The sequence below is a fragment of the Cibotium barometz genome, chromosome 1, assembly GCF_041138505.1.
Source record: "Cibotium barometz isolate CiBa-2024 chromosome 1, ASM4113850v1, whole genome shotgun sequence".
Lineage (NCBI taxonomy): Eukaryota > Viridiplantae > Streptophyta > Polypodiopsida > Cyatheales > Cibotiaceae > Cibotium > Cibotium barometz.
In genome coordinates, this window is record NC_141046.1 from 36137306 (window position 1) to 36281484 (window position 144179).

The following is a 144179-nucleotide window of genomic DNA, read 5'->3' on the forward strand; positions in this document are numbered from 1 at the left end:
CAATATACTGATTGTTGAAATTTTTGTAAACCCTAATTTTAAAAATCAAGAAAAATTTTAAAAAATCAAGATCAAGAAATTAAATAGTAAGGTAGATTAGGGTTCTGGAAATAGTGATTAATATAAATTAAAAAATAATTAATATAAATTTTATTGTTAATCTTCTCAAATCAAGAAATTAGCAAATTTATCAATTCCAAAAATGATTAACACTAATCATGATCAAGAAAATATATTCTGAAAATTGAGTTAACAATAATCTGAAAATGATTAATCTCTTAATCAAAACATCAAGATCTAAGCCAAGATCTCTGATACCAATGAGAGAAAGTAACATCTAGGTTAGCCTTGGATTAGCCTAATTAGCTTGGATTAAGGAAAGCTTGGGAGATTAACAGTAAAGAACAATGAAAAGTAAAGTGTAATGATAGTCCAAAGATATAAAAAGTTCCAAAGGTATACCAAGGTTTATTAAGGGTACAATAGTCCTAGAGCACATGCCTTTTATAGTCCCAAGGCTCATGTGCCCTAATCCCACATGTAAATGACCCTAAGCCCATGTGCCTAGGCCTATCCCATGTGCATGTGCATCTTAAAAATACTTTGTTACATTCTAAGTAGTAAATTGTAGTTGTTTTTAAGATAGAACTAACAAATTCAGGTTCTCCAACTAACTATTTCATTTTTCTACATACCCTTTTGACTTCTATGTAGTAACATAAAATGTTTAAGTTTTAAAAACGTATTGATTTTGGCTATATATTATGTTCTTTTATATATAAAAAAATCACATTGTAAGTAAGATATTTTCTACATAGAATTAGAAATTTTGGATTCTCATACCACTAATGACATACATTGTATGTGTTACACCCTTAGTGTAGATCTACAATCTTGATTTGTGTAACCTAGCTAAGGAGGAAGACCAAAAAAAAATTTAAGTAGAGCAATGAGGTCTCCATACCCTAAGGAGAATTAGTGAGATCGTTTATTACTTGTGTTCTCTAGATATGTGTGTATGGGTTGCAAGGGATGCTTTTAAGGGAAGTTATTACATGGTGCCTAATGATGATATGTTACTTTGGTATTTTCCTTTTGCATGAAGATTCACCTTAAATTCTCAATTGTGCCTAGGATTAAGTGACAAATCACAAAAAATATGTATTGGAGTTAAGTTGTAATGTAGGGATAATAGAAGCGTATACAAAGAATCAAGATGAATGATATAACTATGACTCTTGGTTAAGTTACATGACATTAAATAAAATAAAGCATATAAGGAAAGTGGATAGGATGCAAGTTTCCCATTTTTACTATTTGGGAGGATTTCAAATTAACAAACTTACAACCATCTTTATTGTTACAAAGAATAATTTATGGTTCTCAATGCTATGAAACTAAAATACTTAAATAAAATGTTCTAGCCTCTTTTAATCAACATGCTTAACAAAAAAGACAAAATTTTAAATTGAAAATGAATATCTATTTATCAAAAAAGGTAGAATGGCTCCAAATTGAAGTGGCATAACAAACCACTTCTGCCATTGCATCTTTGGCTACTCATGGCATCTTTAATTGCATACCTATCCATTTCCCTTGTAAATGTAAACAATGTATCCACTTAATAGACTTAAGAAAAACTTCCATTTCCCTTGTAAATGTAAACAACATACCCACTTAAATAGACTTAAGAAAAGTGCATATACCTAGTGTTTCAAGATCATCAAGTGAACCTCTTCTAATAAGCACCAATATACTTTATGACTATCTATTGGCTGATTGACTATTAAGCTAGCCATTATACATCATTGATGGCTAGCTAGGTCAACTTTTCTTACTGCATGCACAATGCATAAACCTCTTCCCTTCTCTCTCTTGCCTAAGATAAGCTACCTCATAGTTTAGGCACTTCAAGCAAAGCCTCACAATTTTACTTGAAGAAGATAGATTTGGAATGTGGTTGAATGATGCAAGCTCATATTTTATTGTGCTAGGAAAGGCTACATGCAAAATCTACAACAAAGTGGTGGAATGTGGATTACTTAAAGGATATAGGCATGCATTTTTTAGAAATGAGAGAAGATGTGAATGCATTCTTTAAGATCTATTGTGACAATATGTGTCATTCATTCGTGTGTATGTGTGTGTGTGTGTGTGTGTACGAGTTAATTAGCCATAGTGGGTTGATCAATCAATACACCACACTAAGGTTTCAACCTTAGCATTGAAACTTGAGACATAGCAAGGGCTTCTAGGGCTTCTAGGGTTCTAGGGTTCTCTGACCTAGGTTAGTGAAGCAGAGAGTAATACTATTTGAAAAACCTCATTATAATAAAAATAAGGAAAATGATAAGTGATTTGTTAGCAAGGGCTTCTAGGCCTTCTTTTGCTCTCTGACTTGGGTTAGTGAAGTAGAGAGTAATACTATTTCAAAAACCTCATTACAATAAGGAAAATGATAAGTGTTTTGTTATAGTGTTAGCCTTAATTGGATTCACTTAACTTGTACATGACACACCTACAAACATATTGTAACATGACACAGTTAGTTGTTTTTAACACTCCCACTTTATATATTATACATGAACAAGCTTAGATGTGATGATCCAAGCCTAGCTTTGTTTTATTTGGAAGCTGGTTGCAAAATGGGCTCATGACTGCCATTGTAACATATCAAGTTCTGTTCATACTTCTCAATTTGTTTAGAGTTACCAAAAGTTCCCACCTTCTTGCTTCTGCAAGCTCAAGACTTATGCGGATGTACCGTTCACTCATGTCATGCGTCTCATCTTCTAGCTGTGTAGCCTTCTTCTTGTAATGAGAAAGGTCCTTTCGGACTTGATCCAACTTGCCAATGTCTTGAAGGGTGGCCATGTTTACATTCTGATGCTTATCCAAAATATTAAACATAGGAAGAGTGTAATATAAGCTTTTATGAACTTGTGATTGCGAGATGGCATTATATGAAAAAAAACAAGCCAACCCTTTTCAAGACCAAGATTAATTCAATCTTTTGAGTAAAAACCTCTTTTAATTGATTAGGTGTGCATACCCTTGGAGTTACACTTATTAATGAACCCATCATATCCAAAACGTTGAAGGCCCAAAAGTAAGTATGCACACATGCATGCACCCCCAACAAAAACACACACCCTTGCATACACCCCAACGGCAGCAAGTCCATCTTGACTACTATGGATTGTTCCAAAATAGAAGGGTTCCAAAGAAACAGACACCCGTGCATGCACGAATCCCATTCACATCCACACACACACCCACTATGGTACTCACATGCACCTACTTATACTCACACACACCACTTGCACTCATGTGCACCCATGCAACTAAGAAGGATTTTGGCATTTTTCACATGTTGTAAAGGCTAAAGAAATGCATGTTGTGTATGTTTTAACACTCTATAGATAACAACTACATTTGTCAAGTATATAAGAGCCACAACCCATGTATTTTAAAAAAGGTTTTTGAAGTAGTAACTATGGTCTGCAAACAAATACACGACTATGGTCTGCATTCAAATACACGCTTCACTCTCTTTATCAGATGAGCAGTGCATAAAAATAAATCAATCTATAAGCATAAGCATATCAAGTCTTTTGAAGACTTGGAGATGGAAGCATCACATACTTCTTGCAATCTTTGTACTTCTTCCTGTAGAACTTATGCTCTTGCTCTTTTCTTGAAAGGGAAGAGTTTTGGTTTTGCAATTGTATCAACTATTTCACATGCAAAAACATCCATACAATCATAGTTAGTCATACCTCTAGCACTATGTCAAACATCCATACAATCAAGGTTAGTCATACCTCTAGCACTATGTTAAAGAACTAGGTGTGGATGCAATCTACTATCCATGTGTCTTCTTGAGTAGATCCTTTTATGGTGGTCAAAATTTAGTATCCACCTACAGATGGCTTGGTCTTAGCCCCAAAAGATAAATTTAAGGCATATACACCTCATTTTTTAGTTGATTCATTCTGAGATCATTCTGTTCAACTGCTAGTTGTTGCTCATTGGACAGCTCCAATTGCTCAATCTTGTCACAAAGATTAGTTTCTCTCTCCATGACCTCAATTTTATAGCTATCTCTAACTCTTCTTCTTTTGATTTTGCATACTCTTGCACCACAAGAACACCTATGCTAATAGGCTTCCTTAATAGATTCAAAGCAAAAATGATCAGATTAATATCCATGAGAATGATATCATGTAGCAAGCACCATGGTCATTAAAACAACAGAGCTTCAATGTTTGCCTAACCATTCATTAATTAACCACCCAGATTTTCCCTTGAGTAGATCCTCAATGATTGTAAATGAGATACCTATCTGAGGCATCTTGGTCTTTCTACCCAAAGACATGACAGGTTGTGCCCTCAGAACGGCCAGAATACCAATGAGGACATGTGAATCTCCTCTCCCAAAGTCACAGGCTTACATTGTTGGACTACACAGCCATTGGCTCAAATTTTAAATATAAATTCAAGAAATACACACCACCTAGGTTAATAAATTGTCTTGCCTATTAGTTGTTCATTGGATAGCTCCAAGTGCTTATTCTTGTTCACAAAGATATGTTTATGATATGTCCATGTGCTCGTTGTTACCAGCTATCTAACTCTTCTTCTTTTGATTTAGCATGCTCCTACACCATAAAGAAAATTTATGTTTAAACGCTAACTTAACATATCAATTAAAGAAAATAATATCCCATGATAATAGCTATTCAAAGCCATTCAAATCACATAGTAAGCGGCACGGTTATCAAACAATAGAGCTTCAACATGTGTCCAAGTTCCTCGGGGGTTCATTATATATGTAGACCCTGTGTATCATGTGTGTTCAAGGCCTACTTTAAAAACCTCTTATATCTGTGAATTTTTCATGAATAAAACACACCCTTTTTCTATTCAACCTGTGAACACCCGCTTTAAATGGTACTCTTGTGTATGTATAAAAGAAGGATTTTTTAAATCCTTTGTGTTGAACCCACGTGCTACGTTTACATATTTGTAAGCCAATTTCTAACCATTGACAAGTGCATGGATTAATTGATCATAATTTTTTACTTATTATAGCATTTTCAACTTGATGGATAAGTCCCCCCACCCTAGTAGATTCTTGTATAGTAGCAATCTTTCGAGAGTGCAGGTGAAGGACATGGGCAGAATGCCATAGCTGCAGGAAGACTTTAGAGAGAGAGAGAGAGAGAGAGAGAGAGAGAGAGAGAGAGATTAATGTCGGTAGAATGCAACACGAGGGCATATACAACCAAGGGTGGGACTCGGGTGGACCACGGCCTTGATAATGTTCAAACACTTGCACAAACACATACCTTAATAATGTTCTCCTATATTGTCATGTCACTATGTGCAAAGCAGGTAAATTTGCTGCAATGGAGAATTTGTGAGTGTGAGCGATAGATCGGAGAGAGACAGAGAAAGAAAGCATGCATGCTAGTCGGGATCCTTTGGTTGCGCAGCTGCTATGTCGAACCTGTCCGTCCAAGCCAACTCTAAATACATGAGAGACAAAGAATACTAATTGATTTGTAAAAGTAACATTAACCAAAAAGCATGATTTTTCATGATGTAATAATATAAAAAATAGGAATTTATTTATTATTTAACATAGACTTTTCCATTTCGTGAGGCTTTTCTCTATTATTTGTTTTCTTTTGTGTTGCATATGTAATTATTGCTCATCAAAACTAGGTTTTCAAAATAGACTTTAAAAGTATTGATACTTGTTGCTTTACTTTTCTTTCCTTCTTTTAAGTTAAAATAAACTCTATCGCTGTGTGTGTATGTTATTTTTTTTAAAGGTAAATCTAAACTTTTTGCCTCTATAAAAGGTAGATCCAAATAATATGTAATTGATTCTTAGTACTAATTGCACCATTTACTACATTAGTTGTTTAATATAGTTCATGTATGTAAATTTGGATTAGGGGGTATAACATTAAAAATCCAAACATGTAAACATATAAGAAGAGGGCTGAGATAATGAAGTACAAGAGCTAGCTGTCTTGGAGGAAGCATTAGTAGATCCGAATTGGAGGGGAGCCATGGAGTTAAAGTTTGCCTTAATTTTGAGAAACCACACCTGGGATATTGTGGATCGTCCTGCTAAAATAAAAGGTTACTGGCGCCAAGTGGGTCTGAAAGGCCAAGTACGTCTAATAGTACACTGGATTAGTACAAGGTAAGGCTCATTGTGATGAAGTGTTTTGCACAAGTTGAAAGGGTTTGACTTTCAGGAGAAATTTATCCCCATTGCTACATTGACCACTATTTGTACATTACTAGCCATGGCTACTCATGGGAGGTGTGGCTGATATTGCAAATGGATGTGCCACTATTTGCACCAATGGTACTAGCCATGGCTGCTCCTGGCAAGTGATCGATATTGCAAATGAATGTGAAGTTAGCATTTATGAATGGCTATCTCAAGGAGGAGGTGTAGCCACTCGGGTTGTTTAAGATACACCCGATCCAGAAAACATGTACACACTCCAAAAGGAATTATATGAGCTAAAAAACATTCCCCTCGAGCATGGTACCAAGTGGATATATGATGTCTTTCTAGTATTAGGCTTTCTAAAATACCATCAAATGCAAATTTGTATATTTTCTCTGAGCAAGGCAATTGCATAATCATTGTCCTCTATTTTCTCTCAACAAGGCAGGTACATGATCATTATCCTATATTTTATATGAGCAAGGTAGGTACATGATCATTGTTCTATATGTGGACAACCTCATCATGACGGGGAACCCTGAAGAGAAGTTCTAGCAACGTCGAGTTCAGATTTTGGTATAAAAGACCTTGGCGCGTAGACCTTGGGCTTATGCATTTCTATTTAGGGAATTAAGGTGTAGCACGAGTCAGATGGAATCTTCATTTCTCAACAAAAGTATGCAAAAGAAATTCTAAATGCATTTGGCATGGCTAAGTGTAAGTCAACGGCGGGCGGTTACACCCATGAAGGCTAGTGTAAAGTTGTCTATCTCCACTTGTGGATATGAAGGTATATAGGAAGTTAGTGGGGAGTTTGATCTTCCTATGCAATATACGACCTTGTATCATCTTTGCAATTGGTGTCCTTAGTAAGTTCTCAAATCAGTCTTGAGAGCACCACATTGGAAGGTAGGGATGTGGGTGTTGGAAGGTAGGGATGTGGGTGTTGAAATACATCAAAGGTACCATTGGGTATGGCATCACTTACAAAATAGACAATTCCTTGACTGGATCTTGTGACTCAAATTAGGTAGAATATCATGATATCAGGAAACTTATTTTTTATTATTGTTCTCCCATCATTGGGTCTGGAATCACATCTTGGATTAGCAACAATGGCACTTTCTTCTACACAAGTTGAGTACAAGAAAGGCAATATACTTTGCTTCATGTAAAGAAGTTTGGTGTGGAAGCATGTTAACGTGCTACGCTTTTTGCAGTTGTTAGTAGTAGTAGTTTTAAAAAATGGGCATGTGGTAATTTTTTTGTAAATCAAATCATATTTTGTCAGATATTATATTAAAATTCTTTGTTTCAATAGCTTTCCAATGATATATAGCATGATAGGAAATTTTGCATTATGGGTCATCTTTGGATCTAGTTAGCACACCCAAAAATTGTGCTAATTAGCACTGTGTCGGGACATGCATTTTTGAGCACGTTAAAATGCTTTAACCCTTTGGTTAGGAGGATCTTAGGAGACATGGGTGTTACTTAAAAGGGAGTGATAGTGTTGCTGTGCGACAATCATAGTTGTATGCCAAGTTATGATTGAATTCAAAAACCTGGTGTTTCACGCTTACACAAAGCACATTGAGATATAGTATCATTATGTGCAGGAGCTTATTATGGATGGAGAGGTGGAGCTTGTCTACTTCCTATTATGTGAGACGACAGAGAATTATGTAAACATTTTTACAAAGGCTCTAAGGAGAGATTTGCTAGAGGGGGGGTGTAGGAAAAGCATTTTCTCAATGCACTCCCATGTTTTTTTTGTGAGGACGGATGTGATATATTTTATAAGGCCCCCTTTATGAGGGGTAGCAGTTATAGTGAAGCATCGGGACACCTAATAGTTCCCAATTTAGACACTGGATAGTGGCCAGGTATAGCTAAATGGTTAGGAGCTGGCTTGGCACTCTACCAAGTCTACATAAGTGTGGTTGGATGGTTAGGAGATGGTTTATGTAGACTTGGCATTCTACTAAGAAGGGTACATACATGTCTATGTTGTGTTGATCCAGCTTCCGCTATTATGTATTTTTATACTCAACTATGAAATGCTCTAGAGAGAAAATCAAGAAGCAAGACTATAGAAGCACAATGGTGCTTCTAAAAACAGAAGTACCAAAAATGTTTTGCTATGCTCTTGATCTCTTCAAAACTCTCTCCTCTCTCTCATTCTCACAAAATTAATCAGAACAAGACACAACAGGTCATGGGAAACTTACTAATATGCCACAATGGATGTAAAACTCTCTTCTTTTAGATATCTCTACTTCCTCATCTCCTAATCCTTTTTCATGTATGTTGATGTGACTAGTTCACATAAATTGTTTTCATAATAGGTTTACAACATTGCTAGTAACTGTGTATGTATCTACCACACATATTATTAGAGATTGTAGGATTGTTGTGAGTGAAAAAGTTAATGTAAGTTCTATTTAGTCTATATAATACTATATTTGGTATAGGTAAAAGTTAATGTTGGTTAACAATGTTTGATAATCTATCACGGATTATGAGCGAGAAACTAGACTAGAACAACTTCCAAGCATGGAAGTTCATGATAATAAACTTCCTCTTCATGAGAAGAGAATATTGTGAGCTTATTATAGGTGATGAGGAGAAGCCCGAGCTTTCAGAAAAAAATCACACTCCACAATATGTACATGCCTTTAAGACATGGCATGAGAGGGCCAACAGGGTTATCTATTAACACTCTATTAGTGTGTTAACATGCCTTTAAGGCATGGCATGAGAGGGCCAACAAGGTTATGTATTAACACTCTATTAGTAGTGTGTTCGATTCTATGATTGGTCATAGATGAAGCGACCCCTAAATATGTATTGGATACCTCTTAAGTTGTATAGCATCAATACCAAGGCTAAGAAGATGCACTTAAAGCAAGAGCTACAAAACATACAAAGGAAGGAGCTATGTACCAATGATTAGTCATTGAAGATTAAAGGGATAATAGATGTCCTCATCTCTATTATTGATAATGAGGACTTGGTTTCGGTCAATTTGAATGGGCTTAAAAAAGATAATGATTAGTTTCGGACATCGATCCAGACTCGGGAAAAAAATTCCAAACTTTCAAAACCTTATAGCCCTTATGATTAGTGAAGACATGAATATTGGGATTAAATCATCCTCCAGTAATATGTAGGAGAAGGCCTTCTACATAGACATAGGTAGAGGTAGAGGTATATCTTCATCTAAAGAGACTGAGGTGCATGCCGATATGGAAACAAGAATCATGGACAACAACAAGATTCTAAACAAGTAGAAGAGGCAGGGGAAACCAAAAGGACCGAGGTGGATGACAAAGAAACAAGAGTAAAAATAGCATGGACTATTGTTGTTGTTGAAAACCACAATGAAACTAGCATGGACTACTATTATTATGGAAAACCAGAGTAAAAATAGCATGAACTATTGTTATTGTGGAACAAAACCAAGGCATATAGCAAAATACTCTTGTAAAAAGAAGCACCTTTTTATGATGCAGCATATGCTTAGCTCCCCACAAATGGATTCATAGAATTTGGGAGATGTATGATATGTTGATTCGAGATGCCTCTAGCCACATGGCTAGCCATGGTGAATGGTTTTTAGAGAATTTATTTAAAAAAAAGGTTATATAGAACAATATGATGATACAACGCATCCTATTATGCATGCTGGAAAAGCCTCTTTGTCTTTGTAGGATGGAAAAATCAAGTATCTTGTTGGTGCGCTTCATGTGCCAATAAGAATATAACAAAGAACCTACTTTCTATTATGAAAATGATTGAGCAGTGTTTGCAAGTGATGCTTAAGCCTCATGGATGTTATGTGGAAGATTTTAATAACCAATGTTGCTTGGTTGCATAATGTTTACATTGGGATGTAAACATTATGCATAATGTTTACATTGGGATGTAAGCTTACCTAAAGATGAAGGCTGTAATGTTTGCACATGGTATACACATAAATACATTCGACATGTTAATATTCAGTAGGTTCAAAAATATACAAGGCCAAAGTATTGTTATAAGTTTGCCAAAGTTTAAAGTGGATGGAATGCACATGGTACATGTGTGATTGTATACGCATAAATACATTCGACATGTCAATATTCAGCAAGTTCAAAAATATGCAGGGCCAAAGTATTGTTATAAGTTTTCCAGAGTTTAAAATGGATGGAATGCACAGAGTATGTGAAGCATGCTAATTGGGCAAGCAATCTAAGCATACATTTTCACATGATAAGCATGTAGGTCAAAGACCTTTGGACTGTTAGCATCCATGCTATCACACATATGCACTACAAGAGAGGCATCATTAGTAGTGTTTATTTGTGATATTTTACGTTACATCTCTATAAGCATCGTTATTAACGGTGGTGGGATAAGCGCCGCTTTTAACATCGTTTATGAGTGATACTTGTTCAACGCCGCTACAAGTGTCGCTCAGCGGACACTAGTAAAACACCACTATAAGCGACATCATAAACACCGATCGCGACACTGGGCAAAAAAATAGAGTGTTGAAATTGAGTGAAAATAAAACTTAAAATAAATTAAAACCCAAAAGATTGACAAACATCTAAATATTTTTGAAATAAAACAACAAAAACATCAAATCGATCAATGTGTACATATGTTATGATGATATATATGATGAAATTCATGGATCAAGCTCCCTAATGATAATCAACTATCTAATAGATCTTAATCCTAATCTAATCCTACACTAATGACAACACTAATATAAGGTGGATAAAAATGAACAATACTCATGGTGATAAGTATGTGCTAATTAAGTTTAGACTCAAGTTCAATTAGGTCACAAGATAGAAACTTGTACTCACAAAAAGACTTGAGATGTTGTGCTTGTATTCCAATGCTTCAAATGTCCTCCTTTTATATGAGGAAAGTACGACAAAGTTATGATAGCTCATGTGGGATAACTTGGCTAGGTGACTTGGCACTCTAACATCACTCATTTCAACAATATATTGAATTTGTATCATCATCAAATCCATCTTTTGCAATAAATCCATGCATGCCAATTAGTCTATCTCTAAATCCATCATTTTGATGGCTCCTATATCAATACAAAGTCCTATTCTACTACTTGAAGAAGATGTAGAGATATGGTCCTCATGGTTGTCATATTGATTGCTAGTTGCATCCACCATGCATTTTTTCTTCAACATCTTGATCTTGAAATATACTTTTAGATGATCGAGGAGTTACTTGTATTACATACCACTAATTAGGATCTCTTTGGTCCGGATGAAACACAACCTAAAAGAAAGAACTACAAAATATTTACAAGAAAATATATACAATGCCTTCCTTCTATCTATAGATTCATCAAAATTAAAAATCAAGTGTAAACATGTTCACAATGTTGTGGTAGAATGTATGTGCCTCTTGAATCTTGCCATAATTTAGTTATCAATTGTAAAAAATCCACTTGGATGCTTCTTTAACGGTTCTCTATCTACCACTTAACATCAAAGATGAATACTTTGAAAGCTCTAAATCCAATCTCCAAGATGTCTTGAATCGTTCCACAATATTCAAGTTTCTCTGCTATAATATTATTCTCTTCTACTAGCTTGACTTTCTTGGTTAAAACTTGCCATTACACTACAATCATATGTGATTCTCTTGGAGTCCACACGTTGTGAAAATACCGACCTTCTGACCACATTGCATTATCCACTTTATACTGTAACCCAATAAAAAATCTTTAATATAGCTTATATGTAAGAAATTTAGTATTCAACATTATATATCTTAGAAAAACATCTTTACTTACATGGTAGTCACATCCCCTTACATTCTCCCATTCTTCTCTTGTAATCTCCTCTCCCGTCCTTTTGGCTTGCTCTAAGGCATCTCTAAGCCATTCAATATTGCAATCCTTTAGGTTGGGTGGATATGCCATGTGTCTTTGTGTTGAATGCTCTTCTCTTCTCTATGCTTATCTTTCTTGCATCTTCAGATTTCTCAATCCACTTTTCCATCACAGAAGTGTTAAGAAGACAAGATGTAATGACCTTTTTATGCATGGACTCATCCTTCTTTCGAATGCGTCCTTCTCCATGTGGCACATGTGACACCATTCGTTCATCCTTATCGTTATGCATGAATCTAGGCATAGATGGATCAATTTCTTTCAAATATTCAGAGATGTATACGAGGGATTCTTGCACCAACCATTTCTCTTCCATGCTTCCTTTTGGCCTTGCTCTTTGCCTCACAAATTCCCTCAAGGTTTTCATGAAGCATTCAAGAAAGAACATCCACCGGCTATGAACAACGCCACATATAGCCACCTCATCCACCACCAAATGTACTAGAAGGTGCAATTGAGTTGTGAGGATGTTTCTTGGAAAGCACACACCGCCTCAATTGACTCAACTCGAGCCTTCTCAATGGAATCTGGATAAATCTCCTTTGATGCTATCCACCTATCCCCAACAAAGGAAGAAATGATAAATTAAAAAAGAATAAATAATTTTAAAGCTATACGTTATACCAAATGCACAAATCTATAGTTTTGATTAGAACTCACCTTGCCAGTCTACAATTGTTGTCGCATCTCAAGCAGTGCAGCCTGTAGCCTTATCAATTCCAGTCCTTTCAACTCTTCCACATCAGCCTGCAACCAAGATGGAAGAACTCAAACACTTAATTATTTGAAGATGATCCTATTAATAATGTCTGCCTGACTCAAAAAGGGAAAAAATGAAGTGGTTGGAATAGCAAATTATCTGTCAACCTGAATGCATACAACTCATGCACACTCTGCTTCACAGATTTGTCCAAAACTTGCCAATTTATACTCAACCAGTGACGTGAAGCTCACTTAGAAGTAGCAATGGGACTACCATTCGCCTTTCCTTGAACAGTTCATTCATTTTCATGTCCGTGGATGCTGTGATGGGAGTCACCCTCCATCTCTCATCCCACTCTCCATCTCTCCACCTTCCCTCCAATGGCATTGTAGGAGGCGAATGTCACATGGCTTCTCACTCTACACCTCTCGTCACAATCAGAGAAACCTATGACGGAGCATAACTAGGGTGGTTTGGAGGAAGAAATCGATGATGTTCATCATACACGACTTTCTTTAGTGCATGTGCTTGTTTGAATACAAGTGATGGACCACAAATTGGACATACATTATATCTTGCAGTTGTTGTGAGACCTACGAAATTGGCATGTAAGAATTGAAAGTTAATAGACATTACAATACATTAGAGTTATAAATGAATCGTTTGTGCATGCTTAGATAAGAATCAATTTATGAGTACGATGTATCTGAACACTCCGTATATCCCGAAAAATCATGCATAGTCTACATCAAGATATCATTGACCATTGCATTGCGGCATGAAATTGGACAAGAAACATCATGCACCTTTATGCCTCTTCATTATTACTCGAGCTTATCAATCAAGGGCACAAGATATACATCCATATTCTTTACCTTGTGCTTCCTAGCTTGTGCTTCCTAGGCACAAGAAGCGCAAGCATCACATAACCCTTCTTAATGGACATCCATGGAGGAATATTGTAATTCACAACAACAATGGGCCATGTGGACCATGATGTAGATCTCAATCCAAATGGGTTCACCCTATCCATCCTCAATGGGAGCCCAAGCCGGTGAGTCAGCGAGAATCCTCATCATGCCATCTGGTTCACATGCCATGTCATTAACTCAGTAATGGATTGACATCGAACATATGTTGAATACGAGGTATAATAGGAAAGTGCCAACCTTTTGTGGAATTTTTGCACCCTGTACGACATGCATGAATTCGAGTGTAATCCATACTAAGCTTGGAAAGTATTTTTCGAGTATCACTTCTTCTTGCGGTCATCAAATTGGTTGTTGGGAGCATCTTCTTTAATAATCGGAGTAGGCTACTCACACTATTATCGCTCCATCCATTTGTTGTTTGCAAGTTGAGGATTCCCAAGCATGCCAGCAAAGTTGAGTACTTTACACCCTCATACAATGATGTGTTACTCTCCTTGTGTGACACATCCTCTCTTTCATGTATTTCAAAGTTAGGTGTCTCTTCGTCACCCTCACTTTGAAAAAAATGAGTGATCATCTCCTCCATGACATCCACTTGCTCTATCTCATGTGGAGAAAATACTGGGTCTTCCAAATGTACTGAACAAGCTTGTACTCCTTCCTCAAGTTTTCCCCAATGGCAGAATAATGAGACATATTGTGTAATACTTATGCACGCACGAATGTCCATGCCCTCCTCATCCTAATGAACCATATTTAAAAATGACACTCAACATCTCATGTGGAGGAAATACTGGGTCTTCCAAATGTACTGAACAAGCTTGTACTCCTTCCTCAAGTTTTCCCCAATGGCAGAATAATGAGACATATTGTGAAATACTTATGCACGCACGAATGTCCATGCCCTTACTAGATTTTCACAAAATGCCTGGTGTAAAGCATCATAATGCAGATGTCCCATAACGTGCATGCCACAAAACTCCTGTCTCGGCTATTGATTTGGCCATAAGAGCGGTGAGTTTGTATAGGCCATGTTCCTGCACTCCTTGCCATAGAGGCTGCCTTGTATCACGATCCTCAGCGAGATGACGGAATGCTCATCAAAGATGATTCGGGTATCTAGCTTGGTAAGAGAACTCACAGACAAAAGGTTAAATCCCAAATCTGGAACATAAAGGACCTCAGCATCTGACCTGTGTACTTTGCCATCTGGAACGAGAGGAATAGCATCGGATCCTTGTATTCGAAGAGTGGACCTATCTCTTTCTAGATGGAGAGACAAGAAGAGGAGATAGCCTTCTAGGGTGGGTGGAGAAGAAGCTAATAATCCTATAAACAAACCTATCTAACAAGCATCCATCAAGCAAGATTCAATAAAACACAAGCATCCTATCAAGAAACCAAGATTTAATTGAACACAAGCAAAAGGGTTGGGAGGAGAAGGAGAGCTCACATATTGCAAGAGAATGAATATGTATTGCTCAAATTAAAATTTAACTTATATATACAAGTGACTAGCTTTCACATTAAGCCAGATAAAACTTAAAAATAGAAATGTAGCATTAGTTCTCGTCAAAAGCCACTATGTACACAAAGTTAATGACTTTCCTATTTCGCATTAAGCTTGTGGTAAAGCCACTTTATAAAGTCCAGCACCGCCTTACAAAATATAGGTGTCCGTTCGAGCAGGTAAGATGACAAAACATCTTACGCTAGGTCAGGCGTGTGAAACCATGTTAACCTGCAAAGTGGATAACAATATGGGAGTCCTTCGTGGGAAATATATGTGCACCAATGGCATTCATGTCGTATGGGCCCTTTTGGTTCTCTTGTGGTATCAAATATTAATATTGGGATTCAACTAGGAGCCGACGATGGCCAGGCGCGTTGGCACCTAAGCTTGACTAGGCTTGTTGACCACGTTGACGTCAACAGCATTAGTTAACATGGCCTACCTTTTCAAAAGTGCAGGTGACACGATGGTCGCTCTAAGTGTGATGGTTAGAGTTTCCACTTCTTGAGGGAGGTTGTGGGTCCAAATCTCTATCTGGCATGCATATGCAATTGCATGTACTTTTGGACATCATGCAAGTGCATGTATTTTTGGACACCATGCAAGTGCATACGTTTCGGAGAGGACAACAGACGATGATGACGGAGAGAATCTTAGGACCACTCGCCACATGCCACATGTACTAAAGACACCTCTAACAGTTCGATATTTATCTCCAGTCATGCTGCAACAAAGATCTATATGCTCCCTTGGTCTATCTTCAACTTCACCATGCTATTGGCCTCTGTCTCATCTTTGCAACGCAGTTGCCGTCAAAGGCCTAGTTTCTGTAGCCACAGTTTTACCTTCATCATGCTACTGGCCTTTGTCGTCGGAGACGAGGTGCTGCACCCTGTTGCCATCGAACGCCCAATTCTTTTAGCCACAAGAATCTACCTGCTATATTCACCTCCATCATGCTACTGGCCTCTGTCATAGAATGTGATTGTATTTTTATATCCTAACAAAACCAACTTTAGCGTATTCAGTAGTTTCGCCAATAAGCCTCCAGAGAACCATTGGAAGCAAAGATAAAGGTGTTGAAAACATCATAGGAGGACGGCATCACCTATACCTAGGGCAAGACCTTGTCAATCAAATTGGACAGGTGATTACAATAGCAAGAGATTAGTAATAGGGTCCTATTTCTCTTGAATCTGGAGTTATCATGGATTGAAGCGACCTATTAAACCTATTATGGCTCTTTAATATACTAAGGCTAAGTAGAAAGATGCATGCTTTGCTTCCTGTGAAGCCTTGTTGAGGTAAAATGGGAGCAATACAACCACCATCACAAACAAAGCCTATTCAGCTTCCTCACCCACTACATTAGTATTTTGCTATGCAATGTTTAACTGCTCAAGAGAGTGAGAGAACAGAAGGAGGAGAAGAAGAAAAGTCCACAATGGCAAAGCATGGAGACCTGCATCAACTTGCAACCGACAGCAATAGCGGAGAAGTATCGACAACAAACTGTCATTTCTTGTTGGGCAATAGCGCCAAAGGCAACAAGCATTCGAGTGCTAAAAGTATTTAGTAGGCAGCCAATGTAGTGCCAAGTTGGATCACTCGATTGGATAATGATGGGAAAATGTTAGTTCTGGGCGACCCGAACAGTCTAGAATTCTAGTCCACATTTCCTGGCGGTCAAGTAGAAACCTAAGAAAAAACAAGCTCCCCTCATTCCAATACTAGAAGCCAAAACAACTGCAATGGCAAGTAGCCAACTATTTGAAAGGAGGACTTCTCAATGTCCCCAGACATCCTTAGGCCTTCTTATGCTTTTCAATGTTCCCAGACACCCTTCACCAAGGAGAAGCCAAGGGACCTAATATTCATAAATATGGCTTTAAACATTCAAAATCTTTTAACAGAAGCATTTAACTCTACTGTGTGGGTAAAAGATAAACAAACAAGAGAGAACTGTGGGCCCCTCCGTCTTTTATCACCTAAATTGAATAGCCTACTTTACTATATTTGCTCTCCCCAAGCTCTAGTGTCAACCCCAAGATGCCAAAACCTAGCATCTGGTCCTCCAGAAGATTGGTGTCTATAAGAGGTGGTGTCAAGCTTTTGTGTAAGCCTACCGGTAACTCATGTGAATTCAAGTGTTTTAAAAAGTACTCAGATGTGGAAGCTTTTCCACAGTTTATGAAAGACGTCCTACAAATACCCGCTCAAGACTTTCAACTTCATCGTTTACACATAAGAACGCTAATCTGTGCAATGTTTCCAACATGACAGCAACATTGTATTTTGGTGATCATTGTATACCACTTGGTATTTAAAATAACAGAGCTGAACTTTTAAAGTTCTCAAATCACAATGGGGCATGAGAGAACTAGAGAACAGTTCTGCACTTAGTTTTGAATAACAAAACTTTTCAGTGCCTAGTAATAATGGGTATGAGAAGTGCAGACTGTTCCAGAAAGGGACCCATGATCGATCTCAGGATGCAATTGAGTTTTATTAAACCACATGATGAACTCCTAGAAAAGAGGGGCTAGAGTGGAAATCATGAATGAAAAGGCACTTATCAAAGTCAAATAAGTTCTTATGCTAGTGGAAAAACATTCCCTACCCAAGCAACGGGCGGGCGAGGAATTGAACTGTCAACCATCCCTAACTGGCGGTGTGGATGGGCCACAGTACTGGCCCAAGAAAGTAAGAAGCAGAAACCAAAGCACTCATGCAGATGATAGGGTATGGCACCACTACCTAAAATGTTACACTATATTTACAGAAAATTTATTTGCACAGCCAATCCAACCCAAACATTGGGGATAACAAGCTGGAACTCCCCTTTTACACACTTTCAACAACCTAAAACTTGAACAAATTCCAATACATCTGTATAGTAGATAAAGCTGAAGCAGACACCACAGTAGCAATGTCCAGAGACAAACAAAAAAGCTTCCAACCCCACAAAACTTTGGGCCAATATAGTGCAATGGATAAGCTACTGTTTTCCAAAAAAGTTCAGCAACGACCTTTGTCTTTCCCCCATACTTGTTGCTGGAGCCTTTGTCTTCACATCCGGAGAGGGTTCAAAAGATTGCTTTCTTTTGGAACCTTTTCCATCAGATGTTTTAAATGGGGTTTTGGTTTCTTCATAGCAAGGATGAATGGCACTCGGCACTTCGAAGTAACTAGAAGCATTCTGAGTGTTGCTCTTTGGTGGTGTAAGAGTACACTGCCCCTTGGTTTCGGTCTCTTTCTGGGCCTTGCTGTCTGTTTTCGTTGTAGTAATGTCTTCATCTGGCTCCATAGCTGCAAGAAAGGCCTTCAACTCCTTTTCATCCAGCAAAGACCCATCTGGAAGTTTCGCTTCGGCCGACTCTTCCGCCTTTAAATTTTCAGAGTGTGGCTGAACAGAACTCCTTTGTTTGCCAAAGAACTGTGATATAGAGTTTTTAGTCTCAGCCCCAACCTTGATCTGTATGGCCAAAGGGAAAATTTAACAAATCATCTAATCAAAGGCTCTGTACATATAAACACCAATTTAATGCAGCATTTTAGCATGTCCTTAAGACTCCACATTATGTGTGAGCAAAGCATACGCCTAAAGCAATCTGTCTTCTCTAGCAACTAAGATTTTTCAAGTAAAATCTATTTAGAAAATGAAATCATAAATTTGTTGTTAGTGGCATGAAAAAAGAACATGAAATGGGAGAACAAAGACCCAGGGGAGCCACAGTGGAAAGGAAATGGCAACAAAATGCCTGATCATTAGACATGCTAATAAAAGAAGATGAGAGCATATAATAATGAGAAATAAAGAGAAGAAAATGAGATCCTCCAAACCAGGGTTGTATGAAACGTCTGAAACATGAAATAGTACAGGTTTCAAACAAGTTTTGAAAGTTTTGATCCCCAAGGGGAGGTTCTGTTAGCCTGTATAGATGTACATAGTATTACTTAAGGGTGAAGAAGTGAGATCAACGCATAGAAGTGGAGGGAAAACTTGTAAGAGCCTTGTTGACATGTGAGAAAGAGTTTAGAAACTGTAGCATTATATGGTAGTGACGTGTGTGAACACACTTAGGACCACCGGGGCACTTTTTCCCTCAACAGGAGGTTTTTTCCCCTATGCGTATGTACACCCTCTTATCTACTCATTTTGGGGTGTGTACTTATCTTTTGTATCTGGCACACATTTGTTCATTCTAATCTAGTGAGTTTGTGTGCTCTCAAGCTTCTCTATCTTGTGTGTGTGCATTGTTGCAACCCTAAACCTAATTCCAATAATTGGTATCAGAGGTAGCTTCCTTGACACTTAATCTAGTAGTTTGCCTCCCTCCTCACGACCCCGTTTTTCTGTCTCCAACTGAGATACTCTCTTAAGAGAAGAAGGTATATATTGTAGTGTTTTGTATACAAAGTATACCTATTTTTCGGGGTCCACGACGTGTATCGGACACGTTTTGGGTAGAATGTACATTAGTTGGACATTAAGACTGCATTCTTGAATGGTGATTTACATGAGGAGGTGTATGTATCGCAACCTCCTGGTTTTGTTGTGAAAGGAGAAGAGTTTAGAGTATGTAGGTTAAAAAAGGCTCTTTATAGCCTTAAGTAGGCTCCTAGAGCATGGTATGAGAAGATTCATACATACTTGGTTGCAAAATGATTTTTGCAACAATCCAACAGAGAGTACCCTCTATGTGAAGAGGAGTAAGGACACATTTTTGGTCATCGTTCTATACGTTGATGACATGTTGCTCACAGGACCCGATATAAATCAGATTTCAGCCTTTAAGGCTGTTTTGCAGTCATCGTTTGAAGATGTTAGATTTGGGGCCGTTACATTACTATTTAGGGATTCAGTTTATGCAACGCAATGATGGCATTGTTATGTTGCAGTCTAAATATATACAGAAGCTATTGAAGAGATTTAATCTTGAAGACTGTAAACCTATGGCTACACCTATGGAGACAAGTACTCGACTTAGTCTTCAAGATGCAGGAGACTCTTTTGATGCTAGTTTGTATCAGCAGCAGCAGCAGGCTGTTGGATCCCTTCTTTATGTATGCAACACGAGGCCAGATATACAGTATGCGGTCTCACAGTTGAGCAGATTTATGCATAGCCCATGTACGAAGCATTGGCAGGCTATTAAGCGGGTTTTCCGCTATTTACAAGGCACTCAGTATTTTGGATTGTTTTATCAAAAAGGAGGTGAGTCACAGCTGCATGTTTTTAGTGATTCAGATTGGGCTGGATGTTATGACACACGAGTGTCCACTAGTGGATTTTGCTTTCGCCTTGGTGATTCATGTATATCATGACTCAGCAAGAAGCAGCCTACAGTGGCCACTTCCAGCTGTGAAGCTGACTACAAGGTAGCTTTTACAGCTACAGTTGAGTGTGTGCAGCTCAAACGTCTTATGGCTGATTTGAGTGTTGGACAATCGTCTAGCACTACGATTTACACTGACAACCAGAGTGCATTAGCAATTGCAGGGAATCCAGTGTTTCATGCTCGCACTAAGCACATTGAGGTGCATTACCACTATGTCAGGGAAAGACTCTCTGCAGCAAAGATCAGCTTGGTCTATGTACCTACACATGACATGATGGCAGATTTATTCACGAAGGCTCTTCCTCGTGAAAAGTTCGAAGCTTTTCGTAAAGCTTTGGGCGGCTTACTGCCTTTTCAGGATTGATTGGCCATAGCCTGTACATGTTCATATCATCACTCTAGGGAGGATTTGTAGCATATATGGTAGTGATGTGTGTGAACACACTTAGGACCGTCGGGGCAATTTTTCCCTCACTAGGAGGTTTTTTTTCCCGTGCGTATGTACATCCTCTTATCTACTCATTTTGGGGTGTGTAATTATCTTTTGTATCTGGCACACATTTGTTCATTCTAATCTAAGGAGTTTGTGTGCTCTCAAGCTTCTCTATCTTGTGTGTGTGCATTGTTGCAACCCTAACCCTAATTCCAACAGAAACATTCAAAGAAAAAACATTTCTAGTAGATGGAATTTACTGGATGTTTTGTGACCAATGGGTAGCTTAGAAATGAGTTTGGAAGAAAAGACTTGTCTTAGTGGGTTCACAAGAGACCCAACATCACTTTGGATTGCGATCTAGGGGTTTTATATATTCAAACAAAAAATCACCCCTCTTCTTGCAAGCATTTGCAAAAAGCTTACCGATGGAGCATGTCCTATCTCACCCTGGTGAAGTGTGCGGCGGTGGTTAATCATGTTGTTCTGGCCACAATGTAGTGCATCATCTCATTCTCCTCTTTCTTCTAGTCCTACATGGGAGCAGCACTACAGCTTTATTTTACCAGGACAAAGATCCTTATCTTGGTTTTAAAATGGCAGCCCAAGGGCTAGATGTACATGCTCAGAACCCTCAAAGGTGGCAAAATACAAATTGGGGAGGGGTGTTTCCCTCCATGGCTGGCCCCTTTGGGGGGGACACTATTGTAGCAGGCTGGCCTGCCCATACACTAGGTGTGATGTCTATGTCACGGGTTCACTCTAAGGCAGTATGCCACACTGCACAGGAATTGCCACTCAGCCAAGGAGACTAGGCTACTCTGCCTTCTCCACTACACACACACACTCCATTGGAACACCATGCTAGCCCTGCTGCCCGATAAACAGATTACACTGTGATGCCACTTAATCCTTAACACCTCATGACATAACAAACAAGCAGATAACCAGGAGAAAAGAGACTAAATAATGAAAAAACACGACACAACAATGAGAGAACACGAGACAAGCTTAGACTTTAAAGTAAAAGAAAAGAGTTCAGCCAAAGACAGGACAAACACGATACATTATACATAGTCAAATATCATGAGACTTGAGTACTCAAGAAAAATAGAAATAGATCCAGATTCCACAATCAACTTCTGAAACTTCAAACAATACAAAGAGAGGCGCAATGCGCAGGAGCTACAAAGATAGACGCAATGCACATGAGAAAATCCCAAATGTCAAATGATAGAAAACTGAAAGATGAAGTACAATGTATCAAATGTCAAGATCAGCAACTAAATCATCATCATCAACTGCTCTAGAAGAGCTCCCAAGCTCATCATCATGGCCCATGTCCATCTACATTGCATCATCATTTGAATCTGAAGAAGGGTGGGCATCAACAAAACCCTCTTCCTCCAGACTGTAGAGCTGACTAAGTAGTCGCAGACTTGTAGAGACATAAACCAAATCATAGGTTCTTTGTGTAGCAAGTTGGTTCCGCTTCTTTGAGGCAATGTGGCCAAATACAATCCACAATTGCTCAATAGGAGAGGAACTAGCTCCTTGGCTCAAAATACGAATGGCAACACATTGAAGCTCAAGAGTCCTTGCTCCATAATCCTCTCACCATAAGGCAACACCCACATTGCATTTGTCTCTCTACGCATCTGCTGAACCAAATCTTCCTTGCCTGCTTCTATAAATTGATATTTGACCTTTGATAGACCACCTTAAGAAGTATCTCACACCAATTTTCCCAATACTTTCTCCCAGCCATCTACGACCTCCTCATCAGTCTCTTTGCCGCACCCCTAATCTAGCACAAAACCAACTACATGCAAGGGTAAATGATAGTTATCCCACATTAGGCTCCACCTCTCTAATGCGCTCTATCAACTTGTCCATGCCCTCATTAACCTTGCCAAAGCAAGGTTGCTTACTGTCCGCAATTCTTAACATGTGAATGATGGGCTTCAACAACAACATTAAGATGAACCACATCAGCCCAAAATGCACCGCCACATATAGCTCGCGGAGCCCCCCTCTGCATATTCGGACCCACATGTACCTCGCATCTGCATCTCTATGTACCACATGTATTTTGTCATGAAGCTCCTCCCTGTAAAGTATTGCCACTCCTCCAGATCCTCTGGTACCTCCCACTGTGCGTGGCTGAGGGCGGAAAACTGATTCCTATCTATAACCCCGGACATCAGGAAGCCTCTTGTTTGTGCACTAATGGGTCTCCGTATACATAGCAATATCACTGTGTCTGAAAGTATCCTCAAAGTATCCTGCATCTGTTCTAAGGGCTCCGTTGCAATTCCACACCGTGAATCGCAAGGTCTCATAGGCCGCGCACCGTCAAGCGGGCCTCCTCTCCGTAATGATGACTCGACCATCTCTGTATACCGCCCATTTCCCCTCTTTCCTTGCCTCAAGCACACGCGGCATGTGTTCCTTCTGGTGTGCTATCTGTGCCGGTGTAAGGTCCTCATCCAAATAAATCTTTTCCCTCTTAAGGGCCATCCTTTTGGAGAGGAAGGCCTTCTTCTTCTCCAAGTCACCAAACCTGATGATCAATATCTTTGCCCTGGTTTCATCTCTGCCTACTCGCCATGCTCCCCCACCCAACTACACGTACATGTAAGGCATGTGCCCGTCTCTTGGCTTCCTCTTCCAATGTAGCATTCATCACCTCTACTTTATTGACTGGTGTATCCTTCTGTTTTTTTACTACTTCAATCCATGGGTTGACTTCCTCAATTTGTTTCTTTGTGGCACTGGCAATTTCAGCCCATGAATGCATTTCCTTCTCACCTGCAGCCACTTTTGCCTTACATGATTCCAAAGTGTTTTGCATTTCTGTGATGTCTTTTTTGCGGTCAGCCATACATGTCTTCAAAGTGCTCTCTCGGAGCATGTCATCCTTCCATTTCTGCATCTCTTTTTTCATTTCCGTGTGCATCAAGGCTTGGGCTAATTCCATTTCAACCCGTACTTGGGCTTGCATTTCTCCCTTCAATTGGACATATATCTCTTCCTTCAGCGTTTCGTATATCACTTTCCTTTGGGCATGCATCTGCTCGGTCCATTCCTTTTTAAGCTCCTGTCACATGGTGTTCATCTCTGTCCTTATGTGAAGCTGTAGCTCCTCATAAAGGGCCTCATCTCGTCGGGCCATCTTCGTAATCCTTCGTGAGCCAGGGGACATGATTCCTTCCCTCAATCTTCTGCGGTAGGCATTTGGTGCCTTCGTGGGGGTATGAAAGGTTGTCTCACCATCTTGTTCCCCCTCTAGGGGTTGAGACATGTTTTCCCCTACTAGTTGCTGCCTTGGGGGCATGAGCAAGGGTGGGTGGGAAAAAGGGACGCAGATGCACCTTACTGTACCTCCTGCACCTTACTGTTTGCACGCAGATACACCTTACTATACCTCCTACACCTCACTATTTGCTTTTGACGCAGATGTACCTTACTGTTTGCACGCAGATGCACCTTACTGTTTGCACGCAGATGCACCTTACTGTTTGCACGCAGATGCACCTTACTGTTTGCACCTGACGCAGATGCACCTTACTGTACCTTCTCCTGTTAATCTCTGTGCACTGCCTGTAGCCTGGCCACCCTGCAGTCCTGCGCAGCCTTCCACAAGAGAGAGAGAAAGTGCAGTCCTGCGCCTCCCCTCCTACATCCGTATGCAGCTCACCAGTCACCAAAAGAGAGAGAGATTAAACTAGGCGGCTGTCTCTGTTCAGCAACGCCCCCCTTGTTTCTCCTATAATCTCCCACCTGTGTCCGGCTGTCCGGTCACCAGTGTCGAGACTCAAAACAGGCTACGCCGCCATTGATTCGCTGAAGGCTGGCCGCTGAAGCGACAGGCTGAAGCGAAACCTCTGTCCGCAACTTTTTGAAGGCTGAGGCGCTGCAGATGAATCCACGCAGAGCGATATGGCGCCAACGAGCGCTACAAGGACAACCGGCCCGGCGCCTTACTATTTGCACCTGACGCAGATGCACCTTACTGTATCTTCGCCTGTTAATCTCTGTGCACTGCCTGTAGCCTGGCCACCCTGCAGTCCTGCGCAGCCTTCCACAAGAGAGAGAGAGAGAGAGAGAGATAGCACTTCAGTCTCTGTGCGCCTGCTGTCCTGCAGCCGCCTACAAGAGAATTTCCTTTGCTGATCAGTCCGCCTCCTGCAGGCGTACTTGCTCGCCTGTTTTTACACCAGAGAGAGAAGCGTGTGTCTGCTGCCCGCCAGCCTTCCAAAAACATGAGAGAAAAGCACACGTATCTGCAGCTGTAGTCGACTTGCACACGTATCTGCCACCAAAAACATGAGAAAAACAGAGAGAGAGAGAGAGAGAGAGAGAGAGAGAGAGAGAGAGACGCTTGAGAGAGAGAGAGAGAGAGAGAGAGAGAGAGAGAGAGAGAGAGAGGCTAGAGCTTCAAGAATCAAAGTTCAAGCTATGGACATTGGAACTTCAAGCTTGAATGTGAGGGAAGCTTGGGGGGGCGAGGGCACTTTAAAAGAGATGCTCAAGAGAGGCTATAGCCAAGGCCCAAGACAAGGCAAAAAAACGGTCAAAAAACGGGCAGAAAACAGACGAAACTGTGCCATGCCAACGGTCATTTCGTACCATACGAACTGTACACTACCAGACTGGTACGACAAACAACCATGGCTATGACATGTCCAGTTCACGGGCAAGGGATGCCCATCCGTGAACCATGCGAATGCCCTGTATTCTGACATGGTTTGTGGCATGTGAACAAGTGGTAAGTATTCATTTAAACCTTTGTTTAGACTTTATAACCTTAGCAGTTCACATTCTTTTAAGTTGGGCAGATCGGCCATTGGCCAGTGCCCGACCAAAGTATGGCCTGTCCGAGCCTTGGGCACCCTTTTATCCCATTAAAACCCATGTGTGGGACTCTTTAATGAGGGGGCACCTTATCGAGGTGCCCACCTTCATTAAAGGGAGGATGCCATGTGTCCTATCTCTTCACCCCCCTTCCACCAACCTCTCCGATGACTACTTGGTTCTCTCTTTCATTTATCTCATTATTATTTGCAACTGGCGCCTCTCTCTCCCTTGCTATCTTTCTGCAACTCAACTTTCTCTCTCACAGGATTTCCTCTTTCCTGCTGCTGTACCTGTTGTGTACTTTCTGTGGGCACTTGTTGTACCTGCTGTGTACTTGTTGTGGGCACCTGCTGCACGTGATGTAGTTGCTGTGGGCACCTGCTGTATCTATTGTGTACTTGCTGTGGGCACCTACTGTACCTGCTGTGTACTTGTGCGCACACTACTGTACCTGCTGTGTCCTTGCTATGGGCACCTGCTGTACCTGACTGTGTACCTGCTGTAGCAGGCTACTGTACCTGCAAGTACAAGCTGAAAACCCTACTGTACTTGCAAGTATAAGCTAAAGTACAAGCCGAAAATCCTTCTGTACCTGCAAGTACAAGCTGAAACCTGCAAGTACATGCTGACTATCATCCTACATCTACAGTACCAGATGTGCGTGCTGTGAACTGACACCGAGTACCTACTACTGGCACCACGTACCAGTACCTGTTTGTGTACTCATACTAGGGAGGTTTGAACAACAGTCTCTATGAGGGTGTGAGCCAGGCTATGGTACAAGGGTGCCTGTTTGTGCGTGGTCTCAGAATGATAATTTCACATTCACTTTCCTCCAGGTGTATGAGACTAGTGGTCAAGCTATTTAGACTCGTTCGACGAGTCCGGCAACGACAAACTACTACGACACCTTTTTGTTTGGGTAACTTGTCTTCATACTTGCACTGCATCTGGCTGGCAAGCCCTTGGAACTTTGTACAGATTTAAATACTCCAATAATATACTTCAGTATTGAGGGGAGGGTCGGCCCGTTCGCGGCTCCAATGATGGTGTACTGTGTAGTGCTTGTCTCTTTGGCAAATTATCTTGTGCAATGATGTATCATTCAGTTGTTATGTGCATTGTGGCTTTTACACATTAAGTGTGACGTGCGTATTGTTCACAAGACAGTGCCCAAGGACATTCACACCTAGCCGTTGTAGTTTCGGTGGTATCATAGTACGGTCATTTCCCTCTTCTCAGTGGGGTAACGATCGATTGGGCATTGGGCTCTGTGTGGACACCCGTCGAACGCTATGGACAGCCATGCACTAAGTGGTCAAGGGGCTAGTTCCCATGGCCAAGCAAGTGGTACTCATGCTTCTGAAGCTTTGGGCAATAAACATATGCATGCAGGTTATATAGGGGAGCAAATACACGTGGGGCAGCCTTCTCGAGGTAAAGAGAAGATGCAAGAGGATGACCCAAAGGTATTGAAAGCAGAGATTGAGCATGTCAAAAGGCAGTTGTATGCCATGGAAGAAGAGCTCAAGATGCTCTATGATAACCCGCAGGTTCACAAGCTTATGGAGGCCACAAAGACCGAGTCTATGGTGGCACACACTATGGATTCTATGGCAAAGGAATTGGGTATGAATCCCCGAGAGGTAGCCCTCAACTATGTTATACGCATTGGAGATTTGGTGAAAGGCATTGCAGGGGAGCTTTGTGTGAAAGAACCCCCACATGATGGGGAGACAGGTAATGCTATGTTTCGAAGGGTCAAGTCTTATGTGCACAAAGATGAGGCTTCCGTGACTTCTAAGCAAGCCTCCAGCCCGCTTGGGTTGAGAAAAAAGGATTGTATATGGCAAAGAGAGTGGCAAACAGGATGTCAATGTACATTGTGATGCGTGCTGCCCATGGGAAAAGTGATAGGCATGTTAGGTGCCAAGCTTTGCCTATGGAATTGGCTAGAGATGAGCCCTGTCATGGGCTGGAAGTTGTGCATAATGTTGGGACAGCCGAAGCTGATTATGTATCACGTGCCACTCATGCCACCAAGTATACCCATGGTGAACAAGTCTCATGCAGGGATCCTTATGTGAATGCAAGTATTGGAAGGCCGCCTTTGCACAAGTCACCATTGTATAGAGTACAAGCCTCTGTGCTGCATGTTTCTCGTTGGCGTTTGCTGCATGCACCAACTATTGTCCCAGTGGATAAGGGGAACAGAAAGCTGGAAGATGAGGATCACCATGCCAAGAGGCTTAAAGAATTTAAAGCAGGTGACAAATCTGTAAAGTTTGAAGCCTATCATGGAGATTATGATGCAAGCAAGGCAATGGCTTTTATAGCCCAATTTGACATTGCCTTAATGATGCTGAGAAATCCAAGATTTGCCATGTAAGCATGTTTCTAAAGGGCTCAGCTGCCCAATGGTGGATCATGGAAAAGCTCTCTAGCAGCCCCGTCCAGACATGGGAGAACTTTAAAGAGATGAGTATGTTCAGGCATATATAAACAAGTTTTGAAAGATCTACTTGGAGGTCTCTCCATTCTTGCTCGTGGGTGAGGCCGAGAAGAAAAGGAAGTTCAAGTCTAGACTTCAACCGGTCTACAAGTCCGGTCTTGATACTGACCACAATGCTACCTTGCACGACTATATAGCAGCTACTCTTGCCACTAAGCAATTGGAACATAAATTGTAGCATTCTGGTAAAGGAGACCATGCGTTCAAGGGAAAAGAAAGGGCTGGTCATAACCACCAAAAGAGCAGACAGCATGCTAAACCTTTTGTGAAAGATGTAAAGAGTGGTGGCAAGGCTGAAAATATGCAATCCAAGTATGCCTCTCAGAAAAAGCACAAGTTTAGCCTCACTCTTGAGCAAAGGTAGCACTATGCCAAGGAGGGTAAATGCTTCTCATGTGGTAGCAAAGATCACATGTTTAGGGAATGCCTGCTGAAACCGAGGTGGGCGGTGCAATCCAAATTCCCAGGGATATTAAACTTCACATTACTAAGTTCAGATAGCTTTAACAGTTACAACCACACTCACCCACACTTAGTTTAGTGAGTATAGTATAAAAGGTTTGGAAAACTTGACAACACAATGGGTCCGGAACGGGCCACACCCCCCCCCCCCTTTCCCCTCTAAAAACTTTATTACAGGGAGTATGTATAGATACATGTAGAGGGTGCAGTGTGCTCTTGCACCAGATTTCCAAGTACCAAGAGTGAAAACAAAATAAAACAAGTTCTCTGCCCACGCCCAAGGCAAGGGGTGTTTCCAACTTCACACCCGTCTAGTGTGGATCTCGTAGGAGAGGGGCCCAGTCTCACATAGTCAACTATGTGGATCTCACAAACCCTCCCGATCTCACAAACCCTCTGAGTCTCACACTAGGTTGGATGCACCTAGAGAGGGCTCATCTAGTCTTCAATCTGAAGTTGAAACATTTGTGCACATCACTTTCTAGACACATACCTTCCCTTTGATACTCCTTTAAGGCACTTGTATCAAGAAAAGAGTTTGAGAAAGAGCTTCAGCAGGTCCCACGCTTATGTTACTGAGGGGTTTACCAACCACTTGTGTGTGTGAGCAGATGTTGACAAATCGCTACCCTTACCTGTAAGACCTTGTGTGTGAGTGAGAAAGGAGTTGAAAATGATGGCCTGCTGTATCACCCTGTATGCAGCCCGGTACTGATGCAAAGATAAAGACCCTGTACACAGCTTGTATGCAGCTAACTGCCTTGTGGGGAAAAATAGAGTTTATGACCAGCTGTCCCCAACTCTCTATGTCGCAGTCCCTGGTTCAATCTGGTGTAAGAGAGAGAGAGACGCTACTTCTCATTCAGTCCTGTAAGGTGGATAGAAACCAAACTCTTCGTCAATCCAATAAGAGAGAGAGAGATCAGGCTCTTCGATAGTCCCATGAGAGAGAGAGAGAGAGAGAGAGAGAGAGAGAGAAAGAGAGAGAGAACGCTTTAGTCCTCTTGTGTGTGTATGTGTGTGTGTGTGTGAGAGAGAGAGATGAAATGATATATTAACGTCTCTAAGAGGCCATAATGGCCTATGAGACCAAAACTGAGAGTACATTTGAAGTTGGTGTCAAAGAGAACAACTAAATGAAACTAAAAAATACGATAAACTGATTGTCTTACAGCTATAAGAACTGTAAGTAAGACTCTTAGATGATACTCAGGAGAAAATACTGGAAAGTACTGGAAAATGTATATCAAGTAGATCCATGTATGTTGATCAGTTGAAGTGCTGCCCTCTCCTCATATCAAATATCTCCGCCATGGGGCTGTCTAGAATGGAGAGGTCGTAGAAGTGAGGTAGATGCCTCCGATGCCAAGCAATAATGGCTCTGACTAGCGATGGTGAGGATGCCGTGGTCAGGATCCTGGCGGGCGTGGCCGACGAGCACAACATAAGATGACTGCTCTATCAGTGGTGACTCCCTGGGAGCGTGGCCGGTGCCCTGATGGCCTGATGGAGGAGGTATCAGGAGGCGTGTGGGCTGGGTTGTTGGTGCTGGTGTTAGTGCCGAAGAAATCTGCCAGGATCCTCAATCTAGGTACATCATGGCTTGGTCTCTTGTCTGCCAAGAGGATCTCTCTGTGTCTCCTGAGCTCACGTAGGAACAATCCCAGGCATCTCTGATCCTCAAACTCCATGACCCTACGTAACGGCCCAAAACCCTCTCAAAAGAGGCAGTGATATCTCCCTCAGATCTCATAATAGACTGTACATCAGCAAATGTAGTGCTCATCTGTCTCTGCCTCTTGGTAGCATAGCTGACAAATGCGGTCATCCGAGATCTGATGCACATATCGCTCTGTCTCAATCCGCAGCTGGTGTGATGACGTCCGGATCTATCCAATGGCACACAACGTATCCCACGTGATAGGTGTACATCCATGTACGTCGAGCATGTGATAAAATCATCTGGTGAGAGGTGTACAAAATGGCTCTTGTAATGAGCCATTTTCGTGCCTAAGGGCTCAAGGGGACTAGTCCATGTCCTCTCTATGTCCACTCTGATGATATCCATCCTGATCACGCGGTTCTGCTCTGAGTGGGTGAGATCCAAAAATGGACAATCCAGGCTGTACTGAAAGGGTGGTAGTGCCTCTATCCGCAAACCATGTAGGTCAAACCACGATCTCATCTGAGCATACCAGCAATGAGTATCTCCATCCTCTGCCAACTGTATAGATGAGGTCAATGCCAATCGGGAGTACCTCTGCGGAGGGAGCTCCCATAGCCACTATAAAAGGGTTGCTGCCTGGAATAGGGCCTCGGTCACTATTGGTGCGGCACCCAGCTCAGCCCGAACAATCTCATGTGGTACTGGTACCGATGATTTGCTCCGAATCATGCGGGCAATCATCATAATCAATGGTCTCTCCATTTGCCTCCATCCCTCATCCGTCCCTCTTTGAGATCTGTGATGTATGATGGGCCCCCAAATTGGAGCTCCATACAAGAGGGTCGGTGTGGCAAGTGTATCAAAAAGCCACAATTTGGTGTGCAGCTCCTGAAACTGTATGTGTGCACACTGCCTCTCAAGTGCCCCTAAGGCTGCATGTACTCCAGCTAATCTAGCTGCTACTGCCTCCTTCAGGGAGAAACGCGGCCCTGTGAAAGTAACTCCCAAGTAGACATATGACCTGACGTACTCAACCAGCTCCCCTCGAAAAGTGAACTCAGGCTCTGATCTACTCACTCATGCCTGTGTGGTGTTAAACACCATAACCATGGTTTTCCTAAGGTTTACTGTCAGATCTCTATATGCACAGAGTGGCTGTAATGCATCCAGATGTCTCTGTAATCCCTCCAAAGAGTCTGAGATTAGAACAATATCATCAGCATATAACAAGATGGGGCCAGGCATGCCCCTGGGCCTCCCAATCTGTCTACATAATCGGAGACCACATCAATGTCGATAGCGGGCATCCCTGCTTCACCCCTATCGTGCTAGTCATCATATCGGATAGTCCGCCTAGAGCTCGGACTCTACCTGTCACAGACTCATTCAACACATATATCCCCCTCTGCATATCCTCAGGTACCTCAATGTCATGCAATCTGTGTATAAGCCTGGCACGTGGTACGGCATCGAAGGCTCTGCGGAAGTCCACAAAGCAACAGTATATCCTTCTCTTCTGTGCCTTGCCCTCTTCAATAAGTGCCCAAAGTGTCAGTATGTGATCCAAGGTAGTAAATCCTCTCCTGAAGCTAGCCTGTCCCTTTGCTCGATGACCATGACTCTCTGCCCAGCGGCTCAACTCCGACTCCAATATAAAGCCATATAGTTTGGCCAAGTAATGACCAATCATGATCGTCTTGTAGTTGCCTGGCACCATGGGGTCCCCATCTTAAAGAGTGGTACAATGATATGCTCTGTCCAGCTTGCCAGGAAACCCTCACAAATGGCACCATTAAACACATGTACGATCAACCGAGCCAAAGTGTCGCGCGAATATGAGAAGTGCTCTCCAACTAGCCCATCATGATCCTGTGCCTTTCTATTCTGTAACCTATCTATCGCATCTAGCACCATCCACATAGTAAAAAAGATGCTGCTAGCCGGTCTAGTTCCCAGTGGAGGGGGGGTGGGGGGCTGTCCTGGTGCATCATATAGCTCTCTAGCATAAGCATGCCATGCCTCAAGTGCCATAATCGAAGTACCAGGCTCTCATTCCTGAAACATCTTCCATGCCCTCTTGTTGTCCTTCCCCAGGAAGAGTTGGTAGATCTCCTCCTCTAACTTAGCCAGGTAGGCTCGTTTCTTCCTCCGCACAACGCGCCGAAAGATCATCATAGCCTGTCTATGCGTGTGAGTCCCAATGGCAATCTCACGCTGTAGCTGTGCTCGTGTCTCACAACACTTATTATCATACCAACTGTTCTGTGGGGCAATGCTACCAGGGGGGGAGGGGAGTGGAAGGGATCATAGCGCAAGGAAACGCATATGAGTCGGATGCATGTAGTACACCTGCCAATCCTCTCGTAATCTTGTCCAGAGGGCTATGCGGGTCTAAAGCAAACAAGCCATCAGATGCTGTGTCTTGGTAAGCCCCAACTCTCACGTGTAAATTGATATCTTGGGCACCTAGATAGATGAGTGGCTAGCCCATCTCTCGGGGATCTACCTACTAGTGTGAAACTCAGGTATACATGATCGGCTGCTATGCCAATGGGCCGGCTGGAAATCGTGAAACCCCTTGAAACCAGCCTTCGGCAACTTGACGGGCGGTGAACACACTTAATCACACTTTAATCACTTTACGAACTGGAATAATAAATTTGGAAGAAGAAGAAAATAATTAAGTGGAGCTAGAGTGCTCCTGCACAAAAGACCAATTGGCCCCAAAGCGTAGCGCCCCCGCAGGTATTTATTTATAACTCAAAGTCTGCATAGCCCTTGTACAATTCCCGAGAAGATTCCTCCTTGATCCACGGGGAGGAGATCTCCTTCAAGCTTTCACCCAAGATGTGTTGTATGATACAAGGGCCTTGGCCTCTATTTATACAAGTTTGGGGGAAAAAGCTATGCTTTTCCCCCTTAGAAAAATCCACTAGAAGAGCTTTTCTCAAAAAGACTATCGAAAAGCTCCTCTCTTCTCTCTCTTTTTTTTTTAAGAAAAATAAAGAAAATACATGGCGCTTGAGCGTTTTCGAAAAAAAAGAAATCCACGTTGATTTTATTTTATTTTTTTCACTGCCCGACGCTTTGTGTTTGCTTTCCTTCGCGTTTTTCTGCTTGGCGCCCACGCTTTGCATACTGTACGGCGCTTCGCTGCTGCTGCCCGCATTATATGCGCCTGCCTGCATGGCGCTCCGCTACTGCTGCCCACATTATATGCGCCTGCCTGCATGGCAGCTAGCCGCTAGCACCTAAGCCAACCGCCATCACTACTGCCCTCCTTGTGCCTGTTTGCACAGCTTTGCTTCTCTTTGCCTCTACTGCCCTGCTATAGATGTGGCAGCGCTAAGCTTGTGCGCCTGCCTACGTGGCAACTTTGCTGTAAGCTCGGGGGTGATGAAGTTTGCACAAGCCCGAGGATCGAAAAAGATCAAGACCTCCTGATCTCGAAGTCTTCCCCATGCTCTGCATAACTCTGAAGATGCATCCCCTTGCTTCCTCCCTATCAAGTCAGGTACTAGTCCAGCAGACGGTTTCTGTTTCTTTACTTTAGGCTCTTCCTGTGAATCATCTGCGTTTTTAGGTGCTCTCTTCGGACACGTATAGTACCAATGCCCTGCTTCTCCACAAGAGAAACATTTGTTGCTAGCTATAAGCTCTTTCCTTTCTTCATCTGTCCTTTGACGTAAGGGCTGAAATTTTCTCTTCTTGGATTGCCCCTTCTCTCGTGGTTCAGTGTTTTTGGTCTCTTTCGACTCCTTTGATGCTTTCTTGGAGAACAGATGTTGATCCTTGAATCCTGACATCTGACCAGTAAGCATGGCATATCCAGTCTGAGCATTTTCTATCATCTGAGTCATATTAATGACCTTTGTTTTGATGCAATAATCTCAAAGCTCCTTGGGTAACCCACAGCAATAAGTCTCTATCTGCTCAACTAGTGACACGGGCCTAAAGGATGTGATCGGTAGCAGAGCATCCCAAAATTTCTTGTTATATTCTTCCAGATTGTTACAATCTCTGGAATCTAATCGATGCCAAGTTGTCATAACATCCACCTCAAAAGTTGGTGTCAACCATAGGGAAGAGAAGATTTGCTTGAAGCATACCTGGTTGCATACCATAGCTCCCAGTCATGCTTATGTTGGATACACCCGTCATGGAATGAAAGACAGAGCCTCCACCAAAGTAACTAGGATGAGAAGTATTGAAAGGGTTTCCATGGATAGGTGGGGAAAAAGAAGAAGAAGAATCGGGGTATGGCTGAAAATTTGGGTGGATGGGAGCCGAATGTTGAGGCTTAGCTTTCTTCTCAGACCCCTAGACCCCTGTCTCCGTGGTTTAGAATCAGCTTTGAAGTTTCGTGGAAAATGCGAGTCCTTCGCCAGTTCCATTAATCCCTCCATTAAACTCTGCATCTTTGCTTCATAGGTGGCATCATCATCTTCAAGTTCTGGCATATCGGAAGGTATTTCTTGCTCACTTTCCTCGTCTTCATCGAAGCAGTAGTCGTCCTCTTCCGAAGATAAATCCTTCATCTCCGCACTAGTTCCAACCATAGAATTAAATGTGTCGACCACGGGTTCGCCCTCTTGAAAAAGTTGACGATGAATCCCGGCAATGGAACCTTGAAACCGGCCTTCAGCAACTTGACGGGCAGTGAACACACTTAATCACACTTTAATCACTTTACGAACTGGAATAATAAATTTGGAAGAAGAAGAAAATAATTAAGTGGAGCTAGAGTGCTCCTGCACAAAAGACCAATTGGCCCCAAAGCGTGGCGCCCCCGCAGGTATTTATTTATAACTCAAAGTCGGCGTAGCCCTTGTACAATTCCCGAGAAGATTCCCCCTTGATCCATGGGGAGGAGATCTCCTTCAAGCTTTCACCCAAGATGTGTTGTGTGATACAAGGGCCTTGGCCCCTATTTATACAAGTTTGGGGGAAAGGCATAGCTTTTTTCCCCTTAGAAAAATCTACTAGAAGAGCTTTTCTCAAAAAGACTATCGAAAAGCTCTTCTCTTCTCTTTTTTTTTTAATAAAAGAAGAATAAAGAAAATACATGGCCCTTGAGCGTTTTCGAAAAAAAAGAAATCCACGTTGATTTTATTTTATTTTTTTCGCTGCCCGGCGCTTTGCGTTTGCTTTCCTTTGCATTTTTCTGCCTGGCACCCACGCTTTGCGTGTTGTACGGCGCTTCGCTGCCGCTGCCCATGTTATATGCGCCTGCCTGCGTGGCAGCTAGCCGCCAACGCCTCAGCCAGCCGCCATTGCTACTGCCCGCCTTGTGCCTGTTTGCACAGCTTTGCTTCTCTTTGCCTCTACTACCCTGCTACAGACGTGGCAGCGCTAAGCTTGTGTGCCTGCCTGCAGCCGCCTCAGCTCCTGAGCAACAGCCAGCCACACATGCAGTACAGCCTATGCAGTCAGCCATACCTTCACACGTGTCAGCTGCCACGTGGCCCGCTGTTGACTGTGCTGTCCCAAAAGATGCTGCTCCTGCAACACAGGATAAGAAAAGAACACATGCATATGAACATGCACACACACACACCAAACATGCATCCACACACGTGTACAAACTTACACATGCATTTAGGTAAACATGATTAGTGAATGCTAAACAAGTTTGAAACATGATTACCATGCGTAAGATAAAAAGGTAAAATACTCAGTCTTGTAACATCCCGCACATCAGGTATCAATGAAGGAGATCCCATCAAGTAGTCCACTGTGCTCGCTCCCCCTTTAGAGTTCCAATGTGTGAGAGCATCTGATCCTTGCCATCTCGATAGGCCATTGTATATGACCAACCCACGTGCACTCCCGAGTGTGAGAAAATGGCTGCCATAATCTGTAATCTCCCCCTCATCCTGTGCTGATCTCTGCAACCCTACATCCTCTGCCGTGATCTCTCAATACATAGCCTCGAGTATCATACAACTCTGTCTGCTCTGTGCCTATACGTGCATTAAAGTCTCCCAATAGTAATATCCCCCATGCTGGCAAACCTCATGATATCATAGGGCGACTCTCCTGATGGTGCAAACCTGGAGTGGGCTGGGGGAAAGTAGCATACCGCCACATATAGCTCGCAGAGCCCCTCTCTACATATTCGGACCCACATGTACCTCACATCTGCATCTCTATGTACCACATGTATTTTGTCACGAAGCTCCTCCCTGAAAAGTATTGCCATTCACTCCTCCAGATCCTCTGGTGCCTCCCACTGTGCGTGGCTGAGAGCGGAACATTGATTCCCATCTATAGCCCCTCACGTCAACAAGCCTCACTGATGGGTCTCCGTATACATAGCAATATCACTGTGTCTAAAAGTATCCTCAGAGTATCTTGCATCTGTTCTAAGGGCTCCATTGCAATTCCACACCGTGAATCGCAAGGTCTCCTAGGCCGCGCACCGTCAGGCGGGCCTCCTCTCCGTAATGATGATTCGCCCATCTCTTCATACCGCCCATTTTCCCTCATTCCATGCCTCAAGCACACACGGCATGTGTTCCTTCCGGTGTGCTATTTGTGCCGGTGTTAAGTCCTCATCCAAATAAATCTTTTCCCCCTTAAGGGCGCATCCTTTTGGAGAGGAAGGCCTTCTTCTTCTCCAAGTCACCAAACATGATGATCAATATCTTCGCCCTGGTTTCATCTCTACCTACTCGCCATGCTCCAGTAATGGGTACATCAGTGGCTCCAATTTTTGTTGCAAGAGCTTTTGCATCCTCTTGGGGATTTCCCTTATCTTCCCAACCAACTACGCGTACATGTAAGGCACGTGCTCATCTCTTGGCATCCTCTTCCAATGTAGCATTCATCACCTCTACTTTATTGACTGGTGTATCCTTCTGCTTTTTTACTACTTCAATCCATGGTGAAACCGATCTCGTCAAGTGGGAAGACTCCGTTGGACACCCACACGCTTAATAGCACAACTTTAAAACCACAAATTTGAAATGGACAACTTAATTCAACTTGAAATTGAAATGAAAATGAAATGGAAAGATGGACACCAGCACTGGGGCCGGAACGGGCCGACCCCCCCTCAATATATGATATATTTATTGGGAGTATTTAACAAATACAATGCTCCATGGGTTCCAAGAACCAGATGATGTCCATGTACATATGAAAACAGTACCAAACAAAATAGGCTCGAAGTCGAAATTCGATGTAGATGCTCGAAGCAGAATGACCACTAGCGTGGTCCAATCTCTACGGTCCTGTGCTTTCACTGGACTCCGCGGAGAGCGCCTCACTGGTGTTCCAAGACCACGCACAAACAGGCGCTCTCGTACTAACACCTGGCTCTCCCGATCTCAGCACCTTTGGACCGAGGTTCTCCAATAGAGCTTGGACAACCCGGCACCGAACGGGTGTTGGCCGTATAGGGAGTCGGGAATCCCTTATCAGATTTAAACACAAAATACTTTACTTAAATCTGAAATTCACTTACTTGTGGATGGCTGATAGAGAACCAATACCCGTGGTATTTGTGTAGAAGATGTAGCCACCGAGGAGATGTGAAGTCTTCTTGTAGTCGCCAGTGGAGAAGAGGTGCAATCTTGTTGAGATGGCACAGCCGCCTTGTAGATAAACTTAGTGTTGCCACTAGGACAAGTACCACCGCAAAGATCACAGCCGCCTGCTGTGAGAGAAGGAGTACTCACTTGCAAGGGAGGAGAGGCCTGGCTGCAACGTGGGGAGAATGAGCAGCTTGCTGGAGTTAGAGCACACAGCCTCCTGCCTTATTGGAGATGGAGTGCACAGCCGCCTGCAGGTGGTGGGGATGCAGTTGCCTGGGAGAAGTGCAGCCGTCTGCTAAGAACCGCCTGCTGTCTGCCAGCCAGCCGCCTGTAGAAGTTCATGCGCAGCCAGCAGTTGCATAGACAGTAGAAAAGCATGAACAGTAGCCAGTCGCCTGCAGGGGAGCATGGGGAGGTGCTTTGGCTGCAGCCTGTAGTGCAGAGGATAGGGCAGCCAGCAGCCTTAAATGCAATCGCCTATTGTAGAGGTAAAGCGCCTGTGTGGGAGAGGTAACATGCTCGGTGGGAAAGGCAGCATGCGCAGCAGTCTTGCTGCAGATGGTGCGCACAGCCTACTAGAGGAGCATGCGCAGCAAGCTTCAGCCGCCTGAGAGCAGAGAGGGTACTCAGCCGCCTGAGAGCAGAGAGAGTACTCAGCCGCCGGTTGGAGAACGAGCGCAAGAGATGGTCGCCAAAAGATGGTAGAAGCGATTCGCCGGGTGATGTCCACGCTGAAGGAGAAGGCCTTTCTTTTAATAAAATTAAAGTGATGTTAACACTATAGTGATTTCCACGCTTGCATGTGGGTGACCAGTGTGGGTAGGTGACCATGCCCACCCCCACACTCACTTAAGTGGGGCTCCCCACCTTGGCCCCTAAGTGGGTGCCCAAAGGGGGTGCCCACTTTTAAATGAATGTGAACACTTAACCTTATTAAACAAAAGGTTAGAAATAAAATATTAAAAACAACATGTACCATATACTTACCACCTGTTCACATGCACTAAAACTCGTCAGAATATAGAACAGACTTCACGACTCACTGGCAGGCGTCCCGCCATAGTCACATGGGAACGCCTTTCCACTGGTGTGGAACGGGGGAACGTGGAGGAAGCCACCTTGGGAACGGTGGAACGTGGAGCAACGTGGTTTTCGTGGAGCAACGTGGTTTTTATTTTTTTTTCCCCTGATGCGCGAAACAGCAACGTTAATGTTTTTTTTTTCCACGTTATGGCAGCCGGCAGCGTAATAGCGTATCCTTTTTTTTTTTTTGAATAGAACGGGTTACGGGTGCCCAACGTTTTGGGCACCCTTTAAAAAAGGCCCAAAATTTGGGCCTTTTTTAAAGGCTGCCCAAAACGTTGGGCCCCGTTGTATTTTAAAAAAAAAAACGGATACCTGCTTTGAGCGCCACCGCCGACCCCTAAAAAAAAAACAAATCAAAAAACAAATAGATTATGCAACGTTAAAAAAAAACGTTGAAACTTGAAAGACGACCTGCAGGCTGCCCTGCAACGTTCAAAAAAAAAAACGTCAATATCAACGTTAAAAAAAAAACGTACCTCTCTGAGAACTTATAAAATCCAATGCAGCTGCAAGTACAGTGTGCAATGTGCATAGCCAAGTACAATCTCTCTCTCTCATAGCCAAGTACAATCTCTCTCTCTCTCTCTCTCTCTCTCTCTCTCATAAGGGAACCAAGACAGCTTTCTCTCTCTCATAGCCAAGTACAATCTCTCTCTCAAAGCCAAGTACAATCTCTCTCTCTCTCTCTCTCTCTCTCTCTCATATAATGCCTCCTAAGGGAACCAAGAGAGCCAAGAAGAACGAAGCATGGTCATGGTGGGATGAGGTGGATATTCTTGAGGCCAATCAAGGCGGAGGAGCTAGGAAGTGGAAATGTCGCTATTGTGGCAGCACCAAACATGGGGGAGTCAACCGAGTTCGAGGTCACCTAATCCATGAGCCGGGACAAGAAATCCAACCATGCTTGTCAATCTCAGCTGAGAAAAAGAGAGAGCTAGAAGCTAGGCATAATGAAGTGATTTTTCGTGCTCCTCCTCCAAGAGCTATGGCTGCGAACCCATCATTCTTTACAACTCCTTCAAGCAACTTCTCCACATCCGTAGGCTCTTCTTCCGTGCATCAACCGCCACCCCCCAAAGGCACGCAAAGAACTCTTGCGGGTTCTTGGAATCCACGCAAACGAGAAGCCGTGGATGCAGCTATTGCAAGGTTCTTCTACCATGACCACATCGCTTTCAATGTGGCAAGGTCCCCTTATTTTCGGGAAATGGTTCGTCTCATTGCTAAATTTGGACCAACCTACACTCCCCCTTCTTCGGAGAGCCTTCGAACCACGCTTTTGGCAAAGGAAAAGGAAGCTGTTGAGCAAGCCATGCAAAACGTCAAGGAAGGGTGGCAACGCAACGGTGTCTCCATCATTAGTGATGGATGGAGTGATAGCCAATCTCGCTCCATCCATGGCATCATCGCATACTCTCGAGGGAACACATTTTTTGTGTCTTCCCATGATGCCTCTCCAACGGGCAAGTATGCCGACGTCATCGTGGAGGAATGGGCAAAGGCAATTGAGCAAGTGGGTCCTCAAGATGTGATCCAGGTCATTGGTGATGGGGAGGCCTCAAATCGAGCTGCAGGCGACCTTCTTTTGGCAAGGTATCCACACATCACATTCACTCCATGCATTGCACATGGCTTGAATAATCTTCTGAAAGACATTGATGGTCTTTCATGGGTAGCACCATGCATAGCAAAGGGAAAAGACATAGTTTCATTCATCACTCGGCACACATTTAGCCTCTCCGAGTTTAGGAAAAGATCCCCAAACTTGGATCTTAAAAAATATTCGGAAACTCGTTTTGCATATAATTTTATTATGCTAGAGAGGCTAGTTGCACTCCATAACATTCTCAAGCAACTTGTAGTGAGTGATGAGTGGAGCACGTGGCCCACTGCCTGTAGCACACAAGGAACAACTTGTTACACCCACATCATGGATGCTCCTTTGTGGGTGAAGATTGAGCATGTTGTCAACATTACGAAGCCCATTATCTACATGCTGCGTATGGTGGATGGGAAAAAACCTTGCATTGGCAAAGTTTATGAGGGCATGGACAAGATGGTGGAGCGTATCCTTTCTTTGGAGCCCGACACAACAAAGAAGGCAGAACTTCAAAGTTTGTGTCAAGCAAGGTGGGACCGATATCACTCACCAATGCATGCAGCTGCATTTGTGATTGATCCAGAGTTTCAAGGCAAAGGCCAGGAATCGGATGAAGAAGTCACAAATGGCTGGGACAAAATCCTTGCTAGATTGGTGCCTGATGCTACGATGAGAAGCAAGATTAGAATTGATTTGGGAAAGTACAGAGCAAAGACAGGTAATTTTGGTTCAGCAGATGCCCAGCAAGATAGGACACTTATGGGAGGTGCTCTTTGGTGGGAGAACTACGGATCGGGTACTCCAGAGCTACAACGGCTTGCAATGCGCATTCTCAGTCAGAATGCAAGTTCTTCTCCAATTGAGCAACTATGGAGTGTTTTTAGCCATGTTGCCTCGAAGAAGAGAAATCGGCTACTCACTACCAGAACAAATGACCTTGTGTATGTGTCAGCCACCTTGCGACTATTAGCCCAGGTTGCTAGTGGTGACTTTGACCATGAGAGCTTCATAGATATGGAGCCACAGTCTGAGTCGGATGATGACGACCCTCCACCTCCACCTCCACCTCCACCTGCATCAATGCATGATGCATCTATGGATGATCTAGCTGACATCTTTACACCTATTTGATATGACCTAGGACTTTAGGTTTCTTTGTTCTTAGCTATCTAGCTTTCACTATGTGGCTGTACATTGTACAAGCTATTGTACTTCTGATTATGAACAAGGTCATTGAGTTTGCTATCAAATTCTTGTCTCTTTTTGTCTACTTTCATTTGTATATTTGTCTCTTTTTGCCTGCTTTTAATTGTATATTTGTCTACTCATGTGTATTGAAATACGATAACGTGTCGTTCCGGATCCCGTTCCGGATTGCAAGGGGTCCCGTTCCCGTTCCGGATTGGCCCCTCGTTCCCATATCCGTTCCCGTTCCCTGGTGACTATGGTCCCCGCTCAGTAAGTAACACGTCAAACAGGCAAACACAAAAATACATGTCATGCGAAAACAGTTTCAAACATGCAATACATGTGTGCATGTGCAAAAAGTAACATGGACATATCTCCCGTTCATGGAACAAGTACAAAATATCTGTCGGCACAAAACTGGCACGACGTAAAACATAAAAACCTGGTCTTCCTATGGAGTGACAGCCCCATAGGTAAGACACAGTTCCAGGCACGAGCCTCCCTATGGTGTGACAGTCCCATAGCAAAGACACGGCACGAATACTGGCTCTTCCATGGCGTGACAATCCCATGGGTCGAACACAGTCCAGGTCATACCAGTCTGGCTCCCGTCCATACGACACCATCCTGCTAACACACGGGTGGCACCAGTCTGGCTCCCGTCCATGTCAGCAAAATATTGGCCTCTTCACATTAGACACTGGCCTGGCCTCAAGTGAACGAGACGCGAAAACTGGAGATGGACCAAATGGTCGGCCAATTGGTGACACATGGGCTGACTTCCTCAATTTGTTTCTTTGTGGCACTAGCAATTTCAGCCCATGAATGCATTTCCTTCTCACATGTAGCCACTTTTGCCTTATATGATTCCAAAGTGTGTTGCATTTCTGTAATTTCTTTTTCGCGGTCAGCCATACATGTCTTCAAGGTTCGTATGATGCAACCGTTGTGCCAATCTCCCGGAGCATGTCATCCTTCCATTTCTGCATCTCTTTTTCATTTCCGTGTGCATCAAGGCTTGGGCTAATTCCATCTCAACCCGTACTTGGGCTTGCATTTCTCCCTTCAATTGGGCATATATATCTTCCTTCAGCGTTTCATATATCACTTTCTTTTGGGCATGCATCTGCTCAGTCCATTCCTTTTCAAGCTCCTGTCGCATGGTGCTTATCTCTGTCCTTATGTGCAGTTGTATCTCCTCATAAAGTGCCTCATCTCGTCAGGCCATCTTCGCAAGCCTTCAAGAGCCAAGGGACATGATCCCTTCCCTCAGTCTTCTGCGGTAGGCATTTGGTGCCTTCGCGGGGGTGTGAAAGATTGTTTCACCATCCTGTTCTCCCTCCTAGGATTGAGATATGTTTCCCCCTAGTTGCTGCCTTGGGGGCCTGAGCAAGGGTGGGTGGGAAAAAGGGGGCAGCTCCCTACGCATAGAGAGACAAAGGCGCCGCACAGCAGACAGGCAACTGCCTACGCACACAGCAGGCAGAGGCGCGCAGGTGGGCAGCGCGCACAGAGCAGGCAGAGGCACCGCACAGAGCAGGCATGCGAAGGCTCCAGGAGTCACACACATGGCCATCGATGCCTTTTATTTTAATGTGTTCAAATCCCACGTAAATGATATTGGATTCCACTAATGATTAGAGTGCTTCCTTAGAACTTATGGGTTTGGGTGCCCATTGGGGTGTTCACACCCATTTTTAATGTGGGTGTGGACACTCCACCTTATAAAATTTAACTAAGTCCTAAACATGGATTGAGACTTTCGATGGCCAGTTTTGGCGTCTACAAAAAAGCCAATCGCTAATCAATAAGCAAAGGCATCCATACAGCCTCGTAGCCAGTAGTTCTGGGCATCCCCAACACTACGAGACCAAACATAAGCAAGCATGCAAGAAACGAAAACAAGTCATGTATCTAATAAATCTTTTATCTCCACATACACAAAATGAAATGCATACGCAAATATACATTGGAAATCCCCCGTTCTCAAGCCATGTATCTCACCCATGGATCTAGTCATACTAGATGACCCCAAGCACCAGTGTTCCCAGTCATATTGGTCACACCTCCAAGACTACTAGTCACACTAGCACTACCAGAAGAGCTACTGATCATATCAGCAAAGCCCAAACATTGGACATCCCGAGGGTGATTCACCACTCAAACTGGTGTCCAAATGCATAGAAAGATCCAATGAGAGTCCATCTTTGCATTTATTTAAGGATACCCTGTTGTTCAGGGAGCCAAATGGTGACACTTGCAATGTAAGAAGAAGGAAAATGAGAAGCAACCAAAGGTAAACGTGCATGTCGTTCCTGACGTACAAGGGAATACAAAGCATGACAACAAAGAGAGAGTGGTATGTAAAGCGTGGGGACAGCTCAAAGATCAACCCGCTCTCTTTATGTTTGATGATTGTGCCACGGATAATTTCATTTCTGTGGAAATGGCGGCCGCTTTGGGTATTGAAATAGGGAACATGGGAGTCCAAATAGAAGCGGAGGCCGCATTTGTGGGTAAAGAAGTGCAGGTAAACCCGATCATTGGGAAGTTGTGCATACATATCCAAGGTTACCTCAATCATGAGAACTTTTTGGTTGCACCACTCAATGGATGTGATGTATTGCTTGGGAAACCATGGCATCACCGCACAGAGCCATGTAAGGAGTATAGAACCAACAGGATTACTCTTATGCATAAAGGCCGCATGTATGTTATAGATGCCTAGCCACGAGGAAGACTCCATCCTAGTTGTATCTCATATCCAAGTTCATAAAGCAATGAAGAAGAGTGTTTCTGCATACTTGGTCTTTGTTCGTGATAAGGTTGAATGTAATGATGTGTGTGTGGATACTCTCACAAGTGAAAGGCTGAAATTTTTTAATGCATACAAGGATTGCTTTGTAGATGCATTACCAGCACAACTACCTCCTTAGAGACCCGAGGATCATCGCATTGTTTTGGTGCCGGGTAGCTCCCCACCAAATGGACCTGCATATAGGGTAAGCGGAGCACAACAAGAGGAGATTATGAAAGGTGACGGAGCTTTTGGACCAAGGTTTGGTTCAGCCAAGCTCTTTGCCATATTGCTCACACCGGTCTTGCTAGTGCAGAAGAAGCATGGTTCCTTTCGTATGTGTGTGGATTACCGGGCTTTAAATAGGCTTACTATCAAGAACCGGTTCCCAATCCCGCGCATAGATGATATCCTCGATAAACTTGATGGGTCTGCATGTTTCACCCACATTGCGTGTGGCACCACAGGATGTACACAAAATGGCATTCAGGACGTTATTTGGGCTATATGAGTTTTCGGTTATGACTTTTGGTCTCACGGATGCCCCGGACACATTCAATAGAATGATGGATCGCATTTTCTGTGAGCATCGGAAATTCATACGTGTGTTTTTTGATGATATCTTGCTATTTTCCAAGAATGAGCAGGAACACTGCCAACATTTGGCCATTGTTTTTGAAGAGCTTCGTAACCACAAGAAAAAGAGTGAATTTTTCCTTTCCAAGATTCACTATTTGGGGCATATTGTATCAAAGAACGACGTCAAGATGGATCCTACAAAGATTGAAGCCATTTGGAATTGGCCAGAACTATCTTCCGTACATGAAGTACGAAGCTTTTTGGGTTTATGCTCATAATACAGGGCATGGATTGCTTCGCCATTGCATGAGCTCACTAAGAAGAAGGTAGTCTTCGAATGAACAGTTGATGAGAAGATGCTTTCATTCGCCTCAAGGATGTCATTATTAGTGGGCTTGTGTTAGTCATTCCAAACTCACAGAAACCTTTCTGTGTGGAGTGTGATGCATCTAGAAGTTGCATTGGCCCTGTCCTAAATCAAGGACATGCCATAGCTTATGAAAGCTGTTGTTTGCACGATGTAGACCTGCTTCTGAGAAAGAAAGGCAAGGGACAACGAGGATGACAAAGCGGCTGCCATGGAGTCCTCTTGGAGGTTTGAAGACTAGAGCCATTTTCTGAAGTACAGTTTGTCAGTCCCTCCCACAAGCGGATTTTTGGTGCATGGGTGGTGATTTTAGCACATTAAGAGTCAACAGACGATCAACTTGGAGGTGGCGTGGTTTCAGTTTCAAGCACAGAGTACTCGGCCTGGGAGGAGTAGATTCTAGCTGTGAGGGGACAGGACCCTTGGCATTTAACGGAGTTCAAACGCAGCCCCAGGAGTCTACGTTTTTTGCTATCCGTCGACAGGAGAAGTATAGGCCCCAATCTTTCTAGACTAGACCGGTTTTATGTGGATAAGTGGGTTTGTGGACGGGGTGGCATGATTGATATTGTGGCAGGCACTACTTTCTCCGATCATGCACCCATCACTCTATCACTGGATGACCCGGACAAGCATTTAAGCACTCAGATCCCAGATAGCCTCGTTCAGAATTCTGAGATTTGCAACAGTGTAGAGGAGATTTGGGGGAGTCTGAATTTTCACACTGGTTGGACACAGGCCTTGGAGAGATCAGCAGTTTATTACAAGAGGCCACATAGAGCACACTAGCTAACTTCCGAGAGCAAGAGAGCAGCATACGTCGAAGCCTAGCATCCTTGCAGCAGCTTCAAGGGAGTACCCAGGATAGCCCATGGATTGAGACCCAATTGGCTGCAGCCCATACAAAGCTTAGTTGTTCCACCGAGGAGCGGAGGGTGGAGTACATATACCATGCTAGAGCCTCCTTTTGGACCCAGGTAGGCGACAGGGTCACTAGAGATTTCTAGCCCACACAGGCGGAGAGATGGTATCCGCATTGCGAGGCCAGGATGGATCCATAGTTGTGGATCCCCCCAAATGAGAGCCATTGCCACAGATTTCTTCCATTCTCTTCTCACGGGTGCCCCCCTATCCTCAAGTGGTGGACGTGCATGAGCGAGTCTGGCGGCACACGAGATGTGGTTCCCCTCGCTCTCTGGACTTTCTTGTTAACGCTCTTTACTTCAGAGGAGCTTGTGAAGGCTCTAACAGCACTCCCCAGGGGCAAATGCCAAGGACAAGATGGGCCTCCGATTACTTTATTTCTTCAGCATTGGGATCTCATGGAAGGCGGCTTCAAAGCTGCCTTCAATGAGACTATGACCACGGGCTCCATGCCAGAGAGGCTGTCAGAGGGATTGATTCATTTGATTCCCAAGAAGGGTGGTGACAAATTGGAGACAATGGAGGCCCATCACCCTCCTAGGGTTTCAAAATCCTAGCCAAAGCCATCAGCCCGCACCTGCAGCCTTTCCTCCCCGATTTGATTCATGGCACACAGATGGGCTTCGTCCAGGATCAGAGCATACTAGACAACATACTCACTTTTTGGGAGGTGACCACTTCGGCTAGGTTGAAGCAACATGATCTTATAGTTCTCCTTCTGAATTTTGAGAAAGCTTATGATAGCATGGATTGGAGATTTCTGGAGAGGACGATGTGCCAGATGGGATTTCTCAAGGCATAGATGGGATTTCTCGAGGCATAGGCCCGAGGTGTTTTTGGGCTTTATTTGGCTTCTTACAGCCAAGTTCTCATTCAAGGAGCCAGAGGCAACAAATTTCCGCTTTCTTGCTCTGTCCGACAGGACTGTCCACTGGCACCTTATCTATTTTTGTTTGTAGCCAGGGCCATGAGCAGTTTTCTCGTCGCCCAAGAGACAAGGCTCTAGGGGTTGCATCTTCCCATACCACGCGCAGGAGGCGCTGCTCGATTCAAAGTTTGCCCAATGACGCAACAGCATACCTATCAGGAGATGAGGGGAATCTCTAGAGATTCACCGAGGTGATGGATATCTTCTGCCAAGCATCCCGAGTGCAGATCAACTAGGACAAGTCGTGTGGATTTTGGGTTGGCTTAGCACCTGCCTTGACCTGGAGGCCAGTGGAGCCTTTTCAGTGGATCCCGAGTGGACCCCAGCCCCAAGCAACCATCACTCAGTTCTTCCGACTACGAGAGGATGCCACACCAGCCATGGATGACATATCCACAGCCTCATTGAGCCACACATTCTCAAGTGCCCAACCTCTTGCCAGACCCCACTCGTTGCATACCTATCAAGAGATGAGGGGAATCTCCAGAGATTCACCAAGGTGATGGAGATCTTTTTCCGAGCATCCAGAGCACAGATCAACTAGGACAAGTCGTGTGGATTTTGGATTGGCTTAGCGCCTGCCCTGACTTGGAGGCCAGTGGAGGCTTTTCAGTGGACCCCGCCCCAGGCAACCATCATTCAGTTCTTCCGACTACGAGAGAATGCCACGCCAGCCATGGATGACATATCCACAACCTCATCAAGCCACACATTCTCAAGTGCCCAATCTCCTGTCAGACCCCACTCTGGCGTGACTCTAGATCAAGCCACGGCACTACAGCGAGCCCAACATCCCAGACTTCCTGGACCTCACCTGCAAAATAAAAATCAGCCCCATCTTGAGGCGATCTTGGAGAGGCTACAAGGCACAGAACCACCTTCCCACACCGAGCGGATCTACAAAGCCTTCTACAAGCTACCCCCATGCTTGATATCCTTGATGGCCCCCTCCTTCTACCGGGGGCCTAGCTCCATAGGCTGTATGATGAATGATCCCATTTTGTATCACATGGCTCAGATTTGACATTCCCAGTCCATAGCTCAAGTCTTTGTTTTGTTTTGTACCATGATGAGATTACATGGACACTATTGTATCACTTTTGGTCTCATAGACCCATTGGTTCTTTTGAAGACGTTTAGTATAACTAACTCTCTCTCTCTCTCTCTCTCTCTCTCTCTCTCTCTCTCTCTCACACGTGAGGTAGTAAGAACAAGATGCAATCAAATATCACATTTTTCTATTCCTCTTCTCCTCAACCTTTCTCTCCCTTCCCTCTTTCTTCCATTTCCTCTTAAATCCCTTCCTTAAGCCTCTTTCTCTACTCCTTTCTTTTCCCTAGCTTGTACCTCCCTTACTGGTGTGCCATTTATCTGTTTCCAAGTTTTATTCACCATTTCCCATACCTTTGAGTTCCTATCATGCAAACATTCAATTGAAATCATCAGTATGTACCATGGTCCAGCTTGATCCCTGTGCCACTTCACACCATGGTTACAGATGACAAGGGGACACATAGGGCACCATTCAACACAAACCTGCTGGAAAAAACATTTGAATAGCTTGCCTGTTTGATGCATTCGGGTCCATCAAATGATGTCTTGCCCATTGCAGGGTTCACAGGGTACCAAACCTGAAGAAATGACAGGAATTGATGATGTATCAGTCATGGAAAAGACTTTTGCTTCTATTTTATCTGATGTAAAATAATTACAGTAATTCACAGACATCTATGTGCCAAAACATAGAATCAAACAACACAACACATTAAGGAACTATTACCATATCTTGGGACTCATAAGGCTGCATAACACTCTGAAGAGATGGCATTGAAATATCATCATTCAACCAATCATCAACAGCTTCCTTGCTTCCTAGTATGACTGGCATCCTATCTGCATCCACCATGCCATGACTGCAACTGTCACGCTTGTTGAAATCCTAACTTGAGAAAAATTCTTACTTTATATTGAGACACATGGAGAGTGCTATGATCTATCAGGTCAAATCCTAGTGCTTCACTTGCTAACTTCTTTTCAGACAGCCCAAAATTTACAAGAGGGAATCCTATCAACCATTCAGGGCTTTTACACACATGTAAATGATGGGCGATGAAACTTGTAGATGGATGGGCAATATTGCCTGTCCAAGCCCGCCAACTCCCCACCCATCGTCATTTCTGACACACACAGGATGGGCAGGTACATGTGTAAAAGGCCTTAGATTGTAGCTCCTTATCCCAGCCCATCACTTTCCTTCCCTGGTTCAGGTGGTCGCACTCTTCAGCCCTCTCTACCTGTCACCCATTTGTTGGGCAGGCAATGACCTCTGGCCCGTGCTACCCCTTCTTCAGCCAACTGATCAGTCTACCACCAGCACTGCTGCTGTGTAGAGGGATAGGTTGCCCGTAGTATGCACATGTGAAATCACGGTGTGTGTGTGAGATATCCCACATGAAGTGATTGTAATGCCTATGGGATTTTTGTATAAAAGGGGATTTTCCCAAAGTTGAAGGCAATCTATAGAAAACAGTCTCATTTCTTCATCTTATTCATGGGCATTTAGTTTAGCTACAGGCCCGCTAAATTCTAGCAATCCTGCTGGGGAGGGTTCAAGTTTCCATCACTCCTGAATACCCCCGAAGGCCTCTGAGCATCTGATCTTCCAGATATGCCTCTGAGTTTCCATCACTCCTGAATACCCCGGAAGGCTCTGAGCATCTGATCTTCCAGATATGCCTCACCGTGATATATAGACACTATTCCATTGGTGGTTAGATCGCCAAGGAGAATGAGAACGGAAGATGAACTATCCAATACTCAGCGGAGGTGGTGTGTATCGTAACTGAGGGATATCCTGAAGCAAACATCTCTGGGCTATGCCCCTGCGGACGGACAAGAATAACAGGGTCTGCATCACTCCCTCAAAAAGAAGCCGTGGGCGGCCAGGCTGAGTCATCCATGCAATAGCACACCAAGTATTATAAATAGGATCACACCTCAATCTGCTATAAGCAATGATACACTGTCTTGAATGGAGCTGGGCATCTAGGACAAGAGGGACCCACGCCAAAAATGGATCTCCATTGGTTGGTGGGCAAGCCACCATGTAGAAGAAGCCAGAAGAAGTAGGAAATCTGGCTCCTCTTGTCTCTGCAAGAATCTCCTGAATCGGGGGTGTAATGTCATACGCCTCCCAGTGAGGCCTAAGAGTGGGAACTCCCTGGGTCTGTCCAAGCATGAGAAACTTGGCATTTTTTGACCACCACGGATGCGGAAGTAAGAATTTGTTGCATTGGAATTGAGATCTACATGGACAGGTTGGTGAGAGATTGATGGTTCTATTGGTTGAGTAGGGTTGTTTACGGAACTGAAACTTTACAGAGAAGGATTGCAAGTAGGATGGACGGGTTGGTGAGAGATTTATGGTTCTCTTGGTTGAGTAGGGGTGTTTACAGAACTGAAACTTTACAGAGTAGGATTGTAAGTAGATGGGAGAGAGAAAGAAAATGGGGATAAAGAGGAAAAAGTAGATGGAAGGGAAGACAATGAAGCATGAGAAGGTAGATGGAGAGAAAGAGGGAAGGGGAATGCAGCATCTAGCTAAGCTGAATGCCCATGAACAAGAGACTGAATTCTATCGATTGCCTTCAACATTGTGAAAATCTACTTCTATACAAAAAGCCTGTAGGCATTACAATCCCTTATGTGGGATAACTCACACACGTCGTGATTTCACATGTGCATACCACGGGCAACCTATCCTTCTATAGGTGCCCTGGGTATTAAGAGTTCACCGTCCCGGTGAACAAATATGAAAACTAGCACATAACTCCCATACATGTGTATAACCATGAACTACCACAATCCAAGAGGGGGGGGGGGGGGGGGGGGGGTGTAAAGCCATCATCAACTACGTGAGCAAGAGAAGGTGGATTCATGCTTGAGTAATCGTGTTACCAAGCCATCTTCTACCTATGCACCAAGGGCAAGTCTAACCCTTGCCAATGATGTCCACAACAGGAATGCTGCCGATGCAATCTTCGTGCCAAGTGAACATGTGAATAGCCACATACAGAGGCTGTCATCCTTTTAGATCATCCAGTGAGAGGCTGTTGATGAATAAGTTGGAGAGCCCGCCATCAGCCCATCGGCTAGCACCCGAGATCCCACAAAGGAGCATTCACACCATGTTGTCCATGGCCATTACTGAAGTAGCTACATACAAGGGAACACATATGGCGATAGAAGACTGCTGGTGGTGAACTCAAGTTCTGCCATAGAGGAGTTACAGAAAGGAAGCTGGGGCTCGGCTGTTGTAATGACAAAGTTGTCTTGTGCAGTGAGGGAATGGTGGAAGATAAGAAGGAAACAGGGAAACAGGTGTAAGTGATAGGAACAGGCAGTTGGAGGAGGTGATAAGGGATGTAGAGGGGTGATAGGCCAAGAAACATTTTGGCCTGCCCGCCAGGGGGAGGAGGGGGAGGGGGAGGGGGAGGGGGGGGGGGGGGGCACCTCTGGATAACGGCCGTAGGTGAACAGTCAGGGCGAAGAAAGTGGGGGTGCGCACGGAGGTGGAGGGGCGAGCAACAAGGGATGAGCTGGCTTGATAAGCGCAGAAGGGGATAGGCGATAAGATGCGAGGATAAGTGCGGCCATGTATGTGGGGGGCAATAAGCAGTGGCGTGGTTAGGTGAGAGGGGCCCGATCCGTCGGCGCGGGGAGGTGGTGTGAAGCTGTGATGCCCCACTTGCAGCCAACCCGAGGTGCCACATCAGCGGGCCATGTCAAACGACAGGCACGAAATGGGAAGTGGTGGGTGAAGGGCGACCAGACGGTAAAACGTTGGGAGGCTGCCAACCAGCACGCGGGTGGGATGCTGTTAACCTCAGGCATGATAGTCAACAACCAGAGTGGGCGAGGATCAGCCCGCGGGCGATACTCGCACTCACTGGGCTCGTACTAAGGTGGGCTAGGACTGCTGCTAATGTGCAAGGTATGTGCACTGACACCCAGTGTGTCTGCAGTATATTGAGTGACATCATTCATACTCTTTCGGCCACATGGGCCCGTATACAGGGATCTTCTAGAGCTGCATTTATGAGAGAGTGGAACCATGGTATTTTCTTCTCCTCCACTCCTACAGGGCTTTTATGGCAGCATAGTGCCCCCGATTGGTTGAGATCTCCCTACCTTTTGGTTTGAGATCTCCCTGTATATGATTTTATATTACTTAATAGAAGTCTCTTTTCTGAAAAGAAAAAAGAGCTCACGGTAACTTGAAATACTATATGCTTAAAAGATACTCAGGAGCAATCTCCTCACCATGAAGCCACTCCAATGCCTTGGAAGAGCGAGTCGTTAAGATTGTGAAAGTATAAAGAGCTTCACCTGGGATTACATTGACAAAATAAAATGTTTAAAAACCATCATGGCTCGATTTTTTGCTCAGAGGATGGTTAGCAGAAACATCCTCCAATAAGTCACAAAGTATCAACATTACATTGATACCTTCAGTATTTGTCCAGAAGTCGAATAAAGCAGCAAACACAAGAGGACGGCCATCCTTAAAGTGGATATAATATGGCTGCTTCCTTGTTCCATCCTTCTTCCACTCGTAAAACCTGTGCAGTTTATTCAAAATGAGCAGGAGAGCTGAGGAGAACACTTGCATCTACAGCTAGTTGAACCTAAGGTCCATTCCCAACTTTGCAAGGCTATTCTTTATAAAATGAGAGCAAAAAGGAAGCAGTATACCCTTCAACAGTTGCAAGACAGCGACATTTAGGCAGAAGCCTACGAAAAGAAGCCTTCTCATGAACAGACTCTGATCGAGCATTAAACTGCAAGCCTTTCACAAAAAGATTTAGTAAGGAAGCCTTTCAAAATATAGCATGTTCAAAGGCTTTCATACACACATTAAAGCTTCCACAAATGGCTTCTAAACAAGGTACTCAAGGTGGTACATGCCGTTCCTTGCTTGGAACCCATGTGAAACTACCCAACTCACTATTCCCATTGCTCCTCCTTTTACAAGGTTCATATTTGGGCCACCTAATATCTGCCATCCCACTATGCAATGATGCATGTGACATCTAGCAGTGCAGTAAGCACTGAAATCATTTACTCCCTCCGCATGTTGCATGCATCAGGCCCAAATACTCAGAATGCATGTCAATGTTGCGACACCAAAAAAAATGTTCACATGTTACTAAGGGAAAAACTCGTGTAAGATGAAGGCTATTACACATTTTGTGCAAGAAAGAACAGAGGTAGCACCAAAAGACTAGCACAAATTCACTCACTGCTCGTGTATATTATTACAAAACAATAAAAAGGAAGAAATAGCTGCAAGCTGAAAAAAGAAAAAACCAGCAATGGCGGAAGACAAATCCTACCTGAACTGTGACCAAGGTGCCGATTGGAGAGAGCTTCTCTTAGAATATGTCATCAGGTTTCAACTGCCCCTTTCAACCCATCAGTGTACTACCCTTGCATGATAAATGGCCCACTATGAGCTTTGCAACTTTGTCAACCTAACTTGGTCCTTTTTTTTTGGCGAGGGAGAGGGTACGGAATTTAGAATGCCATCGTCATCCACTAAGGGGGTGGATAGATTTGAACACAACAACTCCACTTTGGGAGAGGAGGGTGCTACCGCTGGCCTACAGCCCAGGAGGCTAGCTATGTCTTCGTGACACTACTTTTTTCATTCTCTGTAACACATGGCTGTTCCACTTTTTCTAAAACAGCTTTCCTGATCATCTTTGTGATTTGTCTCTGTTTAAGGCCTTCTGTTGCAAATCTCTCTCTCTTGCTAGAGGATTAGATTAGTGTTATTAACTTATTTTTCTTTCGGTTTGAGTCTTCTTTGTTGGATGAGATATTTGGCTTAAGACCTTCATGGACTTTGTACTACATCTTGGTCTCATGAATCATTTTGGCCTTCCGTAGACATTAATATAAGTTTCTTTCTAAGAGATCACTCACAAGCTTTTGTACTACAAATACTCTCTTTTGATAATAAAATTCCTCGATTTGGTATTGATGGTCTAGGCATTTTTGTGGCATTTTCATTTGTGAATTAATTGCCTGTAATTAAGTTAATAACTCTTCCACAATCCACACTCCCCCGGTTACATTCATACCAAAGCCTAGGCTTCCGTCTTTGGGTCAAGGGACAGTCCTATTTCAAAAGGTTGATTATTAGCTTGATTAAGCCATTACGACCAGCCATAAACCAAATGATATGGAGAGCATTCTTTTGCATAAAAAAGGGACCATTGTGCAGCCATAAAGTACGAACTTCAGAAATGGAAACCTTGAAGCACCAAGTCCATCTAAACCGTGGAGAACCCTACATGCACACACATAAGTTGCAGCAAGGCAACTACGCATCATCAAGTAAACAGGGTGACAGAAGTGAGCAGTTGTTTGTGATATAGCACATGTTCAGTTCCACGACACCACACCCAACAACAAAGACATCGATTTCAATTTAAAAAAAATTCAATAAGCTTGATTCAAAAAAAACATTTTCTTTCAAATATACAATTTAAAGTTTTTGGTGTGATGAAGACTTCTCAAAAAAGTTAGTTCAGCTATAGTCAAAAAAGAAACACCAACATTGTATGCAAGGTGGGTCCAAGAGGGCAAATCATCCCATGCTAAAAGGCTTCACACACATGGAAGAGGTGGTTCACACACAAAACACACGAAAGAGGGCAAATCATCCCATGCTAAAAGGCTTCACACACATGATACCCCTCTAAGAGGTGGTTCACACACAAAACACATGAATACTTTTTCACTCATAGGAGTGGCTTTACACACATGGAAGACCTTGATTCCCAACATAATTTACTCTTAAGGCTTGACCACCTTTTGGGCCTTTCACAAAATACTATTCAATTAATGCATTTCGGCATTCTCTAAGCCTCTCATCTTCACATTGACCACCTCAAATGTTGGTTAAGCCCTCAAGACTCCCAATTATGTACCCATACATCATCGTGAACGGATTGAAGCCTATTGCTAAATTTTTTGCAATATTTTTTTTAGAGTCTAAAATTGGCATATACTCTTCCCAATTAGTTTGCCTCTTTTTAACATATGCACGATGCAACCAGCCTCCTATTTTGTTCTTCAAATTGATCATTTGTCTTGCTCAAAACTATTCCATATGTGAGTTGATAATTACTAGATAGCTTATGGAGCATGAATTGTGATTTGTATATCTTTTGAGTAGCTAATTAAGCTAGAATGCTCATTTCTATTTACCGGTGGCCATTGGCCAGAACGCCCAAAGTTTTCAAGCGGGTGGTCATCAACCTGATGCCCAAATGACTGGATTTAGCACTCTGGGTGGTCAAATTGACCAAAACGCCCAGATGACTGGATTTAGCACTTGGGTGGTTAAATTGACCAGAACGCCCAAATGAGTGATGAGTGATTCCGAAGACGAAACCAGATGCTCAAATCATTTGAACAAACCATGAACAAGTGAATCTTTACAACAAAGCCTTTTTGGACCCAAAGCATGCAACTCCTAGAATCTAGAAGAATGGCTATTTTTGGCAAACTCTGATGAAAATTCATTCGCATCAAAATCTCCAGATTTTCGCAAGGATCAAGACTTACTAAAGCATCTTTGTCAAATTCTTTACGAGTTGGGATATTTTTAGCAAAGAAGGTTATGGAAGAATCGCCTCTTAAATTAAGACATGTGGCATCTAGAATGGAGCATGTGGTATCTAGAATGAGACTAGTGTCCCTACACTTGTCATTTCACCTTACACTTGTCAATTAAATTAGCCACTTGTCATTACACTAGAGCATCGAAGCCTCAAACCTATAAATTGGAGCACTTCCTCTTCATTTTAAAAAAGGGCACTTCTCACCTATTGTAAAGGTTCAGGCACTTTATGCTCGTGGTTTGATTCAATAAATTCCTGCAAAAGGGAAAGGGGCACGTTCCCCTCTCAATGAGGTCTCGTTTCACTTTTCTCTAAATCCTACTTTCTTTCATTATTTGTGATTGTTGATTAAGTGGGTTTGTTACAAGTAGTTCATCAATTTTGTCACTTTCACGTGTCCTAGCGTTACATGGTATTACAACTAAGTCTTCTCTTGTGAGAACTTTCTCAAGGGGACAGAATTTTTGGCCAGCCCACATTGCATTCACCATGTTAGGAGAAGGAGAGAAGAGTATTCATCAACAATCTGGAGGTTCTCGTCATTCTTTGATGGTGTCTTTTCAGATTATGAAAAGATTCAAAGGTACAAAGAGCTCGAAGCAGATCCAAAGATTCAAGCTTTGATGGAGAGAAGAGCTAAAGCTAGAGCTGAAGCTAAAGCCTTTGAAGACTTTCCTACTAAGAGGACTGTTGCGATTGATGGTGTTGCAACAACGAAAGCCTACCTCAGCATGAAAGGAGTCTCTACTTTAGAGAAGTCAAAGACTATGAAATTTACTTCACCCACCATCATCACAGGAGGTAGTCAAGCTGTAACCTCAAAGTCCGACCATACACAAGCTGCCTCATCTTGTCTTGAAAATCCTCATAAGGACAAGGAGAAAGCCAAAGAACCACAAATGTCCATGGTGGTTGATTCGCCTAAGGTTGTTATGCCGAGAGTAGTGGTTCATGAAGTAACTTCACAAGTAGTGTTGTTTGATAAGCATGCGTAGTATTAGGTAGCTGCCAAGCGGGAGTTCAAGCCCAAAGAAAAGAGAGTCAAGTTTAATGCTTTTATGGTAAGAGAGATTCTCAAAATGTTGTTTCTTTCATTAGGCAATTCAATGCTGCTTTTGGTGGTGAAGATTATTCAGAAAAGTCCAAGATCAGGATGGCAAGAATGCACTTGAAGGATGCTGTCATGAATCGGTGGCTCAAGATTGTTCATGAAGAGAAAGAACCAAAGACATGGAAGGACTTCAAGGAGATGTTCAATAAGAATTTTTTACCTTCATCCTTTGAAGCTGATGTGCAGCAAGAATGGGATGAATAGAAGCAGAACCAAGGGGAGAATGTTGAAACTTATATCAATAAATTTCCAACAACCTCTCTCAAATTCACATCTCTCAATGAAATTTCCTCAAATATGGAGATGAGGAAATTTATCCATAGCCTACATCCAATGCTTCAACGGGCGGTCAAGATGACAAAACCGGACACCTTGGAAGCAGCTCAAGACACAGCCATAGAAGCAGAAGGATTGCATATACCTTGGATAATGGGGCAGTCTTACAAAGAAGAGTCCCAAAAGAAGGCGGCCAAGGTGTTTAACCAAAAGAAGTATGAACAACAAGAGCAGAAGTTCAAGAATGGTGGTAAACCACCTCTGCCATCCAGAAGGAAGCTAACGTATCAACAATTAGCAAAGTATACCAAGAAAGGAAAATGCTTCAACTGTGAAGAATACATATGGCTGGACAGTGCCCCACTAAGCCAAAGAAGGAGAATCAGCCACAAAAATCACCTCAAGTGAACGCTCTCCCTAAAGAACTCTTGCAACTACATTGCAACTAGATGATAGTCCTTTAGAGAAGAGAAAGTTGTTTATGGCTTGGGGCAGGGTTGCCAATCAGCCTATCATGACCCTGCGTTTTTCTCTAGACAATATGCAGGTGTGCACGGGGTGAATGGCATCGGTTTGGAAGTCAAAAAGGACTCAAGGTTTTAACAAGGTTCTTTTTATTTACCCCATGTGGAAAAGGGGACAATGGTTTAAGGGGTTTAAAACCTTTAAAAATAAAATAATACCCTTTATGGAGGGATCGTGGCCCATAAGCTATTTTTGGGGGAGATCCTTTTTATGAAGAAGTCGGTGGGCTGCAGCTTATGGAAGTGCTTTTTTCTGGCGGGCAGGGCTGAAAGCTGGTGGTGTGCTTTTCTCTATTGGAAGGGCCGGCTAAAGCTGCACACACAGGAGCTTTTACTCTCTCTCTCTCTCTCTCTCTCTCTCTCTCTCTCTCTCTGGGGCGACTTGTGGGCTGCAGGGAAGTGAGGGCTGAACAGCACCAACACAGGCTGTTCCCTTTCTCTTTGGTGACTAGGGAAGTGAACCAGGCTGGCGGGCTGGGCTGCAACACTCAGACATGCTTTTTCCCTCTCTTGCTACAAGTCGGGTAGCAGCACACACAGGGCCCTTTCTTTCGTGCAACAGACCAGCAGGCTGAACTGCCATATCTCCCTCTCTCTTGCTAGGAGGCGGGGCTGGATTGAGCATGCTTTCTCTCCAACGAACACGATACTTGGAGGTCCGCTTATCACATGGAGCCAGAGTAGCCATTGGGCGACTAAGGGTCTCATCACACCAACTAGAGATGGAGACTGGGAGAGCAGCACGCATCCCTCGAGCAGAGCGCATTTGCAGATTATGCCAGACGGGGGTAGAGACAGAGGAGCATTTTGTTTGCCAGTGTGGTGCTTTGCAGGAGATCAAGGCATGCTATCCTGAGGTTTTTAGAGGGACCACATCACTTAGACAGATCTGGGAGAGATCGGACCAATGACAGCTAGGCAGACTACTACTAGCACTACAGAGACATAGGGAGATCTTACTTCAGACACCCGCACACAATAGCGGAGGAAGACAGTCCCAGTTGACTGACTTCTTCCAGAGATTGGCACCAGTAGCCCAGCCACACACATTGGGAGTGACATCTCAGCGAGCGGAGGAGATTCGAGCTAGGCGACGACCCAGACTAGCCGGCTACCAGACACCACGGCTACACCACAGAGAGATCGCGGCCATCCGGTCTCGACACCAGTAGGAGGTCCAGGAGCAGTTGGCACATTTTCGCTCTGATCCAGGACGCATGTTCCAGACATTTACGGCATCCTCAAATCGGATGTATGACATATTGTACCCAAACTATGGGACTGGATGGAGTTAGGAGTAGATAACATATCATACTTGTATCACCCCTTCAGCATATAGAGATGCATTAGTAGCCCTAGTACTCCATCCACACCCTCTCGTTTGTACACCACCATTGAGTCCCCTATGGTCGTGTTGTCATACTTGTACATTTTATTCTCACTCCACATTTTCCTCTTGATGACTGGAGGAACATCGTTGTACTACTTGTTTGTCTCATAGGCCAATTTTGGCCTTTTGCAGACGTTAATATATCTTTCTTTCTTTCTTTCTCTCTCTTTGAGGACGGGTAGGAGGGAGCGTCGGGTTGGACAGCAGCCTTGCCCATGCGTTTTTCTTTCTCTCTCTCTCTCTCTCTCTCTCTCTCTCTCTCTCTTTTGGGAGGAGGGGTTTGGCAGCTTGGAGAGTGGATTCCAGGGACTCTTTATGGGCTGTTTTTGGTTGGCTGCAAATTCAGCTATGTGCTTGGATTTTCGGCTGCAAGTACAGGTCACGTGGATATGTTTCTTGGCTTGGAAGTGATGCAAGCTCACATGGGTGCATGTTCATGGAGCAGATTGTTTTCTTCCTGCTTGAAAGGAACAGAGGGACCTGTAGTTGTGGGCATCTCTATGTTTCCAAATGTTTCATGAGGGAACAGGTCACTAGATGTATGCCGTTGTTGGCACTGTTTTTAAATGGTGTTGTGAATGGTTCTCTATGGAAACAGGACAAAGGTTTCAAGGGGAAAACAGACTTAAGGGTTTCATGTGGAAACATGTCATAGGTTTCTCGAGGAAACATGTGTTTTTGGTTTCTCCAGGCGATAGGTCACATGCAGGCAAAGGGTACAGGAATGGACACATGTTTGGTACAGCCTTGCTGCTGATTGGACAGGGGTTTGGGAATCCATGATTGAGATGGATAGTACCCTTGGAAGGCCGAGAGAGTTGGTACAGGTGTGTCGACTGTATGGTATGCTCTGCTGTGATGCGCGTTCTCTTTTGGGAAACAGTTTGGAGGAGTCGTTGTGATGCAGGAGCATTGGATGTGTTAGGGTGTGATGATGTTCATAGGGTGAGAGGCTATGGATGGTTGTTGCAGCCCTGATCATGGGAGAAAGCTTCTCTATGCAGGACTCATGTGTGGGAGTCTTTTGATGTGAACAATGGCTGGACTTGTTTGTGGATGCCGAGTGGATATGAAGCCATGATGCAAGGTCTTTGCAAGCTTCAGGAGTTCCACTGTGACGGCTGAGTTTCCAGCCTTATTGTAATCAAATCTCTCTTAAAATCAATTAAAGAAATACCGCAAGGGGTGCCACTGCGTTTTGGGGCCAATCGGTGTTCGTGTACTGTTTGCAAGAGCACTCTAGCTCCCCCTGTTTGTTTTCCTTTCCTTGGTCCTCAAAGGTGTTGAAGTGTTTTGTGTGCAAGTTTGTTTTTGCACCACTCTTTGGTTTTGTCTGAAGACCAAGGCCGGTTTACACAACCTGTTCTTATCCACTTTGATATTGGTGCTACTCACCATTAGATCCATCCTCGAATCATTAAAGCCCTCAAACTGCCTAAGGAGAGGTTTGGCACTCCGAAAACGTTAGGTGGTGCCTTTGAAGGGATGCAATCTCAAATCACCCCAATCCTCAAGACACTTAGGATTGAGATAGGGGAGTATGTGGATCATGAGAATTTTGATATAGAAAATCTAAGCCATTGTGATGTTGTACTTGGTATGCCTTGGCATAGGAGAGTTGATCTAGCCATTGATCGGGACTGAAGCAAGTTTAGGTTCCTTTTCAAAGGCAAGAATGTACCTTTTGATGTGGGAGTTGAAGGAAACTCTATTCCCATAATATCCGAGATCCCATGTACAAGTTTCCAAAGCAATGAAATCATTTGTTTCCTCGTACTTGCTTTTTGTAAAAGACTCTAAAAATAAAGAGTCTACGTCTAAAGAGTCCCTCTCCAATTTGAATACATAGAGGATTGATTTCTTAAAGAGGTACGAAGATTGTTTTGTAGATTCTTTACTATATGAACTACCACCACAGAGGCCAGAAGATCATCAGATCGACCACAATCTTGGGAGTTCGCCTCCAAACCGGCCGCCTTACTGTAAGCCTAGCCCACTAGAAGGAGATTATGAAGTAGGTAAATGAGTTACTAGAAAAGGGTTTGATTAGGCCTAGTTCTTCACTCTTTTGCTCTCCAGTATTGTTAGTCCAGAAGAACGATGGGTCTTGGCGCATGTGCGTGGATTATAGAGCCCTCAACAAGATTACTATAAAGAACGGGTTTCCCATGCCTAGGATTGATGAGAGGACATGCATGTGCTTCTAAAAGAAGAAGATTACAAAATTCGGAAAAGAATGCTCCCACCTGTGAAAAGGAGTTAATGACCGTCATCCATGCTTTGAAGATTTTGAAGCATTACCTCTTGGGTGGTGAGTTTATCATCAAAGCCTTAGGTATTCTCTATCTCAGCCTAAGATCTCTGAAAAGCATCTTAGATGGGCCAACTATTCGGCACAATTTGACTTTCAGATTATGCACACACCTGAAAAAGAAAATAAGGCAGTTGATGCCTTGTCAAGAGGACCCCAGATACATGTTGTCTCCATAATCTATCATACAGATTTCACTGCTATGAGGGTTATGTATGCTTTTGATGAAAATTTTCAGCTCGTATGGGACAAATTGCAAAATGGTGAAATAGTGACTTCTTATGCAATCAAGGATAAAATTCTATTAATGCAGGACAAGTTATGTGTGAAAAAGGATTTCACGCCAAGTATGAGAAGAGATCTTGAGCAGTATATTAGGGAATGCTTGATCTGCCAAAGGGTCAAGTTTGATCGACGGAAACCAGCTGAACTTGTGCAGCCACATTGCCAATTCCCAACCAGCCTTGGGAAAGTATTGCTATGGATTTCATTTTTGACTTGCCAAAGTTAGCCAGTGGAAATGATGGGATATGGACCATCATTGATAGGTTCAACAAGCAAGCCCATTTTATTACAATGAAGAAAACTATCAAGGCAGAGCATATGGCTAAGTTGTTCATCTAGCAAATCTTTAAGCATCATGGATTGCCACAATCCATTATGGGAGACAAAGATCCGAGAAGTACCAATCTTTTCTAGAGGGCTCTCTTTGATAACATGGGTATGAAGCTAACTTTTTCTTCTTCTTATCATCCCGAGACATATGGACGGAGTGAGATAGCAAATCTCACCATCTTGGATATGTTGAAGTGTTATTGCTATGAAGACAAAGTACAATGGGAGAAGTACCTACCATTGGTAGAATATGCTTGCACATGGTACATACTTCTACAGGTAAAGCTCCATTTGAGATCATTTATGGCAAGCCACTCTTGTTACCTGTACTTAGACCAAAGAAGAAATTTTCCACGCAGATAAATTTATGCGAGATATGGATACAGCTTTTGCTCAGCTCAACAGAGCAATACAGAGGTCCAAGCCAAACAGAAGAAAGCAACTGATAAGCATAGAAGCACTCGTACTTTTGAGGAAGGAGATCAGGTTTGGTTAAAGTTTGATAAAACCGGACTTAGGAAATCCAAAGAAAAAGAGCACCAAGTTCCTAAATTAGCCGCTAGAAACTATGGACCTTTTCAAATCAACAAAAAGATTAGTGATGTTTGTTACAAGTTGCAACTTCCAGATCATTGGAGAATTCATAATGCCTTCCATGTTAACCTTTTTAAACCCTATGCAAGACCACCTCTACAGAAGCCTATTATGGAGGAACCATCGAAAGTGGATGAATAAGATGAGATTTTGCAACCAGAACGGATTATCTTCCACATGGTTAGGAAGAAAGAAAGGAACATCACCAAAAAATTCCTCTTGAAGTTCCAACAATTTCTCACATGGACACTAAATGGATGCCACAGGAGCATTTCAAGGATTACCCTGAAATACTCACAGCTTATGAAGAAGCTGTCAGGCCAGAAGCAGGTCTGCTTCCCGGGCCTACCCAAGGAATATCTCAAGCTTCTCCCAATGATCGGCCCTCCATCAGCCAGGTTCTTGAGTCTCCACTGAAAGGCGGCGGTGGCCGTCACCAAAGCAGCGGGACTCCAGGGCCCAGGCTCTTCAAGTGCTCATAGCCTCTCCGGAGAACTTTCCCTGCTAGCTTGCAATTCCATAATTGGATGGTTCTCACTTCTTGCAACAGATCGAGTTTTCTGGCTTGCCCAAGCAGTGTTTCATATGCTGTTAGATGGGCCACATTGCATGCTCCTGTCCTTGCCATCACACTGGTGTTGTTGACAGATGCCACGCACCTCTACAGGATTACTCCTATCAAACTTGTCCATGATAACAAAAAGTTGTAAACGCATGGAGGTTACTTTAAGATGGTAATTTGCAATATTGTATAAATTTAGAGAGTAGATGTTTTTGGTCATGGACAAGAAGGCAAATAAAAAAAACAAGTTGAAACAATCAGAATGGTAAGGAGCTCCCACCATGCGGAAATGATCCGGTTGCTCACTTTTTTTGGTGAAACTTGGAATGAGCCCCCATTTCATGTAGTGCACTGTGGGACTTTTGCCGCTTTCTTCGTGATGGTACCGTACAACCGGCATGTAGGACCCAGGTGATACATTATACGATGGATGAAAGCTGTGAATACATAGAAAGGAGAAAATGAGAACACATAATTTGAGCATTCAACCTTCCCTACCAATAGAGACTCCATATCATGTCACACAAACTTGTCAAAATAATCAGCACCCAATGTTCACCACTTCATGTCAAAAACTATCTAATGGTTCAAACAATCCAGTAATTCAAACGAAACATTTTTACATAAAAAATGGTGTTAAGGTTAGTCACCAATCAACACTTTTAAGGCTGCAATGGTCTCAAAAGTATTGAAGACATCTTGAAGCTGTGATGTATTTCACTATCTAGAAAATCGTGGTTTGCTTAATTAACCTGAAAGCCACACAGGACCTCTGGTGCTTAGCAAGCCAATCAAACATTGCTTGAGTACTTGGAAGCTTGCAGCAACCCCAACCATGAATGAAGTGAATAGCAAATAGGGCTACAAGCTGTGTAATCTCTATTGAAGCAACACAACCATAATGACCTAGCTTCAGTAGCTTCTTTAAGGTCTGTGTGTAAAGTCCTTCCCTAAATCTCTAAAAACCAAGGTTAGTCCTTAACAAATCATGAAATAACAGGCTAGCTCACTTCCCAACCGTAGGATCAGTACTTCGATCCACCCCAGAGCCAAGGCTAGGGCTCTAGCACAACCCATAGACCTGTGTCTAACTCCGGCGTCCCATATCACCAAAGGCCGCCCGTAGCTGCTATCAAACGTAGAACTATCAGGTAAACAAATACATCTGAATATACTCATTCACGGTCGCAATCCCTAAGAATACTCACTCTTCACTCTATCTAGGGTAGCTATAACCGACCGGGTACCGGGAACAATAGATAATGACACTTCAAATACCAAACCGAGTATGAAACACAACAGGAAGCCACAAAAATATAGAGACACCGCACTAAGCCGCAACAGCCGGCCCCCCATAGGAACTTCTTTATTCTGTAAAAGCTTTTACAAGAACCCAAGGTGTGGGTGCAGTCATGCACTGGATTTTCCACATCAACACTGAGCAACCTTTCACAGAGCATATACAATACTCGACCTTGACCCTCTTCGCAACAGACAGGCCACAACTCAGTCCAAAACTGTTTTCAAAACAGTCCCAACATCTTCCCTCAAAACTGCCTTCAAATCAGTCCCTGTAGGCGACCAGTAGTAGGCACTTTAGGGCTGCAACTAACACCTTCAAGGCGACCAGTAGATGGGGGAAACTGGCACTGTGCTGTCCGGCCAGTTTTCTGCTACAACAAAGCGGTTGAGAGAGAGAAAACCAGCAAGTGGAAGAACCACACAACTGTACGGCCAACTCTGTGCGGCCTCCTGTGCGGATGACAGGCTGAGAACAGCAAGTGTTGAAGAGTGTAGCACTGCTGCTGTACTGTGCACACGAGGAGAGAAAAACAGATCAGTTTCAGCCCACCTGAAGGACCAGCGCAAGATAGCCAAGAGAAGAAGAAGACTGCTGTATGGCCAGCGCTGAGAGGAGCAGGAGAGAGAGAACAACTGCAGCCGGGCAGGAGGTGTATGCGCAGACAAGCGAGAGAGAGAGAGAGAGAGAGAGAGAGAGAGAGAGAGAGAGAGAGTTAATCAGCTGCTATCTGCCTCCTTCGCAAGCCCTGTGCTTTCATGCGCATGTCTTCAAGGACAGCCCCCTCCTTTTTATGGAGTCGACTAGCTTATTTTAAGCCCCCTTGCTTTTCCTTTTTGCCTAAAGTAGCTGTGTTTGCCCAAAATATCTGCTTTTATGCTTTTCCCAGCTTGCTCCCCAAGCTGTAGCTAGGCGCCTACCTTTGTCCACTTGTACATGCCCAACTTAATAATATGTCCAGCCAAGTTTTAATGATGTGCGAACACAATGACTTATAAACCATAAGTCACTTAAATGATTAAAATCCCATGATGCTCATGCTGTATAACCCTTTTTCACACCAATACTTGCCAGTGAATGCTTCAGCTTTCTTCTGTGGAAAATCCCCGTTCTCACCTTGGTTTTGTTCAGTGTGTGGGCTTGCCCCAAAACACTGATCAAGACTGGTGAAGGGACCAAATGGTGACCATAGCGATACCTAATAGAGCATCCAGCAGAAGCTTTCATACCTTCAAGCTCTTCAATGTCTGGGAATCTAGCAATAGCCATACCAAACGTAACCTATCATCACACTCAGCATCTCATAGGCAGAATCAACCAGTAATATGGTCTCTTGGGAATATGAAAAAAGCATTTCCACCAAGCCTTGATCCATCTTCCCATTGCTTGATAAATTGAGGATAATCAGGAAATTCACCTAATTGTGCAACCTGAAATGCTGCCCAACAACTTTTGTGCAATTTCGGTTGTCTCCACGGTCATATACCACCACCTAGATAGCATCATGTCCTCTATTGGTTCGTGGCAATCCAACAATTCATGGGTATGATCTCCCATTAATTCTCGGGATCTCTGGAGAAATAACACTCCTCCATCCCTAAAATCAGGTCTATTGTATCCCTAGATATCTTGTTGAAGGAGTAAAACACAGTAAAGGATCCTCTCCTAGTCTCAGCATTATCCAACACCTTCACCTATCAACTTGGAACATCCTGTTCCAATAGAGGTACTGACCAATAATCACCCTAATAAAGGGTATGATCCCTGAGTCGTGGTCTTGTCAAATAGAGCTCCCTGCCTGGACCTACTACTGCCAATATTGACCTACACAATGTCACCCTTACGTAGCCCTTTCAGGGAATCACAAAAGTCAGTCCTCTTCTCGGTAGAAACTCAATTCCTCCCCAATTCTACTTAAGACCTTTAACTTTTCCTAACACCTGCTTCCGTACCTCCCACCCTTAGCTCACCTAGATTATCACTTCACCTTGGACAATATGCTATGGATCCTAGCATTCCATACCACTAGGATATACCCCATATAAAACTTTGCAAGATCAAGTCAAATTAATCCTTTCCCAATCCTTGTCTTGATGCGACTATACCTCCCCTCAGCCTCCCTATAGGTAGGCTGCGAAAGGAACAGTCAAGTCAAATTAACCCCTCACACACTCCCTAGGAGAGAAATAAAATCCCATAACCATGTGAAGGTCTCTAACCTAGTGAGATGGTCCACCAGTCAATCTCCCTTTGGATATGCTCTAACTATGCTCTAAAGAAATCATCTCATATCTCCTAACCATAGCAGGAGCATCTAAGAGATCAAAGGGTATACTGAGCTGTTTCACAAGTACAAAGGTCAACCTTCAAAATAGACAGCACTCTACAACCTATCTCTAAAAATAATTCGTATGGGAAGGGCTATATAGTTGCCTTTGTCAATCTTGTGCTTCAAGAAGCACCCCCATCCATCAAGAGATTTATTGTTACCCACCCTAAGATATTCCGATACATCTAAGCTAACTGAATCCTTCCAATTAGCATCAAATAAAATGGAACAACACACTTAATAATTATCTTATTACTACGTACAAAAAAATCACCTGCTATGGTCACTATCTACACAAACGACAACCTATAGTAATAGTGACTGAGATACATACCAAATACACACAATCATTCAGCTGCATCCTAACTCGTAGATTCCTTTAGCTCGATCAAATGGGCTCCCTTCCACTTTGACTTGCCCTTAGCCTGTGGACACTTCGTCCTCATGTGCCCTTGCTGACCGCACGTGAAGCACCAGCCCTCCTTAATGTAATGGAGTGTCTGCTCCGCTTTCGTTGCCTTCTTTGAATTGGGGTCTCTTGAAGTCTAGGGTTGACTTTGGGTTTCCGTTGGAGTCTAAAAATCCTTCCTATGCTGAAAATTTCGTTTATGTTGGATTCCTGAATGGTCTATCGAAGAGGGTTGGTAGGGTTTCTTTGGTTTTTTCTGAGACACGGTCTCCTCATAAATCTTGGCATATCGGATAGCATCATCCAATGTCTTGCTTCGATTATTCCTGATCTAAAGCTAATATTCATCGGGCAATCCATCCACAAAGAGTCCAAGAATAGTGATGGGGTCCATGTGAGTTGTATGAGCCTTCAACTCTCGAAACTTTTGCAAATATATGTCAAAAGACATATTCTTCATTTCCAAGTTTTTAAACTCGGAGAAAATGTCGTACTCATCCTCGGCCCACAAGAACTCTTCTCGAATAAACCGCTCAAAATCTACACACGTTGTGGGTTTCACACGTAACTCTTTCCACCAGGTAAGCGTCTTTCCTCTCAAAAACCATTGTGCCAACTATATCCTTTTATCCTCAGGGAAAGGGTGGACCTCAAAATGTGTGCCCCACTTGTGGAGCCAGGAGTCAACTCTTTTCTGAGTCCTCTGCTTTTTCTCCCGCATGTAGCGCTCTGGAGTAAAAGAGGGTGCAACCAAAGCTATCCCAACCCCCCCTGCTGTCACCGGACCCGCCAAAGTTTATTGCATAACAACCATGGTGTTAGTCAAGCTTGTAATCTGCTGCTCTAACAAGGTCATCCTTGCCTCCAAGTCAACCTTAGTGACTAGGTCATCGACCGTCACATGGTCATCCTCATGGCCATCATCAGATTGAGCATCCTCGTCCATCGCACGATCGTTCTCTGTACTTGATCGACCATGACGAAACCAAGGTAAATTGCTACCGCTCAAGGAAAACTCAAGTGTCAAGATGAAGTGTCGCCGAATCCCATTCATTCACAAGTACAAATCCCATTATTGGAAGCTTGTTGCGTACTCTCAGCTTTCTTAGCCAAGGTACCTTGTTTCGGATGTGAAGAACTAACAAGCAAACACCCTTTTTATAGTTAAGAAAGTTCGCTTTTTTAAAAAAACTAAGGTACTTTTAGTTTTTTTTTTTTCCCACGTGCTTCTTCTCCTCGGCCCTGCAGATCTAGGGGCCCTCCTCACCCCCTCCTCGATGCTAGACATCCTTTATGGACTCCTACCACACATCGATGGATAGCTCCCTATCCACAGTCACCCCCCCATATTCTCTACACACACTTTATATCCACGATGATGAGGATGGTCATCCTCCATGATGAGGATGACGATGATGATGATGATCCATACATATCTACATTTACCTAAGGATTAGTGTTAGTTCTTTTTGTTATGTTGTCTTTTTTTCCATGATGAGATTCCATGGACACATTGTACACCTTTTGTCTCATAGACCCATTGGATCTTTTGCAAGACGTTAATATATCTTCTTCTTCTTCTTCTTCTCTCTCTTGCACTCTTATCTCCACTACATATATCTTCTTCTTCTCTCTCTTGCACTCTTACCTCCACTACATTGTACACCTTTTGTCTCATAGACCCACTGGATCTTTTGCAAGACGTTAATATATCTTCTTCTTCTCTCTCTTGCACTCTTACCTCCACTACATTGTGCAATTGTCAAGAACCAAGGTGCTGAATATTCCTTATCAAAGTATAATCCTATATGTAAGCTTCCACATGTTACAATGGTATCAGAGCTTTACCTTTAGGTGAAGAGATTCAGCCAAGAAAAAGAAGGGGGGGGAAAATCGATGTGCTTGGTGAGTTGTACTTGCTGTACCAGCTCTATTGCATGAAGACCCGCGGTTTTTGGGGAAGAATCAGTACCCACACGGAGGTATATGGATTATGTTGTTGGCTTGGCATTTCTACAACCTATTTTCCGGCTTGGTAGCCTCGTGTTGGGCTGTGTTATGGCATTTTATTACCCAAGGAGAATAATATCATGTACAAGCTTTGAGGGCCTTACTCTCCCCACGGGAGATGCCGGATTATCCATATACAAATGCCATAACACAGCCCAACACGAGGCTACCAAGCCGGAAAATAGGCTGTAGAAATGCCAAGCCAACAACATAATCCATATACCTCCATGTGGGTACTGATTCTTCCCCAAAAACCTCGGGTCTTCCTCCAAAACAGTCCCCAACAGCCGGTATTCTTCATGGGCAGCCTTCAAGAGAGAGAGAAAGAGAGTAGCCATCATTAGGGCAGCCTGTAACGGTGGTAGAGGCTAGTGTGCAGCAAGAGAGACTCTCTTAATGAAGAGAGGGCTCCAATTTATAGATTTAGGCCTCCCATGAGCTAAAATGGCAAGAGAAGGCTACAATGACAAGTGGAGAGCCACACAATAGCTGAAGTGACAAGTGTGAGGCCACTTGTCTCACTTTGATTCACTTTCTAACAAGTGTCAGGCCACTTGTCTCCCTTTGGTCCACTTTTTTGCCACATGTCCCAATCTAAGAGATGGGTCCTTCCATAAACTTTATCTCTAAAAATATCCCAACTGATAGACATTCTGTCATAGGCACTTTGACAACTCTTGGTATCTGCTCAATTCCAGATGTAATGACGCGAACAGAATTTCCATCGGAGTCGGGCCAAAATTAGCAACTCTCCTAAATTTTAGGAGTGTGGTCCTTTGTATTCTAGGATAATCCCTCATTCCCAAAGCTTGCACTTTCCAAATATTTAGACATCCTGGAGTCCACCAGACTCCTTTCATACTGGGAAATGTCCAGGCTGGTGACATCCTCCCCAACTTCTTAAAAGTTGTCCGCAACTTTAAGCTTCAAGCCATATATTCAAGATATAATCATGTCCCATCAAGGAGGCGAGACGAGACAGTCTCAAAAATCCAATATAAGGGAAGAATCCATGTCCCAAAGAAATGAGTGAGACTAAATAAGTCTCCATAATACCAATATCAAAATCATGTCCCAAAATAAATGGGCGAGAATTCCGTGGAAGATATGCTAGACACAAACACAAGAGCCAATTGTGTCTCAATCACCAATATCAATGAGATAATCATATGCCAATGAAAATCACCAACCAAGTGCTAAGACACTTAAATAAGTGCCATGCTGCACCGCCGCTGCAGAGCCTAAATTTGCACTGTTCTAGCATAGCTTCCCCAGTCCTCCAAGAGCAATTCTGATGCATTGTGTAAGATCCAAGAAACTAGTGCCTCGCACAGAAACATGTGCTATGCACACAAACTGGTGCCATTCAAGAGCACAAACCATGGTGACAGAAAAGCTGGTTCTTCATAGTTCTGGCAATCCTTTCTCCCAATCCCAACAGTTTCCATGTTCTCCCATACAATCCCAACTCTGATCAACAAGCATGGTGTGGAAACAATGAAACACTCACTCCACAATCGCAACACAAATCCACATGTATGGTGGAGTGTTCATTGAATTGCCCTCTCACAATCCCAACATGAATCCACATGCATGGTGAGATGAACAATGAACCTCTTGGCCTCTGTATGGGGAGATAGTGATTCTAATATGGCTTTAAAAAATAAAAAATAAAAAAATCCATGTCCCAAATAAACGGGCAAGACAAAACAGTCCCATAAGTCCAGATATCATAATCCATGTCCCAAGTAAATGGGCGAGACATATCAGTCCCATAAGTCCAGATATCATAATCCATGTCCCAAGTAAATGGGCGAGACAAAATAAGTCTCCTGCCAACAAGGCATCGGTCCACATGACCCTTGGCATAGACATAAGTCCCGTGCCAACCAGGCATCATGTCCACTTTACCACTTACACTCTATGTTAGTACTCTGACACACACCTTGGATGAGAGGTGGGCTCAAGTAACAAGATAAAACAATCACTCGCAGGCATAGATAACCTGGTGTTCCATAAGCATTTTACACATCGTTTATAGGCATTTCGGCCACCAATAGTTTGTAGGCATTTCGGCCACCAACTCACACTACCCTCTCAAGTGCCCATGTTCCCTTCCATCTGCTCTCTATTGTTCCACCCAGATATGGTAGAAACAATCTTCAAGAGAGCACGTAGGACAAGAGAACACTACACACGGCATGTTGTGCTCGACACTACCCTCTGAAGTGCCCATGTTCCCTTCCATCTGCTCTCTATTGTTCCACCCACACATGGTAGAAACAATCTTCAAGAGAGCACGTAGGACAAGAGAACACTACACAGGATATGTGAACAATGAGTTTCATAAGTCCAATACATCCCAAATAAAGGGAGCTATAAAGAATAATCCATCCTAGTAAAAGAGAGTCATAAACATAATCCATAAACCTGAGGATGGATCCAAATCCCTAGAAAAGAAGCCCAGGAATCCATAGACCTGTATACCATAATCCTTGTATACCATAACTCTTACCACATACTCCGTGCTAACCACACACCTTGGAGTAGAGATGGACTTTTATCCATAAAAGCATCATATCCATGAGATATCCAAAGATTTCTTCTTTATAAACTCGAACAGATTCGTCCATAGAAATTGCTTGTGAAGCCCAATATCTATATAAATCTCGTCCAAAAAAGAAATCTCCATAGATATAATCCATCCCAATAAAGGGAGCCATGAAAAGAATTCATCCCATTAAAGGGAGCCATAAACAATGTTTCCCTGAAACCATCTCAAGGCAAACAACAACACCTTTCTCCTTGCATGGCTACACAAGGATTAGTGAACATCAAAAACACTTCATAGCAAAAGCACTAACTTTGCAAACTCAAAGTATCCTTAGCTTTTCTTTGCCAGGTTGGTCATGAAGCCAAAAGAAATATCTCGTCACCATATCCTTAACATATCCTGAGATATATCTCCATATAGCTTGCTTATAAGCTTGATAATATAATCCACAATATCCATATGGAAAGAGTGCTAAACGTGTGCACATAAAGCCAACTCCATACTTCCAAGATAAATTTTGTGAATTCATAAATCCTTAGACCAAGCTGTCTATTGCTCATGCTCTTGCTTCATAGGCTCTGAAGTGGCTGGCCATGCTTAATAGCAATGATGGTAAGTGTGGTTCCCACTTGAGATCTTTTCTCTTCCTTATTGATAGAAGGAAGCCTCCGCTTCCAAGAAAGCCTATGCTCTGACACCAATGTAACTCGCAGCGGTGCCCGGGGGACTAGGGCCTTTGACACACTTGTTGATACCATCAATGCATATTAAAACATTTAAACATGGCCACAACCTTAACACATATCCATCATCACTTTGCATAAAACATAAAAGCTGGACAAAACATCCACAAATGCTGAAAATGGATCTTGCACATGTGACACCGCATAGAGGCCGGAATGGGCGTCCCCCTCCCCTCCCCCCCCCCCCCCCCCCCCCCCCCCTTGGGTATTTTATTACCCAAGAAGAATAATATCATGTACAAGCTTTGAGGGCCTTACTCTCCCCACGGGAGATGCCGGATTATCCATATACAAATGCCATAACACAACCCAACACGAGGCTACCAAGCCGGAAAATAGGCTGTAGAAATGCGAGCCAACAACATAATCCATATACCTCCATGTGGGTACTGATTCTTCCCCAAAAACCACGGGTCTTCATGCAATAGAGCTGGTACAGCAAGTACAACTCTCCATTCAGCCGGTACAGTAGGTACAATGGCTGGTACAGTCGGTACAGTAGCTGGTATAGCAGGTACAATGGCTGGTACAGTGGCTGGTACAGTAGGTACAGCAAGTACAAATGCTGGTACAGCATGTACAGTGACTAGTACAGCTGGTACAGTGGCTAGTACAGCAAGTACAGAAGTTGGTACAGGTAGTACAATGGGTGGTACAGCAAGTACAACAAGTACAAGGACTGGTACAGCCAGTACAATGGCTGGTACAGTAGGTACAAAGGTTGGTACAACAAGTACAATGGCTAGAAATCATAATAAATGATTAAATACCCTTGCCTTCAGTATTTCTTCGCGATGGAAGCCTCCGAAACAGTCCCCGACAACTGGTATTCTTCATGGGCAGCCTTCAAGAGAGAGAGAAAGAAAGAAAGAAAGAAAACTATATTAACGTCCTTTAGAGGCCACATCTGACCTATAGGACTAATCAGATACAGCCATGTGATTACATTCCACTTCGGGTGCAACAAAATGATAATAGAGATAAAACTAAAAATAGTTCAAATTCCCTACATGACCGTAGGAGAATCCTAGACAACATGAAGGATTTCTCTAGCAGCTACTCTTCATTACTACCATGTTTGGTTGTCCATATCTGCGTACCTCAAAACCACATGTTTTCCTTTGATTGCCACTGAGGGATCTCCAATGTCGATGAAAGGGATAGCTCTGCACAGCTTTCTTTGTAGAATCTCGCATTCCGGGACATAAGTATCATTCGCAATCTCCTCGTCCTCCAATACCTCCACCTGTTCCCAACCCTCTGACAAACCACCACCCTAATTTCTTTTGCAATCCATTGCTGCTCGTTCTCTTCATTAATCTGTGATATTACTTCTTTAATGAGAATTTCTTTAGGCTGTGGATCAAGTAAATTTACCTCCTCCCTGTTTTCTTTTTCGTGTTGTTGTTCCTTAATCTGTTTCTCCAGGGTTGAAAGATTTGTTTTGTCTGATGTAGTTCATTTTGCAAGGCTGAATTTGTTTGCTGAAGATGTTGAATCATGCTCAGGAGGTACCGCTCCCATGGTGATGGTTTTTCATTGGGTTTGGTAGGAGGAGAGATAAGGGTTTCGGAGAAGGTTTTCTTGCTGGCCATGTCAAACTGCTGGACTGTTTGAGAGGTTGCTCTTCACGAACCCCACCCCCATGAGGTGCAAGCCCTTACCTGCTTGGAGGTGGGTTACAACCCTACCCTACAACTAAGGTGCGTAGGGCAGCCTGTAACGGTGGTAGAGGCTAGTGTGCAGCAAGAGAGCCTCTCTTAATGAAGAGAGAGGGCTCCAATTTATAGATTTAGGCCTCCCATGAGCTAAAATGGCAAGAGAAGGCTACAATGACAAGTGGAGAGCCACACAATAGCTAAAGTGACAAGTGTGAGGCCACTTGTCTCACTTTGATCCACTTTCTAACAAGTGTCAGGCCCATCATTAGGGCAGCCTGTAACGGTGGTAGAGGCAGTGTGCAGCAAGAGAGCCTCTCTTAATGAAGAGAGAGGGCTCCAATTTATAGATTTAGGCCTCCCATGAGCTAAAATGGCAAGAGAAGGCTACAATGACAAGTGGAGAGCCACACAATAGCTAAAGTGACAAGTGTGAGGCCACTTGTCTCACTTTGATCCACCTTCTAACAAGTGTCAGGCCACTTGTCTCCCTTTGGTCCACTTTCTTGCCACATGTCCCAATCTAAGAGATGGGTCCATCCATAAACTTTATCTCTAAAAATATCCCAACTGGTAGACATTCTGTCATAGGCACTTTGACAACTCTTGGTATCTGCTCAATTCCAGATGTAATGACGCGAACAGAATTTCCATCGGAGTCGGGCCAAAAATAGCAACTCTCCTAAATTTTAGGAGTGTGGTCCTTTGTATTCTAGGATAATCCCCCATTCCCAAAGCTTATACTTTCCAAATATTTAGACATCCTGGAGTCCACCAGACTCCTTTCATACTGGGAAATGTCCAGGCTGGTGACAGAGACCGTGTCACAAAGCCATCTGGGGAGAGACGTAGAAAATGATCCCGATAGTGGGCCATCTTCGTGCCTAGTGGTAGGGGGGCCATCTTCGTGCCTAGTGGTAGGGGGGACTGGACCATGTTCTTTCTGCATCTAACCTCACGATGTCCATCCTACTCACCCTATTCTACTCAGAGCGACTAAGGTCCAAGAAGGGGCAGTCCAGGTTGTAATCAAATGGAGGGAGTGCATCAATCTTCATGCCATGTAATCTCAGCCAGGTACACATCTGGGTGTACCAACATCGTGTATCGCCATCTGCGGCTAACTGCCTAGAAGAGATAAGTGCTAGGTGTGGGTATCTCTGTCTGGGGAGCTCCCATATCCTCTGCAAAAATGTCACTGACTGGAACAGGGCTTCGGTAACCAATGGTGCGGCTCTTATCTCTGCTCTGACAATCTCATGAGGTACCGATGGTTTGCTCCAAATCATGCGTGCGATCATAGTCACCAGCGGTTTCTCAGTAGCTACCATCCATCATAGAAATCTCTCTCTGGTCCGACCTGGTTGACAAGCAACTCCCTCCTCGTGTGGTAGAGGCTAGGTCCCCATATGGGTGAGCCATATAAGAGTGTAGGTGTGACCAATGTGTCAAACAACTAGAGTTTGGTGCGCGGCTCCTAAAACTAAATGTAGGCACATTGTCTCTCTAGTGCCCCTAGGGCTGCATATCCACGTGCCAATCTAGCCTCTGCTGCTTGCCTCATAGAGAACTGTGGTCCGCTGAATGTGACTCCTAGGTACACATATGATCTAGTGTACTCCACTGATTCACCTCAAAAAGTGAACTGATTGTCGGATCTAGTCACCCACGCCTGTGCGGTATTGAAGACCATAATCTTAGTCTTCCCAAGGTTCACTGTGAGGTCCCTATCTACACAAAACGACTGCAAAGTATCCAAATGCTGTTGCAAACCCTTAGGGGAGTCTGCAATAAGTACAATGTCATCGGCATATAGCAGTATGGGTATCCAAACCCCTGCGCCAGACTGGCTCCCTGCCCCCCCATTCTCTCAATGTAGTCAGATATCTCATCAATGTAAAGTCCAAAAAGGGTGGGTGACACTCGGCTTCCTTGCTTCACCCCATATACAACACCCCATCCTTGCTTGAGAGAGAGAGAGAGAGAGAGAGAGAGAGAGAGAGAGACTACCACATATCAACACATACATTGCCATGCATCAGACAATGCATATTAGCTTACCCTAATAACATATGATAGTGTGGTTCTCCAAAGAGAGGTTCTTTTAAGAGCTTGCTTAGGGCATCAATATATGGCCTTCACTTTTTGGTTTAGTAAGGAGCTGCTCCCCCCTTCATGGTAATAAAAGAATCGTTTTGTTGGCGAACACAAAAGATGATCAAAATAGTGACAATTATGGACTGTCCTGTCAAAGATGGTGTCAAGCATAACTGTTCATAAAGATCGTATCTGCTTGACTTTCACCGTGTTTCTATAAACGACTCGCTTGACCAATCAAAGCATCACAATGCTCTGTGGATCTTTGTAGAATTCTGAGTCTAAAGCTACATACAATTCATCAGCATTGATGGCATATCCTAATGATTGCTGCCCAATGGATCCATCAGTTGTGAGCTTTGTCCTGCATCTTACATTCCACCATGCGATCAAAATCCCCACAACCACTCTACAAAGAAAAAGACACTTTCTTTTGTAATGTGCTGACACGTGTTAGACAAGAGTAGCTCCACCAATCAAGCAGCAGGAAACTTTCAGCTGGCAAGGCTCCACCAATTAGAAAGTATGAGATCATCAGAGCTTCAGTCCATTAATCGAAACAGCGCTTAGACAAAACTGAAAATGTGTGGTACCTTTGGCCTTCACTCAATTCCCTATAGAAAACATCTAAGCATGTATTTTTTTAGGTATGTGTGTGCATGTGTGTGTGTATCAGCATATGACGGTCAAGAACAGCGGCCAGCCATACTTGGCTCAATGTGGGACGTTTCCCTACGTCTTCATGATCAGATTTAGGCCGGTTTGCCTTACTGTTCCAGCAGGGATCCACTGGCTGCAGGCCATTCCCTACTTACTGATTATCAGATTCTTTAAGAAGATGCCAGAATACGTGTTAACTGCAGACCCTATAATTTCTTCAGGCTCCATGTGGAATATTAACCACAAGTTTGAGATATGAAACAGTATAAGCCCTAAAATTTTCAATCCACTGACTTTCTATATGAGCCGCTAGAGTTGTCGGCAGTTCTTTTAGTCATTCAACAGGCTATAGGCACTAGAGCGACAGCTATACAGCTGTGCAGAACTAGGAACGCAGAGTTTTGAGTGAAGTTTGTAAACCCTGATTTCTGCAGGAGAGAGAGAGAGAGAGAGAGAGAGAGAGAGAGAGAGAGGCACCGTTCCACTTGGGGGTTGGATTCTCTAAACCCTGATTTCTGAGGTTTTGCAAACAGAGAGACTGCATAAAAGACAGAGACAGAGACAGAGACAGACAGACAGAGAGGCGCACCGTTCAGCATGGAGGGTGTTGAGGGGACCCTGGAATCCGCAAGCAGCAGACACGCCTTCAGGCCCGAGGGTGCAACGAGCCCTCCCGCACATCTTCTCCTTCTTCGCTTACGATGACGTTCAAAATGTACATTCGATTACCCGCGTACTTTTGGTGAGACCGCAGTTGGGCTTCAAGAATCTGCCACGTGTGGCCCGATTGTAACCTGCGCCAGCCCGTATATTGAGCCACGTGGTGCACAGCAATTGGTGGCACGCTGTATTTTTTTACAAACGCTTTTCTTGAAAGCTCTATAATTTCTGTTGAAGATTCTCACTTTGGTCCTGTCAGTCTGGCGTGGGCCATCCTCGCCGACGAGTGGAACATGTAGCCCGTCAACCAATCATGAAGAAGGATGACATGCTGCTATTACAGAAGAAGTGTCGGGAAGAGATGGTGGGCTGTGGGCAAGCCAAATTCTGTCGCTGTAGGGAGAGGTGGAGAATGTTCTCCAACTTGATGTTCCTGCCGAAGTGAAGAGATGCGGTGACAACGGCCTGGGCAGCCTCGCCCCCAAGTTCCAACAATCAGGGGGGACTTTTTACGTCCGGCCTGGATGGTCCAGCAAAGTAACTGCGGTGCACGTTCGTCTTCGAAGGCTACCTGGTCCCACAGTCTCTCCCTCTACATGTGCTGCACGTGTTGCTCTTGCTCGCCGACTTGCACACTGCACACGAATTGCTGCCCAGTGTCGTAGTCTGTGCACAACTTCACAACGCAGTCTGCGGCAGGCCCCCAATTTCCATTTTTCTTCTTTCCTCTGTGATTTTGATCAGCGTCGGTGTTCAGGAGAATATTTTCTTTTCTGATCTTAAAACTTGCAATTTTAAAATTTACAAGTTTTTCTTCAATATTTACAGGTTTTTTTTGCTAAAATATAACTAAAATGCTTAAAATTTTGTCCATCTTTAAAATTGCAAAAATAAAATTTATAAGTGAAATTATGAATTTTGCAGGTACATTGTTAGGGTTTGCAGGTTTTCTATGAACACTGATCAGCGTGTTGTGTCTGGATGCCGCCTAGGTCAACCTATTAACTTCATCCGGTTTTTCTAGATGCCTAGCTAGGTAAATTTTAATTCTAGAAATCATGTAGGGTAACGGAGCCACAAACTACCCATATTAATACCAAATTAGATGTTCCGTATTTACACATAAATCTGTAAATAGAAAAGTGATTCGGCATCACGATATTGGTCTGCGCACCCTCCACGATTGGCCTGCGCATACATATCTTCCGGTCCCACCTGTAACAAAATACAGGTGCCAAGTTGTCAGTATTTAGCATCCTTAACTACCCTACTTACTCCACAAACACACAACAACAACCATTCTGATACTTCAAATATTCTATCATTTAATAAACGACAATCCAAAAATGCTTCAGGCAACCAATTGAATTACATAAGTTGGATTTACAGAAATCAATGGTGTAAGCACACTTACATACTTTCTACCATCAGATTTAGAGTATGCTATTTCCAATACAACTTACTATTTAGGATTCCCTCTACTGTTGCAGAGAATAGCTTGCCCTCTATCCCCACTTCAGATTAATGTCCTACACCAAGCCCCCATGTGAGTGCAAAAGCTGTCTATATGAGAGACACCCAAAGATTGCTGACATTCTCTGTGCAAATATACTACTTCATAAGAATGGAGATCGTGTGCTGTTGTGGGCGAGTGCATGTAAGACCTGCCTTCTTGTGCAAGGCCCTAAAGCAAAAGCCCTCTCCTACCCCACAAGTCCATTTGCCACAAACAAACCATGTCTTTCTCCACCCCAATCTCATACAAAAGCCTCCCTTGCTACAACCCCTAAGCTAGCTTCTTCAGAAAACTGCAGATGTGTACTAAACGTTCTACACCTTAATAGGATGAGAATGTTTCACCTCCAAAAAGGAAGTTCCCACTGAAGCAATACGAGAATCTCTTGCAACAATATCAGTAGAGCAAGCAAAAGCACTGGCCCCACCCTCTCTTATATTACCATCAAGAGCTGGTACCAACCAATCAACACCTCAACAAGCAACAATAGAGCCTCCATCCAAACAACCAAGACCCAAAAAGAGGAGCAAACAGTGGCACGGGAAGAATACATGGTCAAAGCCCTTGCAGCACATGAAGTTGGACTATCCTTAAGGAAGTGTTCCTTACAGTTTGGAATGAGTACAACAGCCATAAGCAACTGGGAAGTAGTTAGAACTTCTAAGGCCCACCCACGATGCTGACTACATAGGAGGAGGATGCTCTACTTGAATGTTGCTTCAAAAAAGCTTATGCAGGTCAAGGAGTGTCAGTGAAAATGTCAAGCTGAAAGTGGCAAAACTTTGCCAAACTAGGCACACATTATTCACCGAAGGCATACTAGGGAAGAGTTGGTGGGATGGGTTTCGTAAGAGGCACCCCGAGCTTGTCTTCCAGGTGAGTGATCCCTTGGAACATTCTAGGGCAATCAATTTTCGACCTGAAATTGTGGCAAGCTTGCATGAGAATATAAAGAAGCTATATGAAGAGCACCATTATCTCCCAACCAACATTTGGATCACGGATGAAACTGGATTATAAGGATCAAGGGATAAGGGCATGAGGGTCTTGGCAAGGAAAGGATCCAAGGATCCAAGGCAGTTTATGGATTGACAACCGACTCCCGGGAATGGATGACAGTTCTATGTTGTGTCAATGCAGAGGGTCAGTCCATTCCGGGATACTATATCTTCAACGGTCAAAGACTTGGGGGAAACTACGTGCAATATTGTGAAGAAGGTGCTCTGTAATGGCCATGCAAAAGAAGGCCTGGATGACTGGTCAATTATTTCATGTATGGCTTGATCATTTTCATGATGTTATTGGAGGCACTATAGGCTTTGCAAACAGGCACTTACTCATCTTGGATGGCCATGGAAGTTGTGTATCAATAGTCATTGTGGAGAAGGCATGTCAATGGGGGGTTGGCATATTAACTTTGCTAGCTCATCATCCCATAAGCTACAACCTCTAGATGTTACAGTCTTCAAGTCATTGAAGACACATTTCCACAAAGAAAGGGAAATATGGCAGCATAGGACCAAGAGTAGCCAAGTAAGCAAGAATGACTTGGCTTCAATAGCAGCGAAGGCTTTCAAGTTGACAAGCACCAAGGAGAACATTAGAGCTGGATTCAGGGCCACAGGATATGGCTTCTCAACCCACAAGCGGTGCGGTTTGATGGTGCAATTTGCAATCACCTTAACATTGTGCATCCATTGGCGGACAGCCTTGAAGATGACTTGTCTCAAGTGCCAACAAGCACTCCCATGGGAACTGAGATAGAAGGGCAAGCTATAGAAGCAATAACATCAATGGTGAATGAAGAGCCAATTGCCATAAATGGGGAGTCCATGCAGGCTGTAATGCCTACGGCCCACAGATGATGCCACAAGGACATTATATATTCTACGGGTGCACCAACAATAGACGTTTGTGTATGGAGAGCTCCACAAGAGGCATTCGTTGATTATACTAATAGGCTGATTCTCACATCAAGTTAGTACATAGAAACCATGAAATCAAAGAATGCTAAGAAGGATGAAATAGCAAGGGCAAAGGAAGAGGAGAATTGAGAAAGAGAGGAAGAGACAAGAGAATCTTGCTGCTATAGAGGAACACAAAAGGCAAAGGGAAGCTACATGGGCAAAAAGAATTGCCAAGATGGCGTGGGATGCTCAACAACAAGCATTTGAGAAGAGTCTAGGAGCAATTCTATGGGAGGGTCCAACGTGCACAACGTTTCAGCCTATGCCTCTACATGTTGATGGGCCACACCATCACATGGCACGAATGGCCACACCATCACACACCATCACATGGCACGAATGGCCCACATACAAAAGATGCGGGAAGCTCAAGGCACCATTGCTGCTTGCAACCGAAATGGGTTGCCTAGGTGATGTTATCTTATGTTATGCCCCTTTTTGGTACAATCATGCCCCTTTTTGTTTATGTAATGCCCATCTTAGTTAAGCTTTGGGAATTTTATGTTGTACATATATGCCTATCCCCCTCTCGTTATGTAATGCCCCATTTTGGTTAAGCTAAGGGAATGTTATGTTGCTCATATCATGGTGCAAAACATGATGTAGGTCGTCTCTCTCTCTCTCTCTCTCTCTCTCTCTCTCTCTCTCAATCAATCAATCAATCAATCATGGTGATGTTATCTTATGTTCTCTCTCTCATATCATGCAGATTGGGTGCACACCTATTTTCCTCCTTAACGATGTTTTCTCATATCAATACCTTTAATACATTGGTGATCATCACATAAGGGTAGCTGCAAATGCACGTTTGTGTTTTCAAATCATCCCATACAGCTTCAAATGTAGAAACTGAATAGATAGCCTTAATTAATCAACTTCTAAACTATTATTCAAGTCATGTACTTAGTAGAGATTAACCAATATAATCCCCAAGCTTAAGGACCCTATACTGGAAATTAATTAACTCACTTCCTAGCGTACATTTACATTAGCATAAGAAGATTTCCATTAATTAGTAGCCCAGAGTCATTGCTATTGGGTGGACTCTTCACCAAGGATGGAGGCTCCTTAACTCTGCTTTTTCTTCTTGTGGTGGCTGGCCTCAACTACTAGCATCAAAGCAAGGAGACAACATAGGGAAATTGGGGAGATTGTGGAGAAAATTAAAACTAACTTTATGTACAAGGAACAAACAACAAGGGCAAACAACAAATCAACCATGAGACATCATGCATAAGAGCAAGGAGACAATAGAGGGAAATTGGGGAGGATGAAGGCTGGTGAGCATGGTAACTCACCTCTTCTGAACAGAGGCCCTCTTATGCACCCACAGATGTGCCTCACCGTCCTCCATGCTCGTGTGCCCACATGCGTCTCACCCTCCTCCATGCGCTGCAATCAACTAAGTTGGCCTGCACGGAAAAAACTGAAGCAACAAGGCATTAAAAACTATGAAAACATGAGAGAAAATATAGAACGTAATTGAAAATACATTGCTGACAAAATGAAACCCCCTCCATCGTCACCCTGCAAGAAGACACGGCTCTTCTGCTCCATGTTTGGTGTTCATAGATGCAACTAAACAGGCATATGCATGTGTTATATGCACATTATGTGTGCATATACTAGGAGGCTAACCCACATTAGGCTTGTGAGCATGGGAGCATGGGAACAAGCTCTAGTGGAGCATGGGTTAGGACTAACCTTAAGGGTTAAGGTTACGGTCAGGCATCCAAGGGTCACACATGGGAAATGGAGAGTCAAGAGTCACTTGAGGGCCCTCCTATATAACAGGGGCATGGGGCACAATCTCAAGGGGGGGGCTTGAGGGCTTGAGGCTTGGTTATGTTATGCTCTCTTGTGTAGAGGATCATAACTACTCACCTACCATTTCACACTATAGCTACATGCTATTGGATTGGAGTCATACCTCTTAATGGTATGGGACATCAAGGTAGAGGTATGATGTATTTCATTTATAATTCATGTGTGCATCCCTTGGGCTCGGGGGTGGTTGGGTGGATGAGTTTATACCTGATTTATGCATGTTTATGCATAACAATTATCTAGAGAGATCTTAGGGTTTTAACAGTGGTATTCTGACATGAAAAATTGATATCTTTCATTTTCAATTTTGTGCATATTTTGATGGTTTCTCAATGGTAATAAGGTGGAACCTTGTCCAAGAAGATTGCGGCGCCCACAATGGAATAACGGCATGGTGATACGGCGACTTGGCGGCTACCCTGATAACAGCGTTCTATCTTCAAATATAATGGTTTTACTTGATTTAGGGTGCACACATTGTAAATCCCACAAGTATGCTTGATAAATACTTTGGTATGGTAGATAGGCTGATGTGAAAAATAAAAGTGGACCTTCATACTCACATGGATTTTAATTGTATTATTAATGTAGTATTCACCATAAGGCTACAAGTTGGGAGTGTGGAAGGCATGTGGAGGAGTGTGTGTAGGTGTATAATTGGAAAAGATTCTTCTAGAATAATGCCTACATGGAAGAGGAGAATTCCGCCATGTGTAAGTGGGATCTCCACCTACATGCCACTTAGACTTGGCTATTATCTCATCACACTTTCAAAGTCGAAAAGTCTTCAATTTAATAATCAATAGAAGACTTAGCCTAAGAGGACAATTGATGGTGACATCTACCCTTATGTCACTGAAGGGTTGAAGATTTTTATGTTGTAATTTGTAACAATGGAAGAGAGAGTGATTCTCCACCTATAAAAGGAGCCCTCCTCTCCCTTTCAAATCAAGGAATGAGCCTCCTCAATTGAGCATTTTGTCTCATTGCCATTCTCTTATCTTCAAATCCTTATTCAAACACTCTCTTTACATGTGAATGTCTCATTTAGCATTAGCTCCTCATGCTCAGCCCAATTTTGGACCTCTTTGATGATTCATGATGATAAGTGGGATAAGGGGTTATTATCTTGGCAGGCTTGTGACTTCTCAAGGTAGCCCTTGTCTTATTGCCGCCCTCCTTTGGAGGTACCAATGGTTTTAGCGGTAATGAGCATGTGGAAAGACTTTGGGGACCATAGGTAAATCTTTACGATTGTCCGCTGAGCAATGTTAACCCTTACCCTCTAGCTTGAATCATGCAGGAGATGAGAGGCAAGAGGCTATGTGAAAATGGAGGTTTCATGCAAAGAGAGGGAAGTACAGTTTTTGTGGTCTAATACCCAAATTTCAACCGTCACTCGGGTATTGGTTTCTAAAATTGATCATATGGCTTGGAAGCTCTTCATATTCTCTTTCCACTCATATAACTAATTTCTTAATCCTTTACTTCATTGATGATCAAAATTTCTCCCAAAGTTGCTAACTTTTAGGCGAATTTTGGCAGTTTTATAGTCTTGTAGTAAAATACTCATAACTTTTCGTTCGATTACCCGTTTTTGAAAGTTTTTATATAGGCACGAAGCTCTCTTCAAGCTCTACGCACTTATGTAATCCTCTTTTGCACAGTCTATATGGATTTAAAACTGCAATTCTCTATGTATCTCTGTTTTTATAGACTTTGGGCCATTATTTCTTCTTAATATAATGATTAATTCCTCCTAATCTCTTATCAAAAGGCAAATCCCATGTGTCTTATCAAAAGGCAAATCCCATGTGTCTTATCCTCTTGTAAGTGATTGCTATATTCTTTTATTTTAATATGTTTTGTCCAAATTATCCAATTCGAACAGATGAACCTTACCAACATTCCCCATATGTTTCCGTTCACATAATTCTGAGTCGGAAGATTTTCTTCCAACAAAGAATTGCCCTCTTGTTTGGAGCTGCAAGACTGGCAAAAATTCTTGCTTCTCCGGAGCCTTTCATCTTTCCTTCCATGAATTATGATCTCACCTTTAATGTGTATATCTTTATCTTAACCTAGGGAGAGAAAGGGAGGTGAGGAGACTGTGAGGTTTCATACAAGTGACCAAAGTCAAAACCCCAACTTTGTGTCACATCTTTTGGTGGAGGCGACGGGCAGGTTTTACTTAGAATTATTCTATTTTAACCTCAAGGTCCCGCATAGTTATTTTGAAATAAGTAAATTTCCCTTGTTGCTACTCATCTTTTGGTGCAAGATGTTCAACATTCCGGTGTTCCAAGGATTGGAAAGAGAAGACCCGGGGAGTTATCTCTGAGAGTTTAACCGAGCATGCCGCTTGGACAGGTCTATGAAGGAGAGGGCAAAAATACTTCTAGATTTCTTGGAGAGTGTGGCCTTAACTTGGCATGAGGCTTTGCCAGAGGAGTCCAAGAATGATTGGGAAAGGTTAACCAAAGCAATGAAGGAGAGATTTGGGACAGTGGAGTCACCAAATGCTTTACTATTGCAATTGGATCAGATTTTCCAAAAGGAAGGAGAGTCAATTTCTATCTTTTCAGTGAGGTATGAAGCCTTGTTCATCAAATATCAACAAGCTGCTTTACATGTTGTTGCTTCTTCTTCTTCACCTTCTATGGGAGATTCAAAGAGTTCTTTAGCAATGGAGCACCTTAAGATGAGCAAGTTTATCAGGACTTTGGATCGCCGCTTGCATGGAAAAGTTCTTAGAAAAGATCCCACTAATTTTAAAGAGGCTCTTCGTATTGCTTTGAAGAAGGAGGCCACTCTTCATATTGAGTCCACATTCCAATCTTCTCCGAGTGTGCCGACCCCACCACGAGTAGAGATAGCCTCAACATCTCAGGTACAAGCTCCATCCTTGGATCATAACATTGCACAACTTATGGCAGAATTTGCTAATTTGAAGTTACACTTAGTCAATGCAAGGCCACCTAGGGTTCCACGAGTTGAGGATAAACCTAGGGATAGAAGTAGTGTCACATGCTATGAATCTCAAGAGAAGGGGCACTATCGCATTGAGTGTCCAAAATTGAGGAAAAGAGAGGATAAAAGTTTAGCACTTTTAGAGGAAACATGCTCAGAAGAAGAAGAGGAAACATTGATGTCATTAATGGCAAAAGGGGTCGTAAAACTAGGAGCCAAGAAGAAGAACAACAAGAAGATAAATCTAAAGAAGAGGAGAAAAATAAGAAGAAGAAGAAGTCGTCTAGGAGAAAAATTGGACAATCTAACTTTCCTCTTGGACAAGGATCTCTTAGTTATGACCTCTTAACAGATCTTAGGGAGAAAACGGCACAGATCACATTTGGGCAGCTTTTGGCACTCTCTCCAAAGTGCTCAGAAAGGAATAGGGTAAACTGGCTAGCACAAGGGAATCTAAGAAAAAGAAGAAGAGGGATAATGGGACTCCTATGGCTCAAAAGGTGGATATTGATATAGGAGGTAGATAGGCTAGTGATGTAGAAAATAAAAGTGGGCCTTCATGCTCACATGGATTTTAATTGTATTTTTAATGTAGTATTCACCATAAGGCTACAAGTTGGGGAGTGTGGAAGGCATGTGGAGGAGTGTGTGTAGGTGCATAATTGGGAAAGATTCTTCTAGAATGCCTACATGGAAGAGGAGAATTCCGCCATGTGTAAGTGGGATCTCCACCTACATGCCACTTAGACTTGGCTATTATCTCATCACACTTTTAAAGTCAAAAAGTCTTCAATTTAATAATCACAATAGAAGACTTAGCCTAAGAGGACAATTGATGGTGACATCTACCCTTATGTCACTGAAGGGTTGAAGATTTTTATGTTGTAATTTGTAACAATGGAAGAGAGGGTGATTCTCTACCTATAAAAGGAGCCCTCCTCTCCCTTTCAAATCAAGGAATGAGCCTCCTCTCCCTTTCAAATCAAGGAATGAGCCTCCTCAATTGAGCATTTTGTGTCATTGCCATTCTCTTATCTTCAAATCCTTATTCAAACACTCTCTTTACATGTGAATGTCTCATTTAGCATTAGCTCCTCAATTGAGCATTTTGTGTCATTGCCATTCTCTTATCTTCAAACCCTTATTCAAACACTCTCTACATGTGAATGTCTCATTTAGCATTAGCTCCTTATGCTCAGCCCAATTTTGGACCTCTTTGATGATTCATGATGATAAGTGGGATAAGGAGTTATTATCTTGGGGGGCTTGTTACTTCTCAAGGTAGCCCTTGTCTTATTGCCACCCTCCTTTGGAGGTACCAATGGTTTTAGCGGTAATGAGCATGTGGAAAGACTTTGGGGACCATAGGTAAATCTTTACGATTGTCCGCTGAGAAATGTTAACCCTTACCCTCTAGCTTGAATCATGAAGGAGAAGAGAGGCAAGAGGCTATGTGAAAATGGAGGTTTCATGCAAAGAGAGGGAAGTACAGTTTTTGTGGTCTAATACCCAAATTTCAACCGTTACTCATCACTCGGGTATTGGTTTCTAAAATTGATTATATAGCTAGGAAGCTCTTCATATTCTCTTTCCACTCATATAACTAATTTCTTAATCCTTTACTTCATTGATGATCAAAATTTCTCCCAAAGTTGCTAACTTTTAGGTGAATTTTGACAGTTTTATAGTCTTGTAGTAAAATGCTCATAACTTTTTGCTCGGTTACCCGTTTTTGAAAGTTTTTATATAGGCACGAAGCTCTCTTCAAGATCTACGCACCTATGTAATCCTCTTTTGCAAAGTCTATATGGATTTAAAACTGAAATTCTCTGTGTGTCTTTGTTTTTATAGACTTTTGGCCATTATTTCTTCTTGATATAATGATTAATTCCTCCTAATCTCTTATCAAAAGGCAAATCCCATGTGTCTTATCCTCTTGTAAGTGATTGCTATATTCTTTTATTTTAATATGTTTTGTCCAAATCGCCCAATTCGAACGGATGAACCTTACTAATATTTCTCGTATGTTTCCGTTCACATAATTCTGAGTCGGAAGATTTTCTTCCAACAAAGAATTGCCCTCTTGTTTGGAGCTGCAAGACTGGCAGAAATTCTTGCTTCTCCGGAGCCTTTCATATTTCCTTCCATGAATTATGATCTCACCTTTGATGTGTATATCTTTATCTTAACCTAGGGAGAGAAAGGGAGGTGAGGAGGCTGCGAGGTTTCATACAAGTGTGTTTTGATTCTAAGAAGTGACCGAAGTCAAAACCCCAACTTTGTGTCACAGAATCAAAGCAATCTCTAGTTAAATATTGTTGATTTTTCTTTGTAAATTTTTACCTTTTTTGAAGTAAATTTTAATATTTACTAATAAAAATATTATTTTATTGATTTATGTTGATGATTTGCACGTGGATCATCAATATGGCGATTGGAATACGTGTTACTACTATTCAATGGACAAATCGACGTTGGGAGGGAATTTCGTGAGTTTAATGCTATTTTTTTCTATTTTTTATGGTTTAAAATAAGCATTAATAGAAATTTTTATAAAAATACCACATATTTTATTGTGGATTTTTTTTGGTAAAATGGATTCCCTAAGTTTTTAAAAATTTTAGGAATTTTTTTTCATAATTTTTAAGAATTTTTATAGTTAAAAATACATTTTTATACATTTTTACGAGTTTTTTCGCAAGTATGCGATCAAATTTATGTCGATTTCTTACTGAAATGCAGTAGGGGACAGCATGTTGATGCATGAAATGCTCTCTTGTGTGCGTGGGACCCTCTCCACCTCTCAATTATGGTTTTTTCTTCTTTTTTCCTCTCTCCCATGTGAATTTCTCTTAAAAGGGATTTTTTAAATTAAACATTAATCATTATTAATAATAATTATAATTAAGAGTTTAATTAAAAACTTTAATCCAAAGTTTAATGTTAAGTTCTCTGTTAACAGAGAGAGAAAGAGAGAGAAGGAGAGGAAATTGAGTGGAGAAGATGGAGAGGAGAGAAGGAGGGGGAATTGAGTGGAGAAGATGGAGAGGAGAGAAGGAGTGGCAATGGAGATTCTCTCTCTCCCTTTTTTTTGCACACAGGCGGCAGGGGGGCTGCGACGCAGCCCGACGGGCGAAAATCGCCCCCTTCCCAAAAAAAATTACATAAGCTTTTCTATAAAGCTTATTAATGTTGGTTTTTTTTAAATGAGTTTTTTATATTACAAAAAAAGCTTTTGAATTTTTTTTCAAAAAAGCTTGAAAGAAAAGCCTGAAAATTATGAGAAATTATGGGATTTGAGAAAAAAATCTCTCAAAATTTTTGATTTTTTTCTCTTAAAACCTTTTGGCTTTTCATCTTTCGGAAAACCTTTGGCTTTCCGCTTTCCCGAAACCTTTTGGCTTTTCGAATTCCGGAAAATCTTTTGACCTTCCATATTCCGGAAACTTTTGACCTCACATTCTGATTTTTTTTTTTGTCTTTTCATTTTCCCAAAACTTTTGGCTTTCGGTATTCCGAAAAAACCGTTGAGATTCCTAAATTTTTTGATCGTTCGTATTCTAAATGCGTTTGGGGTAAATTAAAAATTTTTAAATTTTTTTGAAAATTAGTGGAAAATTAGACAGGTTATTTTAAATTTTGCGAAAATGTGGGGTTGATGTTTGTGGTGTGTTCATTCGGGTGTCCGCCCCGTGACCATTTAAATTCCTTTAAAAATATATTTTTGACCCAAAAAATTAAAAAATCCATTAAAATTAAAAATTTTCATTGGATTTGAGAATTGTCAGGCGGAATCAAAAATTTCATGAACGATGGGATTCTCAGGAAAATTTAGAAATATTCTAGAAATTATTTTTAAAAATCCTAAAAATTGATATTTTTAAATATCAGTAGTATTTTGGCAAAATTAATTGTAATTTTTTTTGGGAAGAATATAGGTTTGGAATGCCATAAGATAGGTTTGGTGGAATTCAAAATTATCGGATTTTGAGGCCCTATAAAATTAGGAAAAATTTAAAAAAAAATCATGATAATTATTTTTTCTCGAGAATTTATTATTTTCGAGGGTTATTTAATGTTGAAGTATGTTTTCTCGTGCTAACATTAGATAGATGCGGGTTATTCGCATATTATTAATATGATTGTATCTCGTATTAATAGTTATTTATGTTTGGATTAATTCTAAACGATGTTTGCATGATTTTTTACCATTATTTAGCCATTCTTTTTGGACATGTTACTTAATTTCTTTTAATGGCTATAATCTGTGTTCAAAGTGTGTTTCACCTTTGACACTTTTCTATGATAATTTATTTTGCACTTATTTAAGTGTGGTCTATGCTTAATTTCTTAAGCCTAAGACAAATTCTATCGTGGGTATGTCGGAGCGCCGATGAATCCTTGTTGGTTCTTGCTGTTATAATGCCATGTTTTCATACTTTATTCCGAATGATTTACAATGAGGAAGTTACTTTGAGTATGAATTGCTCTGATCATCCGTAATCTGATGGGAAAACAGAGCATATGAATCAGATTATAGAGTATATGCTTCGAGCATATGTCTCTAGAAAATCATCATATTGGGAAAAATATCTTCCAATGATGGAATTTGCCTATAAGAGTTTCAAATATACGGCTATTGGTTTTAGTCCTTGTATACTTATGTATGGGTATCAACCTAGGGCACCTATTGATGTCGGTCTTAAGGACATTGAGCTTGATGCATCGAGGGATTTCTTGCGCGATATGCAGGAAATGCTAAACCGAAGCTTGGGATTCTATCAAGATTGCTCATGATAGAGTACGATTTTATACTGATAGGGGACGCTCATCTCGGTCTTTTGAACCAGGAGCGTTGGCTTATTTTAATGTTCCTAAAGATTCTCAGACTTGTCAATAAAAAAATGCTCGAATTTATCTCCTAGATATGGTGGTCCATTTTCGAGTTATACATCGGATTGGCACGGTTGCGTTTGAACTATAAACTACCTCCACATGTTAGAGTTTATCCAGTCTTTTATATCAATAGATTGAAAAGAAAACTGGGAGGTGAGGATAACACAGTTACTCCTCAAGAACTCGTTGAAAACGAAGATTTTTCCTATGTTCCACATGAACCTGATAAGGTACTTGAATTCAAGGAAAGGAAACTTTCTAGTTGACTAATCCGTGAGGTTAAATTTAGGTGGAAAGATAGGAAAATAGAGGATTCGACTTGGGAGTCGGTTGAGATTGTTCAACGCAATTCTTCTTCTTTTCATTGCAAGAGTGCAATGTTTTGAGAGAGAGGGGAAGTATGTTATATGCACATTATGTGTGCATATACTAGGAGGCTAACCCACATTAGGCTTGTGAGCATGGGAGCATGGGAACAAGCTCTAGTGGAGCATGGGTTAGGACTAACCTTAAGGGTTAAGGTTAGGGTCAGGTCTCCAAGGGTCACACATGGGAAATGGAGAGTCAAGAGTCACTTGAGGGCCCTCCTATATAATAGGGGCATGGGGCACACTTAAGAGGGGGCTTGAGGGCTTGAGGGTTGGTTATGTTATGCTCTCTTGTGTAGAGGATCATAACTACTCACCTACCATTTCACACTATAGCTACATGCTATTGGATTGGAGCTATACCTCTTGATGGCATGGGACATCAAGGTAGAGATTTGATGTATTTAATTTATAATTCATGTGTGCATCCCCCCTTGGGCTCGAGGGTGGTTGGGTGGATGAGTTTATGCCTGATTTATGCATGTTTATGCATAACAATTATCTAGAGAGATCTTAGGGTTTTAACAGTGGTATTAGAGCAATCTCTAGTTAATTATGGTTTAAAATAAGTATTAATAGAATTTTTTTACAAAAATACCACATATTTTATTGTGGATATTTTTGGTAGAATGGATTCCCTAAATTTTAGAAAATTTTAGAAATTTTTTTCTATTTTTTAAAAAAAATTTAAGACCATTTTTATAGTTAAAAATATATCTTTTATACATTTTTGCGGGTTTTTTCGCGGTTATGTGATCAAATTTCTGTCGATTTTTTGCTGAAATGCAGTAGGGGACAGCATGTTGATGCATGAATGAAATGCTCTCCTATGTGCGTGGGACCCTCTCTGCCTCTCAATTATGATTTTTTCTTCTTTTTTTCTCTCCCCTGTGTGAATTTCTCTTAAAAGGAATTTTTTAAATTAAACATTAATCATAATTAATGTTAATTATGATTAAGTAAGGATTTAATTAAAAACTTTAATCCAAAGTTTAATGTTAAGTTCTCTATTAACAGAGAGAGAAATAGAGAGAAGGAGGGAGAATTGAGTGGAGAAGATGGAGAGGAGAGAAGAAGTGGAGATGGAGATTCTCTCTCTCCCACTTTTTTGCGCAGTGTCGGGTGGCAGTGTCAGGCGGCATCGAAAATTTCATGGAACGATGGGATTCTCAGGAAAAATTAGAAATATTCTAGAAATTATTTTTAAAAATCCTAAAAATTAGTATTTTTAAATATCAATGGTATTTTGGTAAAATTAATTGCTATTTTTTGGGGAAAAATATAGGTTTGGAATGCCATAAGAAAGGTTTGGTGGAATTCAAAATTATCGTATTTTGAGGCCCTATAAAACTAGGAAAAACTGGAAAAAATCATGATAATTAGGAAAAACTGGGAATTCAAAATTATCGTATTTTGAGGCCCTATAAAACTAGAAAAAACGAGAAAAAAATCATGATAATTATTTTTTCTCAAGAATTTATTATTTTCGAGGGTTATTTAATGTTGAAGTATATTTTCTCGTACTGACATTAGATAGATGCGGGTTATTCACATATTATTAATATGATTGTATCTCGTATTAATAGTTATTTCTGTTTGGATTAATTTTAAACGATGTTTGCATGATTTTTTAACCATTATTTAGCCATTCTTTTTCGACATGTTCCTTAATTTCTTTTAATGGCTATAATCTGTGTTCAAAGTGTGTTTCACCTTTGACACTTTTTCATGATAATTTATTTTGCACTTATTTAAGAGTGGTCTATGCTTAATTTCTTAAGCCTAAGACAAATTCTATCATGGGTCAGTTGATCGGTTTGTTTTGGTGGATTTTATTGGATGTTTTCCAAGTTTTATTTGGACCCATCAGGTTCTGCCTAGATCACTTGTGTCTAGGGTTTTTTTAAATGAGTTCTACACACACGTGTTTTCACTTGCTTACTTTGGAGTTTTGCTTGAACAACAACACGTTCATATACTCCGGATTGATGACTTGGCCACCAATTTTAATGCTTCTTTTGGTATGATTAATAACCATTAGATGGCATGCATTGATTGTTATGATCAACTATGGTTTTCATGGATTCGAGGAGCTTTTATGCTTTTATCCATGGTTTTATAAGGATCTTTTGATCTTTTGGATAATATCATGTGCTTTGAAGATAGCATTTGCCTTCGTTTTTTGCACATAATTTTGGAGTATATTGCTTGTACTCTTGTACATATTCCAACTCGGATACCTAGTTGCTTATATATCTAGATGAGTTATTTTTCTACCTTAACTTTATTGTGTTTTGGGTAGTTATCATTAGAAAGGAGCCAATAATTCAATTTCTTTTCTAATGATGCACTCGGAAAGAGTTATTCCTTGATGTAGTCTCAGGTATATAGAGATAGGTTTTAGTATGTAAAAGTCTGGATAAGGCCATCTTATTCCTTTTATACACAATTTTATTCATATTTCATACTAGGGAGTTTTCAAATTGTTGAGGTATGTATGGGTGGTATTATGGTGGTATGGGTTGCTAGTGATCCCTCACATATATTATCCTATGGGATTATTTGGGCTCAAGATTGCTGCTTTGCTTACATCACTTAGCATGTTGACCTCAACATTCAAAGACAATCTTATTTTCTAAACTCACTAGAAGTTATAGTGTGGGCATTCTCTAGATAAATTTCTTTTATCTATAGCCTGCATGTTTTGATGAGGGTAATCTCGTCGGCATATTCACTTGTTGGAATCTCTTTCTTTAGAGTTCAACGAGTTTATCTTGTTATATGGTTTAAAATAAGCATTAATGAAAATTTTTACAAAAATACCATATATTTTACCGTGGATATTTTTGGTGGAATGGATTACCTAAATTTTTAGAAATTTTAGAAAATTTTTTCTAATTTTTTAGAGCATTTTTATAGTTAAAAATATATATTTTTATACATTTTTACGGGTTTTTTCGTAGGTATGCGATCAAATTTCTGTCGATTTTTTGCTGAAATGCAGTAGGGGATAGCATGTTGATGCATGAAATGCTCTCCCATGTGCGTGGGACCCTCTCCGCCTCTCAATTATGATTTTTTCTTCTTTTTTTCTCTCCCCCGTGTGAATTTCTCTTAAATGGGATTTTTTAAATTATGCATTAATCATAGTTAATATTAATTATGATTAAGTAAAGGTTTAATTAAAAAATTTAAGCCAAAGTTTAATGTCAAGTTCTCTATTAAGAGAGAGAGAAAGAGAGAAGGAGGGAAAATTGAGTGGAGAAGATGGAGAGGAGAGAAGGAGTGGAGATGGAGATTCTCTCTCCCCCACTTTTTTGCGCACAGGTGGGGGGGGTGCGATGCAGCTCGCCGCCGGGCGAAAATCGACCCCCCCCCCCCAAAAAAGAAATTGACATAAGCTTTTCTATAAAGCTTATTAATGTTTGTTTTTTTTATTTTTTTTAAAAATGAGTTTTTTATTATTACAAAAAAAGCTTTTGAATTGTTTCCAAAAAAGCTTGAAAACAAAAGCCTGAAAATTATGAGAAATTATGGGATTTGAGAAAAAAATCTCAAGAAATTTTTGATTTTTTTTTTCTCTTAAAACCTTTTGGCTTTTCATCTTCTGGAAAACCTTTGGCTTTTCGCTTCCCTGAAACCTTTTGGCTTTCCAAATTCCGAAAAATCTTTTGACCTTCTGTATTCTGGAAACTTTTTACCTTTCACATTCCGAAAAAATCTTTTGACCTTTCGTATTCTGGAAACTTTTGACCTTTCACATTCCAAATTTTTTTTTCTTTTCATTTTTCCAAAACTTTTGGCTTTCCGTATTCTGGGAAAACTGTTGGGATTCCTTAAATTTTTGACCGTTCATATTCTAAATGCGTTTGGGGTAAATTAAAATTTTAATTTTTTTAAAAAAATTAGTGAAAAATTAGACAAAGGTTATTTTAAATTTTGGAAAAATGTGGGGTTGATGTTTGGCATGTGGTGTGTCCATTCGGGTGCCCGAGACCATTAAAATTTCTTTAAAAATATATTTTTGACCCAAAAAATTAAAAATTTCATTAAAATTAAAAATTTTGATTGAATTTGAGAATTGTCGGGCAGAATCAAAAATTTCGTGAATGATGGGATTCTCAAGAAAAATTAGAAATATTCTAGAAATTATTTTTAAAAATCCTAAAAATTGGTATTTTTAGATATCAATGGTATTTTGGTAAAATTAATTGCTAAAAATTTTCTAAAAAAATATAGGTTTGGAATGCCATAAGATAGGTTTGGTGGAATTAAAAATTATCGTATTTTAAGGCCCTATAAAATTACGGAAAATTGGAAAAAATCATGATAATTATTTTTTCTCGAGAATTTATTATTTTTGGGGGTTATTTAATGTTGAAGTATGTTTTCTCGTACTGCGGACATTAGATAGATGCGAGTTATTCACATATTATTAATATGAATGTATCTCGTATTAAAAGTTATTTATGTTTTGATTAATTTTAAACGATGTTTGCATGATTTTTTACCATTATTTAGCCATTCTTTTTGGACATGTTCCTTAATTTCTTTTAATGGCTATAATCTGTGTTCAAAGTGTGTTTTACCTTTGACACTTTTCCATGATAATTTATGTTGCACTTATTTAAGTGTGGTCTATGCTTAATTTCTTAAGCCTAAGACAAATTCTATCATGGGTCAGTTGATCGGTTTGTTTTGGTGGATTTTATTGGATATTTTCCAAGTTTTATTTGGACTCATCAGGTTCTGCCTAGATCACTTGTGTTTAGGGTTTTTTTAAATGAGTTCTATATACATGTGTTTTCACTTGCTTACTTTGGAGTTTTGCTTGAATAACAACACGTTCATATACTCTGGATTGATGACTTGGCCACCAATTTTAATGCTTCTTTTGGTATGATTAATGACCATTAGATGGCATGCATTGATTGTTATATGATCAACTATGGTTTTCATGGATTAGAGGAGCTTCTATGCTTTTATCCATGGCTTTATAAGGATCTTTTGATCTTTTGGATAATATCATATGCTTTGAAGGTAGCATTTGCCTTCGTTTTTTGTACATAATTTTGGAGTATATTGCTTGTACTCTTGTAACAGGGAAAAAATTCTCAAAAAAAAATTTCGTCTTCAGACAGTGATGGAAAATAGGTTTTAGGACCTCCTCTTCCATCTGGAAAGTTCCTAGCATACGCTTTTTCTGAAAAATATCTCAGAGGTCGTTCACATGCGTATAACACCTAAGCTAATTAGGGTGAGCAGACACCCGTTTGATTCAACAAAGAGTACGCCAAGCCTTTTGAGGCTGTAAATAACGGACTGTGGGAAAGTATAAAAAGAAAAGAAAAAACTGTGATTGCTCATTAAGGACCATTTAGGCACTCTAACATGGCCACGATAGAGGGATTACCAGGGATCACACAAGGACTGAACCCAATGGCTGACATCTTCGAGCCATTGAGATCTATGCCACAAATTTACCTCCCAATGTCATTGGCCATGCCTATAACAAACGTGTCATCGGGTTTTATATCCCCTATCACTTCAATCCCACCGGGCTTTGGTCCCTTGCCTAACATTCCCACAAATCCTATAAGTACCAACCCTTTTCTGGATGCCCACACCTTGGACATACTGACTAGTCTAGGAAGGGGGGTGGCCCAAGGACTCACTGAGTCTCTTCCAACAAGAGCACTCATACGGCCTCAGTAACTCTCATACAGAAATACGGCCATACAAATTTTTAAATTTATGGGCAAATATGACGAAACAATAGACCCTGTTCAATTCATTCAAATGTTTGAACATAGATGTGAAGCCTTTGGAAATCCTAACTGCCCCACTAGGTACATGCGTTGAACTTATGCTTAGAGAGAAAAGCTAGTCGATGGTTCATCACATTGATGGCCGGCGCGATCAAGGCCAACTTCAAAACCTTGAAATCAGCCTTTATACATGGCTTTTCGAGACAAGGTGATCGTTGGAGTGCAGTAGCAAAACTCTATTCAATTGAGCAGCATCAACTAAATGAATCCATTAGAGATTTTATCCTTAGGATAAAACTTTTGGACTCACGTTGTGAGTCATGGGAAAACTTAAATGATGTTCAATTGAAGAGATGTTTTATGATGGGCTTAAAGAATAACAGCTTACACAACTTGATCATTGTAACCAATCTGGAAACATTCAATCAATGTTGTAAAGAAGCAATACGTTTAGATGACAACATGCTAGAAGATGATCATGCTGCGAGGTGTTCCTTATCTAAACCAAGTGAAGTAATGGTAAAAGAAAGATCGACCTTAGAATTGACATTCCTAGAATTTTATGCAGCCTTGCTTAAAACCTTACAGCAATAAACATCTCTAAGAAAGGATGAAAACCTTCAAAACCAGACATCCTTAATGCCTCTAAAAGTGACGAATGAAATGACTTGTGTTGAGTGCAATCACTATAACGACCATCCCAATCCTTATTGTGCATACAAGGCACCTGTTCTTCTATACTGCATATATTGCAAAACCTTTGACCATGATACTAAAAATTTTCCCGCTTCATCCACAATGTACTCAAAACCTCCGTCTCCCGTGCACCAAACAAAAACAGTCCAAAGGGTAGAAATTTCTCAAGAGATAGTTAATCGAACACTTCAGTGTTTCTATTATCGTGGACCTCATAAGGTGGCAGACTGCACAGTTTGGAATACTTCCATGCCCATAGTCACTGACACCTTGCGACCAATGTGTGAATGATGTGCATTGATCACATGTTCCAAGATTGCCCAAGACGAGTTGCTTCAATGCAACTTATCTCACAAAATACAACTCTTAACATATTAAGTGTACAAAATGGGCAACTAGCCACGGTACCCTTGAATGTGCTTACACGCTTACAAGCCAAGGCATGAGAAATAGTCAAAAAGAATGTAAAAGACAACACCTTAACATGGGTAGAAGAACATGCTTTAAAACAGAACCGAAAAGAAAAAACAAAACCTTCTAAAACCAAGAAAAACAAAGGACAACAAACTATCAAAACCAAGGTCAAATTAAAAGACAGGAAAAAGGATTTGTAAAGGACATAAACACAAAAGAGCCAAAAGCTGTACAGGATATAGAAGCATCCACATCAAAGACCACCACGCAAACCACTCCATGAGTACATATCCATACTCATGCAATGGAGAATATTTGCACACCAAAGCCTCACCATTGACAACTTCCAGGTACATCTCTGAATGGGGGGGCCATGGTGGGTGAAAGCCTGGTCAATGGTACAACCCATCGCCTCCTGGAATTTTCCTTCAAATTACAAACCTCTTCAAACGATGACACAATCTTCACAACTCAATGATTTTCAATCCCTAGTGAAGATCTCTATATTAGCCTCACAAGTCGATGTAATTCTTTCAATCCTCACCAACAAGTGGCTACTTCAACACATAGAGCAGTTTAATATGAGTCTATATGACTCAATTCTTGTACTTCATGTAAATCTGCTTCATAAGAGCACTTAAATATACATAAAAACATAAAAAGCACATGGGCAGAAGAAGACAGGATTAAGTCCTACTCAACAATATTTGACAAGAATCCTGCCACATCACAAGCCAATTAATTCAAATGATGAATGTAGCTTCAATGAATCAAATGAGGAATTGCGAATCACCATCTTGTTCTGATGATTAAAGTCTACGTTCCTCCAGAGCCTTCCCTCTCTTCTCTCCCATTATTAACATCTCTTAGTGTCCCCACTAACAAAAATCAAATGTAACCTTGCCGATGATTGCCAAAAACTAGGTGAGCAAAAAAAAAAGGGAGCTCACACAAATATAAAAATGTAATCATTCACAACCTCCCCCCCCCGTTTTAGGAATTCCCAATACATCACTAACCTCTTCATTAAATAACTAGCTTTTCTTATTTCTTTTGGAGGAACAAAGGCCATTGAATGTCACTCACCATCAATGTCATCTACAAAGCTTGTTCATTCTCCCTACACAAAGGTCTTCAAGCGATCACGACGACGAGGACGCGATCGCCATCAAGAAGGGGAGGGGATGTTAATCCAATTCTAGGATTAACAAGAGCTACCGCCATTATCTTACATCAAGGAGTCATGGTAGATACACCAAAGGGTCATACATTTAAGATATGAAGTAATAATGTCTAAAGCTATAACTTGGACAGGCACCCGTAATGGTGTGACGACAGAGTATTTATAGCGATTCCTGCTTCAAAAGCATGTGGGAGCAAGTTAGGAATAAGTCCTAAGTGATGTACTTCATGGATATATTATGAGAGTAATCATTGTAATAGCATTAGGCCTCTCATGATCCTAAAGTGCCCGGTCGACCATAGTTTAAGTGAGTGTGAACACTTATGGCCATGTATATAAGTAAATATATCTCATAATACAACATACTCTCCCATTGTGCAATTGAGTCTTGCTCTTACTAATCCTCTTGCTAATCTCTCTCCCTAATGCATGCTAGTGAGTGTGTGTGAGTGAAGTGAGGTGAGAGGAGGGACGAGGACCCATAGTGCAACGCAACGGTGTGACAACGCTCGCGGGAGAAGCGCGCAGTGGAATTGCTTCTCTCAAGGAGTTGTAGAGCTTGGAGACCTCAAGAGTTACGAGCTTGGCCATTGGAAAGATCCTCAAACGACAGTTGCGGTTCACCAGGTAATCTCTTTTTAGATATGTTTTAAGGAGGGTTAGGGTGATTCATAACACACCTTAAAATTTTAAACCTAAGGTTTCACACTTTGCCCATTCAGCCCTATTCCAATTAATGTGCACTTTGTCCATTTAGCCTTATTCCAATTAATGTGCACTTTGCCATTCACAGTTTTACAAGGCTAAAGTTATCATACCTAAGCACATGCTTTATTTTTATTTACATGGAGATTATTTTAAAGTATAACAAGGGTGTTTTCCAAAGTCTCTTTTTTTCCCACGTGAAACTGGTGTTTCATGCCGTGAAACGGTTTACGTCGGACTTCACAAAAAATTAAATTTTATTTATTTATTTATTTATACCACGTGAACTGGTATTTCACGCAGTGAAACGGTTTTATGCATAAACCGAACTTCATGTGGAAATTAAATTTTGATTTTTTTTTCACGTCGGATTTTCGTTCACGTCATTTTTTTGTTCACATCATTTTTTCGTTCACATCATTTTTTCGTTCACGTCGGATTTTCGTTCACGTCATTTTTCTGTTCACGTCAGATTTTCGTTCATGTCGGACTTCTGTTCACGTCATTTTTTCGTTCATGTCGGATTTTCGTTCATGTCATTTTTCCATTCACGTCGAATTTCCGTTCACGTCGTTTTTTTTAAAAGTCTAGTGGGAAATATGAATTTTCCTTTTTGAGGGGAATATTTTTTGAATTTAAATGGGCATTTTCCCAAAAGATAAGTGGAATCAAAGGTAAATGGGCATTTTCCCAAAAGGTAAGTGGAATAAAAAAAAGTTAACCTTTTAATGACACACCTTACATCCTTTATAAATGGCCCCCAAAATGGACAAATTGACAACTCATGAGCATCTTCTCATTGAATGCTCATTAGCCTTAATGAGTTATGTAAAAAATTAATTAAGAATTAATCCAAGATTAATTCTTTCACTAATCTTTCTTTTTTTCACTAATCAAGGACTCTAATTAATCACTAATTCTTAATTAATTCACACAATTAAGCACACCATTGGATAGAGCAAGGAAAAACTAATCTTTGTGCATCAACCATTGTGTAAATTAATATAAATTAGGAGATTAATTAGACTCTTAATTATAGTCTCCTCTCTAAGATAAAATTAAGCAAAGAGAGTCAAATTTCTCCAATTGATCAAGAAAATTGATGTGATTAGGTGTTTTGATGCATCTAGATGCTCTCAAAACACTCAAAGATCCTAATTTCGACTACTCATGATCAATTTAGACCCTAATTAATACATTTTCTAAATTTTCAGCCTCTTAAACAAGATTAATCACCCTCAATGACAAAAACCAGTCCATTAAGAGAAATGAGTCAAATTCAAGGGTTTTTTTGATGGTTTTAAGAATTTTTTTTGAAAGATTAAGCTACTCCTAATACTTGCGAACACTCTAATCCAAACAATTTCAACAAAAAACACACACTTAAACTAGAATTAATGATCTTAGATCTATGTTTAAACTAAAGAGAGCTAACATTCACAAAAAATTGCATGCATTGTTTGATGCAATGGATGCAAACTAAGCCTAGTTCAAACTACGTGCAAGGCCTAAGAACATGAAAAACCACCAAAACAACAACAAAAACAACAATTTAATCTAAAAATTAAGCAAAAAGCATTCTTTTCAAAAACAAAAAAGAGAGCTATTCTACACCAAATCTCACACAAATCACCATCACAAATCCACATCTTTTTCATGGGAAACCATTAATCAAGATAATGGGCAATGGGTTATGCGTAGATTAGAGGCAAAATAATGGAAACAGCCAAGGGATGGCTCCCTGGCAACGGCACCAAAAATGTTATGGCTCACCCTAACCCTCCTTGAAACACATCCAAAAAGAGATTACCTGGTGAACTGCAACTGTCGTGAGGATCTTTCCAATGGCCGAGCTCGTAACCCTTGAGGTCTCCAAGCTCTACAACTCCTTGAGAAGCAATTCCACTGCGTCTCCCACGCGAGCGTTGTCACACCGCCGCGTTGCACTACGGGTCCTCGTCCCTCCTCTCACCTCACTTCACTCACACACACTCACTAGCATGCATTAGGGAGAGAGATTAGCAAGAGCAAGACTCAATTGCACAATGGGAGAGTTTGTTGTATTATGAGAGAAATTCACTTATATACATGGCCATAAGTGTTCACACTCATTTAAACTGTGGCCGGCCAGGGACTTTAGGCTCATAAGAGGCCTAATGCTATTACAATGACTACTCTCATAATATATCCATGAAGTATATCACTTATTAGGACTTCATCCTAACTTGCTACCACATGCTTTTGAAGCGAGAATCGCCATAAATACTCCATCACACCATTTACGGGCGCCCGTCCAAGTTGTAGCTTTGGACACTATTGCTTTATATCTTGAATGTATGACCCTTTAGTGTATCTACCATGACTCCTTGATGTAAGATAATGGCGGTAGCTCTTGTTAATCCTAGAATTCGATTAACAAAGGTATTATGCACTCAATGAGATGCATGTATCATTTCTCATTGGGTAAAAGCAATGGTAGAAGAGCAAGATGCATGGTTTACAGAAGAAATATATTTGGAAAATGGAATTTTAAAGCACAATAGGTTTACCTAAGCTTGATGGTGATAAACCTATTATTGGAGAAAATGGATTTATGTAGAATTTTGATCGAAAGGCAAGGTTTGCTACCAAAGAAACCCATAATATCAATTATGATTAAACTTTCAGTCATGTGGAAAAATGAGAAATATTAGAGTGATCATTATCTTGAAATAACATTTGGACCGTCTCTTCAACAAATGGATGTAAGAGATTTATTCACAAATAGTGATTTAGATATATAATTTTATATGTATCAACAATAAGGGATCTTAAATTATAAAATTGATTGACACAGGTATGGCCTTGTACTAGCATTGATGACCGTACCAAGGTGACCTTTGATCATTTGGCCATAAAAAAACAAAGAGCTTGGGAGAGCTACTTCTTGAATTATTATCGACCACTACGGGTGACTAGGATGAAATTTTTTACAGTTCCCATCTACTCATGAATGCATATTCGTAAAGTAAATTCTAGAAATACTTAGGGTGTTAAAATATTTCATCTTTTTTTAGAGCTCTCGTGGTGGATAAAACCATGGAAGTAAATATGGAGAAATGCTTTCGCATCCCAACACATTTATGTCCAAATTACCCAATTTATCCCTAAGTATAGAATCTGTTTTACAGATACATTCTGAAAGATCCCTGTCCCCTCCGCGCAACGAATTCTGGGGTGCTAGCAGCGGAAGTAGCACTTCTTGCACGGGGCAGGGTCCCTCACTCGGGGCCTCACCCACACGGATATCTGGACAAGAGACTAATCCCTCGGTTCTTCCAAAACTGAACCCAGAAAAACTTCCCTTGCCTGGAAAGCACGGGTGATTCCTCCAGGATATTTTGACTCTAACGTAGTCAAGGTCATCGCTAACCAAACTGATCCGACCAAACCTAAAAAGACACTCGATCAGATCAAGGAAGAAACTTGCACTTGGATCATAGAGACCAACACTTTTTTTCTCATTGAGAGGCACAGCCGCCGCCGTTGATTCTTTTCCATAGAACAATTTTTATTCGGGATTTACTTCATCTATCGTACCATAACAGAAATTGAGTCTCATTTTAGGGATCCATCAGTCCAGCCTAACCCCAACCCCCACTGTAGTGATGGGATCCAATTAGGAATTTGGTTAGGTTTTGTCCCGGGTACCAGGAAAAAGAGTTCCCAGGTCCCCTAGCCGGATATTCATGCAAACTTAAAACTAGTCACACCACTTACACACCTAATATGAAATTACCTTTTTCACAGATTCAGCTGTCTTTAAAACAATCATTTAATGAAACCATAGTGTCATTGATCATAATCCTCCAAAATATATGGTTGAATCCTAATTTCCAATCATTCCTTCATCGGTGTACCTATGGCATCATTGGCAACCAGAACGCTTATCACCACCTGTCCACTCAGGGGCCTTTTCGATAGTTCCTAGCTAATAGTACCTGGCAATATATTCACTTATAAAAATCAAAATAGAATCTCCATTGAAGATCAGCAAGATCAACCAACACATCCATATAAAAGAGCCATGGACTCATCCGTTTTGAGGACCAGCAAGGTCAATCAACCAGATCTATGCCCGGTTTCAGAAAATAACTCTTACTCCTTGTTCCAATATCTTTCTCGATGCATGTATGGGTATCTTCGGCGACCCAGAGCCCGAACACCGTATGGTCAGCACCCTCTAGGATCCTTCGCAGGTCACCTAGCACTTCACTCATAGGCCGCTTCCTTGGTCCCTTATCCACCGTACCGGAAGCTCGCTATTTAAATCAAACCGAGGCTGGTCAAGACCTCGGCCAACCTTGCTACGTGAGACGTCCTCGTTGACTCTCCGTCAGCTATTGCAACTTTATCAGTTAGGTCTCCATGACCTCTTCACAAGACGGTCAAAATGCTTCCCCAGCATTCTTGACATAAAACAGTCATTTAAAAATAGATCATAAATACAGTTTCTATAACGAACTCTCGTCTTTCCACATTGTTCCACATCAATCCACATTATTTAATCCACATCCATTTCATATGTATTTCCATTCTCATTCAATCATATCATTTTTCATCTCATCACATCTTTCCTCATTTATCCTCATCAGATCTCATCCACTCGCATCTACCCATATCCTCATTAGATCTCATCCACTCACATCTACCCATATCCACATCTCATCACATCACATTCATTCACATCTCATCCATTCATATCTACCCCGATCCACATCACATCCATTTCACCTTATATCTCGTTCATTCACATCTATCCCGATTCACATCTCATCCATTCACATCACATCTCATTCATTCACATCTATCCCGTTTCACATCACATCATATCACATTCATTCACATCTCGATTCACATCTCATCCATTCACATCACATCTCATTCATTCACATCTATCCCGTTTCACATCACATCATATCACATTAATTCACATCACATATCATCCATTCACATCTATCCCAATTTACATCACATCCATTTCACATCACATCTCATTCATTCACATCCCGATTCACATCATATCACATCTCATCCATTCACATCCCATATCATTCATTCACATCCCGATTCACATGACATCACTTCTCATTCATTCACATCCCAATTCACATCACATCTCATTCACTCACATCTATCCATTTCACATCTTATTTACTCACATCTATCCATTTCACATTACATCACCTCCATCCATTTACATCCATCACATACATTCTATACACATTACATCACATCACATCTATCCACATCATATCTCATTCATCCCAGCCACATTACATCACATCCACATCGTGTCTCATTCATACACATCTCATCTCATTCTCATTCATCCACATCCATCCAATCGTTCAAATGTACGACTATCCACATCTATCCATACATTTATATCTATCACTTCACATTCACATATATCGATGTCTCATCACATCTCTTTACACCACATCACATTCTTTCACATACACATCCACATCCATTCTTTCACCACATACACATCCACATCCATTTTTCACATACACATTCACATCCATTTTCATCACATACACATCCACATCCATTCTTTCACATACACATCCACATCCATTCTTTCACATACATATGCATAAAATCAATTTTAATAGGAATAACACTTTTAAAATAAAAAGAATTTCTTTATGCATCTATTTATGCATAAAAATCAATTTTTATAAGAATAACGCTTTTATAATAGAAAAAATTCCTTTATGCATCTTTCTATGCATAGAAATCAAATTTAATAAGAATAACACTTTTGTAATGAAAATTTCCTTTACGTATCTTTCTATGCATAGAAATCAAATTTAATAAGAATAACACTTTTATAATAAAAAAAATTTCCTTTATGTATCTTTCTATGCATAGAAATCAAATTTAATAAGAATAACACCTTTATAATAAAAAATTTCCTTTATGCATCTTTCTATGCATAGAAATCAATTTTAATAATTAATATCAGTGATATCCATGCATATTCATAGGTGAATATGTATATGGAGTAATTAGAATATTTTTTTTAGATGCAAAAATGGTGGGAATTACTCTTTTGGAATAACATAAAAACAAACTTTCTTTTTCACAAAAATTCTGGAAAATTTTATCGTAACCTCCTTTGTATGGCTGACCATTTCTCATTTTTATCTTTCTTCACTTAACTTAATTAACCCGATTTAGAATTATAGAACTCTAATCTATACAATTTTCTAAATTCAAGAGTGTAAACAATAAGAAGAGTTTAATTAATCACTTAGTTAATCTTTCTAGGATTAAGAAAGGTTGGAATGTAAAGAAGAGAAGGGGGTGGCCTTTTTCATCAAAGGCATAGCATTTAAATTTAATTTAATCATTTGTCAAACATAAAAATCAAGAAAACCATAGATTTTTCATTAAAATTCATAAACAAATAAGAAAATTAGCTTACATAGAGCTTGTAAGCTCTCCTTTGGCTTGAGGGATTGAGGGTTCTACTATTGTTTGAAGCAATAGTGGCCACCAATTCACTTTGGAGAGGATTAGGCCAAAAACAATTGAATTATTAAAAAATTCAATGTAGATGGCTGAGGACAAGAGTAGAGTAACAGTGCATAAACACCATTAAGCTTTTACAAAGAGGGAGGCTTCTATTTATAGGAAAAAGTGAGCCTCTAACCAAGCAAACTGATTCTAAAATTTTCCAGGTTCAGTTTGGCCGAATTTGGACAAGATTTGGACCAGATTGGCTCCCTTTTTGATTTGGTTTGATCCAAGAGAGAGGAGAGATGAAAATATCTTATTATTTTTGAGTTTAAAACTCCTCCACACATGTGAAATAGGAGCCTCCTTGAAGAGCCCCCTTCTCCTTACCAAGATATCAAAAATGTATCATTATACCTAAAATGTCTCATTTTTTAAGTAATATTGTAGTTTTTTACTAATAAACCTTGTACTCAGTCAACTCTTCATTTTATGTGAGCATTTACTCATTTTTGGGTATTTTTCTTTTATAAATTGGATTTATCTCCTCCGCATACTTGGATTGATCCTATTGGCCCATAGGAACCTTAATTGGACCATAATCCAAAAAATCCTGAAAATCTAGACCCTTAAGCTAAGGTCCTTTATACCTATTTTCAATTAATTCCAATTGCACATTGGAAAGTTCTTTTTGAATTTTTGTTTCAAGGGAAACCATTTTAGACACTAGGAGGATTTTTATATCCAAAAATATCTCAATTTTGGATTACCTCCCTCTAGACATTTTTTCTCTCTAGGCCAAAACAGGGTAAAACAGGATCTTTCTTTTATTTCAGAGAGGGAAATAATTATAAGATCAGAAGAGAAGGTTCTTACACCTGTACACCTCAAAAGCTGGAGGGAGGAATCTTACATCCTACCTCACTTAAAAAACGCGAGATGTCCTCATCTTACAAACTAGAGGACAACTCTTTTCCCTTAAGATCCAACTGATTCTGGGGTTCCTTATAGTCTGGTCAACCCAACAGAATGCTGGGATAAAGATCCCTTATATAGAACGCATCATCAGATAACAATTCATTCAGATCATATCATTCATATCTGTAACACAATAATGGTCCATTAGACCAAAATTTCCACCTGAAGTCCTCCATGGGAATTTCCACTTGAAGTCCTCCATGGGAATTTCAATTATACAGATTTTTAATTTGTCATCCCTTAACTTGATCCACTGGGTCAAGTGTTAACAGTAGCAATCTGTCAGCACAATCCACTAATCTCATAGTGATTTGCTGAAGTCATTATCGTCATTCCAGTTACGAACATCATAGTGATTTGCTGAAGTCATTATCGTCATTCCAGTTATGAACATCATCACAGGGACTCATTCCATTCATCTTCATTGTGGTTTTGCTCAGCTTATCGCTTTTCAACCAAAATTTAGGAATTATCATTTTTCAATCAGAATCCAAATCAACTCATCAGTTCTCAACCAGAGTTTTAAAAACATATCAACCACATTCGAATTCATCATCTGTATAGTATTTTTGCTTACAATTTCAAGGTCTTAGATTTACTCGTATATACTGCTAATAAAGAGCTGCAGTTATACCCTTGATATATACGGGTAGTCACGGTCCTTGGAATTATAAGGTAAATACCATCATGTCTAGGCCTTAAGCAAGTCAGGGATTCCATGCAATTGCGGTACTTCCATCCTAATTTCATATTGGGTGTGTAAGTGGTGTGACTAGTTTTAAGTTTGCATGAATATCCGGCTAGGGGGCCTGGGAACTCTTTTCCCTGGTACCCGGGACAAAACCTAACCAAATGCCTATTTGGATCCCATCACTACACTGGTTGGGCGGTTGGTTAATCCATGGGACTGGATGGGGTTAGGCTGGACTGATGGATCCCTAAAATGAGATTCAATTTCTGTTATGGTACGATAGATGAAGTAAATCCCGGATAAAAATTATTCTATGGAAGAGAATCAACATCTGTGCCTCTCAAATGAGGAAAAAAGGGTTGGTCTCTATGATCGAAGTGCAAGTTTCTTCCTTGATCTGATCGAGTGTCTTTTTAGGTTCGGTCGGATCAGTTTGGTTAGTGATGACCTTGACTACGTGAGAGTCAAAATATCTTGGAGGAATCGCTCATGCTTTTCGGGCGAGGGAAGTTTTCCCGGGTTTGATTTTGGAAGAACCGAGGGATCTTTTGTCCGGATATCCGTGGGGCGAGGCCTCAAGTGAGGGACCCTGCCCCGTGCAAGAAGTGCTACTTCCGCTGCTAGCACCCCAGAATTCATTGCGCGGGGAGGGGACAGGGATCTTTTAGCTAGTATCAGAGCGAGTTGGCTAAAGTAGATCAACCGAGAAGCCAAAAATGTCAAAAATTTATGAAGTAACAGTAAAAAGTTGGAAATGTGTAATGAAATTCATACAAATTGATATGAATCAAACTGAGATTCATAAATTAGTAATTGGGTCTTCGCCTTTTTCACAGATTCAGCTGTCTTTAAAACAATCATTTAATGAAGCCATAGTGTCACTGATCATAATCCTCCAAAATATCCGGTTGAATCCTAATTTCCAATCATTCCTTTATCGGTGTACCTATGGCATCATTGGCAACCAGAATGCTCACCACTTGTCCACTCACAGGGGCCTTTTCGATAGTTCCTAGCTCATAGTACTCGGCAATATATTCACTTATAAAAATCAAAATGGAATCTCCATTGAAGATCAGCAAGATCAACCAACAGATCCATATAAAAGAGCCATGGACTCATCCGTTGAGGACCAGCAAGGTCAATCAACCAGATCCATGCCCAGTTTCAGAAAACAACTCTTACTCCTTGTTCCAATATCTTCCCTGATGCATGTGTGGAAATCTTTGGTGACCCAGAGCTCGAGCACCGTATGGTCAGCACCCTCTACGATCCTTCGCAGGTCATGTAGTGCTTCCCTCATAGGCCGCTTCCTTGGTCCCTTATCCACCGTACGGGAAGCTCACCATTTAAATCGCTGGTCAAGACCTCGGCCGACCTTGCTACGCGAGACGTCCTCCATTGACTCTCCGGCAGCTGTTGTAACTTTATCAGTTAGGTCTCCCCACCTCTTCAGAAGACGGTCAAAATGCTTCCCAAACATTCTTGACATAAAACAATTATTTAAAAACAGGTCATAAATACAGTTTCCATAACAAACTCTCATCTTTCCACATTGTTCCACATCAATCCACATTATTTAATCCACATCCATTTCATATGTATTCCCATGCTCATTCAATCACATCATTTCCATCTCATCACATCTTTCCTCATTTATCCTCATGAGATCTCATCCACTCGCATCTATCCATATCCACATCTCATCACATCTTATTCATTCACATCTCATCACATCACATTCATTCACATCTCATCCATTCATATCTACCCCGATCCACATCACATCCATTTCACCTCATATCTCATTTATTCACATCTATCCCGATTCATATCCCATCACATCTCATCCATTCACATCACATCTCATTCATTCACATCTATCCGTTTCACATCACATATCATCCATTCACATCTATTCCAATTTACATCACATCTCATCACATCCATTTCACATCACATCTCATTCATTCACATCCCGATTCACATCACATCACATCTCATCCATTCACATCTCATATCATTCATTCACATCCTGATTCACATCTCATTCATTCACATCCCGATTCACATCACATCTCATTCACTCACATCTATCCATTTCACATTACATCACCTCCATCCATTCACATCCATCACATCACATTCATTCATATCCATCACATTCATTCTCATCAACATCCCATCACATACATTCTATCCACATTACATCACATCACATCTATCCACATTATATCTCATTCATCCTATCCACATTACATCACATCCACATCATGTCTCATTCATACACATCTCATCTCATTCATCCACATCCATCCAATCGTTCACATGTACGACTACCCACATCTATCCATACATTTACATCTATCACTTCACATCCACATATATTCATGTCGCATCACATCTCTTTACACCACATCACATTCTTTCACATACACGTCCACATCCATTCTTTCACATACATCCACATCCATTTTTCACATACACATCCACATCCATTCTTCACAAACACATTCACATCCATTTTCTTCACATACACATCCACATCCATTCTTTCACATACATCCACATCCATTCTTCACATACACATCCACATCCATTCTTTCACATACACATCCACATCCATTCTTTCATATACACATCGACATCCATTCTTTCACATACATTCACATCCATTCTTTCACATACATCCACATCCATTCTTCACATACACATTCACATCCATTTTCATTACACCACATCTTATCGCATCCCGTTTACATCTTATCACATCCCGTTTACATCTTATCACATGCATTCCACATCCTTTTTCCAATTAATAGCTTTTTCTACTTTGATATCGATAATGGGACTTTTTCTCAATTTTTACCAATTGCTTGGCTTAGATAAAGATTCTTTTTCTCAACAACTATTTTCATATTCCTTCTCAATTCCTCAATTGAATTATATTCAATATTCCTCTTTTGAATAAAAGAATTCATGGGATTTACAAAAATCAATTCTACCCATATTTCCACTTTTGATGAATAATCATAAATTGAATTATACTAAAAATTCCTCTTCTTCCCATTTGATTTCATGGATCTCAAATACCATGGGAATTCGTCTTTTTGCATTTAATTATTTGCATTCCAACATCATGGGAATTCCTCTTTTATCATCAAATATTTCTCATGAAATAAATTCATCTAAATTAAAATACCTATTAATTCAATATGTTAGGAATTTCTCTTTTCACATCTAAATGATTGAACTTCAATTGTCATAGGAACTCCTCTTTTACCATTTAAATATTTCTCATAGATAAAATAAATTTATCTAAAATTCATCTTTGACTTTAAATAAAATATCTAATAATTCCAATGAGGAATAAATTAATCATTTATCTGAATATTTTGATCTCGATAGAATTTTTGAATATTTCGATCTCGATAGGATTCTTGAATTTTCTTTTTACAATCCGAGTGAATATAAAATGATAGAAATTTCTCTCTTAGTGTATTTAATTATTCATTTATCAAATACTCAGAATTTAAACATAGAATTTAAGAGAATTCTAATTTCGATATAAAAATTCTTTATGTATCTATTTATTCATAAAAATCAACTTCAATGGGAATAACACTTTTATTTTAAAAATCCTTTTATGAATCTATTTATGCATAAAATTAATTTTAATAAGAATAATGCTTTTAAAATAAAAAGAATTTCTTTATGCATCTATTTATGCATAAAATTAAATTTTAATACGAATAACGCTTTTATAATAGAAAAAATTTCTTTATGCATCTTTCTATGCATAGAAATCAAATTTAATAAGAATAACACTTTTATATTAAAAAAATTCCTTTATGCATCTTTCTATGCATAGAAATCAAATTTAATAAGAATAACACTTTTGTAATAAAAATTCCCTTTATGCATCTTTCTATGCATAGAAATCGAATTCATTAAGAATAACACTTTTACAATAAAAAATTTTCCTTTATGCATCTTTCTATGCATAGAAATCAAATTTAATAAGAATAACACTTTTATAATAAAAAAAATCCTTTATGCATCTTTCTATGCATAGAAATCAATTTTAATAATTAATATCAGTGATATCCATGCATATTCATAGGTGAATATGTACATGGAGTCATTATAATATTTCTTTTAGATGCAAAAATGGTGGAAATTACTCTTTTTGGAATAACATAAAAATAAACTTTCTTTTAAGAAAGGTTGAAATGTAAAGAAGAGAAGGGGGTGGCCTTTTTCATCAAAGGCATAGCATTTGAATTTAATTTAATCATTTACAAAACATAAAAATCAAGAAAACCATAGATTTTTAATTTAAATTCGTAAACAAGTAAGAGAATTAGCTTACATGGAGCTTGTAAGCTCTCCTTTGGCTTGAGGGATTGAGGGTTCTACTATTGTTTAAAGCAATAGTGGCCACCAATTCACTTTGGAGAGGATTAGGCCAAAAACAATTGAATTATTAAAAAATTCAATGTAGATGGCTGAGGATAAGAGTAGAGTAACAGTGCATAAACACCATTAAGCTTTTACAAAGAGGGAGGCTTCTATTTATAGGAAAAAGTGAGCCTCTAACCAAGCAAATTGATTCTAGAATTTTCCAGGTTCAGTTTGGCTAAATTTGGACAAGATTTGGACCAGTTTGGCTGAATTTGGACAAGATTTGGACCAGTTTGGCTGAATTTGGACAAGATTTAAACCAGTTTGGCTCCCTTTTTTATTTGGTTTGATCCAAGAGAGAGGAGAGATAAAAATATCTTATTATTTTTTAGTTTAAAACTCCTCCACACATGTGAAATAGGCGCCTCCTTGAAGAGCCCCCTTCTCCTTACCAAGGTGTCAAAAATATCATTATACCCAAAATATCTCATTTTTAAAGTAATATTCGTAGTTTTTTACTAATAAACCTTGTACTCAGTTAACTCTTCATCTTATGTGAGCATTTACTCATTTTTGTTTTTTTTCCTTTTATAAATTGGATTTATCTCCTTCCCACACTTGGATTGATCCTATTGGCCCATAGGAACCTTAATTGGACCATAATCCAAATTTTTTTAAAAATCTAGACCCTTAGGCTAAGGTCCTTTATACCTATTTTCAATTAATTCCAATTGCACAAAAGTTTTTTTTTGAATTTCTGTTTCAGGGGAAACCATTTTAGACACTAGGAGGATTTTTATATCCAAAAATATCTCAATTTTGGATTACCTCCCTCTAGACATTTTCTCTCTGTAGGCCAAAACAGGGTAAAACAGGATCTTTCTTTTATTTTAGAGAGGGAAATAATTATAAGATCAGAAGGGGAGGTTCTTACACCTGTACACCTCAAAAGATGGAGGGAGGAATCTTACACATTCCATCCAAGATTTATCAAAATAACGGACCATACTAGACTCTATGCTCTAGATCTTACCCCAACAACCTCAAAAATTTGGGCATTCAATGCTAGTGTGATCAGCGTGGCAAATTGAAAACTAGACCAACTCACGTCTCAAGTAAAGATGTGGTTGGCAATGTGTGTTGTTTTTGAATGCAAGCTTTCTGGTTTGCTCCCATCCTTAATTCCTAAACTATTGATTGTTTATTTGCTTTAAAAATTACTTCAAATATGCATCAACCATCAAAATTTTTTACATAAATTGATCTATCTTGTGATAACTAAAGATCTTAAAAAGACATAGATTCACTAAGTTTTTGGAAGGATTTTTGAGTAAAAATTACAGTGCCACATTATTGGCCCTTTATCCTGTATACACAACTATGTTATTATTACATACAATAGAGTACAAGAGTAATGGAAAAAAGAAATGTAAATCAAGGATGGGTTTTGCTTTTCAGGCAACAATGATTGACCAAAAACCAAAATTAGACATGAAATTTTGCATAATGGGCACCGATTGCAGAGGTTTTCATGAGACTTAGCGTGAACAAATAGGATTATTACTAAGGAAAAATTACAAGTGGGTGAAAAATTAGTTTAGAACTTTTGGAGCCAATAATCATTTCACAAGGACATTGGCAGTGCCATGCACGAAGTTAGAACTGTAGAGGGCGGACAGCAGGAGATGAGTGGAGAGGAACATGGGAACGAGAAGTCCATGTAAAAGCTCCAAGAGCCCACGTTGTGGAGGAGGGTAGAACCATTTCACTTTTAACTAGCAACATTCGTAGTGTTGTGGGGCATCACGACGAAAGAGTTTAAGATGGCGTGGACAACACAACAAGCCAAGGCGCTTGAAATCTATCCCGAGCCCCCCCCCCCACGATGGTGCAAAGATATCGCAAGACATTTGGATGTCCTTATGGAATTAGCTGCCAAGGCTTTTAAAAATGCATCAAGGGTGATGCAGAGCTGTGGCCAAGGAATTCTTGATACATTCTTGATTTATGTTAAAATTATCAATCTATACATGCTATAGTTTGATGCACTATTAGATCAGGGCCACTCAACTCCTATCACTTTGAGCCATTACTGAACAAAACCCTGTACTATATAATATTTTGTATGGAAATTTAACTCGATCTCCCATTAATTATCTACACATTACCCCTTCAGTCCATTGTTAGAACTTCCAAGCTTGGGTACTTCCAAGCATGGATTTTGTTTCTTTACTTTTTGTACATTGCAAAGTGACATAATATGAATTAAGACTTCATCTCCTAGAGAAGCCTATCAATCTTAAAAATATGAATTAAGACCTCATCTCCTAGAGAAGCCTATCAATCTTAAAAATTATGTAATTTTAGGGGAATCCATAGAGGCTAGTATAAAATGGATTGAAGAGAAGGGTTGGGGTTGCATATAAGAGACCTTTGAGGCTATAGTATTAAATGGTTTGATGAGAAGGATTGGGGTTTCACACAAGAGACCTTTGTATTAAATGGTTTGATGAGAAGGGTTGGGGTTGCATACAAGAGACCTTAGAGGTTATTATGCAAAAGCAGTGCAATATATCCTATCAGCACAAGGACATCATACTATTATATATTTGAGCCTAAAGTATTGTATAGGAAAATCTTAAAAGTTGTAAATGAATTTGAAGATAGTCATGTGGCATATCCTAAATGATGATATGCATATGCAGATGAAGTAGATAATGCCCTTTACCTCTTTGAGAACATGTGGCCTACATATGCCTACAGATGCCAAGCAAGATGAAGTAGATAATGCCCTTTACCTCTTTGAGAACATGTGGCCTACCTATGCCTACAAATGCCTACATGGAAAAGGGCCAAGGCAATGACAAAGGTAAGGATGTTGGGCAAGACAAAGAAGGTTATACCTTGAACACCAGACCCAAATATCCCACCTCAGACAGGATGTTGGGCAAGCAGGTAGAGAAAGGTAAGGATGTTGGGTAAGATAAAGCAGGTGGTACCATAAACAGTAGACCTTAGGAGCCTCCTCAGCCAAAATATCACAAAGGTGAACATGAAGATAAGGGAAAGGGCAAGGTGTACCTAACCCAAATGAAAGGTAATCATGCTAATTTGAAGTAAATGAGAGAAAATGATTACACTAATGAGTTTCATATCTAGTATACAAACAAGTTAAACATGGGTTTCATAATGTAATCATCAATATGGAAGTTCACTAACTACTATTCATTTTTTTGACTTCTTTTTTTGCAACATAATTGCATATTTGGGCATTGTTCTATTAGATACATTTCAAATACTAACTTTAAAGTTCTTTAGAATGCTCAAGGTAGATTTCTAGTAAAGGGTTGGGATATCTTTGCTTATCTTGGCAATAGTCATAGGTCATGTAGTTTTGTTGCACCCATTGTATACTTTGCTTTTGTTGTTGGGTTAATTGAGGTAGAAAGAGGGCCTTGTTCTTGAACTCATTTTAGCACACGTTGTAAGTAATGTGGAGTTAGGTTGTTGCAAGGCACACCCATTGATGATGAAGTTTCAATAAGAGGCAACAAAAAGTGCATGGGTGAAGTTTTCCTTATACTTTCCCCCATCAGTTGCCCAAGCCAATCCATCCCATATGGTGGCATACACGTACATTTGTTTGGCAGGGTATTGACCACCCAATGTAGGCATGTTTGGAAATTTGTGAATTGGTATGTTATCAACATATAGCTTGGTCATCTCAAAAAATGAAATTCCAAAATCAAACCCTTATTGTAGGAAATGTTATATTCCTTGTCTCTTCTCGTAAATCTAAGTTTTACAAATGATACAATGGATTTCAAAGATCTCTACGTGTGTATGTGCATGTGCGTGTGCGTGTGCGTGTGCGTGTACATGTGTGTGTGCGTGCATGTGTGTGTGTGTGTATGTGCACGCGTGTGTGCGTGTGTGTGTGTGTGTGCGCGTATGTGCACACGCATGTGTATGTGTGTACATGTGCATACGCACATGTGCATGCATACACATAAGTGCTTGTGTGCTTGAGCCTCATGCTAAGTAATGGTTATGCATGCATACACATAAGTGCTTGTGTGCTTGAGCCTCATGCTAAGTAATGGTTATGCATGCACAGATCTGTGCATACTTGTCTGCTTGTGTCTCATGCCAATTAATGGCTATTAACATGTGTGTGCATGGAGAAGATTCAAATGTAGGTTGAAAATAAAGCATTGATGAGGACTAATAATTGTATGTGTATGGGGAAGATTCAAATGCATGTTAAAAATAAAGCATTAATGACTAATAATTGTATGCGTGCATGTGCACAGGCTTGTGTGTGCATGGAGAAGATTAAAATGCAAGTTAAAAATAAGCATTAATGACTAATAATTGTATGTGCACATACAATAATTGTATGTGCATGTGTGTATATACAATAATCATATGTGCGCATGTGCACAAGCTTGCACAAAGTCTAATGTGTGCATATGTAAACTTACTTGGAAGGTTCAAATGCATGCTTTTAAAATAAAGCTTACACCATGTGATGTCTATTTAAATATAAGTTTCTATGTATTATAGCTAAAAGATTTAAATGCATGTTGAAAATAAAAGACTACATGTTGAGAGAGAGAGAGAGAGAGAGAGAGAGAGAGAGAGAGAGAGAGAGAGTCTATGTGTGTGTTTTTGCACATACGTGTGCTAATCCCAAGGAGTACTAATACACAAACCTTGAAAGTTACAAAAAGGAGTTTCAAGTGCATGTTCAAAAATAAAACGTACACAATGTGTTGGGATGTCCAAAGAATGCTATAGTCATGATAATCTACAGTGGTGTCAAACCAGAGATGAAGCCTTTGCTCTCTTCCAATGTTAGTACTTCCATCTGCATACACATTGGCTTGCAAGATGTACTCCTCCCTAGACCTATCCTACCCAAAAACTCAAAGTCTATCTCATCATGTTTGTCTAGATATATTTATGCATTAGAGGTCTATTTTAAAGAGAGAAAAATATGTTAACCATAATTTCAACCCTTTTGATATTTATTTTTAGAGATTTAATTAAGATAATGGTTCAACATTAAAAAACTTAATCACATAAGGTTGGATTAGTAATCACTAATCATAAAGTTGGATTAGTAATCACTCTTTTTGTTGTTAATTATTTACAGAGATTCAATGAAGATAATGGTTCACATAAAATTGGGTCAGTAAACATAAAGTTGGATTAGTAAACATTAATCACAATTTCTACCCTCTTGTTGTTGCTAATTATTTTCAAAGATTCAACAAAGATAATGGTTCAACCTTAAAAAAATTAATCACAATTTCTACCCTCTTGTTGTTGCTAATTATTTTCAAAGATTCAACAAAGATAATGGTTCAACCTTAAAAAAATTAATCACAAAAAATTTGGTTAGTAAACATACATAGAAAGTGGTAATCACTCTAGCTGTATATTCATTAGCCGGTAGCTTTATTGCAGCACTGAAAAACCTATACACTTAAGTTTTTTTGTTTTGAACCTAGTCCCTACATACAGTGATAGAATGAATTGCTAAAGTAAAAAATTCAAACTCAAATTTACGAAGAATTTGTGCAATCAATTGAAGATGTGAGTTTAATAGTTAAAAGTTTAAATGCACAGTGAATCTAGATCTGCTTGCAACAACCAAGGTCAAGATTTTAATCTCAAAATTGTATTTTCAATTTCCTAATGAAGTTGCTTGTTCTAGCTATATTCTTTATGCAATATATGAAAGATAAATAGTAATTGGACTCATGTACAATATGACAATATTCATTCATACAAGGTCAACGAATCAAACCTGTAAATTAGTAATACGAGTTTTTAAATTCATATTGTATAAGAAATAAATTGATAATTAACATGAAATAATAACTATTGTAATAATCAATATAAAATATTATTTTATGCTTAAAATTTGAATAAAAGTAAAACATAATAAGAACATGCTTGAGGAAGCATCCAACATGATTGTAACATGGTATTGGTAATCATCTACAATTTGATGGTTGGATGTCCATATGTTGGAAAAACCTCTATTCTAGAAAGTACATGGTAAGAAGACAGTCAGGGGAGAGGTGGGTGGAGGTGTAGCTTGCATTATCTCCAACAATTGATCTTGTTTTCATGAAAATGATAACAACAACCACAATACATGTAAAAGAAAATTGACTCCATGGGCTAGCCATATCTTTCTATAGTGTAACCCAAAGCTATCAAATTTTTGAAATGGAGTTCACAACCCACTTCACAAAGGTGTCACTTAAGGAGATTTATAAATATTGAAGTGATGCTTTAGGTTGACCTACTAATTAAATAGTTGCATTCTTAGGCTTCCCTTTACCTAATTGCATTGCCATTGCTTACACTACCAATTTTGTGCCCATTACAAGGCATGCTTCCTATGCTTTGATTATGCTCCCTTACAACTCTTAGGATACGTTTTCATTCAATTGACTTTCATCATCCACAAGGTTAGTTGCTTAAACTACCATGTCTCTTTCATTTTCCAAACAAGTACCACAAGAGCCCACAAGGTTAGTTGCTTAAAGTATCACGTCTCTTCCATTTTCCGAACTTTCTAGACCATGGTCCTCTTTCTTTATTTAAATATATTTGGAGTATTGTTAGAACTCAAATTTAAAGGCATTGCTTTTACCACCCAATAAAAAGTTATCACCTTTCTAAAAAAGAAAATGCGGCTCTTTGGGATTGCTTTTAAATGCATCTTTATACTCAATGAGCTCATTTAAACAGTGAGTTAACCAAAATAAGATTTTAAATAAAATTTTAATTTACAAAAATATACTTGTATAAGGGGGTTTTCACATGGACTTTAGAATAAATTGTAAGTTTGTATTAAAAAAAAGAGATTGTTTTAAATACTTAAAATTCACAAATAATGGATTTTTAAATGCACATGATATATAGGTTTGTTTTAGAGTGAACCCCTCGATCTTTATACCCACATAATGATGTTGTTATACATTAGCTTTCAAAATTTATCAACTCCGTGAGGTATATAACGTGATGTGCTAGATAACTTGGTTCTTACTCTACCAAAAACAACCCATATACCCACATAATGATGTTGTTAGCTTTCAAAAATATATTTGGAGTATTGTTAGAATTCAAATTTAAAGGCATTGCTTTTACTACCCATAAAAAGTTATCACCTTTCTAAAGAAGGGAATGTGGCTCTTTGGGATTGCTTTTAAATGCATCTTTATACTCAATGAGTTCACTTAAACATATGTGAGTGTGAGTTCACCAAAACGAGATTTTAAATAACATTTTAATTTACAAAAATATAATTGCATAAGGGGTTTTTCACATGGACTTTAGAATAAATTGTAAGTTTATATTAAAAAAAAAGAAATTGTTTTGAATACTCAAAATTCACAAATAATGGATTTTTAAATGCACATGATATACAGGTTTGTTTTAGAGTGAACCCCTTGAGCTTTATACCCACATAATGATGTTGTTATACATTAGCTTTCAGAATTTATCAACTCCGTGAGGTATATAACGTGATGTGCTAGATAACTTGGCTCTTACTCTTAGAAAACAACCCATATACCCACATAATGATGTTGTTAGCTTTCAAAACTTATCAACTCCGTGAGGTACATAACATGATGTGCTAGATAACTTGATTCTTACTCTTCCGAAAACAAAATTGCAATGTAAACTTCTTCAAAAATGTCATCATGATGCTATCAAAATAGTGTGGGAAGCTACACTAGAAACATACACTCAATGCAAGCATGCAACCTTGCATGACTAAGTTAACTCAGAGACAAGGAAAGACCTTGTATTTAGAAAATTCATTATTGTTACTATTTATCAAGTTATGCGTTGCTTTTCTTTTTTAGCCTCATTTTTTTTGGGCCAACCTACGACCCTTCATTATTGTTACTATTTATCTCTTCCCAAATAGTAAATATCGCATTGCAATCAAAGAGTGACAAAGAAGTTAAATGCCCTTTTGCACTATTGAAAACTACAATTCTCAAAAATTTAGACATAGTATCCTTTGTCCCTCCCAAATGATAATGGTTTTGTAATCTATGCTCCGTTAATTTACCCAATAGCATCCAATTCGTTTTGAAACATTTCCATTTGCAACCAGGAAGCTTAGACCCCCACATGTACACACACATGATGAGGTTAAGAATTTGAGAGGTGTGGAGCTAACTGATAAGTTATTGGCTATGGTGGGGTGTGTGTGTGTTGTCCCATGCAATGGCTCCCACCTAGCCGTCCTCCCACACATAACCCACCAACGTGTCTTTTTTTTTCATATTGGTTCTTATGAAGTGATGTTGCTTTTAAGTTTTGTGGCCCTTTGTCAAGGGATTATGGCTTTTGTTGGCCTCCAATAGACTATGTGATGGCACCATGAAATGCATTAAACTTATCTAAATTGGTAAGTAATTTTAAACATACATCTTACCAAATTTTAAAAAAAGGGGAAAAAAAAGACATCAAATTTACAGACATCTTACCAAATTTTAAACATACATCTTACCAAATTTAAAAAAAAGGGAAAAAAAAGACATCAAATTTAGAGACAAAGAAGATTGTATTTAGCAGCGCTCCACTTCCCTCATCTCTCCTCTTCCTCTCTCACAGCAACCCACCTAACATAGGGCAGCCCTTTTAAAAAAGATTATTATGTGAAAAGTAGAATATATATATAGATATATAGATATATTTTGCAACGAATGGCCCCACTCAAGAGGGTCTACCGTCTCCCTCGGACATCCTGGCAGAGCAAAGAGGGGGCCATTAGTAGCTGTGTATGGGCTGGCTGGGGACGCGCAACATTCATGAGTGTGGCACAAAGCATTCTACTTTAGATTGGTTAGTAGTTCTTCAAATTGGGAGATGCCACTCTTGCATACATGATTCGTGTGGGGAGGCCACGTGGAGATAGATTTCAAGTGTCTTATTGACACGTGGAGGAGCAAAAGGCCCAGATCCCAATGCTTGGCCCCAAAGAAGAGTGCTCCCTCACCTTGGACATCAAGACTCAAGAAGATGAGGAGTGGAGTAAGGCTATGAGTAATCATTTTAAAAAAAAAGTGGACTCTAATGCAAATGGCAAAGACAATACTTGCTAAGGCACCAACTAATTTGATCCTTACAAAGGATCAAATGGGGAAAGATCCTTACAAAGGATCAAATGGGGAAAGATCCTTGATGCAAGGGGTTAGTAACTCCCACCATAGCAATTATGATGGTCACTCACATAGCTTGGGTTTCTAGACCACCATATGAATGCAAATGCCCATGTCATGGTGCAATAGCCTTCCATATTATTAGGATTATTTTTTTTAATTGTGAGATGGACAAAGTACCGATACCAAGTCCATAGGGGAAACTCTATAACCCTTGGCTCCACACCTAGTTTTTGTATCATATAGCTGGATGAAGGCAATTGCTAAAGCTGCTTGCTCACGTGGGACACAATTTAGGATATGTAACTTCAAGCTAGGATGGGACGTATCAAATGGAGTTGGGTGTCCATAAGAAGTAGAGGATGGATGCACAATGGAGTAGCCCTAAGAGAACAAGACCCACCAAATCTCGAAGTGTCTTGCTAACAAATACACCTCCTGTGCAACACACAGGAGCAACAAACACAATAATCTACTCATCCCAACTAGCAAATCAAGGAAGAATAAATAAGGGAGGGGGAATAAGAGATCAAAAAAGCCATAGATGAATGGCAAGGAATTGGAAAAAAGGTTTGTGAGGGGGGCCCACTCTATGTATAATATTTTTTGATGCAACTTTAACTCTAGATGTTCCATCAATTATCTACACACTACGCCTTCACCTCATCGTTAGAAGTTCCAAGCATGGGTTCCGTTTTTGTACTTTTTGTACATTGCAAAGTGACACAATGCAAATTAAGACTTTATTCGAGAACATGTGGCCTACATATGCCTACAAATGCCTACATGGAAAAAGGCCAAGGCAATGATAAAGGTAAGGATGTTGGGCAGGACAAAGAAGGTTATACCTCAAACATTAGACCCCAAGAGCCCCTCTAAGAAAAAGTTAAGGATGTTGGGCAAGCAGGTGGACAAAGATAAGGACGTTGGGCAAGACAAATAAGGTGGTACCACAAACCACAAACCCTAAGATCCTCCTCAGCCAAAAGAGCACAAGGTGAACATGAAGATAAGGGAAAGGGCAAGGTCTACCTAAGGCAAAGGAAAGGTAATCATGCCAATTTCAAGTAAATCAGTAAAAATGATTACACTAATGAGTTGCAAATCAAGTATACAAATAATTTAAACATGGGTTTCATAATGTAATCATCAATATGGAAGTTCACTGACTATTCATTTTGTATACTTCTTCAATTGCAACATAATTACATATTTGGGCATTGTTTTATTAGAGATACATTTCGAATACTAACTTTAAAATTCTTCAAAATGCTCATGGTAGATTTCTTTTATAGATGCACATTCAGGTAGAGGGTTGGGATATCTTTGCTTATCTTGGCAATAGTCATAGGTCATGTAGTTTTGTTGCACCCATTGTATGCTTTGCTTTTGTTGTTGGGTTAATTGAGGTGGAAAGATGGCCTTGTTCTTGAACTCAGAGGCACATATTGTAGGTAATGTGGAGTTAGGTTGCTGCAAGGCACACCCATTGACGATGAAGTTTGAATAAGAGGCAACAAAAGGTGCATAGGTAAAGTTTGCCTTATACTTGCCCCCATCAGTTGCCCAAGCAGATCCATCCCATATGGTGGCATATGTGTACATTTGTTTGGCAGGGTATTGACTGCCCAATGCAGGTATGTTTGGAAATTCACGAATTGGTATGTCATCCACATATAGCCTGATCATCTCAAAAAATGAAATTCCAAAATCAAACCCTTATTGTAGGAAATGCTACATTACTACTCTCTTCTCATAAATCTAAGGCTTATAAATATTTTCAAGGGATTTCAAAGATCTCAATGTGCATGTATGTGTGTGCACGTGCGTGTGCACATGTGTGTGCATGTGCATGCACATATGTGCTCGTGTGCTTGTGTCTCATGCTAAGTAATGGCTATGCATGCACATATGTGCATGCTTGTGTGCTTGTGTCTCATGCTAATTAATGGCTATTAACATGTGTATGCATGGAGAAGATTCAAATGCTAGTTAAAAATAAAGCATTGATGACTAATAATTGTATGTGCGTATGTGCACATCAGTAATTGTATGTGTGCATGTGCACAATCTTGCACGAAGTGTAATGTGCGCATATGAACACTTACCTGGAAGGTTCAAACGTAATGTGCGCATATGAACACTTACCTGGAAGGTTCAAACGTATGCTTAAAAATAAAGCTCACATCATGTAATGGCTATTGATATAAGTGTGTATGTATTTATAGCTGAGAGATTTAAATGCATGTTGAAAATAAAAGACTACATGTTCATACTATTAGGGGGGAGGGAGAGACATAGAGTCTATGAGTGTGTGTGCTACACAAACCTTGAAAACAAAAAGGGGTTTCAAGTGCATGTTGAAAAATAAATCTTACACAATGTGTTCGGATGTCCAAAGAATGCTGTAGTCATGATAATCTGCAGTGGGGTCAAACCAGAGGCGAAGCCTTTGCTCTCTTCCAACGTTAGTACTTCCATCTGCATACACATTGGTTTGCAAGATGTACTCCTCCCCAGGTATCCTACCCAAAAACTCAAAGTCTATCTCATCATGTTTGTCTGGATATATTTCTGCATTAGAGGTCTGTTTTAAAGAGGAAAAAATATGTTAATGATAATTTCAACCCTCTTGTTGTTGATATTTACTTTTAGCGATTCAATTAAGATAATGGTCCAATAATCACATAAAGTTAGATTAGTAATCATTAATCACAATGTCTTGTTGTTGTTAATTATTTTCTGAGATTCAATTAAGATAATGGTTCAACCTTAAAAATTAAATCACATTAAATTGAGTTAGTAAACATACGTAGAAAGTGGTAATCACTCCAGCTGTATATTCATTAGCTGGTAACTTTATTGCAGCATTGAAAAACCCATACACGTAAGTTGTTTTTGTTTTGAACCCGGTCCCTACACACCCCGATATAATAAGAAGTGACATGAATTGCTAGTCAAAAATTCAAGCTCAAATTTACAAAGAATTTGTGCAATCAATTAAAGACATGAGTTTAATAGCTAAAAGTTCAAATACACAATGAATCTAGATCTACTTGCAGCCAAGATCAAGATTTTAATCTCAGAAATTGTATATTCATTTTCCTAATGAAGTTTCTTGCTCTAGCTATATTCTTTATGCAAAATGAAAGGTAAATAGGAATGGGACTCCTCTACAATATGACAATATCCATTCCTGCAAGGTCAATGAATCAGACCTATAAATTAGTAATAAGAGTTTTTAAATCCATATCATGACAAGAAGTATATTAATAATTAACATTGAATAATTGATGTTCTAATAATCAATATAAAATATTACTTTTTGCTTAATATTTGAATAAATTAAAATGTAATAATAAGAACATGCCTGAGGAAGCATCCAGCATTATTGTAACATGGTATTGGTCATCAGCTACAGTTTGATGGTCAGATGCCCATATGTTGGCAAAACCTCTATTGTAGAAAGTGCATGGCAACAAGCCAGTCAAGGGAGAGGAGGGTGGAGGGGCTTGTAGCTTGCATTTTTCTCCAACAATTGGTCTTTTTTTCATGAAAATAATAGCAACAACAATAATAAATGTAAAAGAAAATTGACCCCATGGGCTAGCCATATCTTTCTATAGTGTAACCAAAGCTATCTAATTCTTGAAATGGAACACAACCCACTTCACAAAGGTGTCACTTAAAGAGATTTATAAAGATTGAAGTGAAGCTTTAGTTTGACCTACTAATTAAATAGTTGCATTCATAGGTCTCCCTTTACCTAATTGCATTGCCCATTGCTTACACTACCAACTTCGTCCCCATTACAAGGCACGCTTCCTATGCCTTGATTATGCTCCCTTACTTCTCCTAGGATACATTTTCATTCAATGTACTTTCTTCACCCACAAGGTTAGTTGCTTAAAGTACCATGTCTCTTTAATTTTCCAAACAAGTACGACAAGGACCCACAAAGGTTAATTACTTAAGTACCATGTCTCTTTCATTTTCCAAACAAGTACCACAAGGACCCACAAAGGTTCATTGCTTAGGTACCATGTCTCTTCCATTTTCCAAACTTTCTAGAGCATGGTTCTCTTTGTTTGTTTAAATCTATTGGAGCATTATTAGAATTCAAATTTAAAGGCATTGCTTTTACTACCCAATAAAAAGATACCACCAAGGAATGTGGCCCTTTGGGTTTCCTTTTAAATGCATCTTTATACTCGGTGAGTTCACTTAAAAATATGTGAGTATATTACGTGAGTTAACCAAAAGGGTTTTTTTATAATATTTTAATTTGCAAAAATATACTTACGCAAGGGTTTTGAATAAATTATAAATTCGTATAAAAAAGGGTTGTTTTAAATATTCAAATTTTAGAGATAATGAATTTTTAAATACACATGATATATATATTTCTATTTTAGAGTGAACCCCTCGAGCTTTATACCCATATAATGATGTTATTATACATTAGCTCTCAAAATTTATCAACTCTGTGAGGTTTATGACATGATGTGTTAGAAAACTTGGTTCTTACTGTTCCAAAAACAACCCAATTGAGAATTGCAATGTAAACTTGGTCAAAAATGTCATCGTGATGCTATCAAAATAGTGTGGGAAGCTACATTAAAAACATACACTCGATGCAAGCATGCAACCTTGCACGACTTAGTTAACTCGGACAAGGAAATACCTTGTTATTAGAAAAGCCATGATTTACCAAATTACGCCTTGATTTGCTTTTTTAGCTTCAATTTTTTGGGCCAACCTACAACCCTTCATTACTGTACCTATTTATCTCTTCCCAAATAGCAAATAAAGCATTGGAACTAAAGAGTGAAAAAGAACTTAAATGCCCTTTTTTCACTATTGAAAACTACGATTCTCAAAAATTTAGACATAATGTCCCAAATGATAATGGCTTTGTAACCTATGCTCCCTTAATTTGCAAATACATTATCCCAAATAGCATCAAGTTGGCTTTGAAATATTTCCATTTGCAACCATGAAGCTTGGAGGGCCCTCTCCTCCGCATGTACACACACACACAGGATGACACTAGCTATCCATCCACTCATAACCCACCTTTTTTTCATATTGGTTCTTATGAAGTGATGTTGCTTGGTTTTGGGAAGTTGTGTGCCTTTTTGTGAGAGGATTATGGCCTCCAATAGACTATGTGATGGCACCATGATATGCATTACACTTACCAAATTCTTTTTAAAAAAAGACATCAAATTTAAGACTACCAAACAAAAAAAGACATCAAATTTAGGGACAAAAGAAAATTGAATTTAGCAGCGCTCCACGCGCTCCACTTCTCTCCTCTCTCCTCTCACACACGCACCCTCCTCCCTCTCTCTCCGCCTTAAAAAAGATAATTCCCCTTTTTTTTAAAAAAAGATTATGTGAAAAGTGGAGGTATATATGGCAACAAATCCCATGCCTTCTACCAAAGCCACGATTTACCGAGAGGGTCTACCGTCGACATCCTGGCAGAGCAGAGAGGCTCTGGCTGGCTATGACGGGCAAACAACCAAACTTGACGATCTATGAGGGTGGCCGTGCCTCCCATTGTCTGTGTTTGGTGGTGGTTGTTGTTGCTGCTCATGATCGAACGAACGGCCTCCCCGTTCTCATGGGAACGTTCCTGCGCTGCAGAGATCTAATATCCCAGTCGTCCCGCTAGCCTTTGCCACACTTCTCCTCACCACCCGCAGAGGTAATTTTATCTCTACTTTCATTGTTCTTGATCTCGATTAGTACGCAGGACAAATGAAGAGATGCTGCACGCCCTTGTTTTTGCAGAGCTCTCATGGTGGGTTGATCACATGTCTTCTTGCTGCTTATATATAAGGGTAGTCACACTCTCTTCACATTTGTGAATCATATCACATCGCTAGCTTGTTGCATGAACATGAGTCCACCCAAAAAAGTCCAAACTCCACAAGCAACTTATGTACCCTTTGTGCATGCAGGGCCACAATATTGGTTTTCGAGTTCCTTCAAACCAATTGTTCTATGACTGGAGTTATGAAGCTTTTATATTCAGAGGTTAGTGTTCCATTATCGAACCAAGAGCTCCAAAACTTGATGAACTCTTTTTTAATATAGAAACCACCACGTCTTTATCCTTCATGTATTCCCATATTTTCAAGGCTTTTGATTGTCCATCAGGAAGCATTGGTTAACCTTCATTATCCACCTTCCAAAGTTGATTTCCTTCAACAAGTAGCCATTAGGTGAATTTGCATGCATCATGGATTGGAAAATACCATCTCGAAGAAGAAAGCAAAATTATAAGGGCTTTGAATGTCCCACTAGCTTATCTTTTGCATCGCATAAGAATTCTTTCACAAAAATCTTGGAGTTTGGCACTCTCCCAATCAAGAATGGCATTGGTTTTATTGATTCATAGAGATTAAACTCTTCAAACAAATGCAAAAAAGTTTAGACTTTCTTTTGTGTTTTGTAATTCTCTGAGAATCTACTAAACATTGCATCAATATCCCCATGGGTATGGCCAACCATTAGAAAGCCAAGTTAAACCATCTGAAAAACACCATGTGTAACTAAAAGAGACGGTATGTACAGATACCGAATCCTATGCCGTGGCCCATAATTATCCACTTGCAATAGTAGCACACATGGAAGACATGCAAATTTTGCATTTTTGTTTGCACCTCAAAGACTATGGAGTTTGATTTATATCTTTCTTCCTAATCTTAACATTATTATGATAATCTATTGTATCCTTAGATAAAAGTACAATAAATATGATAATCTAGTGTATCCTTGGATAAAATATACCTTGAAAATGTTGCCTCAAGATGAAGAATGCAAAAGATCTCCTAGTCTTGGCAGATTTTCATTTTCCCATTATAATAGAGCCGATGGTAAAATCCGATACACCATCCAAAATGGTAAAATGTCCATATTCTCTTTGCCCATGTGCATGTGTCCAATACACCAGTAAAGCCCTAGACACTAGGAGTTGTACCATGCGACCAAAAACTTTGCTATATTACGAACTCTTAGGATGCAAGTTTTAAGTTAGTCCATCTCATCCATGAATGATACATAGATTCTACTTTGGATCGGTGGGGAGGCGAGCCTCCATACATAATAAAGAATTCTTCATGACATTTGCTTCAACATGTATTTATGTCGTTGTAGTAATAGTTCTTCCCTCTCTTGAAGAATTTTGTCGCAGCACGTTTCAACTTTATTTATGAACAAAAGTCACATTTAGAGAAACTATGTAACTTTGAAAGTGTAAATTATTTTAAAACTATATTCCAAATCCAACTGAATAACTATTTGGATATTAATCTTCACGATGTTGTTTATGTAGATGAGTGGATAACATATCATCATATTACTCCAATATCACATGGTTTGACATATCGCTACGTGTGTGAGTTTAGTCCTATTAGAGATGGAAAATACTTGGACTATTTTCTTCAATAACTTTAATAGTTATTTTTTATTTTTATTGATTTTTAAAAATGGTAAAATGTTTATTTATTTTTTATTTTTAATATCTATTTTTCAATTAACAAAGAAACTATAATTTATTAATAATATTTTCTCAATATGATATTTTATTAAAATACTTTTCAACATCTCATTCTTTGCTCAGTTCAACTTTTTTGTCTGAACCTCATGGAAATCCCTCTAAAAAATCCTTAGACATGCTCTTTAAGTATATATTTCTCATTAAATATTTATTTTCTACACTTTCCTTCGTTATTTTGACTTAATATATTTTTCACAACAAATCCAAAACTTAAATTTTCTTCTCTTAATTTTTGATGAATTATCTCATTTATTTTCTAATTATTTTACCTCTAAAAATATCATTTTTAAAGCTAAGAATATATTTTTTATTTTTTAACTAGAAAACAAACTCTAAAAAATATCCAAATTTTTATAAATTTTAGATTTTTTAAATATAACATCTCATTTCTAGGCATTCCAACTATAGATAATAATTTTTGAGCCATTTTTACTTTAAAAATATGTCATAAATTGATTTTTTTAAATTATTTTTCATAATTTCACCAACCTGCAGACCAATTCTTGACATTTGGGCTTCATTTTTGCTCCACTCCTCTTGTTCTTTCTCTTCTAGCCTCGAATTTACTCCCAATTAGCCTCTTTCTCCTTAAACCAAGTCTAATTACTCCCAACTAGCCTGACCTTTCCACTTTCTACTTCTCATGATTTTGCTTCAAATCAGCCCGAATCTACTTGGAAATGGCAAGAAATGATGTTTTTTATGATTGCTAAGCTATTCCATGCATTAGATTGCATCAAACGAGGAGAGGAGAGATGTCAAAGGTAAAATTGTTTTTCCACGCTTACATGAGGTTTTTAACCTTATACACATGCTATTCAACCCCAAATCTACTCTTTCTTTCAAATGGGCTTCCCAAAAGCAAAGTGCCTTGATAAAATTAATTATTGTGTCCGAAACAAATAAGAAAACCATGCTTCATGCCCAATTTTCTAGCTTTTTCTGCTACAAAATTATGGGTCATCATCCCCCCACACTAACTTGTGAAGCATCCTGGTGAGCATAATCTTGAACCATCTACTCTCTGCAGCTCCTCTCATTTGCATCTTCATAAAATCTGAAACACACAACTCCCACCAGCAAACTATCCCAAAGAAATTAACATTCTAATATGAAAAGAAAATACTCCCACACATGCATTATAATCAGTCGCTCCCTCGATAGCTATAACTAATCCACATTTTTATACAAGCATGCTAAAAAGATGAATACTAAAGCTAATCCAACTTAAAAACTAATATTAATCCACTCTGTACTTAAACACTACTCAAGAATATGTCTACGGTTATGACCTTAGTCTCTAGCACAACCCCCCTCTAAGTAAACTAGTCCTAAAGCTTATAATTTAGTCCCACAACTCAGAATGTTTAATAATCACTTTTTTTTTAAAAAGAACTGAATCTCCACTTCTTTTAACAAACGTCTTCACACCTTTCTCACAAATTTTTTTTTCCATGCAAGGTCCTACCCCTTGGAAACTAAGGTATCGGCCCAAAGAACCATTACAAAAGAAAAGGAAGCTACCAAGATCTTGCATGGTGATAATTATCTTCTTATGAGTTTTCTTTATTTTCACCTCTCATAAGGTCCATCCCATGAGAACCAAGGCATTGGTTCTAGAGAGAACTCCCCAAAACCTACCTTGGAAGTATCCTCATGGTGATGGTTATCTTCCTATAGTGCCTATTCTTCTTTTTTTCTTTTTGTGTCGTCTATCTTTTTTCTCATTAAAAAAAGACATATTGCTAACCTAGTGTTTACTTCAAAACCTAGTTTTGACATTAGAACATAAGCTATGAACCATTCATCAGAAAGATAGCCAGAGTATCTCAACATATTTCCTTGACACACCTCAAAGTGAGTCTAAGTATAGTAAATCAGCCTCTAAGAAAGGTCTAGCTTTAATAGTCATCTAACTAGCAAACCCTCATAGAATATACACTAGTTATGACTTTCCTTTCCACGTTTACTTCTTGCTCACACATTTTTATTAACCAATCATATTAATAAAATTTAAAAATAACACATTATTTCAAATCTAACAATAGTAAAGATAAGTTTTGGATACACTAACATTGCACATTGTTGCAAAACTTCACTTCTTTATCTACACTTTTTCTTTGTCTGCATCTATAGTTCCTCTTTTTACCACGACATTCTTCACACTCCCAACTTGAAACCTGTTTCATAGCACCACAACTACACCAAAAAATGTAGTCCTAAACTATTTTATTGGGTTTTTAAAATGATTTTTTACTTTTTAAAAAAACAACTAAAAGAAAACAAACCACCTAAACTCTCATGATACCTACCTCATCTCAACATCTCATTCTCTAAAAGTCCTAACCTAAAACTCTACTCAAAAACATCATTTATTTCCTCATCATCCACTAAGAATATATCTCTTAAATCTAAACTATCTACCTGTCCTAGTAAATCCACACCAACGTGGCATATACCTCGTCTCGAAACTAGAAAGGTACTAAGGCTACTAAGCTATAAAGGTACTAAGGTACTAAGGTACTAAGCTGCTAAGCTATGAAAAAAAACATAGGAACCAAAGACAAGTGGTAAAGTAAACCAAATCCCCACCTCCTCTAAATTGATCTTAATAGTTGCCCATTCTTCTCCAAAATGGACAAACAATTGGACCAGGTAACCTCTATTAAAATGGCCCCCTATATGGATAAAAAACACTATGCTCATCGTGTCACTAAGGGGTCACTCCTACTAGGTCTTTAATAAGCCATGTCCCATATGGTCTAAAATAGGTATGTCATTGTCCAACATAAAGATGGTGCTGCCTATAACATACGATACTCATAATGTCAACAAAGGGGCAAAACGGTGAAATTGAAGAAAAAATAAAGTAACAAATGACATCCCACAACATTTCTTACCTCTATATGCAAAATAATAACAAGAATATATACGAAAAGAGGAAATAGAAAAATCTCCTTAATGGTGTACTACCATGCTATCCTCATCCAAAACTGGTACGCTTGTGTCTCTCTTCCCCATATCCATTAAATCAGATCTATCCATCATCTTTCCAATAAACAACCAATATAATAATTAAAACAGCCTTCCTATACCCCATATACCCTATATCTTATCATACCCTAACTATCTTTATTCCTATGCTACATAATGCTTCCCTCTTAAACCATTAACTCAAAATGGTTCATTCTCTTCTTGCATGTCCTACTCTCTTCTTTGATTGAAGGCTCAAGTATGCTCCTCTTATAGTGGAGGCACCCAAAACTAGCAGCAAAAGACACAGCTCCCCCTCAGAGAGTATCTACATGGAGGAGGTAGAGATTGGGCATCTCCTGTCCACTCTAAGGGAAAAAATAGGGACAAAATTTAGCTCGGAGGCTAATTTTCAAGAGTCTTCCAAAATTCTTGGGCTATCTTAGACCCAAAAATGGTAACTTTTTTAATATATTAGCCCAAGGTAGCATTTTAGGAAAAGTTAATGAAATCAACAAAACAGACACCTATAGATCCATTAATAACAAAAAGTCCAAGAAGTATGTCTTTACATCATGTTACATTGTCTGTCTTTACATCATGTTACATATGTCATCAAAAAGGACATTACGGTAAGGAATGTCCGACAAAAAACAAGAACAAGCTCTTTTCTACATCCACCAACTGATGAGACAAATATCTCAAGCAAGAGGATATTACCATCAACACACTATTGATCGATGGAGGTATGTATTCATTTCTTTTTGCAAGTATTTCACATTTTTTTCTACATTTGTTAAAACATTTTACAATATTTCTACAATCTAACAACTTAATTAGTAAACACTAGTAAACCATATATTAAACATCAAGATTAGTTCAAATTCCGAAATTGAAGAAAATTTTTAAGATAAAGAAAATGTGTGTCGGAATTCAAGTTTCAAAGGGAACTGGCCCACTCCATCAAAAACTTCTATTCTCAAGGAGTGATATGTGGAGTTAATCTGGTGGTATGAGACATTAGATTCATTTCATGTACTTACACCAGACACATCTATGTCTGGTGGTATGAGACATTAGATTCATTTCATGTACTTACACCAGACACATCTATGTCTTCTATCTTTTACCATCTTCTGTGTGTATGTGAAATGCAACTTTGTGGTATGGGACACTTAGACTTGTTCACATATCTCCATTTGATTGGCTCATTGCATATTTGCATTATGTGTTGATCAAGATTTCCACACTAATCATGAAACCATCCTCTCATGGATTTGTGCAACTGAGGACAATTGCAACCCAAGAAAGAGGGAATGTTATGAGAATTACTCTTGGTTATTAGGAATTATATTGCTTATTGTATATCAGGGGCGTTCGTGTGTGCCATGCCTATTGGTACATGTAATTTGATATTATGGTTGCCTATTTCTCATGACGAAGTTGGGATTAATTTTTGTGTTTAATTGATTGTTTAAATAAGGTGGATAATGTTTATGATGAGTATGGGTATCAATCGAGGTGTCGTATGAAATGAGATGTGCGAGGGTACCGATTTAGGTGTCGCATTATATGAGGGTACCGATTGAGGTGTCGTATGGATGGTGGATTGAGCAGTTGTGTGAAGATAAAGATCATTTGCTAATCATATTAGAATTTCATTAATTATATTAGAATTTTATTAATAATTTATTATAGCCTTTTATATGGCTACATTATTTTATGTGCGAATGTGCACAAGGTTATTTTATGTGTGAGTGTGCACAAGATTATTTTAGGTGCAAAGGCCCATTAGTATTTATCATTGAGCAAAGGTTTTGATATGTATAAACTTTAGAAACTTTGACTAGGTTATTTATGTTTAAAGAAAAATCCCAAAAGTGGGAAAGCAAGCCCAAAATTTTACGCACCACTATTGCCGGCTCCCTAGGCTATTTATTGAATACAATTCTTAAAATACTCAAGTCGTTGAAGTAGGAGCTACATGCTTGAGGGGGGAGATTGCACCCAATACCTGTCTCTTGTATGGTGATATGTTATCTAATCTATCTCTTGTTGTTATTTTATTTTTATGCTCAATCTTGTCAATTAGAATTCAATTATGTGGTTAATTTTTTGATGTATAAGTGAGCTTTGATTAATTCTTCAAAAAGTATTTGAGGTCCTGTGTCAGATAGGTAAAGATTTTTTTAAAGAAAGTTTTAATTTGTAGAGTTTTTTATTTTTAAAGGGGAAAAAATGATCATCTTCACACCACCACTCAATCCACCATCCATACGACACCTCAATCGGTACCCTCGTATAGTTCGACACCTAAATCAATACCCTCGCACATCTCATTCCATATGACACCTCAGCCCCGGTACCTATGCTTACAGACATAATCCACATTAGTTAAACAATAAATTGAACACATCAATTAATTCCAATGTCATCATGAGAAATAGGTAACCATAATATCAAATTACATGTACCAACAATGAGCACGACACACACAAGCGTCCCCAATATACTATAAGAAATATAATTTCCAATAATCAAGAGTAATTCTGATAACAATTCCACCCCTCAATCTCACCTACTCGAGCTTAGTCCCAAGCAATCACTATAACAGACTGAGGGTGTAGCAGTGAAAATAGCAGTGAAAATAGTAGTGTTTTTATAACGAGAAGGGTAGGCAAATATCGGGCTATTTTCGCTGCTAAAAATGTTGCTATTTTTGCTACTACAGCTGGATCGTTGCATGAGTAATGAAATTACTACGCAGTAAAAAAAGCTAGGGTAGACTAAGGAGTCTACATAGGAATCCCCAATCTTCCCCAGCTCTTTTTTTTAAATTAAAATAGAGTCATAGTTTTATGTTAGGGTAGACTGAGGAGTCTACATAGGAATCCCCAATCTTCCCCAGCTCTTTTTTTAAAATTAAAATAGAGTCATAGTTTTATGAAACAAACATAAACATAAGAAACACATAGATCGTGAAGAATGCAATTAAGCCTAAAATTTATTTTATTTCACAAAGTGTCGAGCCTTTTTCCATATATACAAAAATTTATCAATGAGGAGGTGGCTAACTGGAATCCTCATCGAATTCCGAGTGATCATCATCATCGTCTTTGCCGTCCTCTTCACTTCCTTTCCACCGCTTCATGTCGTAAATCAAGATCCTCCTCTTCCCTTTTTTCCTACATACATACAATCAAGCGCAAGATAAGAAAGGGCAATACAATACAATTAGATGTAGATAAGAGAAGGGTTTAGGCTCACTTACCTAATCTTCTTAAGTCTCCAAAATGGACTCATCCAAGTGTACACCTTACATATGCATCCACACCCATAATTGCAGAGAAGGGGCTCTATATCTATAGTCGTACTCCTCCTTTGTTGGGTCATGCCCAACAACCTCCCTCTACAAAAAAATAAATATAAAAATGCAATTAGTTAAAGAAAACAATATATAAAGCATAGTCTTATACATATAGCCTTACACATAGAGCCTTACGCATAAAGTCTTATACATATAGCATACACATAGAGTCTTATACATATAGCCTTACACATAGAGCCTTACGCGCATAGAGTCTTATACATATAGCCTTACACATAGAGCCTTACGCATAAAGTATACGCATAGAGCCTTATTCATAGAGCCTACGCATAGAGGCTTTATGCATAGAGCTTGCTTTAGCCTATGCATAGAGGTAAACCTAAGCTAAACCTAAACCCAGCACCGAAGGATGCAACAAAGGAAAAAAATGCTATAAGTAATCAAAAGAAGAAGAGAGCTTACTGCTCTTATGTGAAGCTAAAAGAGAGGATTAGTGCTTACTGCTCTTATGTGAAGCTAAAAGAGAGGATTAGTGCAAGAGTTGCAAAACAAGAGGCAACAACACAAGATTTCTCTAACAAAAGCCATGCTTAAAGCTTAGACAAAAAAGGCAACATGTGATATTGGAACATTATTGAGACCTCCTACAATAGTGCTTAGACAAGCAGGGTAGACAATGCCCCTTTCGGCGGATGATAGCTTCAGAGGACTTTCCACACGCTCCCCATTATTAAGCCAAAGGAAACTTCTCTTTTACAAGAGAAGGATAGTGAGAAGATTGAGGACTCCCCCTCCACTATAACCACCTACTCGCAGATAACCGCTCCTAACTTGACATAAACAACATTCTAGATAGCCTACAATAATGCCCCATATCTCTATGCATATAAGTCTAAACCCTAAACCCGGAACCCTAAGGTGCAATAAACATGAGGTCAAATGAATAATAGAGCTTACCTCGACAATGTCAAGCCAACCAAGAGAAAAGAACAACACAAGCTCAGACAAAAAAGACAATATGTGATATTAGAACATTGTTGAGACCTCTTACAATACTGCTTAGACAAGCAGGGTGGATAGTGCCCCTTTTGCATAATAGCTTTTGAGGACTTTCCACATGCTCCCCATTATTAAAGCCAAAGGCAACTTCTCTTTTATAAGAGAAGGATAGTGAGAAGACCAAGGGCTCCCCCTCCACTATAACCACCTACTTGTGCGGATAACCACTCCTGACATAAACAACATTCTAGATGGCCTAAAATAAATAGCCCAAGATTATGCATAAACCTATTGAATAAGGGCTTATGCATAGCCTATGCATAAACCTATTGCATATAAGGACTTATGCATAGGCTATTGCATAAGGCTTATGCAGAAGCCTAGTGTATAAGGGCTTATGCATAGCCTATTGCATAAGGCTTATGCATAAGCCTATGCATAGGCTATTACATAAGGGCTTATGCATAAGCCTATGCATAAACCTATTGCATAAGGGCTTATGCTTAGGCTATTGCATAACGCTTATGCATAAGCCTATTTCATAAGGCTTACACATACATGAGCCTATGTATAAACCTATTGCACAAGGCTTACACATAGCCTATTGCATAAGGTCTTATGCATAGCCTATTGCATAAGGCTTATGCTTGCATAAGCCTATTGCATAAGGCTTGTGCATAAGCCTATGCATAAACCTATTGCATAAGGCTATTGCAAAGCCTATTGCATAAGCCTATGCATAAACCTATTGCATAAGCATATGAATAAGTCTTATGCATATAAGCCTATTGGCCTAACCCTAATCCCCGGCACCCAAGGGTGCAAAATCCCAAAGAGAAGAAGCATAAACAAAGAATGAAAGAAGAGGGCTTACCTCTTTAATGAAAACCCATATGAGAGGATTGGTCTAAACCCTTGTTCACTTGAATAAACCTACAAAAAAGAAACATAATAAATAAGAAAGTTAGTTCTCTCATTAACACATTAGCAAGCAAGGAGAACAAGAGGAAAAAGAGGTAAGTACCCTAAACCCTACTCCTAATGCATAAGTGATTGAAATAAATTAGTCTATGTTAAGCCTAAACCCTAGCTCTATGCATAGAATGCTTAGTAAATAGCTTTGATGGAGAGGTCCCATTAAACCTCTCTATTAGAGCTCTATGCATAGGGCTATGGTTAGGGCAAGGAGAGAAAAGAGAGGGGAAGGGAGAAAGGGGAAGGAAAGAGAGGGGAAGGGAAAGAAAAGCTCACATAGAGCTATGTAGAAGCTTTCCACCATGAAAGCTTGGAATAAGGGAAAGAAGTGAAGCTTTTCATGAAAGCTTGGGAGAAAGCAATTACCTTGGAGAGAAAAAGATGATTGATGGAATAGACTTGAAAGAAAAGGTGTGGTTGGAGGAATAGATGGTTTGGCCATAATGGATGCAGATATGATAAATGTCATTGATGAGGTTAGAGAAGTTGAAATTTAGTTAGAATACAAGAAAAGAGAAGCCATTGTTGCCTCTATCAGGGATGAGGGATTGATGCATTACATTATGGACCTTGTTAAGGTTCAAGCTACTCTTTAGTGGATATGCTATAGGGGTTGATGAAGTTAAGCTTCTTCGCGTAATTTTTTTTTATAAATAAGTTCCTTTTACTCTCTTTAATACATACTTCTCAAAAAAAAAAACAGCAACGGGTCAAGGGAGGTTTTATTTTCAAACTATATTTCTAGATTGGCGGGCGGACAGCGTCTCCGACTTGGCGGACCGCCCCGGAAAGGTCGGACAGCGGGCTGGGCGCCCAAAACCATGTCGTTTTCAGAGGGTCTATAAAAGGTGCAGCTTCTCACCTCAGAGCAAAGGAGCCAGCGTTCTCTCTCTCTCTCTCTCTCTCTCTCTCTCTCTCTCTCTCTCGCTCTCAAGACACACACACACAGATATTCTCAATTACTTGGGTTTGTAGTAGGAATTTTTATCTAATTTGCGGCCAACTCACTTGGCAGGCTTTGCACGTAAAGCTATCTGCTGCCGGTGTTTCTGCAAGTAGTACTGTGCATGGCCACCCTGTTGGGATTAAGATAAATTGATGCTGGCTGCTATAAATTACACTCCGCTCGTTCATTATCAATTAATGTATGGATCACTTGCCAGTGCAGGTTGGAAACTCTGGTGTTTGAAAACCATGGCGCTTGACTTTGACATATGAAATCATTCTCAGGGTTATTATATGGTTATTTTTGCTGTCAGTAGATCAAAAGAAGAAGAGTCAGATAGCTGTAAGAACGAGTATACATGGAGAGAGAATCTGATCTTTATGACTGCATTGAGCATTCGGAGCTTTCTAATGAGCAGCTACGTCAAGCTGGATTGACGGAATCCGGCATTAATCAGCTAGATAATGAGGTATGTATGCCTTTAACTTTAACTTTTAAGAGCCAACAGGCACGTAGCCCAGCGAAGGGAAGGGAATGATCCAAGTTCAAATCCCTGTGCTGTTCAGAACTTTGATTAGAGTAGAGATGGTGAGAAGAATGAAGAGAGTAGACAAATAGAAGAAGAGAGAGAGAGAGAGAGAGAGAGAGAGAGAGAGCTCTTGACGTGAGCAACAACTTACTTGTTAAGCATATATTCAAATGAGAGAATGAGTAGCTCTTTATACAAAGTGGAGTCACCATAAATAGAAGTGATTGTTGCAAGTCATGTTGCATGCTAGAATAGAAATAGAATTATGCTTCCCTAGAATATTGGAGAGCATCTCTTAGATACATGCATAGAATAAAGGAAATCCTAAGAACATGAGTCCACATGCAAATGGACACCTCAAATCATTAGTTACTGGCATCCCCCCTTAAGGCAAACAGGTGGACATTTGATCATGTTGCAGCATCAAGCATCTTTATGAGATGCTCTTTTTGATGATTCCCCCCTCGAATGGACACTGGGAAGAAGCCCAACACCAAGGCAAGCGGCTCAATACTTGTCATGAGATGCGAGCTTGCTGAGGAAATCTGCCATGTTGTCCTTTGTAAGGACATACTTCATGTTGATGTATCCTTCTTCAACCACCTGCTTGAGTAGATGATAAGCAATGTTGACATGCTTGAGCTTACTTGACACCTTAGGAGAATTGGTGAAGGAGATGGTTGATTTGTTGTCACAAAACATAGTGACAGGGAGTATTGCATAGGGAAGATGAAGCTCATGGAGAAGTTGGTGAAGCCATAAAGCTTCTCAGACAGCAAGGAAAGTCAAACGGGACCCTTTAATTTTCTTGAAGAGAATAATCAAAAACTCATTAAATATATCAAATATTAAAACAACTACTTGAATTAAATTGACAAATTAAAGCATATAACAAAACATAAGACAAGAGAAAGAAAAACATCACCATCAACACCATGCTGGGCGCAATCTTCCCCCCCCTTGTGCGTGGCCTTCCCCCACACATGAGTATTTCTTTATTAGCTTTCTTTCCACCAAAATTAGGCCATAGCCCCCAAAATATACAAAATGTGCTTTTAGAGAGCACGGCACTCTTCTTTAACAAAAATAGAGTGTATAATATTGGGACTAGGGTAAAGCCATAGGCTTTAATAAATTCCACATTATAAATGTATCTTTCCTAAAGTTCAAAATAGAAAAATCATTTGCTAAGGTTGCAAGCTACTATGCTTGTAAGAATAAATGGAATGCACATAAGAAACATTCTCCTCAACATCATTTATTAATCCTCGTAATCTTCTTGACCTGAAAATATAAGCCCAATTAATAATTAAATTAATTCCACCGCACAAACCATAACCAACTCATGACTACCAGGCGTAAGTACTTCCAGGAATCACCCTGCCAATACAAACCTAACTGAAATAATCATAGACGGCCCCAAGCATACATCATATACCGCATGTATTAATATTTTTAGTGGTGTCACCCACGATATTAACCTAGCGGGCATGACGCAAGAGTAACCTAGGCGTCCCCAAATTACTCAAGAGAGAAAAAGTAATATTCTTAAAGAAAACTTAAAATATATTCTCATAACATCCCTCTTGCTTGAGTTTACAATTGTCCTCAATTGCAAGTTTGCTGGGTTTGAAAAGAACGAAGGATCTCAAGATAAGCTTGGAAAAATTTCTCGGCATCCATTTTGCATCTTCTTGAGGATGGTTTTTGAATGTCAAAAGATATTTAATTAACATGGATCATAACAGTCCTCCCTGTTGGGAATCAACTGTCCTCAGTTGCGTAATCAATGAGTGGATGGCGTCATGGCACAAGTGGAGGACAAGATCGACATATCAAACAATTTCTGAAATTAAAACCAAACAAGTGAACGCATGTGAAATGTATCTAAGTGTCCCATACCACAGAGGTACCTTCCACATACAAACACTCTCGCTGGTGAAAGATAGAAGACATAGATACGTCTGGTGTAGCCATGTGAAACCAATCTAATGTCCCATACCATAGATTAATTCCACACGACACTACCTTAAGAACAGAAGTTTGAGACGGAGTAGCTAATTCCCTCTGAAACTTTCATTCTGACATAACTTTTCTCTATCCTCAAAATTAGACTACAAGTCTTATTCCAAAAATGAATTAGGTCGAAATGGAAATTCTTATCAACTTAAGATTGAAAAATAATCACTTACATTACTGTTGATAACTTGATGAATTCTGGGGATTTGTTCTTGATCTTAATCTTAATGAATTCTCGAGATTTGTTTTTTATCTTAATCTTAATCTTGTAATTGTCTGCTGACTAAATTCAAAAATTATAATCTTTGAATAGGTTTATAATTTCTTGAATTTGTGAATCTTACTTGTAAACAATGAAATGTAAAGAGGATCTTGATCTTAAGCTTAATCTTAAACTTGAAAACGGAACTTGAATAATGATAGACATCTTGCGCCCTAGTTGATAGCAAGAACTTGATATACTAATAATGAATCTTGGCTTAGATTAAAAATACTTGAATGGAAGAAAATTGAGAGATTAGTCTTTAATTAATCATAATTACAATTCTTGAATAAATCTTGTTCTTAAGGGGGTTTAAATTTTGTGATTGAATATATCTTTGACTTAGAGCAATTCTTGGTCTAGAAAGAATCTTGTACTTGGATAGATCTTAAACTAGAACACTTGAAAATTTAAACAAAACTTTACTTGAATTGGTATAAACTTCGTAATTGTGATTGGTATACAACTTAAGCTTGGTTTCTAGTCACTTGAGAGCTATTTCTTTACCTTTCTCATCATCACTAAATTCGATGGTGAAGCAATTGATAACTTGAATCAAAGACTGGAGAAACTTGAGTGGTTCTTGAATCTTCAAATTGGTCTTAATCTTCTGTGAAATGTCTAGCAATTTTACTTGAATTTGGGCAACTAGATCTTGAAGATAACTTTTGCTAATCTTGTCTCGATCTTTCTAGTTAGGTCACGGTATCTAAAATTCTTTTCAGGAGCTAAAGTTTTCTAACTAGGTCTAGAAGGAAATAATATTCAGAAAACAGATACAAAAGCAAACAAGAAATTGTATACAATAAATAATTTTTTTACACATACCTCCACCTTTGGTTAGTGTGTCGAGTGCGTTAACCTCTTCGGTGTCAAGCATGTCGTTTGCTGCAATTTGGTTCTTCTTTCTAGTTGGGCAAGATTTAGCATAATGTCCCAACATCTTACACCTGAAACACTTGACAATAGACAGCTTGGATACGATGTCATTGGTCGGGCTATGCATGTCAGATGCTTCCACAGTTTTAACTTTCTTCTTAATATATTTGTTCATTCTAGATAGATGTCGTTCAATCTTTCTTTGAAAGTTATCCCGATGCTCTCGTTCTTGATTAAAAAGAATATAGAGAGAATCAAGCTGTTCCTGAATAGTACGATGGTGCTGCGGGTATTCACCCATTTCCTGACAATTAAAAGGAATAGAAAAATTTAAAACAAGAGAAAAGATAGGGTTTCTTATCTCATATGGAATGTCGAGCTAAATGTGAATCCTGCCAAGTTAGCTCAATACACAAATGCATAATTTTTCAAGAAATAATCTATGTACCCTTTAAAATTAGAAAACTAGCCATAGGTTAAAGCAACATTTTAATGATATCTTCACTAACAAGCTATTTATATTATTCGTACTTCATGAGGATTTAGAAAACAACATTATTCACAAGAATTTGACAACTCTCAAAATTTCTCTTGAGGTATATTCTAAAAATCTGTAGAAGAAATCCAAACTAACTATATGTACATGGGATCCTTTTCCATAAAATATGATGGGAATAGTTAAAAAAATATTTTTCTTTTTTGTAAAACATTTTATTGATCTCATTTGTAAAGCTTTAAGCTTATTTGAAAGCTTTTAAAGCTTAGTCAAAAGCTTATATATATGTATAGTAAAATAATTTTCCTTCTACTAGGGTGTGCTCAGCGCATGAATAGAGAAGAGAAATAAAAATTAATAATAGTAATAATATGAAGCTTTTTTTAATTAATTTTTTAAATTATTATAAAGCTTTATCTCTATAAAGCTTTGTTAAAGCTATATTACAATAACAAAAATAAAATTTAAAATATATATATATATATATTATGTTGGTTTTATAAAGCTTAGTCAAAGCCTTTATAAATTTAAGCTATCAAACCTCCCCCACTAGTATTCGGGCAACGCAGCGCGCAAGATTAAAAAGGAAGAATAATAATTATTAAAAAAAAACAGTGCCTCATGCATTTCGCGCAACCGGCCTGCCCTTCAGGATGCGCAGGCCATCGACCGTCGGATGGAGAAAGAAGCCTGGAGAAAGAAGCCGCTGCCGCTCAGGTACGAAGGAGGGAGAGAGAGGGAAAGAAATCAATTAGAAATTGTATATATATATATATATATATTACTCTAAGCTTGTGCCCAGCGCAGAGGAAGAAAATGTAAATAAAAATTAAAAGTTTTTTTTTTGAAAACAACTTTTGAATAATTCTCAACTCTCTATTATAGAAACTGAGCAAAGGGAAGGTTTAGCAATTCTGATTATGGCTCTCCATGCTCTTCTGCTTACTCTTTCAATCCGTACGGACAGATTAAGAAGAGGATTAGTGAAGAGGAAGGTGGTTTTATGGTTTTGGG

General features: G+C 40.2%; 2 protein-coding genes and 2 pseudogenes across 3 annotated transcripts; 1 reads left to right on the plus strand and 3 right to left on the minus strand.

Annotated features, from left to right (window-relative positions):
* Positions 1–17869: 17869 nt before the first annotated feature.
* LOC147641938 (uncharacterized) lies at positions 17870–78186 on the minus strand. 2 transcript variants are annotated; one of them, XM_086801365.1, is made up of 8 exons: positions 78029–78186; positions 63960–64116; positions 53358–53443; positions 53112–53224; positions 52926–52991; positions 49384–49496; positions 49169–49234; positions 17870–18796 (listed from the first exon to the last, which is right to left on the minus strand). In XM_086801365.1, exons 1-8 carry the CDS (start codon positions 78118–78120, stop codon positions 18320–18322), a joined length of 1170 nt encoding a protein of 389 aa, XP_086657491.1. In that variant the 5' UTR covers positions 78121–78186; the 3' UTR covers positions 17870–18319. The 2 variants fall into 2 exon arrangements, with proteins under 2 accessions (XP_086657491.1, XP_086657498.1); XM_086801372.1 differs by having other exon boundaries at positions 18560–18796; positions 49140–49234.
* Positions 78141–81480, plus strand: LOC147641939 (uncharacterized; annotated as a pseudogene).
* A 34813-nt stretch (positions 81481–116293) lies between these two features.
* Positions 116294–119104, minus strand: LOC147641940 (putative xyloglucan endotransglucosylase/hydrolase protein 28; annotated as a pseudogene).
* A 4317-nt stretch (positions 119105–123421) lies between these two features.
* LOC147641941 (putative xyloglucan endotransglucosylase/hydrolase protein 28) lies at positions 123422–125873 on the minus strand. Its single transcript, XM_086821207.1, has 4 exons — positions 125560–125873; positions 125002–125105; positions 124568–124776; positions 123422–123870 (listed from the first exon to the last, which is right to left on the minus strand). Exons 1-4 carry the CDS (start codon positions 125801–125803, stop codon positions 123444–123446), a joined length of 984 nt encoding a protein of 327 aa, XP_086677333.1. The 5' UTR covers positions 125804–125873; the 3' UTR covers positions 123422–123443.
* Between the last annotated feature and the right edge of the window lie 18306 nt (positions 125874–144179).

Coding starts and splice junctions, on each gene's coding strand:
- LOC147641938 (XM_086801365.1), bottom strand. CDS start 78,120: ATGTGCGGGAGGGCTCGTTGCACCCTCGGGCCTGAAGGCGTGTCTGCT. Junction 49,497..52,925: donor GGCATTGGAGTGGCTTCATG/GTGAGGAGATTG, acceptor TGGTGGATGCAG/ATAGGATGCCAGTCATACTA. Junction 49,235..49,383: donor CTTATGAGTCCCAAGATATG/GTAATAGTTCCT, acceptor TCATTTCTTCAG/GTTTGGTACCCTGTGAACCC.
- LOC147641941 (XM_086821207.1), bottom strand. CDS start 125,803: ATGGCTAGCCCATGGGGTCAATTTTCTTTTACATTTATTATTGTTGTT. Junction 125,106..125,559: donor AATGCTGGATGCTTCCTCAG/GCATGTTCTTAT, acceptor CGGGGTGTGTAG/GGACCGGGTTCAAAACAAAA. Junction 124,777..125,001: donor GAGTGATTACCACTTTCTAC/GTATGTTTACTA, acceptor TCTTTAAAACAG/ACCTCTAATGCAGAAATATA.